The 121,313-nt window shown below is 41.4% G+C and overlaps 1 protein-coding gene and 1 long non-coding RNA gene across 2 annotated transcripts; both read left to right on the forward strand.

Annotated features, from left to right (window-relative positions):
* The first annotated feature begins 280 nt into the window (after window positions 1-280).
* On the forward strand, window positions 281-112,326 carry ZDHHC8 (zinc finger DHHC-type palmitoyltransferase 8). The gene is made up of 11 exons (XM_032198721.1): window positions 281-483; window positions 86,559-86,680; window positions 90,860-91,017; window positions 94,217-94,389; window positions 95,053-95,155; window positions 98,622-98,713; window positions 100,404-100,536; window positions 101,493-101,610; window positions 102,362-102,471; window positions 104,884-105,920; window positions 108,238-112,326. The coding sequence occupies exons 1-11, from the start codon at window positions 380-382 to the stop codon at window positions 108,407-108,409; spliced, it is 2,322 nt and encodes a 773-aa protein (XP_032054612.1). The 5' UTR covers window positions 281-379; the 3' UTR covers window positions 108,410-112,326.
* LOC116495964 lies at window positions 57,804-59,324 on the forward strand. Its single transcript, XR_004253980.1, has 3 exons — window positions 57,804-58,003; window positions 58,093-58,121; window positions 58,652-59,324. It is a non-coding gene; the product is annotated as an uncharacterized LOC116495964 (long non-coding RNA).
* Window positions 112,327-121,313: the final 8,987 nt, after the last annotated feature.

Raw genomic sequence — 121,313 nt, forward strand, 5'->3', positions numbered from 1 at the left:
AGCTCGCTGCCGCTCCCTCCTCCTCCACCCTCCCACAAAGAGCACGGCGGCGCTCGGCCGGCCCCTTCTCCCTCCTCCTTTCCTCTCCTTTCCTCTCCTTCCCTTCCCCTCCCCGAAAAACCCAGCGCTTCCCCTCGGCGCGGCGGCCGGGTGCCTCGGGAGGGGCCGTGCCGAGCCGAGCCGCCCGCAGCGCTACCTTAAGGGGCTGCTTGACATCAGCCGAGGGGCCGGGCGGCGGGGGTGGGATTTCCTGTGCTGGAGGTCAGCCGGCCCGGTTCCCCCCGCCGGTTCCCCCTCCCCGCCCGTGCCGGAGGCTGCCCGCGTCCTCCCGGCTCCCCGCTCCCGGCTCGGCTCCGCACAGTGATGTGTAAGCCACAGGATGCCCAGCAGCACCGGCAAGAGGTTTAAACCGACGAAATACATCCCCGTCTCCACAGCGGCCGCCTTGCTAGTGGGTTCGACTACTTTATTTTTTGTTTTCACGTAAGTAACGCCGCGGGGCGAAGGGGTGGGAGAGGGGGGAGGCCGGGCTCGGCTCCTCCAGGCCCGGCGCGGCCCGGCGCGGCTCTGCAGGGGCTGCCGCTCGCTGACAGCCGGAGCCACCATTTCGCGCACGGGAGCCGTCAGGCTGCGGCGGGGGGTGCCGGCTGCCCTGCTGCTGAGAGGGGCCGGGAGGCCGGGCAGGAGGCCGGGGAGGAGGCAGGGAGGCCGGCAGGAGGGAGGCAGCCCCCGGCTGCGCACCGCGGCTTTGCCCGGCGCAGCGCTTGGCAGCGGGAGCGATCCCGTCCCAGGCGCTCGGTGCTGCCCGGCTCGGGGCGTTTTTTATGTAACTGCCCCCCCAGAGCCCCAGGAGCCCACGGGCAGGTTTGGATTTGCCGCAGGGAGGGAAGGGGAAACTTTTTTCCCCACCCTTCCCCCTCCCTTCGTTTCCTCTGCTCTCGCCCCCACCTCCCTCAAATGCAAAGCGGGGCTCTGGCGGTCGGCTTCAGAGCCCCTGTCGGTGTATTAATATGTGAGCGGCGTGCTGCTTTGCCTCTCCGGGTCCTCTCCCTTTACATAAACTTGAGTTATGAAGAGCCTTAACCCCTCCTTCGCCGGGATGGCAGCAGCTTCCCTGCAAAGGCATTGCTGCTATTTCGAGGGAGCGATGCTACAAAACCGCTCTGAAGCGAGCTTTGGCTAAGCTGCTTTTCGGGGAGGTGAAAAGATTGCTGTGCGGATATTAAAACCGACTGTTTTGCTTATTTTGAAACCTTGCACCGTGTTTTGCCATTGCTAGTTTTTAATTGAGCTGAATGAAGCCCCAGGAGCAGAAGGCTGTGTAACTGGGGGAGTACGTGTCCACGTCGGTACCCTTCGGACTTTCACCGTAGTACGGTTCTCAGTGCGTCCAACTGCTCATTACTGCTGTGGCAGTCTTAATGTAGGATTCCGGAATAAAATGCAAATGTTGTGTTGTCTAACAGATTTTTAAAATCAGAACAGCTTTTGGCACTGAGTTATGCTCTTGGCTTAATGTGACTTGACTTCTGATTGCTTGTTTTTAGTGCATTTGATGGGAAGATACGGGTAAATCCTTTCAGGATATTGCACTGTTTCAGCACAAAGAGCTGGTACAAGTATAAACCCATCATTCATCGTTTGGGCATCTAATTATAGCTGGGTCCTCGCAGGCAAACAGAAGGCAGAAGTTGGCTTCTGTGCTGAACTTGGCTCACACTGGCGTGGTGTTTGGGTTGTTGTTTTGCATGGCTTCAGAATCCAAAAAAGGGGTCTCGATGCCAGTGCTTTTCTTTTCCTGCACCTTGAGAAATGGATGCATGCTGCGGTTGTTTTGGGAGCTGTATGTTTGTTTTCATGCCATACTTCAAATGTAGAGCTACAAATTGCCTCGTGATGTAAGACTTTCCTGGTAACACAGTTGTTGTTGAAACATCCTTTTGGCAGCAGGACATCAACTGAGGTGTTCGGTTTAAAATTTGTTGCTGTATGGCAGAAGTAATTAGCTTTAGTCTATTACCAAATCTTAAACTTAATTCTGCTCCCTCTGTTATCAGTGAATAATTACATGCAAAATGAAGTATTTTTAGGATCTCTCCATATTGTAGCTTGGCCTGTGCATCTTGAAGTGGTAGTAAATTTTTTGAGGACTGTCCCAGACATACGTTCTCTGCTGCTGCCAAGCCATGTGTGTAATAAAAGTAACACATAATTGAGCAACTGTTGTCAGGCAGTATCTGAAGTCCTGTCCATTCAAAAATACTCAGATAAAAAACAACAGCAAATCTGTGCAAATTTATCCTGAGCAGTTTTAGTAAAATCTGTCTTTGTTTCAGAATCAAAGCAAGTAGTATGCATGAGATTAGAGTGGCTTTTGTATGTGTTTTTTTGTTTTTGTTTTTGTTTTTCTCTATAGCTTTTTTCTTTTTTCTGTCTTTTTACACAGACAGTGTTTTGTGTCCTGAAGATCCTTCTGTCATGATATGTTATTCATGGCTGAGATAGGCCTGTATTTTCTGGGGTGCTGATCTGCACAACTCCTTTGATGTTAGGTAGGTCAGTGATAAGCAGCAGTTGAGGTTCTGGCCTAGCAGTGCTTTAAGCAGTGTTGCTAATACACTCCATGCTTGCTAATCATAGCACAAGAACTCTACTGGGTGACAATTTACTTGAACTGTTATTAATTTCTTGTTTGTGTTGCTAAGCTCCAAGGCTGCTGTTAAGGACCTTACCTGGCTATAAATACATGAAATTTGTTAATTTTCATATTAAATTTTGTGTGTGGATCAACTCAGTGGGATATCAGGGACTTGAGCAACCTCAGCGCTCTAGAACTGAGTAATGGTGGTTAATATATGTGGAAAATAGACTAATAACTTTTAAAAAAACACTTACCAAATAGAAGGAAAAAATCTTTTCTGAGTATTGCAAGTGTTTGTGTAACCTGGATTAAAAAACTGAGGCTCTGACCAGGCTTTCTCCCTAGACATGTTTGTGGGCTCCAGCCACGTAGTGTGAGTGTCCTCTGCTAGATGAAAAGCTCTTTGAACTTGAAGGCCAGGGATAGCTTTTTAGCAACGTAATCTTTATTTTTAGCTTTCGTACAAACAAATTCACCAAGTAGCAGCATATAAAGAGTGTTTGAAATACACAGTATGCACTATTATTTCATGACGGTGTTGATCAGCGGTGCTCTTATACTTCAATTTGGGAAAATTCCACAATAGATGCTTCTTTTTCCTCAGCTAACTATTCAGGATTCACTATACCTCTGTTGTATTCCTTCTGGTTTTACGAGGGGAAACAAAACTATTTAGCTATCACCATTACTGCCTGGAAAGGCAACGAAATATTTCAGTTATATTGCAGACTTAGCTCTCCATGTGTGTTCCTTTAATAATAAATACAAGCGTGTGAGTAGGTGGTCTAATTTGTCCCAGTAGGAGAGTAAAAGTGCATTAACTCTAAGCATTGCAAAGGAATGTATAAATAATGTTATATATCATAATTAGGGTAATTTACTCATATGAACAAATCAAATGGCATAATGAAGAAAGAACAATTCTGCTTAACATTACAGGAATCCAGAGTAATTCAGTTGCAGCAGATGTGAGCTTATTTCTCCCAAACCATTTTTTTCTTCATATTTCTTATAAGGTTTTTCGTTAGTGATAACAACTTAACCCATTTCAGTGAAGTCTAAGTTCTTATGCCTTGGACCACTGACAGCTATGACAGTGGTCCAAGTGTCTTCATCCAAAGAACCTGAGTCTCGTGAACTTCCTCTCTTACTTCAGGTTGTGTGACTGCAGTATTAGAGAACACAGCTTATTTGCCCGTAAGCATAATGCTATAAAGCATAACTTCACCCACTGACCTATGATGCTGGATCCAATACTTCTCTTCACCTGGTTAAATTGTGCCACTTACTGTTGTTTCTAGTGCTGGCAACCTCTGAATTTTAGCCTAGCAGCTGCAAAACTCGCATGTATAGATTACACAACAAGCTAAAAGCATAAGGTTTTAAGGAAAAAAAAAAAAAAAAAAAAACAACCAACACTGTGGCTTATTTTAGTCATGAGAAAGGAAAGCTCTTCAGTTTTTTTGCCGAATACTGTAGACTAGAAATTTCTGATAATAGCTGCTTTAGGACTGTGTTTTCTGTAGCATCCATCCAGTCAGCTGAGCGTCTTTGAAGTATTGGCAGAAACACATAATTCACAACAAAGATCCAGGTGCCACCACTACTTTGCTATAATGGTAGTAATGCTGCTGTCTATTGTTCTCTTCACTGGCATAGTAAAATGGGTAATTTTCTGGGTGAAGTGAAAGCACAACTAAGGTCAGAACTCATTCAGCCAATGCTGAAAATGAGACGAACTTTGTTCTTAGAAGTCATAATGGGGTGTAATCATAGGTGTGTACCACAGACATATGCAACTGGCGCTCTAATGCAGTCTGTGACACAGGAATTTAATATCAATAACCCTCAGGAAACAACTGAGAAGTAATAACGGGTGTAAAAGAGCAACTGAGGTTGAACTCAACGTAAGGATAGGAAGAAAACAGAGAAGTAGTCTTCAGCTGGTAGAAGGAGGATCAGGGGAAAAATGGCAGTTAGACTGTATTCAGTAGCAGGGCTTGTGGATTTACCTTAGAGACACGCACAAAAAAAAAATTGGCTTCATTCCTGAGTGTTTAGAAAAAAAAAATCTGGGGTTGTCTCTCCCCCTCCTGCCTTGTGTATCCTGTTACTGCATTTCATGAATTAGGAAGACTCAGTATTTCTGCAGTGACTTAATTATACTGGCTAAACCATATATTAATTCAGAAACACTTAGGATAAATGCATTTCTTAAATCATAACTGACCACCCCCACTCCGGATTATATGCTCCTGCATTGGAATAGCCCTAAAATACACATATAATAGCATTTTAAGGTTCATGGCTATTGTAACTGTTCTGGTTGGCAGTGGGAGTATGATTCTATGCGTACCTAAAATTCTTGAACTGTCTGTTAGATCTCATCCTCCAGTGACTCATTCGTGTTCATAGGTCAAAAGAGGGGAAAGCATCTTGTGTTTTTAATCTGGTCAGTCACTTAGTTGGTTCAGTCACTAACATAATTCAAGCAAATAGAAGATCATCCTTGCTTTAGTGAATTCAATTTGTATCCAAAACTCTTTGTCATACCTAAAGCCTTTTAAGGACTTCAGTGAACTTATTGCAGATACTCAGATATTCACTCCTACCAGTTCTGTGCTCTAATTTCAGTTAGAGCAAATGATTAAATGTGATGTAAAGAGTATATTACAGATGCTATGAGCCTTTGACTTTATAGCAGCCTAGAGAAAATAGTATTGGATACTGATAAATAGGTACACAAAAATGGAAATAAAGAAAAAAAAAGTTTGGTTTGCTTAATCTTTAGAAGCTGCTAGACAACATAAATTCTGCCTTGGAATGTGATCTTATGGCTTGGCCTCTGCCTAGTAACTTGCTGAAGGTGGCTTGTGGATTTGTGTTGCTCTGGTGGTTGTTGCTTGTGACTTAGGATGTCAGAAGTTCAAGGTTTGCTGTGGCGTGTCTGTGGAAACACTGCTACTCTGCTTATCTGCTTCCCCCTTGTTCTGCCGGAATGATGTCATACCAGATGTGCCCGTAATTTTGAAGCCTTTACAACACAAAGCTCATAGCCCTTGTCTGTTCTGAGCCATTGCAGGGATTCACTTTGTATTGTTGATGCTAATCGTGAAAAAGAACAAATTCACTCTTTTTGAACTTTCTTTTCAAACCACACTTTACTACTTGAAATGTTAGCCTATTGCTGATTAGTTATTTTTTTCATGTGCCAAACCGAGAAATTGCTGGAACCAGTAGGGAGCAGCTTCACAAAGTACACATACACAAACAGCCATGCAGGTGACAGTAGAGAGAGGAAAAAGCATGTAGTTTAAAAGTTTAATTAGGTGAGTTTCAAAACTGATTTCACACTGAAACCACCACTGATTGGGGTACTGCAATTCTGAGCGAAGAAAAGCCAGATATTTAAAAGAATGCAAAACTCAGAAGAGATTGCAGCCTCCTTAGGTATTTTAGCATTTTCCATCTTAAATGCATCTTTAATGGCAGATTTTCCTTGTCTACTCTACTGCAATCCGGAAGAGGTAAGGCTTTCCAGATTGACCTGAGTCTTCTCAGTTGTCATGCCTGTCAGCTACTGAGAAATGTTTATTCTTCTTATGACAAAGAAATGTCCTTTTAAGCTCTGGCAATTTCATCTTGGTATATAATTTTTTTTTCTAAATAGTATCTAGATAAACTTGTCATGCAAGATAAAGAGGCAGGGAATCTCAACAGGAAAATCCATTTAGCTAAAGTGTGAAAAGGCTTTTTTTTAATGCTGGAAGAGAGCTCAGTTTTATTGCTTTTAGCTAGTAGAGTCTATCATCTTCACTTCCAAGGGGACCAGCAAAGTTGGCAATACAAGAGACTTCTGAAAGCTATCAAAATTCATTCCTTTAGGAAAAAAACAAAACAAAAAAACCCACAAAAACTACCATGTTTATGATCAGCAGGGAATATTCTTTCCTCCTGTAGTTTGGGGGAGGGAGGAGAGTCATCCTCATTGATGGTAGTAAATAGCTAGACATCTTCAGCTGTGGAGTGCGCAGCTATTTGCATGCAGCCATCACGGTGGCATTTGAATGCTAACTGTAGATCTCGTTTTGAAGTCAAAATAGCTAATGCAGTGAAAGTTATTCCTGTGCACGGGCTATCCGCAGCTGTAGTCAGCGTGTGGTTTATGCCAGTAGCAGCCTCCTTTCCATTTTTCCTAATGAGCAGAGATTAAGGATGTGGGTGTATGGAAATAGGAATGAGAGACTGCCTCAATTAGATCAGGGTGGGCCTTTCAGCCTTTGCATGTAAATATACAAACAGTTATTCAATTTTTCTTTAAGGTCGTTTTCAAGATACTCTTTTAAATGCTGTCTGTGTTTGTTTAAGTATGCCGCATGTGTGTCCTTTTATAAATAGAAGCAATCTCTACAAAATTGTGCAAAAGGTATGGGAGCTCGTTTGGTTTGTTAGCAATGTAAACTGAGGGATGCTATTCTTCAGAACACACACAAAAATATATATATAAATTGAGAGAGAGGCGCGTTTGGTTACCTTGGACTTCTGATTTTTAAGGTCTATTACCTGAGACAGTTGCTATTTATACACTTAAGTTTTTGCATAGATAACTTATTCTGTTACTAGGTGCTTCGTAGCTGAAATCATCTGCACAACCCCATGGCATTGGATTCTATATACTTGTTTGTAAGGGACATATGAACAATGGCCAGAACAGGCTTTCTGTTCTCATTTTACCTAAGTGTATACCTACAAGGCAAGTCTTCAAGGCCTACAAAGGGAAGCCACAAGTCTTGTTTAGCTTGCACTGGAAGATTTTTGGAATAAGCTGGTTGAGAGCATGAAATAGATGCATACTAGAGTGGGGAGAAGAATCTTAAAAGCCGAATCGGTGTTACAGTTGTGTAACCAATACAAAAGGGGAACATTGATTTACTGTCCTCTGATTTGAGCCAGTAGATACAAGACTTCTTTCTGACTAACCCAAGGGTAATGTTCAATTTGGCTGCGCCGCTAAAGAACTACTATTAGTTGATCAAATGTCAGAGGGAGCTGCTAATGAAGTTGAAAGGAAGAGGCACAGGGGCTGAAATAGTAATGCTGCAGTTTTCAGTGGAAATTCTGTATTATTTTTTTGCAAAGAATGTCATCAGTTGGAAAACTGTAGTCAGCGTGGATCTGTTTTGCTTTAGGAGAGGCAGTTTTGGGGATCCTTGCTTGGAGATTGCAGTACTTTGTTCAAATGAGTACACCACAACATAGTGTATACTACATAAATCTTCAGCCAGTAATCTGTATTCAGAAAGAAAATTTAATTAGTCCCTTATTGTTCTTCTGCAATTACTAATACAGTTTAGCTTTACTTGCTTCAAAGCTGTTCAAAGTGGCTAAGATTCTAAGCTCTGTACCCGTTATGTAGACATTAGTGGGTACTTCACTCCTTGTTTTTCTCAGGACGGATATTATGGAATAAACTGTACAGTAACCCATACTTAGATATCACAGTGGTTACCATGGTTCTCTGTTTGTGAAAGCGTAAGTGCAGGATTTGTAGACATCAGATGTGAAATCATTATGAAATATCTTTGCTGCTGTGTTTTGAGATCTTCCAGTAACAAGAGACAGTGGAGCCAGGTGCAGAAAAAAAAGCTCTTGAATTTTAGATCTAAATCTAAACACCAAAGTAGCTGTTTCCAGTGTACATGTACACCACTTTATTGTGTTCCTTATTACTGATGAAGTCACGTAATTTAGGAAATGCTGCCCTTTGGGCAAGTGGATCACAAGTTTTATCAAGCAAGGTGGCATTGATATGGGAATGAGAAATTCAGATTTTTATCAAGCCACATATGAGATGATGTCAATATTTTTTGAAGGGAGGAGTTCTTAGAAGCTGACTAGCCAGAAAGTACCTTGAAAAATAAGGATTGTATGTGCCACTCTGAAATGACTGCTCTCCAGGAAACCTCTGCATGCGCTCAGACTAAATTAATAGCAGAATATTCTTAAATGAACAAATTAGTTTTTAAGTTGAAGACTAACAAAGCAAACTTGAACTGCTTAAATATATAAGGGCTCTCAGAAATAGTCAGACAAAACCTTACTCTCCCAGGATTCTTAAAACTAAATTGGCATTTGCATTAGCTCTCTTTCATGTCTTCAGGGAAATAATCCAGTGTAATATCTATATCAACACAACTTAAGTACGGTGCTGGGAATAAGGAAAGCTTTGACATTTTTATAAACAAATATCATTTTAATTTAAATTCAGATCAGTCACAGAAAAATGCTTTGAAATTGAAGGGTTCAGCTTAAAACTTCTGAAGCTACACTGATCCCAGTTGGCTGGAAGAGACAGGTATTTACTTCACTCCTTGTTTTTCTCTCTTCCTTACCTTCTTCTAAGTCAGTTCCATTTTCAAAAGTTATTTAGGATTATTTTAATTGTGTTTAGCCTCATGTTTTTTTTTTTTCTCATGAACAAGATCTCATTTTGCATGTTTAGCTTTCTCTGAAGATTGATGTTTGCCTTAGCAATAGCTCTCCAGATGTGTTATGATCTAATAATGCTGAGCACCAGTGGTTAACCCTCGTCTGCTGTCAGCAGCATGCTGAACCACCTGCTGTGTTTTACCAAATCTCATAACTCAGCATTTGATTATGTAGTGTCTTGGCTCCAAGTGTCTGGAGCTGTTAGGCGTGTAGGTGGGTGCGCTCTCCCTTCCCAGGGTCTGTATCCAGCATTGGGCTCAGGAACCTCTGCCCAGAGACTTCCCTCTGGAGCCACACAGTCATCTTGGCATCTCCTCAACTTCCCAAGGCTCAACGGTGGAGTAGGGACTGCCTGTACAGTTGTCTTCAGATGGTCAAACCTGTATATAAATATAAAAGAACCTAGAGCTACATTATATATATATTATATATATATTTATTTATTTATATATTCTCATTTCTCTCTTTGTACTGTGCATGTCTCTCTGAAGATCTTGCTGCAATCGTAATCTTACCACCTGGCTATGTGGAAGCAAATGACTTTTCTAAGGGGTCACTCCTTGAAATATATTGAGGTTTGTGGTTTGAGTTGGCAGTTTAAGTTGAAGAAAGTGAAAGATTGTGTAGCAATGCAGCTCTAAAGACAGATTTCATACAATATGCATTTTAAAATAACCTTCTACAAAGTGTCAGCCTCTGTCTACACCTTTTGACTAAATCAGTGCACAGGTAGGCTGGCTTTGCATATATCTCATTTTGTGTAAAATGGCTAACAAGTCCTTGTGACAAAAGCAATAGAAACTTGAACAGGCATTGCCAATATGTTTTTCAAATTACCATGTCTTGATAATTTTGTAAGAAGGGATATATAAAATGGCTGCTTTCTGATACATAGTGTGAGTCAAACAGAAGGAGATAGCCAAGCTGCAGAATCCGATGAGGTAACTTCTATTTCGTGTACGGAAGTTGTAGCATCTACAGCAGCAAAGCGGTTTAATACTTGCAACAGAAATTCCAAAGTGCAAAGGCAATGCAAGATTAAAATAACAGTACTTGCTGGGTGTGGCCATTAAACCAATATGATTTTTTTTGCAATTACAGAACAAAACTTATGATCTTTGTCCATATGTAGGACTGTATCAGAAAATTAACTGCAAGGATTACTTCAGCTCTTCTCAGCAGAGATTTGCTGAGAACATTGCCTCATCTTACGTGACAAATCCATTCTGAAAGCTAAATTTTGAAGTGAATGCCTACCTACACAAGAAATGCTCTCAGGAAGCTTGGGGAGAATGGAGGTGGACAGGAAGACACCATTTCGTTTGTAGTAGTGAAAGGGTTGGTTCCTTGAAATGGGATGGTTCCAGTCATGTTGTGCTTTTCAGTAAATGAAATTTGACAGATTGCTTGCAATGATAATGAGGTACAAGGTCTTGCACGTGTTAGTGAATTTCACCTTGCTGCTGCTTCTGCTAAGCATCATTTCCAACAGGTTGGGAAACTTCTATTTTGTTTCCCTAATGCTTGAGCTCAAGAAGGCTAGACAAAACAGCACTGTGTAGTCCTTTATTTCACATCTGGGCCCTTTCTGATGGTGAGTTTTGAGTGTGGTCAGATGCCTTGATGGGACCCTTCTTGACTTACATAGGACTGTGGGACGTGGCCACTTGGGATTTCCCTGTGTGGAGCTTGTTATCTTGGGCAGCAGCTTGGCAGCACCAGTAACCTGGCAGCAGTGGGCAGCAGCTGGTGGGTCCAGCTAGGCATGTACCTGTGATAGGTTTTTCTGACTGCATTGATTCTCCAGCCATCAGACCAGGTCAGCAGCTACTAGTCATGACTGTGAAATGCTTTGCTGTCACAGGTCAGTTTCCAGTGGACAGGTGTCTAAACCAGCGCTCTTCCTGATGCTTTTTAATTTCTGGTAATGTTAGAGCTACTGTGAATGCATTGCTAAACAAGAAATGCTATTGTGCAGGCAGAAGGCAAGGTGATAAAACATATAGACCTGGGAAAATGTTCAGGCTTGTATATGGATGTATACGTATTTAAATAAGTGATCTGGTGGTTAGGACTACTCTTGGAACCACCTGGTTCCTGGGCTCTGGTCTTAATCCTGCAAACAGCTGTCTGTACTCTCTCTAGCAAATCACTTAATCCTTCATCTGCATTAAGTGCAAGATTTTATCTGGCTGTACTGTGAGTTAGCTGGGGCAAAACTGTGTCCCACTCCCTGTGTTGAAGTCTTAGTCCCTTCTGGTTTCCAGCAGCATAACTTGTGAGTTAGGTTGGCAGTGCTATCAGAGAAACTGAGGCTGAGAAGCACTGTACAATTGGAGCATTGGTGCTTAGGAAGTTTTACACGTATGTGCCAACTCCAGACGAATGTCCTTTGAGCCCAGGACTCAATGGAGGTCTTTATTTCAGAAAAGGCTTCTGAAGAGAAGGTTTATTCTCCATTTAATGTCATTTTGGGCCATCCTAAAATGCAAGTGAATGTCATGCAGCAAGACTGTTTTCTTTAATGCTGAAATCTGCATGAGCATATGAATATGGAGATACATGGACTAAAGCTTCATTGGCTCTCTTTAAAAGTTTAATGTTACATTGTAGTATTTAAACTTTCATTTGTATGTGGTTCCACAAAGACTAATTACTTTTGCCAAGTAATATTTCTTCCACTGTATTACAAAGGCTAGTAGGATAGAGCTAAACATGGTATCTGTGGTTGAAGAACTGAAAAATTAATGATCTCTTTTCTAGCTGCTGTTTGATTTATAATTCATATCTGATAAAATGAGAAATACACTTCTGAGCTAGCTATCGTCTCTCCATTTACTATCTAGGTGTTGTTTTGTTGTGTTTTTGTTGTTTGTTTGTTTTTTAAATTCTTCCTTCAGCGGATGTTAGGGGTGTGTGAATTTTGGGCCATAGAGTGCTGCTGAACAAGGAGGTTGCCTGACCCACGTTTTCTGTGCTTGTCATTTCCTTTAGACTCATTATCCTTTGTAGTATCTAGCCCCAAGGCTTGTGTTTACTCCAAACTGGAGCTGCTGTAGCACACTGCTGCCACGACCCTTGACTTTTATTACTATTACAAGAGTAGAAAAAAAGGATTCAGGGTTACAAGATGTAATTCAAAATCTCATCCCATCTGTTGTGCTGGAGTGGTTTATATGGGTTGATGCAACAACTTTCCCATATTGAAACTGTACATGCTATCAGTGGGTTACAGCCTTTATTGTGACCTTTGGAATCCTCTCTGAAGAGACTGACCAATGCTTCTATCTTTTTCTCCACTAAGTTCTTTATTCTTAGTCTATGAATTCATTTGATCCATACAAGTAAGCAGAATTTGGTCTGGTCAATAGGGAAAGAGATGTCTAGCAATTTGCCAAATAATTGTCCTCTGAATGCAAGAGAGACCTGTTTAGTGCTGTGATGGACTGGATCTTGCTTTTTTTGATTAATATGCTTTACGCTTCTGTTTGCTTCTTTCAGAGTAGCCTTTATTTGTTTATGTTGCTTCAACTGCTTTGGAAATGAGGAAAAGATATTTTGAGTGTTGACCTGCTTCGTCTAAAACAGAAAGTGTTGCCAGTTTACTTCTTGCTTCCTCTCTAAATACTTTTCTATTGGGCTGCTTCTGCCACGTGTATAATGTGTCTCCAAAACAGCATATTGTTCATGCATGATGGGTGGATTCCTGCATGTCTGACGAGGAATGGATTCTCTTGGGCATGCAAGTCCTGCCAACACTTCAGTTGGAAAACTTAAGGTTTTAATGTACATTCTGTCTTTTAGTCCCAGTTTGGCCTCTTCTTTTGGAAGACATTTCTCTGGAACAACTTACAATGTACCAGGCTTTTTACAATATAATAATAATAATTAAAAAAGCATTTATAGTTATATGGAGATGGTTTACTAGAGAGTCTGCATCTGACTTACATTTCTTTCTTTAGATCCCTTCTCACTGTTTCTTACCATGCATGTTTAAAAACTTGATGAAACTGTGTAAGAACTACACAGATGGGATGAAGCTGCCAATTGATAAGGAATGTTCTGATTGCACATGGCAGTAACATTAAAGGGATGTTTCTTCTGCGAGAATATAAAAACACTTGACTGTCACTTCCCTGATTTTACCTGTGGAGGGAAGGTATATCAAGGGTGGCCTAGAGTAATTCTGCTGATTTTTAGTCTGTGCTGTAGTAACCTTATCTGGGTCTATGTTCAGAAAGGAGAAACCTGTCAAAAGTTAGTAGATATGTACTGAATTTCCAGATTATTCTTAATACTCTGCACATGGATTATCTTTCTTGTTGTGCTTATTTAACTATATAATGGAAATAACTTCTTAAATATCAGTAAATGAACACAGGACTAAAGATTGCTACTGTATTTGACACATTTACATCATGGTCCTATATTTGAAATCCAAAATTCTTTATTTCAAAATAAAGAATATAGCAAGAAAAAAATTAGGAAACCCTAAGGGGAAAATACTGCATGTCGAGTTCTCTTCTGTCGTGGCCTACTTTATTTGCTAAATATAAAAACCATTAAAACTATTTGTGTACCACAGCTACGGCTAGTCTAGAGTTCCTTGTCATCCTTCTGCAATTATCCAAAAAGCTTGCTTACATGTGGATACTAGAGGGTTTTTGGTGCATTACATTGTAAATGAGTATCTGGAAATAAACTGCCAATCTCCATTTCTGGATGAGCCTTAAAGACAGATTCAGGCACAATAAAACAGACTTGTTTAGTGACAGTTCTGCGTCACTCCACATGCCATGTATGATCACCCTATCAAGAACTGCATCCTGCTGTGATGACAGTTTGCTGGAAACTCTCCACAGATTCATTGGAAATTGGCTGAGCCCCAGCTCTACAAATTAGTGGTCAGAAGAGACTGTTTGTAGGGTACAAGTCTGTCCAATTTGTAGTGTTGACTTGATTCTTTTTTTAATTAACGCTTTAAAAAGTGTGTCAGCGGAGTGCCAAACAAGACAAGAAATGATCAGCTAAAACATTTTATTGCAGCAGATGATGCTGTTCTATATTATCACAGGAACATGGCACTTAAATACAGCAATATTTTTTGTCACTTTTGTTCATTTTATGGTCAACAACACTTTAAAATACTGTAAATAGTCTTCAAAACAAATTCCAACTTTTGCTTTTTTTTTCCTTCTAAAATCAATCTAATTTTTTTCCTGAATTCTTTTAAAATCTAGTATCTTAATGAGTTTTAAGCCAACAAGTGGAATTGTTAACCCTCCCTCCCCCTTAACTGCTTTTATCTCTAAGACTGCTTTCTGTGCAGCATCTCAAACTTAAGCAGGTGATTGGCAACAGCTATGTAAGGAAATACAATAGTCTGTAGTCCTTTGTAGATCCTGTGAGTACAGTCAGGATTAATGAAATCTGACTGGCTGACTTTTGGTGAAATCATCTTTATCCTCTGTTTTTAAGCATCAAGCTTTTTAACTGCTGCTTCCTCAGTGCTTTGTGTGAAACCTATTACTACTCCATCCAGCCCTCAAATATTGCTCTGCAAGGGAAGTGAATGTCAAGATGAAAGCTTTGAAAGATCAGAGCTGGCGATGACAGCAGTTTCAACTGCCTTTGCTTACACTGAACATGGTAATGTTTCCTATAGAGTTACCAGATTATGGACTCAGATTTCGGATATGTTCTTTGCAAGTAGATTGTGCCAGGTGCTGGGGCTGTGAGTACAAGGCAAGCTTTCAGTGTCAGGACCTGGTACTCCGTAGAGCAGGTTGGGTGGATTCCTATTTGAGCCATGCTCTCAATCCCCCTCCTCAACTGAAGAGGGGCAGGAAATAAAATTAAAAGCTTGTGGGCTGAGCTAAAGACAAGGGAGATCAATTACCAACACAGGCAAAGTAGATTGTATTTTGGGAAAACTAATTTATTGCCAACTAAAATAGATTTGTATGGTGAGAAGCAAAGACAAAAACACCTTTCTCCTTAATCATCTATCTTTTTTTTTTTTTTTTTTTTTTTTTTCCATTCTCAATCCCTTTGTTCCCAACCCGTCTACCTCCTCCTGCCCATTTGAGTGGCACAAGGGAGAGGGGAATAAGGGGCTGCAGTCAGACCGTAACATTTCCTCTCTGTCCCTTCTTCTTCCTCACGCCTTCCCCGGCTCCTCCAGGGGCTCTCTCCGTGCTACAGCTCCTGTCAGGAAAAAAAAAAGCTTGCAGTTTCTTCAGGAAATACCCACTTGCTCTGGCCTGGGGTCTCCCATGGGCTGCAGCGTGGATATCTGCTGCAGCAGGCCGTGAGGAAATACCTGCTCCACCATGGTCCTTTCCATGGCTGCAGGAGAATCTCTGCTCTGGTGCCTGCAGCACCTCCTTCCCCCACCTTCTTTCACCTTAGTGCTTGCAGGGCTGTTGCTCACACTCTTTACCTCACGTCTTACTGCTCTGCACTGTTTAACCTTTTTTCCAATGTGTTTTCCCTGGGTCACCACCAGCGTGGCTGAGGGGCTCGGCTGTGCCCTGTGGTGGGGTGGCTGGAAGCTGCTGGTTCTGGTGCAGGGCCACCCTGGCCTCACCTCACTGAGGTGCCTGCAGCCCCTCACCACCAACGCCTCTCCACATAAACCCAGGCCCCCACAAAATACTTCTTACGTAGATGTTCTAACAGACAGAATAGCTTAATGGAGAAGAGCATTAGGTATGTGAAGTTAATGGTAGGTAATACAGTTCTGTGTTCATATGGATCTTTAGATGTAGGAGGAGAGCCCGTGACAGAGCAGTAGTAATGACAAGAACAAAAAACGCCCTTTTGACCTTCATCACCCCCAGCTGTGCCACCAAGGTCAGTAATACACGTTGGGAAGAAAACAGATTTTGTTAATTCTTTCTGCAAATTAACTTCCTGTTTTTTTAGTAGCTCTTAACCAAACACTCTCTTCAGGGTAATTGTCTAATGTGAGTGTGTGGCGATGGCTCACAGATTTATGAAATTCCTCAGAATTTCCACTGTGATTCTATGAGTCATGTAAATGTGACTTCTTCAGATGTGACTCAAGTATCTTCCATTTTTATGGATTCCTGAGTAGCTGCTCTGTCACGGTCTGGGGGTTGTCGGGGTCCAAGCTGGGTGTTTCGTTCAAGCACAAGTCACAACTGTGCGTCTGTTCTCATGCATCTGAAAATTGTGGTGAAGACAAGCTCACTGGCGGTGTGGCTGCTGCTGCACCAGCTGTAAGCAGCCCTTCCATGAGGGCTGGCTACAGGCGTTACTTTTTAACCTCAAATCTCAACTGCGTTTATTCTGACTTACTGTTTAAAAGCCCCGTGGCTCTTGCCAACTTCATGGAAGACTTGCTCTTTTCTTTTCAATTGCCTGTTGAATGCTGGGTATTGGTACAAGGTTGAGGTCCTCTGAACAAACTTTCCAGAGAATCTCTCTCCCCTCTCTGGGATTAAGGGCAGTGCTTACAATAGAGGGCTGCATACAGTATATTCCATGACAACTAACTCATTTTCTGTGGGTGCATTTAGGGAGCTTTGGTAGCCCTAACCTACTGCTGGGGTGGAGAGTATACAGGAATGGACAAGGAGGAGGAGTAATTTTTTAATGTCAGTAAAACTGACTAGCTCAAAAGCTCTATGAAAAATTGAGTTTCCAGAGCAGAAATACTAAAGCTTCAGCCTAGTTCATAGTTTTATTTTTTTTCCTACCCTGAAGCACTCCATCATAATTGCCTTTGCTCATACTACACCTGTCAAGAGATGACACTGTTATGTGCTAAACTCTGTAGGTGTGACAGCAATGCGTTTCGCCCTGCCAGAATGGAGGTGGCATGTGTCCATTTTCTAGTACTTGGCCTGGTCTGCCAGCTTTTTTCCTCCTACTGTAGAGATAATGCCAAACCATAGTATTTTAACTGTTTCCCCTTTGGCTAATGTTTCTGGTGACATGATTATAAATGATTTCTGTGTTCCTGGTACAGATATGTGAGCATGTTGTCTTTGCCTTTTTTTTTTTTTCCTGGATGCCAAGAGATCTGGTGGGACTGCTCAGAGCCATTTGATCTTGATCTGAGTGTCCTGGGCAGTGGTAGGCAAACTTGGCTCTAAAACCTATGGTCTACATGTAGGCATGGACTGAATGATTATTCTAAAACAGCTTGTCCTTGCTTCTGGTGAGCTCACTGTGATAGCAAGAAAGACCAAGCATTAGACAGAAAGGAGTTTTGAGGCTTGTTCTGAACATCTCTTTAATGGTAATTATTCAGCTGTTTTTCAGTGGAGAAGGTAAGGTATGCGGAGGTAAGTAGATAGTTCTATTATTCCCAAGCCCCTTAAGGTTTACCTTCACTCACTGGTATGTTTTTAAACATGCCTAGTGCACGTAGCCAGATCCATCCTGCGAACATGAATTCCTCCTGGAAGTACCTACTTCTTCACAAATACTGTAAACTTGGGAGAGTCTGCTGTGGCATTCTGGATTTTTCACGGAACGCCTTTTTTTTGTTGTTTTGTTTTTTAGCTTGGTTTCTAAAGAAATGAGGCTTTATGTTGTTGGTTCTGTCCATTTCTTCCATTTTGAACTTGGAATCCATTACCCATTTCTATCAAGTTCAGTAAAGGCACTGAAATCTTTAAGGTGATAAAAGAAATTTGGTGCCTGAGCTCAGGAAAAAAAACTATTAATTATTGTCCTATTGAGGGAGTGGCTTTCATGTGAAATCAGCAGTTGCATCTGGACAGATCTCCAAGTTTGGCATCCTGGTCAGAAAACTGTTCAGCTGGGTGTTTTTTCCTTTGTTTGCCTGATAGGGGGACATGAAGGGAAACTGGAAGGTGATTTTCTTCAGGGGTAATGTTGTGAAGGAGGATGCAGAGGTTTCAGTATATGTACATACAGAGGCAATACACAAAGGAAGAAGTCATAAAAAGCATGAGCAGTGATTGCAGTGGGGGTTGGGGCAGTGTTACACAAGGACACAGGATGCCTATCCAGGAGAGACATTTGTTCATCTGCTCCTGAAATATGTTGTTTCATCTTAATATAGATAAGTTACAGATCGCCTGCTTGTATAATTAGAAGAAACACATTGGCTGCAAACCCAGTTGAGTGTCCTTCCTGGGTCCCTTTAAAAATACAGGAGAACTGTTTTTAATGCTTCTGTTTATTTTGGTACAGTATCGAGACTGCTGGAAATATGTTTATAGCACAGTCTAATGAGCTGAGGCTCCTCTCTAAGATTCCACTGCCTCATAGCTGGATAGAAAAAGCTGATGCTGTCTAAATATGTATTTATGTCAGACACTGGCTTGTGCTAACAGTTAATGCCATGAGGAGCTGCCTATTTAATACCACCTAAGCTAAGAGCTTGAGCAGCAATTGTTCCTAAGCATATGATACAGAATGATCCTAGTTACTGCAGTATTTATTCATTTACTTCTGCAGCAGTCAGATTTATCAACACCCGGTCTGTGTTGTGAACATCGCTAGTTATATTAGGTCATCTGTAGTTAAGCTTGATGACTTCATGAGAACCATTTTACTTTTGCAGTCTACCTGTGAATTACTAATTCCAGGTCAACTTTGAAATCTGGATAGATGGTTTTAGATGCAAGAAACCCAGGTATATGAAAATAGTGTTATTTCCATTGGACTGGAGTTACAGCTCTGCATGGAGCAAATTTAAGTGAGGTGAGAGTGAGCTGCTCGTCAGCATCCTGACAGGTTTTCTTGCCACTTTAAATGGGTGGGTTTAATCTCTTATTCTTCCCACTTCTTCTCCAAGAGGAAGTGCATTTTGCCTGGTGCATGATTACTTACTTCAGTGGAAGACAGTCTTGGAAATGTAATTTTTGGATAGAAATATTTTCTATATCAGGGAGAATAATATTCAAGCCTAAAATAAAATAGAGGTTTGTTTTGAAACCCAGAAACTATGCTGAGCAGATTATAGAGCAACACTGCAGTAGTTTGGTTCAAACTTGCTGCTTGAATCACAGTTTGTTTCCCAAATGGTTTAAAAAGGCAGTCTGTGGCATTTGCTCTCCCTGCCCTTTTGAACATCCCCTTGCTCCAGTTATTCTTGTGCTGCAAGGGGTCAGAGATCACTCTCCTTCTCTCCAGGCTTCAGACCATTGGACTTGTCAGCTCTTTCTTCCAGAAATTGGATTATAATGAAAAGTTGGCATTCTCTTCCCTTGCACTCCCAAATCTGAAAAACCACTGCAGAAATCTTATTGTAATTGGTAGTTTGCTGTTGGTGCAGTTTGTGTAGGCAGAGCATGGAGAAGTTTGCTTCAGTGCACATTGGAAGGACTGAATGGCAATGTTTTACAGTGTGCCTCTAAAAATCTTGTGTTCACTTTTAAATCTCATGCAGACAAAAAGCTAATATTAGTAATGAACTCCTAAAGCTCACTGGAGAAGAGAATTGATTTGAGGTATAGAATAACTTTTCCATCAGTGTTTTGGCCAGATCTGCTTAATGTGAGTAGTAGCTAAATCCTTCCCAATTTAAACACAATATAGGCATTTTAAATGATTTACAGGTTTTTGAAAACACTATTATCAGTACCATGACAGTGTTCTGAGGAAGCACTTCTTTGAATTACAACTGGAACTAATATCTGCTGGAGTAGTAGCTCTTTGAATAGATAGGAGAGTGGCTGCCAGGAATATATTGAATATCTGAAGCCCAAATTGGATATATTTAGTATAGTTGGCTCATTGAAAAACTTGTTAACAAAGCATAAAAATCCTGCTGGAGCAAATTCATCTTTTGCTTTCGAAGAATGTTTCAGTTCTTTGTTAACATGGTGAAGATGGAGTGGTTTTATTGTGGGGGGATGTGTCCTTGCTTGTGCGTGCACTGAATGCCTTTAACAGAACCACCATCTGGCTGGGGCTGTTCGTCACCTAAGTTGTTTTTGCTGGCCTGTAGTGGAAACCTGCACAGAAGGGAGGTGGAGCTAAAGAAGGTGGATTTAAATGCTTTGGTCACTGTTCTTGGTCTTTATTTTGCGTTGGCAATTTGAGAAAGGGGCTCAGGGGCTGGCAGGGGGATTTGGCTTCCCAGGAATGATGCCAGAGAGACCTTTCTTTGAAGCCCTTCGTCAGCAAGAGAGGGAGCCTATCCTGTTGCATTCTGTTTTGTTTCTGGGGGGAATATGATCCAGAGTGACTAGGGACAGGTGGAGTGTGTCAGAGGTCCAAAAGAAGATGGTAATCAATATTCAGTTCCTAATGCTTAAACATTTTATGAATGTGCCAAACTATATAAAAAGCCTATGTCACACCAGCTATTTTAAAGTACATTAGAAAAATTAAGTGACTGTCTTGCATCTGTTGCTGACTTCAGTTCTTTTTCTGTATAAACAATTTTAGTGATTTAAGGTAGTACAAAGGAATATTTGAAATTTAGAGGGATTGATGTGTTTTTCTGTCATCCTGGAAAGAATCCTGAAGTCTTGAATAAACAAATAGAGCAAAGACCAGAACTGACCATGGTGTTTAACACACAGAAGAGATCTAGTTTCAACATGTTGCTTCTCATACCTGGACCGTTGCTGGGCAGCAAACGTGGAGAGAACAGTTTAATTTTTTTTGAATATTTGGCCCATTTCCTTGCATATATAGTACAACAAAGAACATTTGTCAAGTGATAAACTGTACTACAGTGATTACCAGTCTGATTCCTCTGGATGCATGAGCCACTAATCTTCTTAAGTGGGTGCTAGTACAGATGGAGACCAGGACTGGGGGCTGCTGTGTTGAAACTTTCAGCCACTTCAATCACCAGTGAACGCTGCACGACTTTTATACCCTTGTTACAAAATTTGAAAATGCACACCCTCACAAAGTTACTTTCCTAGTGAAAAATGTGATTTTCTTGGCTGGATGTTTGTCTGTTCTTGTATCTGCTTTGTGGTGAGAGGGAGTAAGTACTTGGCCTTGATAAGCTCTTGTGCCAAGCGTTATTTTGGAGGAAAAAAAAAAGAAAAACAACTCTAGAAGTATTATGGCCCACAATTATATCAGCAGGGCCTTGCTTGGAAAACAATTGGGACTGCAAATTAAATAATTGTTGTCCATGGATGGAAAACATGTGGCTTTTCTTCTCCCATGTACACTGCCTTACTTGCTCAGTGCTTTTGTGGTATACTGAAGTCTTAAGAGCCAGGATGCTTAGGGGTTAATCAATGAAAATGGTTTGAACTGATAGCTATGGAAAGAAAAGAATCCAGTGGTTTAATTACACAGATGCCATCTATACACAGAAGAGTGCCTATTGATCTGCATGTTTTTAATTAAAATAAAGAACTTGCAATTTTCATAAAACATTTTCTCCTTATTCACCGGTTGGGGTAGGACTTCAATTGCCATCGTGCCCCACGAAGCAGCTTCAGTGGAATGCACTAAAACCGCAGTGCATGGGACTGGCACACAGGTACGGAGCAGAATACAGGGGTCCAGCTGGGGCTCGGAGAAGAACAATGGCATGAAGTGACACTTTTTGTGAATTTTCTGCTGTTCATTCTTCCATTTGAGAGTCAAGCTTGTCTGCAAATCAGATGATTAAAGCTGGAGGAAGCCACTGTTAATTCTATGTTCTGGTGTTGAAATACTTGCAGAGGGGGAAAGCTTCCGTGTTGACATTTGTAACTCATGAGAAGCCTGCGAGCCAGGAGCTCCAAGGTATGATTTGAAGTCTCTTTTATTAACTTCTCTATTTACTTTGTTCTGTCAAAGCAGTGCAGATCGACTGTCCAGACTGGAGCTCTCTATGTTGACGCTGAGATATACATTAGAGGTAGAAAGCTGCCCAGCTTTTGACTGTTGGAATAAGTTGTAAGGTAGCCCTGTTAAAAGCAAGTACTTCTAGAGGCTTCTCGAGCTCCGTCAGTCAGTCTTTCCTGTCTCTTAAACTTTTTTTGCTTCTGTGTGAAAAGCTTCCAAAAGTGGGGAAATTGAACACACAAAATATAGATTATTCTAATCTTTTCTGGCCAACTTTGGATGTTACGTCAACCGGAGGAAAAACATGGCCAAGCAGGACTTGAAGCAGTGAAATAGATACCAACTTGAGTGTGTTGAAGATGGAAGCAAGGACTGAAATTATTCAAATCTGCAGTGGTTGTAGGGCATTATTTAATGATTGGCAGAACCTGGCTTACCCAGTGCCGCCTCTGGAAAAGGTAGCGTATGTTTTACCCTGTGTGTTGTGTGCCCTTTGTTGCTTTCTTGTGGCAGCACTAGCCTTCCTGTGGCAAGGTGGTGTTGGTTTTCACCTAGGTGTGTTTCCGTGCTCCAGCGTGCTAGGTAGCCAGTGGCAAAGAGGGCAGGACTGCTCCCTCTGCAGTTACCGCTGGCATCAAGTTTTTGTGTAGTTATGCCCTGAGCCTCCCTGGTGTGCTAAGTCACTATTTTGTGGTTTAAATTACAGGTTGCAGTGACAATCTACCTTAATCATAATTATCCACAACATTTCCATTATAAGACCTTAGTTCTCCATTCTGTGAAACCAGCCATTTGGGTCAAGAAATCTGCTTCATGCTGAGGCATTTTGTGTGCTTAGGCAAAAGCAGGATGACATTAAGGAAAAATATTTTGCTTATGGGAAACTTGAAGTTCAAAGAGGGTAAACCAGGGACTCAAAATGAGACAGCAGCTTGGCTTTTGTGCTAGGCCTTTTTCGTCCTCTTCCTAAACCTGTCCAAGTTCTTATATCTCTGCAGAGAGCAGCAGGTCTGCATCCGGTGGATTTTCTCAGAGCTTCTGTGGAGGGCAATTAGGGAGCATGGCAGGGGGAAAATGAGGAGCCAGAAAAGAGCTGGGAAAGCTGTTTTCAGTTCAACTTGCAGTGAGTGCACTCCTGTTTTATTGGAGAGTGATGTACTATGTATGTGGGACTTTTAGCTCTGAGCGCTGTCAGCTTCACATTGTGTTTGCGTGGCAGCTTCCACTGACTGCAAAACGCCAAAGTGTCTGAAAAGTCCAGTTCTAGGGGGCACCTGACCTTTTGGGTTCCCATCTGCAAAATCAGGCTAAGATGGAGGGATTATAACAACTCCTAAGGGTGTCATAATGATAAATGCTAATGTTAGTGAAGCATTCGTATGAAGTTAATTATAACAGCACATCCCAGAAGGAGAACAATTCCATATTGAGTACAGAATGTGCATAGCATGCAACAAATATGGCCTGAGGCCATGCGTTGTCTAGGTACAATGAAAAGAAATACTTAACAGCTACCTGCTCAGCAAGCATCATCAGTGCTTAAAGTAGCAGCAGCCCTATAGGGGATACAGAAAATAAAGAGATTAAATTTGGCCTTGCTGTTATGTGCAAGTGACTTCAAAGAATTATGGATGGTTTTATTGTGGCAAGCCAATTTTCTGAGCAGTTGCCTTTGTGCCAGGGTTGTCACTTTAATATATTTTAAAACTATGATGACAACTATGAACTTTCAGTGTCATGTTGCAAAAATAATCCCTGAGCTTGGGGCTGTACTGCTTACTTTTTTTTTTTTTTTCCTTAGTCAATTATTAGTTTGAGGAAGGCAAAAAATTCAGTGTGGAAAAACTTAAAGGTTATTAAGCAGCTTTGGTTGCCTTGGATTGATTTGGGTTGTTTCAGTGCATTTTTCACTTTTTTTTCCCAAATCATTACAGCTGATCTCAGTGCGAGTGACTGATGTTACTGCATGCAGAAATATTAGGAAAAATGCGTGCTTCCCCAGGAATTACAGTAAAGTCTATTAAACTCAGTACACAGCCTATTTTTACAAATAGAATTATGGGTTTCAGTTTGTTGTGGTCACATTTCTGCAAGACTAACTTGGACAATTCCATCTCTCACTTCCAAAAAAGGGATCATACAATGTATTAAGCAGTAAGCAATATCATAAATTTAACAGTCTTATATTTTAAGAACAGAACCTTAGGTCTCCTTGCATTCTCCATGCATGTTTCATATTTTACAAGTTTGACTCTTTTGTAGTACTTTCTGACTTTATATGTTTTGTTTTTAAGGATTTGAGTTCAAAAATTGATTTATTTTATTTATATCTCCAAATAGATTGGGCGAAAGTAATTATTATTCCTTTGAAATAATTACAAGCATAGCAACTATTTGAGACAGAAATAACTGAGATTTCAGATTCTTGCATGCAAAGCTATTCATCAACTAAATAAATCAGTCCTTAATGGAAGAGGGGAGGATGTAATCACCATGCTTTTGTGGCACAATATGGCAAGGAGGATATTGTATCTTAAAAGTAATGGATTTGAGAGGTTTTTTTTCCTCTAGTATTTTTAACCAAGGATTAGTTTTAAAAAAAAGTGTATGGTATTTGTGTATTTTTTATATATTTATATTTATGTTTATATATATATATATAGCTGAACCATATTTGTCTCAGGCTTTGAGATAAAAGTGAGCTAAAATTCTTACCTAAATATATTACCACATGTTTTATAAATAACTCCTGAAAGGTGATGTGTTTTTTTTGTTTTGTTTTGTTTTTAAATTGTAATGTGTATCAAAAGGCTAAATGAGCTTAAGGAAAAAAAATTCTGATGAAATTTGTGTTTTTAAAAACAATTTAGATATCTGCAGGAACTGAATGGGCATTGGTGGCAGCAGCGGGAAGGGTGGACAAGAATATAACAGGAGGGCGTGCTGCTGGAAAAGTGGTTGCTGTTCCAATCTAGAATAGTATATTCAAAATGTCTGTACTCTGTTGCAAGAAAGAAATTTGGATTCCAAAAGATCAAATTGTTTGATATTCAATCTTCTGTATATCCTAATGTTTGTTGGTTTGCATTAAGAGAACTGAGTTGCTGTCTGGATTGATGGCTGTCGCCTCCAAGTCTCCTAGTTGCATGAAAAACAAGCCATGTGCTTCAAGTCTTAATTCCCCAAAGGACAGAAGAAAATGTTTGGATCATTTATTTTGAAAGATAATTACAGCTCTAAGCAACCCCTCAAAGTCAGCATTTAAAATTGACACTATTACATTGACTTGAGTGTAAACATATGAAAATTGTTATGATATTGAAAAAGAACATTTAGACTAAGAATATCTGTTGTGAAACAGTCATTAGTTTTAAATCACACTTGGTCTTGTAGGACTCCTGGTTCTTTTCTCTCTATAAATAATGGTAAAGAGTTCAAATTTTGATTAAGTCTTTGAGCTAGATGTACATTCAGAGGAGGGTAAGTCAGTGATGGGACAACTTTGAAGGTACTGAAATTTGCTTTTGTTTTCTTGGAAAGCAAACTTTCAGAATACAGTTTCCTGTGAGAAGTGAAGCTCCCGTTCAGGTAAACATGGGATTTTCCAAATAGTCTCCTGCATGTCTGGAGCTCAGTCTTAATATAAAAATAATGCAAACAGCACAAACATAAAACCTGGTTTTGCTTCAACAAAAACAGCCAAACTAGATTTGGTCAGTGTCGTGATCATATTCAAGACCAAAATGAACTAAACTAAGCATTGCCTTCACTTCAAGAGGATTTATGGTGGTTTCTCATGTTTATCGCTTGCTCTCTTCCTTCTAATGTAATTTATTTGCTGCAGTGTAAAAGCCCAGTAAGTATTCATCAAAGAAAAGTTATTCTAATCTTCTTTGACAGGGGAAGGAAAGGAAAGGAGAAAAAAAATCTCCATATTGCACATTTAGGAAAAGATTTTCTGAGAAACTTTTTACATCCTCAAGCAAATACAAGCATGCAGATGAGTTTTGTTTTTTTCTTGGCTGCTTCCTTGAGTTTCGATGTTGTGCACTGTATGTGTAGAGCTGTTTTAAAGTTCAGCACTGCTTAAACCTCCCTGACCCTTTTTTTGTTTGTTTTAAAGTAAAAACTCACAACAGGATGTGATGGTGTTGTCCAATCTGGCCACACCTTGTCTGTGCTGGGACACACTGACTTCATTCATTTGTAGGTGTGGTGATTATTAGACAGTTTGCCACCACGCCCTGGAGTGTTTTATTGCAATCATAAAGTGGTTCAGCTAAAGGAAATATCACTTTTCTAGAGGAAAAAAAATGGCAACTTTCTGCTTCTAAAACGAACTCATTCCAGGAATGTGTAGCGTAAAAATTCCATGGCCTGGAATAAGCATTGAGCTTGTACTGAATATACAAAGGATTGCATAGCTTTTTCCACTGAGTAGCAGCATACCTCAGTGTTTTAAAGTAATTATCTTGGTTTGTATGGTTGTGAATTTTTATAAAATCTTGCGTAGAATGGTTGAAGGGAAGGCTCACATTTCTCTTCCTCTGGCATATAGAAAGGCTTTTTATTGTGTGAACTTCTTTGTGGGCAATCCAGAAGGGAAACTGTGGAGCTCTGGAAGTGGAAATATTTTACTTTTTCTGGGAGGCTGTTCATGGCACAGAGAAACATTGAAGGGTAAGAATAAATGGAGCACATGTGTATTTCTGCTCAGTAGCTATGTTAACTGGGTCTCGGACGTCAGCTCCCTGTACAGCACTTATCTGCCTGCTGTTAAAAGAAGCCTCCGACTTAATCAGAAATGATAATAAAAGCTGTTGTACTTTGTGGAGCACCAGAACTGTGGCAGATGAATGACCAGACTTGTATCCGAGGTATTTTTAAATTCCAGCTTTCTGGAGGGAGCTGGACTTGGAGACACTTCCAAGTAATTAAGTTAGGAGGAAATACCTTTTTAGAACAGTGTAAGGGATGAACCATGTTATGACATGCCAGTTTTTTGTTGTGAATGCAGCCAGGCTACTGAAATGATTTCCCTTGGTTCTAGCTAGGGAAATTGGTTAATTCTAACCAGCTGGAGGTGCGTATTTCCTGTATAAGCAGGAAAGGATGTAATATCCTTTTTAAAGCTGGCTTGTGAAGAGGTGCTTATGTCAGTTGTGTGGTCGTGCAGCCACCCAAGAAGGATTTTCTTCCTTTATCTTTTACTCTGGGCTTCATCCCGTTTTGGTGATGAGCCGGTGCTGAGATTGCAGAAAAAGTGCAGGGTAGATGGGCAGCAAGAAGTTGAATCTTCCTGAAGAAAACTTTCTAGATCTGTGCCTCAACTAAGCAACATCTAATAGCATGTGATCAACTTGATAGATAGTGCTGCATTTGTAAAAGATGAATGAGGAGAGGATGATGATGTTGCACAAAGCTGAGTTGTGAGGCAGGACTTCCTGTGCAATTTTCTTTTTGTAATAATTTACTTTTTCAGAAGGAGCTGGTAGCTTTGATGAATAACTGTTTTAACATTCTGTTGATGGGGAGATTGCTCATTTAATTAATTGCTGTTGTCAAAAAAAGTCTCCTAACACTATGCTGAGTATCCCTTACCAAGTCCTTACATCTATTAAGTCCTTTCCCTACAAAATTTGCCCAGGAGAGAGAGCATGCTAACATGGACTGTCTTGCCATTTGTTGCAGATCAGTCCCATTTCCTCATTTGTTGTTTATAAAATGAAATGTAGAAGCCAAATATGTTTGCTATGCACATTTGGCATATTTAAAAGGCTATTTTTGTTTCGAGCAGAGGAGAATTAAGAAATCAAAACCGAAATGTAGAGAGGCAGCAGCAGTGCAACTGCTTTGAGGCTCAGTAGTGGAATTGTGTCGTTCTTACTGCATATAAGGTCTGTCGACATCATGATCAAGGGAGCATTGGTCTCCATCGCTGTAAAGTCTCCGTTCTCCTTGCAGTCAGTTGTTTCCAGCTGCCAAGCTATTTCACGCATCCCTGTCCATGGGAAATCCATTTTTGTATGAAGAGGATGCAAAAGAAGCCAAGATCTCCTCTCCTTCCATCCAGCCACAATGCGATGTCCAGCTTCTTTGCCGCATTTCCTCAGCCCAGCAGAAAGGAGACTCCTCGGTGTGTCTCTGTGCCAGTCTGCTGGGCAGAGTGCAGCCGAGGATCTCAGCCAGTTTTCTTCTCAGGAATCCTGAGTGGCTGGAAGGATTAAGCAAAAGATGCTTGTGTGCACCTGGAAGACAGCCGCTGATGGGTGCTGTGTAGTTGTTTGGATGACTGCCACTTCTTAATGCTGCAGCTCCTGTAGGTGCCTAATCTTGAGGCAGTTTGATTGTAAAATTAACTCTTGGCAAAGATGGCTCTCTTCACGTGGTTTGTGGTACCCAACTAAAATCACTGAAATTTCCTGAACTACCAGTATTTAGGATAATTTTAAGATATATATTTTTTTTAAATTCATTTTGTACTCCTCATTTCTCAATCAATGTAAAATTACTGTCTGGAGAGCGATTATAAAACAAACAAACAGGAGCCTCACTGTGCTTGTATACAGTAAGGCAGGAAATGGACCTCCTAAATGTGTGTGCAGGTGTGACCATAAAAATGCTCACATGCAATTCTTCGTTTGAAATGAGTTATTCTAGTGAAAGCCCTGGAGAACTGGGGTATTTTGGAACTGAGAAAAAGCTAACCTTGGCAGGGCTATGCTTTATGGACCCTGCAGTCCCCTGCCCTTTCTCCAGCTTGTTTCTGTTCTGTAGATTAACTGATGCAAGTTTTATTTTTTTTATTTTTTTCTTCCTTAAATTACCGAAAGCTCAGTGGGCCAAAGGGAGCTCATCTTCTTCCTTCCACTTAGGATTTGCCTTATTAGGAGGCAATCGGACAATTTTAAACAAGTGTGTGACTAAATTTGGACCATTTTTTTGTAACCCTTCTGTCTAGAGAAACAACAAAAGAATTCCTTGGTCATGAAAAAAGGAATGTCACGCTGTTTTTCTTTACTTCTTTCCAGTCTATCCCTAATAAAGGCCTTGATCAAAGGCCAGAGAAAGATCTGTCTTTGCATCGCAGTTCAACAGCATAAGTGTGGAAAGGGTTTGGTTGTGGTTTTAGTGGAATGACTTCCCTCAAAAGTTGACAAAAATACACTGACACAATTGCCCAGTTGAGTTTGAAGATATTTTTGAAGACAGTTTCTTCTGCTAGACATACTTCAATAGCAGGCACATCAAGTTGTTGGTGTTTCACCTTGCATCGGTTGGTCTATTGGAACTGGTTTGGCAGCTGCTCCTGCAGAGCTGTAGCAGTAAGACAGCTTAACATTACATTTTCAAAAAAGTTTATTTTTTCCACAGGGAAGCTTCTCTTTATCTTCTAGGGGAAGGAGCATCAATACTTTGCTGTTTAATATCCACTGGAAGAAACAGCTTAACTTTCATACTTTCACAGTAAAAGTGCAACCGTGTAGCTTTGTGCTAGCAAAGTTCCCTGCACATTCTTATGGGAGCTACATGGCGTTTCCTTTTCTGGAAGGATATTTTGTCTAGTCTTTGACACTTCATTTTGTGTTGGACATGCAACGGTGTCTTCCTAGGGCACGCATGACTTACAGTAATACGCTGTTATTTAGGTATGGGAGCACAAAGAACTTGGTTGCAGAAGGCTCTGCTTTAGTAGGACTGTAAATGGAGTGAATAAATGCACTGTGGGGAGGCTGGTTGTTCAAGATCTCTAGCAGGCAGTTGTGAAGCTTTCTGAACATGTGACAAGAATACTACTTTATAAAAGTGGAACCTTTCGTCCAAGTTACCAGTTGGTAAAATGATTTGCTGGGCTAATCCAAATATGCTAAGAATTTTAAAAGATATTTTACAATTTAAAGTTTTCAGAAATTTTATTCATTTTAGTTCTTATTTATTGGTTCAGTTTAATGACAAGGGTACAATAAATACACTTAAGTAAAAGGTGCACAATGTGTGTTTTTTTTTTTTGTGTGTGTGAGTTTTCAACTTGCAGTTAGGAGACACCAGTGAGACAGCCAACAATATGCTTTGGTTGCTGCTTTTTCAGTAGGAACTCCAAAGAGATTGGGAAATTGCCTGCCCTTCCCAAGAAAAGTACAGATTTTCACATCTTGTTGAGCTTTGGTTTTGATCAGGAAATGATGAGCTTGCTTTTGGCCCGTTAACAATCTGATCCAAAGCCTATTGAATTTAATTGGAGCAAACCCAGTCATTTTTAAAGAGTTCTGGATCTGGCCCATATTGTTAGCAAATAATGATGTTTAAGGGCGGTAGTTAAGCATCTGTCAGTTCTTGCTAGCAAGGCCACATCTGGATTCTCTTGTAGCTTGCTCCTCCTTCATTTTAGACTTCAGCCTCAATCACTGTGGGTCGGGTTTGTGTTGTTTTTCTTAGTCCCATCCTTCTCCTCTTCTTGAACACCCATCTTAATGTTTACTTAATGTAAGCATGGCAAAGTACCAGGGTACAGAACAGAAGACCTGCCAGAACTTGCATGTTGTGGATTTCTTTGTATGTTTTCTTTTTGAGTGTGTTTAAATTTTTGGAAGATTTTTGCCAACATCTGCCTCCTGTGTCTCTCACATATTTGCTGTTTTTCTGAGATAGTGGAGGAGTGTTTCTAACAAAGAGCACCACAGATGTAGCTACAAAACTGGCAATTTGCTCCCTTGCTGGAAAACAAGCTCTGAAACAGTCTGCCCAGTTAGGACGTTAAGGGAGTGATTTATCTTCTTCATATCAGATTGTTTTGTGAGTATGTTGTAAATGGGAGTGTGTTTTTAGGACACGTTTTAGGAAAATGTTTTCTTATCTGCGTAGGACTGATTAACCAGGCCACTTGCATACTGCTAACAGTTCCTTTGCATTCAGGTAGGCTCGGGTGTGAGTTAGTGCCTGTCTTCCAAGTGCATCTGAAAATTAGAATTTCACAAGGTATCAGAGGCAGTGCTGGAGCACCTATGTATGTTGTCATACGTGTCATAGTGCTTGATTTAAACAGGCTCGGGTATAAAATTAGCTTACAGAAGTGTTGGATTGGGAGCCAGGAGCCGCTGATGCCTCACTCTTCTGACAGGCACTGACTGCTAAGGGCTTGTGAACGCTGTGTTTATATAAGGCTCTTAGAGGGGGAAACTGTTGCATAAGCACCACAACTCTGCCTTCCTGGAGGTTATTGCCTCTGAGCCACTTGGATCTTAGTACCTTGCACGAGGGTCTCTTAGGTAGGCTTAGGATGCATGTGGCTTTTGGATTCCCTCACTGTGCAGGTGTTGGGATGTTTGGAGGAGGGAGGTGGGAAGGAAGGGGAAGGAATGCAGAAAATATCAGACAATACTGCAGGGAAAAAATACTGCAAGATTTGTAACTGTCAAAACCTTTAAATAGCTTGCTGTGCCAATAAAGCATCAGCAGAAATAAGTTGCTGCAGAGCTCATTTCCAAGCTGCCTTAGTATCTCTACAAAATGAGGAGCGGTCCTGTCCCTCGGCATGGCATGTATCACCTAAAGAAGATTGCTAGATCCAGTGGTTGGGGTTTAAATGGGCCATGAGTAGGTTCCAGCTTCTTGCATTAACACTTCTGGAATCAGAGCCCTTGAGGAAATGTCATTTTGGGTGCTCTTGGGCTTCCTGTAGCTTGTAAGACACTTGAGAAAGGGCTTAAGGTGACTGGGCAGGGAAGCAGGGAAATTCATTTCCCCCTGTAGTTTTCAGTGGTTTATGCTGTACTAACATGTATGTGTACATGTGTGTATATATATGGGCATGTAGGAAGCCAATAACAGAAGTAGGAAAATTATATCTTGCTCAAAAGAGTCACCAGTTTAATTTTGCTTCCTCGTCGCCTGTGCAGTATATACCCATGGACCTGCTTTCCCTCTGCTTTTGTTTTTTCCATTACTGTAGTTGCACCAGCCCAGCTTATTGTTCCCTTCTCCCGCTGTAGCTAAACAGTCACTTAAATAACTTGTGTATCAGGGATGTTTGAGCAAAAGCCGTGTCCAAATAGGAGATGGTGATTTGAATGCTTGGAGTATTGAAATTTCTCTAGAGTTGTGTTTGATTTGGAAAAGGAAACCGTATTTTTCTCTCTTAGTAATAAGATCTCCAGGGTGGTTTTCTGGAGTTGGGCATCAAGCTTGCGTAGCTGTGACTGATGCCAAGGCATGGGGAACAACGGTGGTTGCTCCCATGTAAGATGCCTCAAGTGAGGCCATGCCAGTGCTGCGCGTGTGCAGCGTGTGCTCATGCTTTGTGCTGTGCCATTCGACTTTGGTCGAGAAGAGTGCAAGGTGTGGATTTTGGTGGATGTCGGGACAATGATGCAGGGTAGGAAACTCTAGCAGCTTTCTCTCTAACAGGAATGATGTTTCTGGACATAGCCAGTTTGTAATGTTTTTAATTTTACTTTTGTTATGGATCATGCTGCCATCAAATTACTCATACTCTAAGAGGTGAGCTAATGGGACGGTGGAATGAGAAGGATATAGCAAGGAAGGAGAAATAGTTTAAAGCACACAAGTGAGCATGTGCTGTGAACTCGCTGTCTGGCTGCAGAAAGGATCAAGGGATGTATGTGCATCAAGCTGTCTGCCAGCAGCTGGGAGCTGGTTAACTGCTAATCCAGGGGCGGCACGCAGCCGGCTCTGAAGCTCCGGGCTTTACTTGGCAACAGGATTTTGAAGCATTTGGAAAAGAATGGGACTTGCTCATCCTGTGTCCTTGAGGAGTGACACATGCTGTTTATCGTGGTTGGACTGCACAAAGGCTGAGAATTCACTTTGGAAGGAGGAGAAAGAAATGTTTAGCACACATGAGTGTTCAGTGGAAGCACAGGAAATCTATATGTGTAGAAGAAAGGGTAGAGGAAAGCGTGTTACTGGAATAAACTTGTTAGTGGCATCAGGTAGCTCTTAATCCCCCCTAATCAAGCAGCATGTGCAGTGGCCTCGTGAATCAATTGTGCAATATTTGGTGAACAGGCAGGGCTCTGGCCAAACATTCAGCAGAAGTGTAGGACAGGGTGGTGGTAAGGGCAGCATTACTGGGGAAATCCTCACCTGCTGCTGAAGGATTTGCCCAGCTCTACTCCCAAGTACGAGGGTTGGGTTTGGGCTGCTGGTAGGTGCGGAGGAAATATTTCATGGTGAGGTGGCAGCCTGGCAGCAAGACAGTTTGAACCCCTAAGCAATTCTTGCCCTGTCCTTGAGAAAGGGATATTCAAGCTCCTGCAAGGACTGAAATTACCTATAAATAACGGGGTAGGGTGGCTTAAATCACAACATGTATTTCTGTGCTGACAATGTACAGCATCTGCTTCTGCTTTAAGCTGGGACTGAAGAGACTTGGCAAAAAAACAGCCTTTGGCACCATATGCATGGGGAGCTAATAAAAGGCTATAAATCGAGCAAATATAAGGGCCTCTTCACGTTGACATTTCCCTTTGGGAAAGCAGTTAATAGGGATGGGGATGAAATTTTAAAGAAAACACATGCTCTGGGAGACTTTGAGTGGATCTCAAACAGCAGAGGAGCAAAGAATGTATCAGTACTTTCTTGTGGGGTATAAAATATCTGGTCTTCAGAGATGGAGCTGGAAGTCAGACATTCTGCCCCAGACTCAGCTGCCTACTTGACTTATGGTTTTAGCTTATGGCATGTCTTCCAGTTCTGATGAATCTTTAAGTATATTGCGTTGCTGGATGAAACGCATGGTATTTGTGTTGTGACAGCAAAACATATACCATATATTCATATTCTTGGACAGTAATCTTCTGAAGAGAAAAATAAAACCCAAACTCAGCCATGATCAAATCTTGGCAGCAAAGTAGACCCAGATGAACTGCATTTTGTATGCAGTACAAGAAAGCTTCAGTTTCTTCTTCCCCTTCCCTGGCTGGGTAGCCTTAACGCTTTCCAGCCGATAGTTTGCTATTCCTTTCAGGCTCTTTCACAGGCTGTAGTTAGCTTTGTGCTTACGTTCAGTGTTCTGTGGTGATAGAATTCCCCCGACGCTTGTAAGGAGAGTCCATGCATGCAAGATGCTACAGTACAAGTAAGCAATGGGATTTTTAAGAGAAGCACTCTTGGCTAAGATTCAAATTGTCTGCAGCGAGTCCTAAAACACTTCAAGACTGTATATGTTTGTACAGTGCCTTTCTCTAAGGGTATTGCTTCATGAGTGGTAATTTTAGTTGGCACTACAGTGAAAATGGGTATGCTACGCAAAGTTAAATCTGGAGAAAAATCTTCAGCTAGCTTCGTTTATCATTTCTGCTTTGGCAAGAGTATGTCTATTCAAGCAATATCTGAAACAGTATCAAGCAAATTTGAGCTTCTTGAGTCTGTTGGGAGGAAAGGCAGATAGTGTTGGAAATGGCTCAAAAGCTCCATGTATGCTTTCCGGTAATTCCCTGATGCAGTCAAGGCTTTGAACTGAAGGCTTGAATTGTAGTGGTGGGATTTGAGGCAGGTCTTGTTCTGTAGTCAGCTTTTTAGATTGCCCTGGAAGGCTGATGACATCTTGAGAAAAAGCTGCCTTAAAGGAAGGCCTCTGCAATACTTGTGCTTCTTGTAAACTCTTGCTTCAGATTGCTAAAGGCTTTGGCATGTATTAGACCCATTAACTCCGGCGGGATTTAAGCAAGCCCTTCACTGTAGCTGGGCAGGCTTGCTGGCTTTTGGCTAGCAAAAAAGTAGGAGTTGAATTAATACCTTTTCTGACAGTGTGCGAAGTACCCAGAGAGTTTGTCCAGGCATTAGGAGTAATGACTGGTAATTACTTGAGCTTCCTAAGCTAGCAGAGACCCTGCGTGCTGTATTAATCTTCTGATTGTGGAATGAAACAGGGGAAGGTGTTAGGCTGTGAAGGCTGCAGCGTGCGAAGCTAGAAACAGATCTCAGTGAGTAGATCAACATAACCAGCTGTTGCCTCTTGAGTGGGAGAAAAACAGGACTTAATTGACTCAATAGCAGGAAATGCATGTTTTGTATAGGTGCCACGTAGCATTATTTCTTCCATACGTTTCTGTGCAAGTTTGCAGTTTACACTGCCTTGTGCTGAAGGACTAGCTCAAGGCAGAGGTAGGAGTTGGGTTTTCGAACAGCTCTATCCTGGAAGCTAGTATGCCACAGGGTTTATTTAAACAGTGGCTTTCTTTGGAAGTCTCTGTTCATTCTGGTGACAAGTTCTGCAGAACAGCACAGGACAATGTATTAGCAGGAAGGGTTTTGATTAGGACTGTTTACCGGCCTTCGAATGGTTCAGACCTTAATGTTCAGGAAATCAAAAGTTACAGATTTTATGATTTAGTACAAAAGAAGTTGTATGTTTGTTTTATAATATACCGTGTAACTGAGGAATAGAAGATTTTATCTACAGGGAGTGCTATACTTAAAAAAGGGCTTTCAGTGAAATTCAGTGCTTTGAAACATACCTGTGGCTACTTCTTAAATCTCTAAGCTTCATGCTAGCATCCAGTTTTACAATGCAAATTACTTCCTGGCTGGGGAGGGTAGCTAACACGTTCTAGACAGTTATTCAGCATTGTTTATTTTTAACTGCCTGGATGGCTGAAAAACTGACTGGTTTGTTAAATATCTCATACACAGGTTGGTCACAATGCTAACACAGAAGTGTGTCAGTTTTTCTGCTGTTAAAGCCGCTAGTAAAAGTCTTGGAGCATGTTTTTGGCCAACTCAGAAAACATTTGAAAATCTCATCCAAGCAACAGAATAGTGCAATCTGTTATTTTCGTGGGAGGGTGGGTGGATTTACAATGCAGTTTAACAAAATCTTGCATAGGCTTCTGAGCCTCTGTAATGATTCTGGTTCCTTGAGAACTCTGCTATTGTTTTGTTGTTTTGTAAAACGTCTCAAACACTACAGATTGAAGCCTATCAGCCTTGAAGCTTATTCCTTGAATGGAAATTATCAAATTTAAACTGCTAGCCCAAGTGGGATTGTTCAGCCTCCCCAGCCACGCTGGAAGCTCTCTTTCAAAGCCCTTAGATCTGGGAAAAGCTGATTAGAGACTAAATTGCTATCCTGCAGCCACAGCCAATGCGTTCAGGCCAAAGGCTCAGACTGCTGTTTGACTGCAGAAACACAGACCGTAGGGTAAGAGATCCCTGGTGCTATAGAGCTGAATGGGTAATACCTTTGGAGTCAAACCAAAAATCAGGACTTTTTTATCTAGCTGAATATGTAAGTAAAGAGATTTAAACTCTGAAAGCAGATCAGAGTTAATTTTTAGAACATTTTCTGGTGACATTTACCAGAATGGCTGGGCAAGAGTCTACATAATATTGTTTGTGCATTCGGGTGGAGATGAACAATGAAAAACTTGTGCTTTTGTACTTTCTTCCCCTTCTCTCCCTTCTCACTGGACTTGAACTCTGGAAAAAGACTAAAAAAAAATCCCCTTTAATGTCTCAGACACTCTGAACCCAAGACCCAAGCTCTGTGCTTCGGTCTTGAAGAGGGTTAAGAGTATTCATCTGTTTCTCCAGAGGGGCTCTGTATCTCTGCACTTCATTCCTAAATTACTGTAAATCTGTTTCTGAAAACCACACAATACCCAATGGGCTTTCTTTGACACGAGATATCAATCATATGCATAATTGAATAGTCTACTTTGGGAGTTTATACGTGAACCGATATAGAACAGAGTGCCTTAATTTAGCATTCAAGTACTGAAAACTTGGCCTACATCTTGAAACTGCAGGTCTTATCTCCCTAATCACAGAATAATGCAATAATTTTGTTAAAGAACATCCTGTTTAAGCTCTGATTGGGCGCAGTCTGCCTGGCTTATCCTAGCTCTTTCCTTCAAGGTGCAGCGTTGTGGGGACACAGCGGACCCAATTCCTTGTTTTTCTTCCCAAGAAGTATGCCTACTAAGTACAAACCTTTCAGCCTTGGTTGATCTGTACTAAGTCTCTACCTGTAACAGTAATGTCCAGATGCACAGGTCAAAATCATAATTTTGGAGTTGTCCACATTAGGTAACTGAAGTTTATATGAGGCTCTTGGTACACCCATTGGTAACTTGCAGACTTGTTGTTCATGGACATTGTGCTTAAGCTGCAGTAATCATCCTGCTCTAATTATTTCATTGCACTGGCAAGAAGGAAATGTTGCCATGTTTAGGGGTTTGGAAATGTAGTGAGTCTTTAGAAACCAAGATTCTTAAAATAAAAAGTCCTTTCCTTACTAGCCGAAAGCTGAAGCTTTTAGTTCTGTTTATAAAGTAGGTTATGCTGAATATAAAATATCAACCCCCTATTGGTAAAAATATATAAAGTTAAGAGCTCTATTACCCTGGGTTTCCAGGAGGTGATTTACTCATGAGCAAAAAAAAATAATATAAAAATCTCTGGACAGATTTGCTCAGATGGGAGGTTCATTTTGATTTGTAAAGAAAAGCAATCTCATGTGGAGAGGTCTGGGAGCCATCCTGCCTTTCATACTGTTTCATAAGAATCAAGGTGCTTTCGAAATACAAAACTTTATGCATTCAAAGTGTCTCTTCAGCTATGGACAGAAGTCAGACCTGCCAGGGGAGGATTAGCTTTATCTAGAGTGAGATTCTTCAGCTGAAATACTTCTGTGCCTCTCCTCTGGATTTCCTGGGCTTCAAACTGAACTCAGAAGCAGGAACATTCTCTGTGGGTGGCGGGTGCTTTATTTTACCTCTTCTTTAGTGGAAAGTGGTGCTCTGCAAATTTAAATGAAGCCCAGGAAGTGCATGGCGAATTGGTTGTCATCGGGCATTTTTCTGTTCTGTAATCTTTCTGCCTATGCAGTGTAACCGGGCAAGTGAGTAGTTCAAAGCTTGTATCTTGCTAAATTCCATAGGGTGTAGGTCAGTCAGGTAATTAGGGCTTAAACCTACCAGTGATTTGTGTCCCCACTTAACCTGAAATTCTGTGCTAAGGCTTTTATAGCTGGGGGATGATCAGAAACACCTTTAATTTAGTGTCAAGTTTCAGTCTCATAGAATTGTCCTCCCTAAAATGCAGGTGCTTTATTTATCAACTTATATTTGACATAATGGCTTATCTGTCATATACTGGCTTTATAAGCCAATCAAAAGATCTGAAAGGACCCATCCAAAGTCTTTAGGGAGCTCATTTAATGTCACAACTACTGGATTTGCAAAAAGGCTCCTCTTCAACTTTAAAGGATGAATATAAAATAACCAGCAGACAGATTTCTAGATTTGTGGTCCATTGGCCAGGTAAAAGAACAAAGCATTTTCAGAGAACTTGACTCACTGCATCACAGGAACTAGATGTGCCAAAGAGATCAATGAAAATACCATTATTGATACAACTTGTGGAACAAGTGGATTTTGAAGATGTCAGAGCACTGTAGATATAATGAAAAATCCATCTGGATAAGAAGCAGTGCAATGAAATCAGTTTGCACTGTAAGATATTGATAGTTAGGATCTGCCTCCCTGAAAATATTTGTTTAGAGGTCCCAGGGTAGTGATGCTCTTGACAAAGAGGCTACCGCTACTTCTAGGTTCAGGATACAAGAGGAATGGAAGAAAGAAACCCCTTCTTTCTAGAGAGAGTAGAAATAGCTTAATAAACAGAACAGCAATCAACATCCTGCCCAAATGAGATTTGTGATTGTCTCCTGCATGCTTGACTGCAGGTGAAAGGCAGCTCTGAGATTGTTTCAGAGAGCAATAAGATCTTTGTGTATTTTTAGCTGCCATAAATGGCCTTACAGCCTGATAGAACTGAGGGGGAAGGAGTTGAAATGACGGGATGTTACAGATGATTTTCAGCAACATTTAGATGGTTAAGACTGTGGGAAGGATGACTTTGTTGTGGCTTGGGTACTTGAAAACTCAAAGAGGAAAGAAGCAGCTGTGTAGGTGTATTGTAATTGTTTAGTTAGAAAGTGGCTGTTTGTAATTATTAGTACCCCTTGATTGTACTCTGCTTCCCAAAGACTGAGAACCCACATACCTTGGAGCACACATCCTGCTGGGAGCGTGAGAGAGCAGCTGGAGGAGAGCTTTGTCTGTGAACCTGCACAGGAGGAGATCAGACTTCTGTTAGTCCCTCTCATTTGCCCCCCGAAAGCTGTATCTAAACGGGATGCAGATGCAATTGCTGTCTCTGCTGCACTTCTCACATGGATCCCATCCCTGGGCTACGTGGCCGAGGGTTGTGCAGACGGTTCTTCTCTATTTGTGACTCTGGGAAGAACACTGTTTTAAAGCTGAAGGTAGAGATGAGTGAATAGTGCTCCAGATGGGAGCTGACAAGTTTGAAAACATGTCACCGTGTGTATATTTTTAATTTCAAAGGCGTCACGCTAGCGGTAGGGAGTTGCAGCTCTGTAGAACTAGACAATCCCTGAACATCTCTGCAGTCCTACAAGCACACTGGCAAAAACACACACTCCTTTTGGCTACTTGATTTGTAATCAAGGTAAAACATTCTTTTTCCTCTTTTTTTGGACCACTAACGAGACTGTTGCTCTTTAGGCTAGTTCTGGCATTATGTATGCCAGTTGCAGAACTTTGAAGAGGAAAGATCTGGTATGGATGGCTGTATAATACCGGCTTCTGAAGTTCAATCCATGGAGTTTGGCGAGGATGAAGCTGAAGATTATTCTAAATGGATTCTATTAATAGTGATGCTGCTAGGAGACTGAGCCTGAATTCTCTGCACGACAGCTGATGTGTGTTCTGAAATATAATTGGTGTTGATGCTTGAGATGTAGATTTGGAGGTGGGAAAGATTCTTAATGACAAAGCTTTGTCACATGTTGATTATTTCATTTCCTAGTTGACTCTGCAAAATAGCTTTGTAGTCCAAAGCTGTTATTTGTCAGTAGGGATGCTCAGGGGGGTTGGAGGGTGTGCCTCCGGTTTTGCAGTGAGGGACAAAGTACAGAGCTATTTATGGGTGCTTCTCACTTCCCTTATGCAAAACTGATATGATAAACAGCAGGTCTGGAGGTCACATCTGGGGTACCTTGTCCACCTCTCCTGGCAGGAAGGCAGTGAAATGCAAGATTGAGTGCTCGGGGTCAGCAGGTGTTTGAAACCTCTGAGAATTCCTTCAAGGATGCCAAAATGTAGATTACTGTGAGCTATCTAAAGAAGTCAACATCTGCGTTCAAACTTCCCTCCAGGCCTATACCCAGCTCACTGAGCTGTAAACTGACGTAGCATCTGAGATGCCTTCCTAAATTACATCTCTCCTGGGAGTGCTTCTTTGTGAAATAAGAGGTGGAAATATTCGGTACTGTTAAGCAATATTCTAATTCATGGCAAAATAATGAGCTTTTATTTTTTTTAATTGGCATTCCTCAACAAGTGATTGGTGCTGCTTCATTGCATGCTTTGCAAAGAATGGTTTTTGTTTCTTTGATACAGCTTGTCAGTGTATCAGTGCTATGGCAAGACCCTGGGCTTACGTGCCATGAACCTTGGAACAACGACCTATGGTAATAACAGTGCAGTACAAAATGTTTCTTGGCTTAATCAGTGACTCCATCAATTGCTTCCATCTCAGTGAAAAGAATACAAATAGCATCTGCTGAAGTGATAAACCAAGGTCCTGCAGCAGCCATCAGTTTGTGAGTTCCTCATCATTTCCTTCATCAGGGCCATTTCCAGGTACCACTGCATTGCTTCAGGTGTGCCGGGAGCAGCAGAGGTGCTTGCCTGGTGGCCTCTAGCAATTGACACTGTCAGGCATTGCCTTGTCTGCCGCAATCTTTTTATTGCCTTCCTGCCTGAGAATAATGAGCTTTCAGTTTTGATGCTCACTGAGGTTAGACCTTATATAAATGGTCCTTACATAAAATGCAATGGAATGATAAAGTTGTGTAATTAGTTACATACAAAGCAGACTATATAATTGACTCAGAAGGTGAAAACTACAGATGTGAATACTTGGGCATGTTGTGTGATGGGAATATCAGAAAGCCTGGCTTGGGGTCATATTTTTTTGCATGTACTGCATGTATAATGTGAATAAGCATACGAAGAAACCCATCAAATGTCTTGGGCGAGCTCTTATCATCTGGCTCTATAGAAAAGATTGAACCCAAGTTCATCTTAAAAGAAGAACAAAACTGGTGTTACATTAGTCTGGGTTTGAATGGGTAGATGCCATTTGGTGATAAGGCCTGGCCTGCCAGAGCTCAAACAATGACAAACGCTGAGTGTTACTGTTACACCTCGGGTACTGCTTGAATGAGGCAGGTGTTCACGTTTCCCAGCTTCCCAGATATCCACAAATATAAAACTCCTGGTTGCTTTTTAAAAGACATGTATATCGGACAACTTCTTATCTGTCTTTATCCTTTTTGATACTCAAACCAAAGATGCCCAGCTTGAATACTCTGTGACACTGTTTACCCCTTTTAGACTGCTTCCTGAGAAAATGCCAGGCTTCTGTGACTGCTCTGTCAGCTGAATAACTTCTGAAATCATTGGTCAGCTTTAACCACATTTGGAAAGAGAGCTAGAAGCCTGAAAAAGCACTGCTCTGTCAGAAGTAGATAGGTGACATAAATTCATGCGTCTGCTCAGGAGAAAGCAGTAAGCAGGCAGCATTCAGCTGTTACGCATCATTTGACAGCAGCTGACCAGCAGATCGGCCAGGGTGGACTGGGGGTCACTCTGCACCGTGGAGCCGCAGGCTGTTTGTGGCACGCACTGCCTCAGCTCTGCTGGAAGCACTGCAGGGATGGGGGGATTGTTGGAAGGAAGGGGTGAACCGGTGAGAGGCTAAAGGATGCCGGCTAAGAAATTAAGCTTCTTCACTTTACTACCTGTGAAGGCATTTGTGTTATTTTGCTTCATTTTCCCTATTACCTGACTAAATAACTTGGTTTTGCTCTGTGCAATCTAATAGAGCATGATTATGAAATGAGGTTGCTAACAAAACCCACTTATTTTCCTTTCTCACGCATGTGGAAATGCTTTTCTTTTTCATCTACGTGTATTTTTTTGACTCAGAAGTTGTTTCACGCTTTGATGCTAGCGGTTAGTAAACCAGCTTCTGTCCACCCATGAAGAGACTAATCTCTGCAAGTATGATTGATTATTGATTAATTGGTAGTATCTTTTTCATACAGCCTTAGCATGCTGTAGGTCATACAGTATCTTTTCCCTGCAGCCCTTGTCATATGTTTTCTTTGTACATGAACTGTGCACATATATCAATATATTTCTAGAATAATGTATACGAGGAGTTACTAGAAGCAACCGGGGATGTCAAATGGGACTAAGTGACAAAGAGAAGAGGCTACCTCAAACATAAAGCAAATTTCTGCTGAAATATAGCTCTGACCCTTGGGTTGTTTTTCTTTGGGGCTTGTCTGACTGCTTGAGCTCAAAGAAAATGAAGTGCTGTGTGATTTGATATTATTTCAGGGAGGAACTTCATGGGTCATCAAATCCAGCCCTATGAAAAAAGAGCATTCAACCAAAAGCACAGTTGATAGATGTACCTGCCCTTCATCTTATGTCATGAACTGCTTTGAATTTTTTATAGTTTAGATATCTTGCTTTGAATGTGAATGGAAGATTTTATTGTTGGTGCTAAATTATGATCTTGCTAGCTCTGTCTGCCTTTAGCCTTACCATCAGTGACGCAAGAACACTGGAACAGATAAGATGTGATGAATGAGTAGTTCTTACATTTTTCCATAAGAATCTGCTGTTGGCCAGTGTTCGGGACAGGGGCTGAGCTTGCTGGACTTACGCTCTGATGTGATACAAATGTTTTTTTCTTAGGAATTTTGAAATTCCTCTCCCTTTGAAGCAGAGGGGACTAAAAAAGGTGAGTTCTGCTGGACTCATGTAACACATCCCTACGTAGGCCAAAAAGGAGAGCTGCAACTTCTAAGCAAAGCATCTGTGTTGCCTTCCTTTACTGAAGGTTTGGCGGTTGGTTGCATGTCATCTTCCACTGCCACTCACTACTTATCCTTGTACTTGCTCAGGCAGCTTTGGCAAATGTTTTCTTCCTCTATCATGCTTGTGTATCAAAGAATATCTATGAAAATGAGAGGCAAATCAATCACATTTGTATTTTGAATGAGAACTGGAAACTGTACAGAGAAATAGATCAGGGGTTCGGAACACACTACCTTTGAAGCAAAATGCTTGTTCTTATCTTTAACATTGCAAAACAATCTGTTTTAGCCAGACTCTGCTTTTTATTTTTAAGGCGTGACGGAATATGAAAAAGGTTGGATCAGGACTTGTGCACACAGAGTTTAGGACTGTAAACAAATCTACCATCTGTCAAAGTTTCTAAGGGGTCTTTAGATTTCACTTTTGTAAATGGAACTGTTTTGAATATCTGAAATTGTAAATACAGTGAAGCTTGGCATTATGAAGAATGTTTTTGCCAGTACATTGGTTTTGAGTTTGCTGTTTTATTGGTTCACTGCCCCTCTTCTCTCCTTGACTAATTTGAATTTCCAAAGCTTCCTGACTTTAACATCTATGAATTTAGCAAGATTGATCCTACTAACACTTTCACAAACATACGTACAGGCTCACTTCATCTTTTGGCTTGGAAACTTAGCAGTGGAAAAAAAAAAAATCTTAGTGCATCTGTTTTTTACTGGATGTTAAGTCCACTTTTGATTTAATAAGGAAATGGAGGAAAGCACTGTTTTGCATCTGAACATGTAGGGCAAGATGTGAGTGGGATGATCTCTCAATTAAACTTGAATTTTTTTCTCCATAAATGTTCCAATTTAGTAGGCTTGAGCCTTAAACTTTTCTTTCACCCCTCAAGGGATTATAATGGATGGGCCTTGTACGAGGTTCATGGCTACCCTTGATATTGACAGGTCTCAAAAGCTCCTGAGTAGGACAAATGTCTTCTTACCCTTTTTAGAGCTTGGGTCTAATCCAAGAAAGGACTTGGAGTTAGCTTGTCCTCAGACAGAACCTGACTACTTGCATTGGCTCCTGAATTATGAATTGAAACTTCATAATGGAAATTTAGGTAAAGTAGGCTAACCGTAGAAGTTGTCTCGCTATGCTTTTTGAATGAGTGTAGGTAGTTCTGCCTTTTTTTTTTTGTGGCTTTTGTTTCCCCTAGTGTTTCATTCTTGTTGTATGCCTAAATGTAGGCACTAAAACATTATGAGCAAAACTTTAATTAAGAAGCGATGGTACAGAAAGCTTTCCAAATGCATGTAAAATTTGGAAAACACAGAATCATAGAATATTCTGTGTTGGAAGGGACCCACAAGAATCACTGAACCCAACTCTTAGCTCCACACAGGAGCACTCGAAAATCAAACCATATTTCTGGAGCATTGTCCAAATGCTTCTTGAACTCCAGCGTGCTCAAATGTTCCGTGTGATATGGTTTTAAGGGAATGACTGCAAGATTGTGTAAATATGAACACAATAGCAAACTAGCCAGCCAAAATTAACTGTTGGAAATCAATGAATCAATATTATAATCTCATATGAAGATAACAGAAATGTTGCAGCCAGAAGGAACGCGTAATCATCTCATCTCGCCATCTGTAACCCATGGGCATTACCCCTCTCCTTGTAGGGAAATCAGAGTCTTGTCTGATTATGGCACAGTTTTCTGAAAGCCTTACAATTTGATGTGATGCTATGAAATGAACAGTCTGCTGCCATCTTGCTTCAGTTTTGAACCAGTGACTAGTCGGCCTCACCACTAAGCTTGCTATGTTTGCTGTTCACTAAACTATATTTCTCCTTCGGCTTGCTGGCACTGTGCAGTGGCTTCTGGGATCGAGCTCCATTGTGCCTTCCCCACCAAGTAAAGAGCCCTTTTGGATCTTCTTAGGGATTAGTTCCTGGTGTTCATAATTGTCTCTGCTCAACAGATAGAGAGCTTAAGATCTCTCACAGAAACTTTTATTTATTTTTTTTTTAACCCTCAAATTCTTTTCCTGGAGGCTTTTTTGTCTGCCTTCAATTTTCCAATATAGATTGAAAAAATTTGAAAACCCAGACTGGAGTTTAATACCACAGTGGTGCCACAGAATTGCTTACTGACCTCCTGCTCCCTTGTTTGGGACAGCTGCAGGCTGTGGTGGCCACTTGCTGGTTTTGTTGTGGCAGGGACGAAGCAGGTTGCCAATCCGCCAGGGTGCTGGAGCACTTCAGGACTCATGCTCTGTTCTGGACCTGTGCTCTCCATGGTCAGAGGTGTAGCTCTGGTTTTGCCTACTTTAGCTGGCATAAATTGAATGTGTGCACTCTTTTGGTGGTCTTTTTTTACTGTTATTATTCTGCCAATCTACATGGATGTGTTTTTTTTTCCAAGGAATTTCTTATATCTAGATTTCAGCATCTTTATAGATCTGGAGGAGTATCTGGCTAGCTCTCATTAATGCAAAAGCAAACCAAAACAACCCTGTTCCCCAGTGACTTTGTGCTGTCAACTACTTTGAGATCTGTCAGTTGGCCAGCCCTTAATTTATTTACCATGTGCTTTATTGACACGAGCCAAATTTGTAGTCAGAATATCATGTGGTGTAAGCCATGTGCCCCACAAACCTTAACTACTCAGCCAACTACAACACCCAATCCTGCAATCTCAAATTCTGAAATAGTGCGTTTGAATAGCAGTGTCACAAAACCCTTGAGATTGCCATTAGTTGTATTCCTGCCCTTTGATGGAAACCTCTGCTGATTCTTTGGTTTCAGGCTGGCGTTGATCTTGGGCGAACAAGGCTGCAGTTATCAAGGCTGTTCTGCTTGGGATGCTGGCTGGAGGTGAGCAGTCACCTCGTTGGGATACCATTGGAGAGCTGCATTCAGCTTATCTTCCACTGTGAGATGTACTAAAAATGAACACGATTCAGGCTGAGTATCTGTGGGTGCTGTTAAAATCACTAAACAGACAGCAAAATACAGAGGTGATACAGTATATGGTGTGTGAGGGACGTGTTTCAAACAGATCAGACTGCTGGCTCCCATCAAGGTGACTCTTGTAAGGCTCCTGGGCCTTCCAAGCACTGCTCAGAGGTCAGCGTCCTCTCTGGTGGAGCCAGTGCTTGTAGGTGTTCTCAGTGTTTGTATTTCCATTTGCAGCTCTAGTTTCCTCTTGTATTTTATTTGATGGAAAGAGATGTTAGCAAATGTTTCCAGGTAAGAATGTGCATCACAACGTAACTGAAGTTAGCATGCATTTCTCTGCTCTTTGAGTGCTTTCACTGGTGGAAAAACTGTCCTGGCCTCTGGTCAAAAATCAAACTGAGGCTACCCCAGATTTCAGCTTGATCTCCTGGTTTCGGTTGTGAATTTTAGCAGCTGTTGCAGCAGCTCCTCAGGACCCAGTATCTTGGTAAGGGGACCTCACTATTAACATAAAAAACTGTGAGGCTGTGGCAGGAGAAGCAAAGCTGATTAGATGAGATGGCTTTTTCTGCTTGGGAAATAATACCGAAGAGGCCCCGGAATATTCAAGTGCTTGTCTCTTAGCAAATTCACGTTACCAAATTGTAACTTCAAAAGAATTACCTGTTATATTGAGGGAAAATCCAGATGGAGTTTATAAACAGGTCTGTTTTAGTTTTGCATAAATCCATCTTCCCTAATCTTGTGAGCCTTCAGCTGAACTGAAAGAGGCTGTTCTGAAATCCAAATAGTGCAAATTCATGTCGAAATCCACTTGCTGAAGCCAGCTGGTATACAGTCAACATCTTTTACATGCTTCTGATGGAGCTGCAGATAACTTGAATCATCCGTCACTGATGTCTTTGTCAGGGCAGCCAGGCTACGGGGCGAGGAGCAGCCATCTGCTCGCAGCAGGGCCCATCCAGCTGACGGCCCGTGAGCACGCCGCTGCTCCACGCGCTGCCTCTCAGAGCCACGGCAGAGGCAGTCGCTGTCATGTCACTGGAGATGGGCAGGTGGCCCACTGCTCTTAAAAGTTTGAGCCTTCTGGGGGAATTTTTTCATTTTCTTCACCAGCAAGAAAAGAAACACTTGTTCAGGGTATTTTCACCTACAGCCTGTACAGCTAGAAGAGGAGGATGGAACTAATATCCATAGTATGTGCAACAGGATCTCAAAATTGAACCATGGATTAAGTGTAATTTTGCTTAAGGAGTATAATAAATATTTATTTAAGGGAAATGGGAACGTCAGCAGAGAAGATAAATACAAAAAGTAGTTTGAGGTTTCCTTTCTTTCCTTTTGATTCCTTTGACTTTTCCTTTAGGACTTCATTATTAACAATGAAATAGCAAACTTGCTTAAGGGCAGAGTTGTGCTCTGAGAATCGTAACAGTGGTTATAAAAACAATTTTTTCCTCCATGGTATGCCAGATAGCTTAAATGTTAACCCTGTAAAGCAGGATCCATGAAGTGGGCCATATGAATTTTTGCTGATAAGGTTTTGAATTAATCCCATTTTGTACAGACCTGTGCTTGCAGAAGCTTAAGGAAATTCATCACAGTTGCAGATTGTTTTCCAAGTAATATCCTCATGGACTATGAAGCCTATCCTTTTATGATAAATGCATAAAGGTTTTGCTTAACTTCATTTCTGAGCCACTCCATCTCTAATCTCTGATGCTCAGTCTTTAAGTAGGCTTTGGCAGGGTCTGGCTGAACCACAATAGTGCTGACAGTGAACCCGCACAGCATGGTGTGGGGGGAGGGACGTTAGAGGAGGTTCAGCGTAGACACAGCTTGGATTTTTCCTCCCCTTTGGTACCACTGAAACTCTTACTTCCTGCGCACGCAAGCCGGCAGTGTGATTTGGAATATTTGGGTGAAGGATAATACACAGTAAAGTAATTGAACTGTAATCCCTAAGGATGGGATAACAAATAGCGTCCCTGCTGTACAGGCAGCTGGAATTATTTAGGAGGTGTAAAGGAGCTTAACATTCTGAGGAGCTGCCTTTCTAGCGTGCTTTTAAGTAGGCACATCTGTAGCTTTGCAAATGAAGCTGGTGGCAGGCACAGTGGCTTGGTTGCTGTGCGAGGAGGTGACAAAGCAGCTGCAGCGCGCCGGCAGGTGTGCGGGGAGCTGCAGGTGCTGTTTCCAGGGCTGGCTTTGGAAACCAGTCATGTGCTTGCAGTGATCGATGCATTGTCATTGCTTGTCTTTCCAGAACGATTGCTGTTAGGAAGATTACAGCATTAAGTAAATATTTTTCTTGCTATCGGTGTTATTTCTAATCTGACTGGTTAATGGGGAACAAGAATAGCTTTAGGAGGAGCTGTTTCTGAGGCTGTTGCTTCCAGAAGATGAGCTTTTACTTAAAATAAAAACTAACAAACAGCCTTACAACACACCCATGTAGCACATCCAGGCTAGCGTTTGTTAGAAGTGTCTGTTGGTTGTAAAGTAGGGTGTTGGCCTGTTCCTTGTTTCTTAGTTTGGCTTTTACAGCCTGTGCTGTGGAGGGGACCGGTGGCAGAAGGGGCTTGCGGGAGGTAGGAGGTGTGCACCATGGCATGAGCTGGGTTTCCAATCCATTCAGAATCAGGCAGCCCAAACCCACCCCAGGTTTAGTCATATTTCTTCAGGTTTCTGGTCAATTCCTTGCTTCTTGTCATTGAAGCTAACATGATCACAGAATGGAGGTTTATTTGCCAAATAGCGATGAAATGAAGTCATGTAGAAGTGGGTGCTGTTAATTTCGGTTATACTCATTTAAAGTCTTTGGAGAAATGAAAAGTTTTGTTTTTTTTTTTTTTTTTTTTTTTTTTTTTTTCCCTCTCCCTAAGAAGGTATAAATGAAGAGTGCACCTTTTAAACAGATGGCTGTGTGAATGATGGGGAGGTAACCTGATCTATAAATACAAATGGAATTTTGTCTACTTACTGCCTTAAGCCAAAATGCATTAGGTTTAAAAATAATTTTCAATTAAAAACCCTACTTCAACTTGAAAATAGTTTTACTTCTGAACAGAATATTTCATATTGAATGACCAGAAAGAAACCTGTAGCCTTCTGAGGCTCTTGAGAATTGCTTTTCCACTGAGCAGCACTGCCAGGCATGCTGGTCTGGATGCTGCAGCACGCTCAGCCTCTGCACTCAGTGCCAAAGTTCTGCACCCCAAATTATCCCCAATGTAACACCATTAAAAAAAAAAAAAAAAATCTGCATTGATTGGTTTTTACTTCTACAGTGCTTTTATTGCAACTATTACTTCAGCTGTACTGGGTCCATCTAGCCCGATGTCCTGACCCTGACTGCAGCCAGTAGCAGTTGCCTGGAGAGCACTGTTGGAACAAGCCAGACGAGATGCTTGGCCAAGACATTCACCCTGCTTCCTGTGACTGCAGTCCAGAGTGCTCCTAAATCAGCAGTGGCATCCTTTTCTTCCCTGCTGTATCAAACAAGGATCACAGAGCGTTAAAGAGGGTGCCCCAGCAGCAGGGCTGGTGCCAGGGCTGGGTCTGCTGGCATTTGGCTTCCTGCATGGTGGAGTCAGGAGATCGAGCCCCAGCCATCTGTGTGGAGAAGCTGTGCTGTTACCAGGTCGGGAGCCATGGTCTGCTCGGACACGTGTGCAGCTCCTTCATTGTCAGCTGGTCCTGGGCAGTGGTCCCACACCAGGGCCAGCTGCTCGGAGGCAGGTCTGGGAAGAGGATTTGCTTCTCTGAGCTATAGCAATAGTATGTTTGGGGTATAATTGAAAGGGGATGGGCTATAGTGTAAAATAATTATTGTAATAAGGCTAAATAAGTTAATGACATCTTTTGTAGCCAAAAAAACTATTCAGCTACTGCGGAGAGACAAAATACGCAGAGGAAAAGCCTCCTCCAGAAAAGCAAAGGGGCACCAGGTGCGGTTAGGAGCTGTTTTGCTCTTGGGGGAGTGCTTATCCCACTCCAATGCATTTTGATGGGCTGTTGCTTTTCTTCCTGAGGATCATTGTTCCTGAGGAGGGTGCGGGGGGGTCATACAAACTGTGCTTCCCACTAGCAGCCCCACTGCGGGAAACTTAAAGAGCTTTTCAGCTCACCAGACTTCTGGCCAAAGCCTCTGATCCGTGCTGCACAATCGAGCCTCAGTTCACGCTTGTTGTGGAGGCCTGTAGCTGGTAACGTGTGGGCAGGCTTCAGTCTGCCCCTGAAAAGGTTTTGTTCAGTGTGTGCCTCTGCTTAGCCTGTCAGGCCTTTGCATTTTTCAAAATGTTAAGTATTCAGCTCTGCTCCACTACATTATCTCACAAATCTTCTTTTGTTTGGCCCTTTTCTGAGGCGCACTTTATGCACAGTGGCACGCACAGCAGCTGAAAAAGGTGCTCAGCTCTGAGCTGATGCCACCTCGGTCACAATCTCCTTGGCATAAAACTGTGAAAGAAAGTGTAAAAGTACTGCAGCTTTTGTTCAGTGGGGACAAGCAGTAATGGCACCTTATGCTCCTATTCCTGGAATTGCAAGGTGGAAGGGAGCTAATATGATAACCCATAATACTTTGTCTTCTGTGATCTTGCTAGGTAGCCATGTTTAAATGCCCAATTTCACATAGAGAGGAGTGGAGGAAAAAAAAAAAGTCCTTGTTCAGGCTCAAATCCAGCCCAGCCAAGCTGCTGAGTTTTCATCAAAAGCAGGAAAGGGTTGGACGGGCACAGCTGCAGAAGGTGCTGCGACTTCTCTGGAAAAGGCACGTGCAGCATGCAGGGACGGCAGCACAGCACTGCTGCTCTGCCCCACAGCCTGTGCTGCTCACGGAGGTGTGTGTCAGACGAGAATCCACCTGGCACTGCCTACAGCTCCCAGTGCTGTACGCCTGTCTGTGCTCATGGCCAGCTTGCTCTAGAGGAGTTAAAACTTGTGGAAGAAAAATGTATCAAAGACTGTCTTGTATTTCTGCAGTATGCTGGAGGACCCGTCCTGGTGCGCTTACCCTTCTATCTTCACCAGAAGCACCTTATTGCTTCAGGTCCCTGTTGAATTCTCCCTTGCAGGCTGGGCAGCTGCAGAGTGAAGAGGTCTTGTGAGTTGATGGGGTCTCAGAGGCCAGAAAAACCTCTGGGATGCCCATGGGGTAGCCATCCTTCTGGAGACAAAAGAAAAGAGGGACCAGCAGCCAAGCAGCATTCCAGCGCTCTGTCCAGCCACTCGTGCAGAGCCGGTCTGATGATCAATCATTGCTCAAGGGCTGCGCTTGAAAAATTGGTCTGTGTATTGTTTATCAGGCACTCACAGTTCTTGGCTATGCCTGTTTACTTGGAAGGTGTGAATGTTTAAATCCCTTCCAGAACAGATCTAAGTTGGTTTTGTTATTTGGGAGCTTTCTTACTAAACTCTGAGGGAGTTTAGTAATGTTTCTTCTTTTGTATAGTTTTTACAGATATTAAAGTTTTTTTCCAAGCAAGAAGCCCATGTAAACACAACTGTGTACAGGGGAGAACGTGTTTCTCTGCTTGCTTTCCCTTTTCTGAAGACAAAAGAGCCTTATTGAAATGTGCTTCCTTTCTGACTGCTAATGGGTTTGCCTTCCTTCCTCCTTGCAATGAACTTAACATTCTCCCATCCTGTTGGGTATAAATTTCAGCCTGAACTATTTTCCCTGTTGAGGTGTTGAGTCACTGGCCTTGAATGGAAACCTGCAATGAGACAGGGAGAATCTGGGGCTTGGGAAGGAAGAGGTTTTCCAGCAGATTGGTGATAAATGGGATTAATTTTAAAAAAACAACGATAAGGTGCTATTCATTTTTGTGTGGGGCTGCTCATATTCTTTTCCTAGTTTATTTTTGGATGCCTTCTTATGTTGGAGCTGGATAAATTCCAGAACATAAAATACCTAGAGGAAGAGGTGGTTCCTGTCGATCAATAACAATGTTCCATTTTAATCTGTCTCAGGTTGAAGGGGGAAAAAATACTATGCCATATCACAAATTCCTTTGTCTCGTGGAGAAAAGATGCTGAAAGTCTTGCTTCAAAGGCTCTGTGTGGGAATTATGTCCTAAAATCTGGATATTCTCCAGGGCTTAATTGTGCTTATTCATAGAAACACTAAACTTTATGAACTGGACAGCAGAGCTGTAAATTTGGCTGTAACTGCAGAGAGAGTATTGTTTTTTTGCACACTCTGATTAGCAACACTGGGCTCAGACGTACTCTGTGGAATAATTAGTAAAATGGACAGGAATTAAAGCAAACTTTGCTCCGAGCAAAAACCAGATGAGCTAAACAGCTTGTCTTTCTATCTGAATTTCCCATTTAAGTAAGGTTTCATTCTTGATGGTGCTGAGGTACATCCTGTGGAGTGCATCTTACCTGTCTCTCCCCCATAGAACTTCATTCTGGACAAAAATTTGTCTCCTGCAAAATTAAGACCGCAGCTCTAGGAACTTTTGCTTTGAAGCATCAGAAGCCAGTGTTTTAGGGAGATGTGTACATCCTGTTTTGAAGGATTTAGATGGTCATGGATCACTATGTATTTCTGGGAGCTATTTCAGTTTCCTAATTGAAAGCATACACCTTTCTGTCTCTGCTTGAATAGTCATCAAAGATCTGCTGTCTGGAAGGCAGCTAAACTAATCCTGATTACAGAGGCTGGCGTTTGAGGAAAGTGAGGGTCTCCTTCCTAAGCCAGTTGCTACTCAACTGTGGAGGCTGAGTAAGTGTCATTGTAGTACTGAGAAGTCCTATGGTTGCTGACCCAACAGTGGATGTTTTTAATCTAACACAGAGCAAATATCATTGTCTATCAGATCTCTGAAAGGCGCAGTGTGTTCAGTATTTTTGACGTTTGACTTTTGCAGGCACGTTAAATGTGTATCATACACCCTGTATCCTGCTTTTGGTTCAATACCGTAACATTTGATCTTTCAGTGGAATAGTCAACTTTAGGATGAAACCTAGTAAAAAGCTCAGGGTTGCGCTCTGTATTTGAACTGCTTTAGAGATCAACCCAACTGATTTCAAGTTTATGGAAGAAAGCTTCCCATGCTGCATTCGCACTGTACACATTACGCTTTCAGGGAGACTTGGAAGAGTTGATCTTGGAATGTCATTTGAGCTGGTTGTTCAGTTTTCATGAAAGTTTTGCCTGTAAGAGCACTCAGACAAATGCCAGTGGGGAAGGAGGTGAATAGTAGACCACAGAATTCTGTGGTATTCCTCTTCTACGCATTTTATGCACAAATCTTCAGACAGAAGTAATTTTAGCAAATCTAGGAGGATTTGGGAACTTTCCCCCCTCTCTGCCCCTCAGCTTAAAGCTGCAGTTCATCTGGAAATACCATTTAAAAAAAGAAAATCACAAGCCTCCGTGATGGGTCACTCATCTGGCCTTAGGGGTACAGCAGTGAGAGGGGCAAGGCTGTCGCTTGAGCAGGCCGAGGGAGAGGGCTGCGAGCTCCTGCTTGGTTAATGGCAACATACTGAGCTGTCAGGCGGGCTCATTAGGGACACGCTGCTAATTTGGTCAGGCAAGTGCTGCCAGGCTGCATTGTGTGGAGTTAAGCAGCGTGAATAGAGCCCGTAAGCAAAGCTGCTGGAATCTGCCTTTGTGCTCCCTTTGGACAGCTGTCCTCCCTTATTGGCTTCTTTTCCCAGTTCAAACCGGCCACGTAGAGTTTTGGCACTGTTAGTGTTGCCTGAAGATTAGCTGGAGATTGCAGAAGTAATATAATTTGTGCTAATCTGAGTAACCCTGCTTCTCTTCCCATCCGTTTTTGCATCCATACGTTCAGTTACAGTCAGAGCCAGCGTGGCAATTCACTACGTCCAGTGACTTAATTAGAAATGGATTTAAGCCCTTTCTCTTTAAAACCTGATTTGAAATGCTGTAGGTGTACTTCTTATCTTTGCTGCTCACACCTGCTGGGCACGAGCTATATGGCAGCTGAAGTTTGCATTTCTTTTCTATTGTCAGAAGATAACCTTGGGCTCTCAGTTGGGTTATTTGGTCGTGGCGCTCTGGTGTGATGCACAGGTGAATGGATGGAGCCTTCCTGCAACGAGCAGGGGCTGGCACTGAGGGCCTCCCAGTGCCTTCCGAGAGGGCACATGGAAATCTTTCCTGAGATTAAAAAAAAAAAAAAAAAAAAAAAAAAAAAAAAAGGCATAATTTCCCCTGCATCTCCTTGTCACTATAGGAGCTACTGATCTAAACTGCTTATTTCTTTCCTACGAGCCTTGGAAAAGTATGCTGTAGCATTCAGCAGGTACCAGGATGCCTCAGATCATTCCCTGAGGTGGTAAAAATTTACAGTAGAACTGCAGGTCATCATGAGGGCATCCCCTAGTGAGTGGTCCTGTATGGGGACAGCATCCACCTTCGTGTGTGATGGATACCCACCAAGTCCTGGTGGTGTTCTGTTTTCTCCCACAATTCAGCTAACTGTCCTCAAATTGATGGCTGCTGTCCTGTTGAATAGCCCAATACCCTTCTCCTATCCACTTCCAACATCCAGCTGGTCACTAAGTCCTGTAGGTGGTTTCAGAGGTACTACAATGCATGTTACGAATCCACTGTGAACCCTGCAAGAGCTCAGCAGTGAACTGTAATGATGTGGACTGACTTCAGGGGCAGAGAAGAGAGAAATCTGTGGTGGGGAAAGAGCTGCCATGTTCAGCCCAGCTCGGCTGGCATCCAGACTCAGTGTGATGGACCAAAGTGACTCCTCAGGTGGTTATCATTAAAAGGTTGAACAAGGGTGAGAGATTGTTTCTGTCTCATAAACGGAACAAGCAGATTGTCTCAGTGCTGTCTCTTCCCAACATGCGTCAGAATACACTGTTAATTTAGGAGTTGGAACTCAGCAGAGGATTTTCTGATTGTCTACCATGTGTTTGCCTTTATGATCCCAGTTCCTCTCCCGTCCTTTGGGGATGATTTTCCCTGACATCTTCAGTCTTACTAAATCTTAGTTTTGTTTCTGCCTAGTCTTCTGCCAGAGAAAAGGCTGAAGTTAATAAGTTTCTGGTAACCATTTTCTATGTTTTCACCTGATTTATCTGATTATATTAAGGCTGGGTCAAATACTCCATTAAGAGTTTCAGATGCTATCAGAAATGAAGCAGAACAAGGTTTCCTGTGAGATCGACTGTGTGTGCTTGTGTGGAACATACTTAACGGGGAATTGGTCTGCACAATTACCTTGCAGAGTGCTGCACAGCTCCAGCACTTGTACCACTAAATACCTGCAGCAATCGTTAGCTGTGAATAGACAACGGTCTCTACCTGCTGTCTCAGGCTCTGTTATCACGCCAGGAGGCTGCTCTCCTCCCCAGAAACGAGAGGAATTCATGCCTCTGCCTATTCAGATGGAAGGATATTTATTTGATGCGGTGCCCCATTTAGGGAAGGAAAAAAGTGTTTTTCCAAGGGTGGAAAAACACTTGCTGTGTGGGAGGGAAAACTTCTTACAAACAAGCACTGAGATTCCTCATTTCACTTTGTCAGGGGTTCTGTTAGAGTAAGACTGGAGGAGGGAGATTTGGAATGGTTCTGGGAAGCTTTGACTCAGGAAGGGGAGAATGATTCATAGATTTTTAGTATTGTTATTTATTAAGGCCAGAACAGATCATTGGACCTAATCTTATCTTTGTCTTTGAAAATGTAAAGCCCTTGTGCAATGACCCCAAAAAAGTTTGTGGGTTTGAACCAAGGTCTTTCAGCATTGAAACATAAATCCCAGCTGTGAGAGCTAGCCTGCAACAATTTCAAGCTAGATTTATGCCCATTACCTTCATATTAGATAAGTATTTTTATAATGAATCCTCAGTGCACTCTTGATCTGTATGTGAGGCAGGGTAGTAAAAAGTTGTTCATGGAAAATGGGAATGGGGACGCCTTACAAAGCTGAGATTTTATGAGTCTTGCTACTTTGTTGTTGTTCACCTCTGGTTCTTGCTGGAGTCCTGATGGAAGAGCTCATTCATTTAAGAGCTGTCCTTTAGTTTTCATGGGGAAATTCTGATTACTGACAAAAGCAGCTGTCTTGAAAGCAACCATTTTCTTCTTAATTTGGAAGAGAATGTTTACTGCACCAAAACAACTTAGTTAACAATCGAAATGCAAGATCAGTCACAAGGTGTACATCAGAAAAAAATTTTTAAGCTCCAGCTTCATTGTTTGAAGGAATATGAGTTGATCTACGTTTATTTTTTTAATCTCCTGCTATGGAAAAAAAAAAAGAAAAAAAAAGCCCTAATACGTCTGGGTATGCTACATCAGTGCCTGAGAGTCAGGAAAGCTTCTATGCTTTTAACATGTTGTCAGTGGTAGAGCCTGGAACATCTTCATTATGCTTCTGAAAAATCCTGTTAGCAAGGCGGTCTCATCATGTCTAAGCTTCTGGCTTGAATTTTGCTCATGCTGTTGTCTGCTAAGTTAGGTAGCAGCTTAATTTTAGGAGAGATGGAGAATGCATGCAAAGGCTCTTCAAGTGAGAAAAATGATATAGAAAGGACAAATGTCCATTGTCACAGCAAATAGAGAAACTTGGACTTAGGTCTGTATTTAACTGCATTGGGGAAAACGGATCTTCAGCTTCTACAACTGTGAATCGAACACTGCTGACAAACTCAACACCTGTCCTAGAGGGATTTAATTATGTGAAATAGGATCAAGAAAACTGATTTATGTCGGTAGCTGCAATAAACACATTGCGCAAAGTTAAGAAGTCTCCAGGGCTTTGGATAATCAACTGAAATCTTAATTAAGTTCAACCTCTGATAAGAATTTATCAGTAATTGTAGATGTTTAGTTGATGTGTAAGCAATCCTATAAGGCCACCAAAAATAATTTTTTAGTTCACACTTACTGCTGCGGTTGAAACATTTTTTTGCTTTAAGGTCCAGAGTGCTGTCAGCTACAAGGCAGCGAAAGAGATGTGATAATGCATCGGAAGTCCATTGATAGTTCCTTAGCAAAGCTGCAAAATAAACTGTTCAGATTTCTCTGAAGTCAGTGTTAATGCCTGGAATTAACTTTTCTCAGTGTCTTGTCAGTTGACTCTGGATAACTCTTCTGATAGAAATAAGATATCCTCTATCAGGTCTGTTAGTACCTTGCAAATCTAAATTCAGAAAGTGAACCACACAAATACCAGAGTAGAGTTACAAAGAGAGGATGTGTAAGAACAAACATATATAAAACATAGTTATGAGCTTCTTCCTAACAGGTTTGGACTTCTTAGCCCACTTTAACTTGCTGGATCTGAACGCAATATACAGTTTGTGGCTTTTGCCTTATTTTTTTTTTAATACAATGCATGATGTACCCATCACATACTACTGCAAAATACAGGCATCCCTAGTTCCCTACCAAGTGGCCTGTCCCCTGTGCTTAGTTTGAACCCCTGGTGTTCTCCTCAGCAGCTCTGATCTGCATCTCCAAATTAGCAATCTCTACGTAAAGAAAATTAACATGAAGATAATCCTAGCAAGAAGGATCCTCATAACCAGACTACAGACTCCATTTCATGGAACGATTATGTCAGTCAGCAACATGCTAACATCCACAGTCACGGCACTATATCCCAGAGATCATTCTTAAGGAGTGTGATTAAAAAAATTAAAAAAAAAAATTAACTGAGAGCGAATTTGCTGCTTGGGCAAATCTCTCACAGGTGCAATCTATTAGAAAGGCCAGACATTTATTTTTTTTATTTATTTATTTTTTCCCACAAAGCAGAAAGCAAAAAAGATCCAAAGACGACACAATGATATGTTGCCTTGCCAGCAGGGAAAGGCAAGAGTATACTATAAATTTTAATGGAATATATCTGTTGTGGAATTTAAAAAAAATATATATATATCTATTCTGTACAAAATTTTCCAGTTACACAACTGGTAGTTTAAGAAAAAAAAAAAAAAACAAATACCCAAAGAAAAGCTGTCAATCGAACAACCTAATCTAGTTATTGAATAAATGTTGCTGTCTTTTGTATAGGGGCTGGCAGTGGATACCAGTCATCTGCTGTCCAAGATGATTTGCTCTGCCATAACAAATTTCAATTGCAGCAGCCGACACCAATTGTTCAAGCTGAGCGACACCAGTATTTACTACCTGAGATGCAGCTGCCCCTTTTCTTTTTTCTCTTTTTTGAAGATCATCAAATGCATAGGGACCTTCCTCACCTGAAAGGAGCAGAGTTGGGTAAGTAGTTATTTTTGCAAATTCTCTTTCCAGCACCCCCCAGCTTCAGTCTGACAATACAACACTGATATGTTCCTCTTCTCTCCTAGGAATAAGGATTCAACTACCAGCTACCCAGGTAAGCTACCTACTCCATTCCACATCCATTCCAATAAGTTTTTTTTTCCTAGAGATCCTTTCAATTTGAAATGGACGTAGTTTGCAGGAAATTTTCCAGTGTTCCAGTGGTTTGGGGCTTTTTTGTTTTGTTTTAATGTAACACCTTATAGCAGGGGTAAAATGTGACAACTTAATCTTTTGTTTCCCTGGCTAAGGAGAGTTAAGTGTGTATTTTTGCTTTGCCCCGCTATTTTGAGGATCCATTTCATTCTCCAAAATGATTACATGTCCATCAGGCCAACCTCCAACCCTTTTGAAAACTCCTTGCCACTGTTATGTATACTGAATAAATTGAAGCCAAACTATCTCAAATTCATGTTTCTCTGACACACCAAAATGATTGCTAGGATTATAACTGTCTGTAGATGGAACTAAGCTATTTTAGAGTTGAGCAAATAAACAACCAATCTTCCCCTGCTGCCTCTTCCCCCGCCATTACTAAAATCCACTGAAAACTGTGTATAACCATTATTTCACCTTTTTCTGCAGCATTCAGAGGAGCCTGTGGAAACACCTGAAACGGTCCTCTCAGCACTTTCCACCTGTGTGCCTTATCTCTGAATCACCACTACTTTCTCCTGGCCCTGAGACAGTCTGCTTGTTGCTAAACGTTTTCCCATCTGGTTTTGGCTCCACGCTGGATTTCTCCTGGACACTGCAAGCAGTGAATTGTTTTGAAGGAAAATGACCCAAATGAATCAGAATACAATGTGAAGAGCTTCCCGCATGCAGTTGCTAAATCCTGGAAGGCTCTCTTCAGCATTAGTGGTTCCTTAGTTGCTTCAGTGGCCTGGGCTAGCAATGCCCTGGAAACAGAACTGGCCTCTGTGACCTGTTTGGCCTCCTGGCTTCAGTTTTTGCCTCAGATTTTTTTCACTCCTCTTTCCTCAGACCTATTTTCTTTACCTCAGCTATTCTTCTCATACTCAGGTGGCATTGCTCTTCTGTGCAAACATATATATAACTTTTAAATCATGGTTGCTCTGTTTCCACCTCGTGCTTTTTGTATATGAATATTATATTCATTTTATTTTAAATCCAGCAACATTGCTTTGCTTTTTGTGGGGTCACGGAACCATGTCTGGCATGTTTAAGTTGTCACTCAGAGGTTCTTCTCCAAGCAGAATTCAAACCATTACACTACAATCTGTCCTAGACCCCTCCTAGCAGCTGTGTTTATACAGCTCCTAGCAAAATGGGTCTCCGATTAGGGTTTTTGAATAGCTCATTCACTGAAAAAATGGCATTTTGAACCAGTAAAGCTATTTAAAAAAATGGGATAATATGTTTTGGTCTGAAGAAATGTCAGTGGCAACACCATGCCAAATTTTAGGCCCAAAACATTACCACCATTAGCATCACACAGATTAAGTTACTGGAATTTAATTGGGCAAGAGGTGTTTTCATTTTGATTTTTTTTTAATAGCTGAAAATTTTATTTGACAGAGACTGAAAATTACGTGTTCAGAACAGTCACCTGAAAAGGTCAAAGTTTGGTTAACTTGCAGGAAACAGAGTGCAGGTTCTTTATCTTGCAGTTGCCAAGCAACGGTAATTTGGGGGCAATTTGACCCTGAATAAGAAACTCAACATCAGGGCAGTTCTGGGATGGCTTCACACCTGTCCAGACAACCTGTTTGAAAAAAGAAAACCCTAAAACCTTTCCTCTGTTCTGACTGACACAGATACACTTTACAGGCCATGTGTGTTGGGCAGGTGAGGTGTAGACAGCTGTTCTGTTCCTGCTGTGCAAGGCGATCTCTGTGAGGCTGGGGAAGCAACAGCGTGCCAGCAGCAACGCCTTTCGGTGTGCAGGGAGCTCTACAGGCCTCAGAAGTGTTAAAGCTGGGAGGAAAAGGTGCCTCATCTGGCTATTCCCCATTGCAGAGTTAGCAGCTGCATTTTTAATATTCTGTAAGTTTGGTTACGTGCTTTCTTGCCGTGGACATTGGCACTGAGCAAAAACAAGCATACATTAAGGCATGGAAACACAAATGCTGCTTCTGCTCCATTAAACTGGAACACATGATTAAAGGACCAAAAGTTACTTTGTCTGACAAACTCCATATTTAAGTGTTTTTTAAATCGTAAACCAAGACCAAAGATTTATAAGTTTGTGTCATGATCCATAAATCTAGATCTCCTCTTGTCCTTTTACGCTAGACAAATGGCTTGTAGAGGAAATTGTAGTGGTTTGGATAAGTCTAGGTTTCAGCAGTCAGCCCTCTTAGGTCAGACGTGTAAGAAACATCTGTAATTGTTTGAGGAATTTGGCAGTCAATCTTGTACTTAAATCGTATTTTCCCCTTTGAAAGCTGGAAATGTCCATGCATAAACTAGCCACACAATCCACTTACCTCTGCACTAGTGGAATTGCACAAGGTATCAGCTTGCTGTTTGTTACCTTGCAAATCCAACTGCAAGGTAAGAGCAAGCTGATACCTTAATACAGTAAAGGAGAACAGCTTGAGGTTCTTCTGAAATGTCTTTGTGCCCCAGAATAAAACCTACCAGTTCAGTGGCAGTTGCCAATAAGAAGGAGGCTACTCCAGCATTCATAATTTGCCATTTTCGTTTGGATTTTGACTAAAATCAAAAGATTCTTTGAGTAAAACTATACAAAGCCTCCCTTCCACACAGAATTGCTAGTGTCGCACACTGGGCCTCTGAGCACACGTAGCATATAGTTGTGCACAGTCTGTCCAAAGAACAAGATCCTGATCCTGTAATGAGATCATGCGAATTCAAAGCATATTAAATTTAATCCTGGTTTTCAGGATTATACACTACCAATTTAAAATTGCCGAGCAGAAGGAAGACATAATGTTCCTGACTGCTCACTGCAAAAAATTAGGCCCAGCTCATTTTGAAGTGAGTCTTTGGTTCTGCTATTGAAAGCAGAATTTGGTAAATGGGCTTCACTGGGAGATTTAAACTGATGTCTGGTGACCTTTGTAAAGCAGAACAAATGATTGCTATGTTTGCTAGAATTGTATTAGCGCTGGATGCTTCTGGTACAGTCTGAGCAAATGAAATTTTAAAGGCTGGCTGTCTATCAGCCAACTTTACCTTTTGATTGAGTCTACAAATGCTGTAGCATAGGCCCTCTAGGCAGGAATTGGAGGCGCTGTTTTTTTGATGCCCTGATCATTTAATTCTTTCAGAAAGTAATTTTGCTTGTAGCAGAAAAGCATGATGAAAACAGGCGGAATCCTGAATAATGAGTTAAAATCAATTCCCGTGTGTCAGATTCCTGCATAGCATGTCTTTTGTGGACACAATAGTTGTTTGAGCATCCTGAGAAAGAGGCTGTCACACAGGTGCAGAATGCAGGCTTCATCTCTCTGTGGTCTGGCTCAGGAATGACCAGGCAGAGCAACCAAATATTTGAGTTTAACCTGGTTCTTAGTAAGCAAAGAGACAAAATTAGGCAAGACACCCTCCTCCAAAAAAGGCAAGCCAAAATTTGCAATCATTCATTATGTGTTTTTTTGTTTGTTTGTTTTGTTTTGTTTTGTTTTTTCTGTTTGTTTGTTTTTGGTATGAATAACCTCTAACCCTAAAGAGAAATGCCAGTAAGTTTGCTGAGATAGCTTTGAGCTAGAGCTCCTCCTAACAGCGTTCAGTGACCAGTCTAGTGTGATGCCACGCCTTCCCACCCATCTTCAGCACGCTGCTTTATTCTAGGGACAAGTTTAGTTGGTGTTGATTAGTCCTGCTGAGGCAGGGATTTTTACTGTGAACTGACTGTACAAGATCCTTACTTATTCAAGAAGGAATGAAGGTGGAAGAATTGTCTTTCTTGCAGACAATTCTGGAACAAAAAATACCCCTACTGTTTTCAGTATGTTACTACTATAGCACTGTGAAAAACAGACGTAGTTTTCTTGCAGCACTTCCTGCCACCTTCTTTACTCTGTTTTCCTCAGTTTCTCTTTGTCCTCTATACTTTTTCCTTGCTGCTCTCTCCTATGTTCAGCCACTCTCTCTGTTCTCAAGCACATTTAGTTCAAGGCAGTCAGATTTAACAGCCTTTTTTTGCCTTTTCTCCCTGGCTAACATAGACATTATTTTGTTCTCTTCCCAGGGCTTTTGTATATGCCAGTGCTGGCATGTTTTAGCCAGCCATGAGCCTCCCTGCCGAGCAAGTAGTTGATAGCAACAGACTGGGCATTTGGCTGGACTCAGCTGAGTATTTCCCCTTTGGGATATCCCTGGTGGCTGCTGCCATGCTCAGCGCAGCGTGTCCCAGTTTCTGTGTGTGTGGTGGGGGTGGCAGGAAGGGCTGGCGTAGAAAGCACACAGCAATCTGGCATCTTCCACAGCCCCACAATTTCATTTTCCCATGGAGGATAGAGGTTTCCTTTTCAGGAAGATTAACTCTTTGGAAAATAAATATATATCTATATTTAACATCTTCAGAGGAATACAGTGTAGTATTTCTCTTGTAGGTCTGTCTGGATCCCTTCAAGAAGCTGCACTGAGTAAGTTAGAGGTGAGTGGCAGTTGTCAGTCACAGGTTATACCCGTTCACTGCTTTTCTTAGGCAGAGTGAACTGCCAGATACAGCTCCCTGCAATGTAGCAGGAAGCAGTGCAGCACTTCCATTTAATTGCTTGTGGAGATGGCTGCAGGATTGTGGTGTCAGAAAATATTGCTAGACCTCAGGGGATTTCTTGGCATTTTGTTGCCACAATAAGGTCACAGTTGTCACAGTGGCTTAGTAGACACAGAATGTGTGTACAATTATTTATGCAACCTGAAAATGTAATGCAATAATAAAGTATTGTGTTTATGTATCTGTGACTTGCATTCATTTGCGTCCTCTAATGCTACTTTTGTTCTCTGCTGTATTGTTTAAATGCATATTTTTCATATTTGAGATTTATAAAGATGATGAAATGTTATTTTCTGTCAGTCTGATCGTATTTTGCAACCAGACTTAAATATGATTCTGTTTGTGTCTCTCAGCTGTCTTTATTACCTAGACATTTCAGTTTTGTAAATCCATATTTATAAGGAATTTGTTCCACAGCAGAACTGCCGCTGCTTTGTTAATACCAGCATGACAAGCAGCCTGAAGATGAGGTGTCAAGCATATATGAACAGTTTCCACTTGAGTTTCCTTGACTGTCCTAAAGCCCAGCCAGTCCATGCTGTGGAGCCTTTGCAAAGTAATGTTAATGCAGCACAGAGATGCTGATGAATTACAGGAAAGCGAACACGTGAGACAAAAATGAGGTTGTTGTGTCTCCACCCCTCCCCATAGCGGGTCCAAAGCTGGCTTTGTTTGAGAACATACAGGTTATCTGCCTTTCTGTGTGTCAGAGCTGAGATCCTGTTCAGGGCTGTGTTTGCTGTATGCAGGATGTTAGCCTTCAGCAGGAGTAGATTTTTTTCGGTAGAAATTATCTTAGTTGCTCAAGGTGTGAAAAATGCTTCCTTTGTATTGTGTTTTTAAAGATCCTTTTCCCGCACTATAATCTTTGTGCCTGTTCCTCTTGTCTCTTGTGAGATGTTTCAGCTCAAGCATCATGGTTAACTCAAAGAGCACTCAGCCTATGAACAACATGAGGAATGCTCCGATTACCCTCTTGCCTGCATCTGTGGGATCAGACCATGAACTCTTAGCTGAAAACACCCCTGGCAGGTTGCTCATATGCACAGTCCTGCTGGCCCGAGCAGAATTGCTTACATTACTAAAAATGTCAATGTGAACTTGCAGTGCTACTTAGCAAAGTCATCGGCACAGTGGTCATAGGAGAGTATTACTGGAGTAGCTTTCCTGATGTTTCTTCGTGCTTTTATTATTTCCATTTGTCATAGCCTTAGTGCCTCTCACTTCTGGGATTGCTTTTAGTGGGAGCTTTGTTTCTCTGTTACGATACATTTGAGAAGTCACTGCTTTTTCTCCCAGAACTTGAACTGGAGGGAGATTTTTCATGTGTTGGGGAACAGATCTGAAATCCAAGCTAATCAGACTAATCCGATAAAATAGCCTTTAGAGTGAATCTAATACCAATCTACCCCTCTGTAAAAAAGCATATATACACAATATTTATTGTCTGTATCTACAAGAGGAAAAAGAAAAAAAAAAAAAAAAGCCTACATGTAGGATGGCTGCTATCAGTTACTGCAGCAGCAAAGCATTTCCCAAGAACAAAGAACATGATAACCAGAGTCCGGTACGTTAACCTAGACCTTCTAAGAAATGTATGTGCACAAACCCAGCCTCTCTGAGAAAGGAGAGACTGAGCCGAAAAACATCCTGGAAACCTGGAGGATTTTTAAGGTGAATAGAGGGAAAGAAGAGGAAACTGTGCTGTAATGAAAGATGGCTTTAGAGGATGTGTGTGTGTGCACAAGGAGCCTGAGGCAGGAAGTAGAGGGTAGAAAATTCAACATCTTTAAACACTGACAAATCACCTGGATATGCTTAATGGTCTGACAGCATCTCCTCACCGGCTGCATCAACATTAGGGTTATTCATCACTTCTATAGCATCATAGCATTAGGTAACACTCGCACCCTTCCTATCAATACCCATTTCTGCCTGCCTGGTGAGCTGAAGAACAGCTTCCTACAATTACTTCAGCAGGGAAGCACATAAACGAGCAGGTCGTACTCTGCTTCAGATTATGTGATTTATGTCTCCGAACTACTTTCATGTTTGTCTGCCACAACCATTTTAAGCTTGAGTTGTTGATTTCAGAAACTGCTATTCTGCTATCCATCATCAAAGGTTTCGGCAAAGGTTTCTTCTGATCAAAATATTTGTATTCACAATAGTCTCGTAGTGAGACTTTCCGGTGTCTCTTTTGATGCAGTTTAGGAATAGCTGGAAGTAATAAAACATATACAAATAGAGAGTTTTTCATAAGGATAGAATTTGTTTTGAGAAGCGGTAGTATCTTTACCATTTATTACTGAGAATCAGCTACACCATCACACTTGTTGGGAGGCAGCCATATACAGCTGGGTTTTTGGAAAGCTATTTTATAAGAAGCATCATTCATCACTGATCCACTGAGAGGCCTTGATGCTGCCAAAACTGATGGTAAGCCATCAGCAGTGAAACTGAAATAAGAATTTAGAGGTGTCTTTTGTGTTTGTATTTCTTCATATTTAAATGTTTTATGTGTAGGTCTTGCTGATAGTTCTGTTGGTGATGGTACTTACATTGGTCATTCACATGATTTCCCATGGATAATAGCTCTCCCTGTTCCAAAATACTATTTGGTATTTGTCCTGTTAAGCTCTTTGAAAATATGTCATGTATAAGGCAATGAGATGTTGTTGTTGACTAAATAATGTGTCGAAAGATGATGATCCGGGTTTGGGGTCCACTTGTCAGTAACAGAGACCAGATCCTCGTTCTCAAAATACAGAGGTTTTGGCCTTTAACAGGCCATGCACATGATGATGACGAGTCATTTAGAAATGTGTTCTGATTTGACCATGCTTATAAGTTTTCTTGTTTGGCTAAGTATGTTTCTGTATCTGAATTTTCCTGAGGGAAACATTTTAAGCAGAGTTTAAATTAAACTTTAGCGTTCAATGTTTGTAAGAATGAACATTGTATACCTGATCACAGAAACTACACTTTATGCTAGATTGAAAGTATCAAAGAGGACTTTGGCATAACGAGCACAGTATCCTATGCAAATATTCATAGTGGAAAAGGAATTAATCCCTTCGCCGAGGGCCAGCACAAATCTTTCAATGGCACATAAGCCTGCTTTTCAGGGAGCAGGTGCTTAGCAAACCCTGAGGATTCAGATTTCAAAACAATCTGTACTCAGAGTTGACTCATGCAAAAATCTGAAAAACAATTTTTCAAATTCTTCTTCTCTTACAAATTTGCTATAAATTCTCTATATTGTGAATTTAGCTGTAACTTACATGGCATGCAAAAATTCTGTACGAGCAGAAATTCTGTATGATCATCTCAGTCTGGAGCAGGACAATATCAGCCTTAAGTTGGGACAGAACAAAGCTGTAATTGACGGTTGGCCAGGTCTCCTTGCCAAGCTGCTCATTTTGATCATTCATAGCAAGAGACCCTTATTTTGTAAAAATCCTTTTGTTGAAGACAGCAGACAGGTTCTATTCTGTCCTCTGAGAGGGTGGCATGGTGCCAGTGTCAGCAGCCAGCAATCCAAAGTGTTGTGTTTAATCACAAGATTAATTTTTCCTTTTATTGGCTTTTCCTTTCAATCTCACAAAGCATGACATGTTGTAAAACAGTAACACTAGTTGAACAACGGTTGGCTAGCATCACTGAGCCCCCTGGCTATGTTGATAACAAAAATGAACATTTGGCTTGATGTGCAGCCAGTAGAGACTCCCAGGAAACCAAACTGGGCAAACACACTTGTCAATGAATGGGCCATGTGCCTGGTAAAGAGGAAGCAAGGTGCACCTGGGTATTAGAGCTGCAGTGGGGCTCAGATTCTTTGTTTCTTACAAGTTTCAAACAATAACAGTTTCAATAGCATGTCAGATACCTGAATTTTCAAGCTATAGATCTGATCCATTAGGGGTCTGTGGTTAAGTTAGATTCTTGATTATTTTAGCCTTGGACTGGCCGTGTGTAAGTTAGCTTCCAAAAGGAGATGGCAGCAGGTTAAGATTGACTTCAAGGTTTGTACTCATTCTACTGAACACTGGGACTGCAAGAGGTTGTGGTTTACACTGAATCATGTAAGAAAAATGTTTGTGTTTTTTTTTTTTGTTTGTTTGTTTTTTTTCCCCGGAAGGATGATGCTAGATTCAGAACTTTTTTTATCCTCACAATGAGACGGTGAGCATCTGCAGTGTGCTATGCCATTATGCAGAAATCTGATCTTAGGTGGGAGAGCTTGTGGTAGAGAAAAAGGCAGGCTTAGTCTGTTTCCTCCTGTGATGTCAGCAAAGAACCACGTTCATTCATCGTCATGCCAGGGCCTTCTGGGAGTGAAAAGTATAGCAGAGTTTGGTGTGGGTGCAAGAACTGATAACTCTCTGTTTGGAAAGGTAGGGTATGTGAGTCTTCAGAGCCCTCTATTTAGAGGATTATTTCTACCATCTCTATTGTAAACTATGAATTTTATGCTCTTTAAGGTCAGTGCTGCTGAAGAAAGATGACAGAACCTTCCTGTACGTACAGGAAGATAAGTGTACCCTCCGGGCAGCGTTTCTTTAAACTCAGATTTGTTTGTGGATTTGAATAGTTTTACTGATATCTTCACCTTAAAGGCATGGATTTTTGAGCTGTTTTTAGCCAAAGTTGCATTTTATCAGTTTGTCACGGACAATAGGTAGGGCAAGCAACAATCAGTTAATCTACTCTATGAATAATGTAGTTGCTAAACCATCAAGGACCATCGCATGGCACAGTCCGATGCTGGTGCTAGTTTGTGAAGGCTGGGTTTCCATGAAAACAAAGGTTTCAGATTGCTGTCTTGATTTGCAGTCAGTTTCAATGCCCATTTTACAGGAGCTGCTTCTCTTGAGACTTTCCTCTGCTAAAGATCCTTCTGCAAAGAAACTGTCCCGTGACTGATATTCTTGTGGAAGGACTTCAGTAACTCAGAAGTGAAATCCATGAGCGGTTCTTATGCATCATGGTGCCTCTATTGAGTATCACTTTTTTAAATAGACACCATATGGCAGCTCTTGAGGGAGCAGCCTAATTTCATGTTTCAAGGATTAAATTTTTAAGCCATTCCTCAACTCCTGCCTGTTCTCTCGAGGAGCTAAAACCTGGTGGGGGAGGATTAGGTATGGTTATGCATTTATGTAAATATAAAGTGTTGAATGGAGATTGCAGAAGGAGACTGCAAGCAAACAGCTGTCTTTGCAAACTTAGTATTTATAGCAGAGTTAAAATGCCTTATTGTTTAGAGCATTATTTGCCTTGGGCATTGGCTTAGACAGTCACGTTGGCTTGGACAGTCGCGTTGGCCGAAAAGAATTTCCTAACTCCCTTTTCCACTCAAGACAAGATGAAGTAGATAACAGCAACAATTGGCTGTTTTGATCTGGCCTTGACATACGTTCCAAGCATCTACTTCAGCGTCCGACTGAATTCTTTTTCTCTTTCGTGGCCACTGTGCTCTCCTCCTACTTTACCATCACTGCCACTTACACCCTGTTGGGGGCTTCTTTCTGAGCTTTCTTTCTGGGGAAAAGTGAACAATTTCAAAAGATTCCTGTTCGATAGTGTGTAAATTCTTTATGTACAGGGAGTGTTCCTGACACATCAATAGTATGCAAAGCCTTCTGGGGTTAAAGGAAAGCTCCATTGAAAGAAATAAGTTCAAAGAGAAGTTACAGGATATGCAGGAAGAAGATTTAGTTTTCTTGGTAGCCAAGAGCCCAAAAAAGTTGTTATGATGGGTAGGGATGGTAATGAAAGCTGGAGACACCGAATGACAGAATATTCCTTTGGAGAGCTTTCCCTGAAATGTCACTGGCTGTTCCCACGCACCGTCCCACCGTCTGCTGGGAGAAGACTTCTGATCAGCAATGTAAGTGTGTGCCTTAAGTTCCCTGCGTCTTGCCAGGCCCCCAGGCAGCTCCAATTAAACCTTGTTTGACATGCTTCCTTGCTTTCTGAACAGAGTTTATCAGCTGCCATGGAGCAGTGATTTCAGTAGTTCAGGCCTTGACTCAATTGGATGTTGTAGGACAAGCTGTAAAAGTCCTGCTTCTTCCTTTCCTTGTGCTGCTCTGCACATGGGGCCATCTGGTACAGGGCGATGTTGGTGACACTGCTGCTGGCCATCTTCTCTAGAAAGCAAAGATCCGAGTCTGCCTTCTTCCTTTTGACCAGGGGCAGGGCTGGCTCCAGCTGGAGTTCAATTTGGCTTTGCTGGCAGGTGGTTTGTTGGTTCTCTGCGTGTGGTGCTGCAGTCCTGGTCATGCCATGGCTTCGTGCAGAAGGAAGGAATGCAGGAAAAAAATCCCACATTTCAAAGCCCACATTGTGAGCAGTTTTACTTAAAACGTAGATTCAAAGCAGACCTGGAGCCTGGCACAAGGGGGTTACAGTTATTGGTGCAAAAGCTTCAGAGGTCTGGGATTTACAACCACGTTGAGACAGAGAATAACTGGGAGCACCTGGAAGCTGAGCAAGTCTCTCCAGTTACACCACTGTCTTCTCGCTGAGCTGTGCTGGTGAGAGATGAGGTAACGCTAAATGAGTTTAATACCAAGAGCATTTCTTTGTGGTTATATAGTTGATGCATTGTCAGTATCTCACAGCAAGCGCTGCAGGCACGGCTGCTTGCACTGGTTTGAACAACGGTGTTCCAGTGCGCAGTCCGCCTGGTGATGGAGAATTAGGGTGGATCATGAAGAACCTTCCACAGAGCAGGAGGTGCAGAGCAGTTTACTAGAAAAGTTGCTTCAGTGCTTGAAATTAGAATACTGAAGTGACCTGGCTAAATAGCCTGATGGATGCGCATTGCAGATTTGCACTGATCTAGTAGATCAGTGTTAGCCTTGGCTATGCTAATGTGATTTTTCTGATTTCTGCAGTTAATTATGCAGTACTGGCTGGCAGCATCCACCTGTAAGGTTGTATCTGCTGTCTGCAGAAAGGCGATGTTTGAGGAGCAAAACATTTCAAGGTGACTGTCGCAGTCTTGCCTCCCCTTGTGAGCAGTACACGAGATACAGGAAAGTTCTTTTAGCACTAAAGACAAATGAGCAGTGATAACTGATTGACTAAAATGTGGCAGTATGGAAACTGAAAATTGAGGGGAAGGTAGAGTAGCACGTTATTACAGTGCTTTTGTTTGCCTTTCACTGAATATACAGAAAATACTGCCATTTAAAAAAATAAATAAATAAAAGTAAAACATGCCTTTTCTATTTACTAGAAAAAAGACTTTGTGCCTATTGAAAAATTCAGAAATTTCCAAAACTTAGAAGTTGCCAGAGAAATAATGAGCAAATGAATGTGTCTCTTCTGAAAACACTTTTTGATCCATGGGATGCAGTTCTTATTTTGCCTCTTTGCCTTTGCCAACTTTGTGCAGCCATGCTGCAGTTAGAATAGATGTCAAGTCAGATGCAACTGTTTGTAATATTATTTGCACACAAAGCAAGGTGTGGTGTTAGAAGTAGCTTTCGACACAAAAGCAAATGGCAGACACTAGAATTCACTAATAAAAAAAACATGTTTTGTTCAGCCTACAACTTCACTAGTTAAAAAAAACTTGAACAAACAAATAGAGATTTTAGAACAAATCTTTGTCTTTATCAGTCTGCAAATGAACTTGATTCAGTCACTGATTCCTGAACTTTTAGATCAGGTTGTAACTGGTGGGCTCGGGCTCACTTCGGCCCCACTAGCACAGCAGGGCCACACGGGGCTGGCACTTTCACCATTTACCAGGGCTCCGCGAGACAGCTGCAGATCGTTTACTCTGCCTCCTGAGTCACGGTTTAGGAACCCTTAATCCAAAACGAATGCTGTAAATCGGCCCCTGTGGACCCGGCGAAGTCAACCGAGCTGAAGATGGATGGGAAATTACAGCAATTTGCAAGAGAGATGTTTCAGAGTGGTTCTGCCTTTCGTGATCTGTACTGCGAACTCAGGGAGGGGGAGCTGGGCATCTATTTCACTGTGTTGCAGACGACAGCTCGGAGCCTGTGTGCAGTTTTTTTTGCTGGATCTCTCCTGAACACAGCGTGTATGTGTGCAGCACGGGGCGGAGGAAAAACAAGTCACGAATCCTCTAGCCTGTCACCACAGGCTTGCTTCCTGTTTGAAGGGAGCCGAGCACTTTAAGTTCTTTTCTTTGTCGCTGGCTGTGCTGTTGTAAATGAGCAACACAAGATTATATGTAATTTGAACGATTCAACGCCTGTGTGTTTGTGAAGGCGAGCGCTTGGAGCTGAGCTGAACACGTAGGAAACAAGATCCTGGTGGAAAGCGGATCTCTTCTTCCTTGCCTGCTCCTCTGCTCTCCTGCCAGGGCAGCCGTTCTGCCAGAAGTGCACACCCAGCCTGACTTTTAGGAAGGGTGCAGCTTTGTTGAGTGCTTTAACTGCACAGATGCCGTGCTGTCCCCTCACCCCTTTGTGTTCCCTTGCAGGGAGGAAGGAGCCAGGTTCGGGGAGGCTCTGGTGGGAGCACTCTCTCTGGACAGGCTTTTTTGCTGTTTTTTGATCTGTTACAGTGCTCTGGAATCACTTTAACCCCTTCCATGTCTTGCTGGCATGAATTGTGAAGAATTTTTCAAAACTCCAATTTATGGCTGGCTTCTGCGCTCTTGGCATCTGTTGCTGTTCAGAATGAGGCTACTTATAGTTTCTTGCTGGCTGTGCTCACTGGATCTTTAGCATAACCATATCATTATCTCAAACCTTTTCCTTTTTTTTTTTTTTCCTAAGACCTTGACAAACTCAAGACACAGTTATGTGAATTCAAGAGAAGTAGGGATACTAAAGGAGCTGCTGCATAACCATTACTACAGACTCAGATACATTTTCTCATCTTGTACAGCTAACACAAGAAACATGGAGCTTTTGCTTTTCTTTTTAATAAACTTTTGAAGGAGGGCTATTTTCTGTATAGCCTTTCAAGCACTGGGTTTTGCAACTCAGAAATTCCTAACAAGTCTTAAGTATCTTCTAACTCAGTGAAGATGATTGCTTTTGTTCTTGGCTGGAAGGGACCTCTCCAAACCACAACCTCCAGATGTCCCAGGGGCTGTGGTCTGCCTTGAACCTTGGGGAGGGAGAAGAGGGAAAATGAACCCACTTCATGCTTCGAAGAGTAAATACAGAGTTAAAGAGCCTGCATGGACAGCACTCAATTTGGGGGGAAAAGGGAGAATCCAAACAATTTTGTTTAATTACAAAAATCAAAGTAAGCACTATGAAAAGTAAATAGATTTGTTAACTTGTCACTTGCTTGCTCGATCAGGTATTGTAAAAGAATTAAAATGCTGCTGATAACCGTGTTTAATGTTGAGCAGTAAATGTTGAAGAGCAGATAAATGCATGTGTCACTTGTGCCTGAGGAACAAACAATATAAAAGGCTCTTTTCCTAACTGCAGCTCACAGAAACAAGCCTGCAAGTGTGCCAGAAAATTAAACATAAACAGCACAAGTGAGAGCTCAGGGAGGGCTGCTATGGCAGAGTATGAGGAAAGAGGAGGGTCCCCGCTCAGCATCTGTTTCTGTGCCTGACCAGCAGCAGTGTCAATCTCTTGATTCAAGGAGTTACTGGCCTGGTGTTAATAGTAACCGATTTTAGCCATTTCAGTAAATCTGTGTTATCCTAGTTGGTGAACTTCTCTTGAGACAGGTTGTAACGCTTTCCAGTTAATTTTTATTGACATACTTTTGTATGCTTTTCAAAGCAAAACTCCCCAACGCTGCTGGGGGAGGGCAGTTAATGTGAAAGGTGAGATGTGCACTGGGTCGAAAATGGCTGAATTGTGGAATCGCTAGGCAAACTGGTGAAAACCGTAACCCTTGCCCAGGTCACTTATTCATACTCATAACTGCTAGACTCTGCTTCCTCAGGTAAATAAAAAAGAGACTTTTTTACTCCACTGAGTGAGTAAAAGATATTTTTTTGTAGGATTCAAATGTGCATCCTGGAATTAACACATGATTTATTATTATTATTATTATTATTTTTGTCTGAAAAATAAATTCCTTTTCTTATTTACCAAAGGGTACTTTGGGGATATAACATCCCAGAACATGGTTCATTTTTACTGTGTTGCCCTTTGGAGTCAGATACAGTGTACAACATTTGGGGAAGCTATGAGTTTTCTAATAAGTTTTCTTCAGAATATGAATCATGTGTCTCTGTGCTTGGATTTTCCAGTAGTCATGTTTAAAAAAAAAAAAAAAAAAGGAAAAAAAATCCCTAATTATTTTTTTTTATAGTAATATACAAGAACAGGAAGATTGTGCTGTATAATAAATTCATAAAACAGCTTCAGGAAAAGACTGTAGTTACTGGGATACTCATTTTGTCCCCCCTTCAAATCAAAGGAGATAAAAGCACAGCTCTACCCTTGCAAGCTTTGCTTATATCTCTGTGGCTGTTCTGTGATCTGTGGCTCCATGCTTCTCCTGGCCATGATGGTAGGCTCTGCCTGCTGCTGAAGAGGAATGTAAAGGGAATTAAGGCATCCCAGAGCTGTAGACATTTTCTGGTGTAAGCCAAGAGTGGTTTGCTTGTGGCATACGATTCTCAGGAAATACTGAGGGACGAAGAGGAGAAGGAATAAGGGGTTCATTCAGAAAATCTCAAACAGTAAATTATTTCCATTCCAGTGTGTTAGCTGTTTAGCAAGAAGAAAATGTTCATATTTGCCTGAAAAGCAAGATGATGTATCCTACTCTTTAAATTAAAGCAAGGGCAAAGAAACCAATGGATGAACTTCAGCAAAGTTCAGGAGCAAAAGGTATTTTAAAAGTACACATACAAATGCTAACTATTGCTATTGGAACTGATAGAAGAACTTCACAGACAAAACATCCCATAGTTCAGATCTGTATCCAAACCTCTTGCTTGACAGTTTGGCCTGGAAATTTTTCAATGGTTAAATCATAAGATGCTTGACACTTCTCATTCTGGTCCCAGCTGGGAATCTGGAAAGTATAATGCTGAAGCTGAATATTCACTTTGATTCTTGGAAATAGGAATAAATTTAATCTTTTTTTTTTATTATTTCTCCTTCTGAATTGGTTTGCCTGTTGCATATTGTTCGCAGATGGTGACACATATGCCATTCCCATAGTCTTCTATTTTGGTACAGGAGCTGCTAATTGCCCCATTTTGACTCGGGAGTGTATTAAGCTTTGTTAACTCATATCAGGTAGTTGTAATCCTGGCTTATGTTACTGAATTATGGCAAGAGAGTTGGGAGATTTTTAGTGCATCAGGTTCACAGCATAATTACACCTTTTCTGATAACTTTGTGGTTCTTTCAAATCAACATCCCCCAAAAATCACAAAACCACAGGCTGTGAGTGAAAGCTGAGACATTAGTACGGAAAATGGCAGAGCAGCTACCCAATGACCACTTCAGTGTGTGAGCAAGCTACTCCTCTGTCTTTGGAAAGCGGTGGGTGTTGGGGCAGAGCAGATAATGCACAACTAAAGCAAAGATGTTTCCCTGCCATTATTTTCACCTCCGCGGCTGCCCCTGTGATCCCTCGCATTGTTGTACTTCAGAATCCAATGGCAAGACACAGATCTGTATACCAGGTTGAATCCCGTTTCCCTGTCTCCGTAATTAAGATTATATTGTCTCTCAGGATGTTTTCCAAGCAAAGTAATTTTGTTTTCTGTCAACCTGAATTGAATACCTGTGCACCAAACCAAATATTGTAAGATTCCCTTTATATTTTGTCCAAGCTGACAGAGACATTTAAACCTAAGACAATGATGCTATGTTTCATCGTTTAAATAAAAAAGACTGTTAGTATGACAGTCACCATGTATTTTAGTATTTTATTGCTCCCCAGAAGCATTTTTGTTCCTGGTAGGTGCTGTAATAAGATTTTACCTGCAGGAGAATGCCACCAGAAGGCAGCCCTAATGCTGTTAGGCGGTGAGCAGGGACGGTGCAGTTGTTGATGTGCAGACAGGGGAGGCTTGGGATTTGGGCTCGGCTTGTGCTGCTAAAATGGGAAACACTTAATCTAAGCAGGGGGGGCACAGTTGTTTAATAGTTTGAGGAGACTCTGCCTGTGCCTCTACCTTAGTGGCTTTTTGTGGTTTCTGTTGAGAGTGCGTGGGGACAGCTGTGGATCTCCTGCGTACAGCAGCAGCAGAACCGTGCTCTTTTGCTGCACAAGGGCATGGATTTTGCTGCTCAGCCTTTTAATCCACCACAGGCTGATGGGGAGGAGAAAAGAGAAAATAGAGCCTGAATGTTATTTGGTGATCTTTTGGGAGACTCAAGGAAGGGGGAACAGCTCCATACAGAGAAAGAGAAGACATTTCTAATGGAGAGGTGCAGAAAAAGCCTGTTCAGGCATTGCTGCTGCCTGAAGGTCTCCTTCCCAAAACTAGGAAGCAAAATGAAGATGGTGATGTTACAGGGGAAGGGAGAACATAATGAGAACAAGCTAAAGTTTGATGTTTCTTCATTTGGTGAATGCAAGTGGAAGAATGCATTTAGTTTTGTAACATTTCCACTGTGCTGCTGAGCACTGTTTTTTATTACTGATATTGAACCCTTGGTTTTGTTTTGAACTGCACACATCTCTTGCTTTCAGTACAATCCTACACATTTGCTTGCTGGCTTGTGTGTCCCGCTACCCTCTGCTGGAAGGAACGAGGATTTTTCAGCTGTGTCCTTGTGCCCCGAAAGAGCCCCAGCTTGGAGCAGAAACGGGCTGAGAACTGGCTTTGAGAAGCTCAGCTCTGCCCTGCTGCTGCCTGCTGGCATCCGTCCCGCAGAGCCAAGACCGGGTGTATAAAACATTGCTTAGGGTCAGGATGGTGCGGGGCTGGGGGAGGTGGTGCACATGGGGGCTGGGATAGCCGGGTGCTGAGCGAGATGACTTGTCCTGTTCTGCTTTGTTACCTTGGCCCCAGTGGTGAGGTCTGTGGATCGCAGGATTAAGCTGTTGCCGAAACAGGCTGAGTCACTGGTGAGTCCTCTGACGGCCTGGCTGGGCTTGGGAAGGGGTAAAAAGTCCCAAAGCAGGCAGTCACAGGGGGATGTTCTCCCCAGGTGCAAAGTTTCTTTGACAGGCTAAAATGTGAAGGTTGTCTTTCATTCTTATTATCTTCTTAGCTAGAGAAATTGTGATTTTTTTTTCTTCTTAAAATCTTCATATATTAAGGCCTCCTTATACCAACCATGCAAATACTCTTTTTCAGTGTTGAGAATAAAATACATAAATGCCATGCTCACAGTTCAAGTTTCCATAAAAGTCCTTTGGGAGGATATTCCAGAGGGAAATTAGAGATGAGGTTCTAGGAGAGGCTTTTGTTTTATTATTATATGTTTGCTCCCATACTTGACGTAGGAGAATGTTTACCCTGCCTGCCCTATCTTCGGTATCTGTTTGCAGTAGAGATACATCTGTCTCTTTGTTCTGTTCATCTCTTCTGTAAAATACCAAGTCCTTAATCTTTCTGGTCCATGTAGGGAACCTTTCAATACCTGCAGTAATTTTGCTGCATGTGTCTAGAAATCCTCAAACAAGAGCTCAGGCTAGGACTGGCTTCCTTCCCTGTACCAGCAAGCTCTTGTACAGATAAAAGAACTTGCATAGCAGCTCTGAAGCATGTTGTTCAGGCCATGGACAGGTATTGTTTCCAGATTTCAAAGGCAATACATGATCCAGACAAGTCTGCAAGAACCTCTGGTCTTAATTAGTTGTAGATTTCCTGAACAGCTCTCTCAAGTCATGGAAGAAATGTAACTGCTATTACCAGCCTCACAGGATTTTCCTTCCCCTCGTTTGTACAAGACTCTCTGACAGCCCCAGCATTGCAACAAGCAGCTGGCAGGTCTGTCAGGGCTGGCTGGATACGGGGCGAGTTCCCTCCTCGAGCACCTGGAAGGCAGCAGAGATGTCAGACCTCGCCTGCGGCTGGACGGGCCTTTGCATCCTGCCAGCTGAGGCCATGCATCGGCCCTAGCTGGGCTCTCTGGAGTCTGGCATGTGTGTCAGAGGGATAAGGTCCTCTTATAACGTGCTCCCTGCTAGGAATCGCTACCCCAAGCAGTCCCTGCAGCTCTTCTCAGTGCAGAAACAACTCGCCCTATGATGCAGACCAGTAAAAGGTGTCCTGACCCCCAGGCTGTCCGGGATTATGCTCAGACACCTGGGCTGGCTCTGCTGGTGTCCCCTGCTTTTCTTCTTTTCCCCATGTATTGAAAAGCATATTATGGTACCCAATTCTCAGCTAATGCACTGAGGACATGATAAAACAGTCTATAGAGTTCATATTAAACATATCTTGTGCATATTGGCTCATTGTTAATTAAGTGCCACATGCTTTTATCTAATGGGTGCTGTCTTTGAGTTAAATAATTTTCTCCACTAGCTGTAAAGGGATGATGGCTCTTAGGAAATTTAATTGTTTTCTACTGAAGCTCATACGACAAAGGGACATCTAAAAAGTCAAATAAATTTTTCAACAAGGGTAATGTATACTGTATCTTTTCCCTGTGTCACCTCTCCTCTCTTAATATTTCTCTACCTGTTACTCTCTCTCATCATAGCATACTTATAATGAACTACCTCGCTTCCATTACACCACTGTCTCATGAATTCAAACACTAAACGTGTCCTGGACGTGTTCCCCTGGTATGGGACTGGGGTATGCTGTGAGCAAAGTCTGCATAAGACCTCCTCTGCATCTAGCTAGGATCCCCCTAGGTGTGTTGTTTTTAATTAAAAACAACAACAACAACAAAATAATTTATCTTATTGTATAATATTATATAATAAATACAATTTAAAAAAAAAATAATTAAAAACTGACTCTGCAGCCCACTTTACATTTCTGTATCGCTGGTAGATCCATGCATGTTGACAAGGATAAATGCAGTGCGGAAAACCCCAAAGAACAACTCTGAGTCAGGGAGGAGCCACCCTGTGCATTTTTTCCATCAGAGCAACATGGGATCTGACAAGTGCAATTTCATCTATCCTGCAAAAAGTTGTGTTAGTTTGCCGAGAGTTCGGGAAGATCATGAAGGTCACTAGTGGTGTAAGACCCAAATAAACTGTGTTCTTTATTACTCATGGAAATGACGCTGGGTTGGTCTCAGGATGAGGGCCAGTCTCTTTCTAGCACTGCCATAGCAAGTGTGGCGTCACTTTAATTCTGCTGTTTACAAATTAGAAGCACAAGTTTGCATTCCACATAGCGTCTTTGAAAACACTCAGAAAAACTCAGCTTGTGTACCATGTGTGTCCCTTTCAGATATTAGGAAGCATCTTCCAACCTTGCTGGACACCGTGCTGGGCAGCTGGACTGTCGTTACTGCTGGGAACGGTGCACACGGGAGCACAGCCTGCAGGCAGCCACATGTGCTGAGGACTCAGCTGTGTTCTGAGTTACTGGTTCATACAGCATCTTCTGGATGTAATTCTCCAATTTCCCATTTAGCAAGGTTTCTGTGGCTTGATAATTCCCGTATGTGAATTTTGGAACAGGCTGGAAGTCATTCAGCTGTTGCAGTACAGAGATGCTGGTGGCCAGCCATATCCAGACAGAACTGCCCAGGAATGTTACTGGGCAGCAGTCCCTTCTTTTTCTAACCGAGTGGATTTAAAACCGTTTCAGCGTGACAGGACAACCAGTGTATCTCCTGCTGCGGTTATTCTGCAGTGACCTCCCTCCCGTCCTCTTCTGCCGTGACCCAAAGGCCACCCATACACTCAGGTCTCCATTAGCAGCTGGAAAAAGCAGAGCTTGTTTCCAGCTGCTCAGCATGGTACCAATAAAAGGTTGGTGCATGTTTGCAAGCCCCTATTACAGTAATCCTTGCATCTTCCAGCTTGTGTGGTATTTCAGGCTTTGCGAATCTGGGGCTGAGAAAGCAACCCAGGAGTTAAGGGGAGTTGTCTCTGAATCTGTGTGCTTGCTCTGTAACCCATGCTTGGAGTCTGCTCTGATTTGCACATGCACTGGCAATTGGCTCCGTTCCGTGATGTACCAGAGGCTTTATGGCTGCTCAGGGTGATTTTGTTTGCAATGCAATAGATGCTTGAAGTGCCACAAAGACCTACTGTCGCATTTTGAGGTGAGCATTATCCTTCTCTTAATATAAAAGTGCTATTGTGTACTCCAAAATCCAGCCTATATGTCCCCTGGGATCAATGCTCAATGGATAACTTCAATTTGAGGTGTAAATAAAAAGCTGGGCATTTCGAGTGACGCTTGCGCTGTTATAAGTGCATTACTTTACAAGTACATCAAAACAAAAACTCTGCCCTGGGCTTTCACTGTGTCAGTAACTGCTAACCAGCTCCAGGCCTACCTGGAGCTCACCATAATGCAAATTTCAGATCAGTGTGTGAAGAAGGATTTGCTGTTCTGATCTGGTTTTGTGGATCGGCCCCGCCACTGCCTGCCCGAGCCCTGCAGCGATGAGCAGCTGAGTGCAGCTCCCAGCAGAAGCCTGTCGGCTGCACCAGCTGTCTGCTGAGCATGGCTGCAGAGCATGCGTGTTGGATACGGCACAAGGCAGGCCTGACTGCTCACCAGGCACCTGTAAAGTCACATTGGATGTGTAGCTCGTAAGAATATGGCTTACCCAGTGGCTGCAGGGCCGGTCTGTGCCCGTGCAATAGGCCTGGGATGAGCGGATGGCTTCTGAACTTGAGGGTGTTGATGGGCACAGTTATCCCCACGGTCTTCTCACTCAGTTATTGGTATTGTCACTCCTGTTCCATATTTCTCCCACATCAGTTCACATGACAATAGTGTCTTTTCTCGGATATTTGGGGACTGCTTAAAAAGGGAGGAAGGCCACACGCTCCAGAGCTTTCAAGCAGCTTTGTGAAAAGGGGAGAGTATATTTTACTTCAGGGATGACGTATAGCCCAGATAAGACTTTTCACCAAGGACTATTATATCTCAAGTTGACTTTTTAATTGATTTAGCTCTTCTGATCTATACTTTGTCAGACATGAACCACTAGCCTTTGGACTGAGTCCAGGGTGTAATGGAAAGTTCACTGAAACCCCATCAGCTTTCGTTAAACCTGAGTGAATTTCAGCCCAGCACATTTCTTATGAATAATTAAACACAGTTAAGCAGGTGATGGATTTGAACCTCTGGCACTAGTGTTCAGCTATATTTCATAAGGAATGGTCTCATGAAATTCATGGTTTTTTTTATGTTCTTTTTTCTTTTTTTTTTTGGCCCCTTGTGATGGATAACTGCATCTGGCAACCCAGGGTGGATATTTTTGTATCTCCCACTCATTACCAGCATGAGCTGCTCCATGTGGCACTCAGCCTTCATCAGTCTCTGTTTTTCAGTGGTAAATTCTCCAGTATTTACTTCTCTCCCCATTTTTATGTAACGTTTGGAGTTGTTATCCTTTACTTTAATACCACTTTCTATCAGTACAACTGCTGTAGTCACAGTGAGGGTGTAGTGCTATGGCAACAATATATTAGCTGCAGTCTTGCCAATGAGTAAGATGCGATGCAGAAATTAGATGATTTATCAAAATCTCAAGTGGCAGCACTGAGCAAATGACCTGACCATCCTGATATCCTGAGCCTTCTGCTGTTTTCATAGGACCTGACATTCTCTTTCATGTTGGTTATGACACTCGGATCCATCCTCCCCTGACAGGCTCCAGTGATGCCTTTCTAAAGCTACCGATGACTTAGCACCTTGGAAAATATTTTTAGCTGTAGAATAATCTCCCAGCTATCTTTGGCAGTGAACAAAAATGGAAAACGAGCGGATTTTTTTTTCCTCTGTTACTATTCCACAAAGGTACTTTTCTGTCATTTCAGGGTAGGAGAGAGCGCATAAATGGAAAAATCCCTCCCAGAGTGGGCTGTGTGAGGAATGTGTTAGATTTCCCCTGCCAAAGGCTGAGAGCTGTGCCGTTCAGTGCCCTGCGGTGAGGTGGGCTCTGCACGCCTGAGCTCCGGCATTCACCCCGCAGGGTGCTGTCTTGCACCTTCTCTGTCCTACGTACACAGGTAGAGTGGGCCCTAAGGCACTGTACTTGCATCTGATTCTGAATTCTTCTAAAATCTGGGTATCCAGATTAGTCAGTTGATTGCCCTTATGTTTATGGTCCATGTGGTCCAGTGCTGGGTTAAGCACTAGGAGGACTTTTACCTCTCTGTACCCCCGATGTGCCGTCACTGCCAGCCAGACCCGCGGGCCCTTCTGGGGAAGGGCAGCTTGCAGGCAGCCCGGGACGCTTGGTCCAGCTCCCAGGGTTGCTGGATATCAGCAACGTTAGAACATCCTTGGTCAGATGTGGTGATGATTCCTCACACAGAGTGGTGGTCCCTTGCACAGACTTCACAGGATGCAAATCGGTGCGGGGTCGTAGCAGTCAGGGTTTGGCTAGAAGTTCCCGGAGAGGTATCAAACAAGGACAGGCTGCTGCAGAGTTAAGGACACAGTCTGAAAGTTTTCAGTGACATTAGTGCCAGCGCTTAGACAAATTATGTTTGCTTGTTGGCCCCTCTTATCTAATTAGTCTCTACTTCACTGGGCTGCTTCTACTTGAATGCACTGAATCAGCTGGTTGATACTACTCTTGTAACCGCCCTAATGGTGTAAGAAGGTGATTCAAGTTAAGAGGTGCTTTATTTTCCATGTTATAAACCCATGGATTGTGATTTGTCATGGAAATTAATTGTTTGAGCCCAAGGGGAGCCATCTGTTTGAGCCCAAGGGGAAGGATGTGTGGGAATCTCAGATCAATTATTAGGTGCAGTTGAGCAGTCAAGCAGGCAATCCTTGGGGTCTTCTCTGTTCCCCCTGCACAAGCAGATTGTCTCATCTTTCTATTAGAAAGAGAAGTGTTGTAGGCTCCTGCTCCATGTTCTGCTCTTTGTCTCTGGCCTCCGAGCACCCTGCACCCCGAGAGAGCCCCATGTGTGCACGCACCTGCTTGTTGTGTTCTGGGCAGAGCATCCAACGGACCTCATTCACCAGGTACATCACAGGCACGTGGTCACACAGCAGCCCACCAACAGGAGCGGTGTGCCTCACCCCTGCCCTTTTTGGGCTGGGTGCTGGGGGCCTGGTGCTGGGCTCACAGGAGGCAAATGCTGGGGCCAGCAGCCTTGCCCTAGGAAAGGCACTTGGAGATTGGCAAAATCAAAGGCAATCCCTTCTCTGTCGTGGGGTGGGGAAGATGGTCTGTCGGTAGTTTGTGTCTCATTTGGAACCAGGGTGGAGGGGGAAAGCAGATGGCTTTCAGTCGCTCTGCAAGCCAGTGTCAGAGCCAAGACTAGAACACGATTCTTAAAATCCCAGGCTCCATCCTCCGTGTCCTAAAGCTTCTCTAAGCATGTATAAGGTTTTAATGGAAAAAAAAAAAAAAAAAAAAAAAAAAAAAAAAAAAAAAAACTTAATTTGGAGCAGGATTCAAGAAAAATGTCCCATTCAATTACTTAATTATGACTGAACTGTAATTATAAGGCACAAACATGTCTTGCTACAAAGCACCAAGCAAAAAAAGCAGAAAGGATTATTTGTTGTTTAATTTAGCGGAGGAAGGCAGTTGATGATGCATAAGTCAGTCTGACACCTAGCAAGTTTTGTGATCCTATTTGTTAATCTTTTTAACTTTCCATTTTATTAGGATAGGGTTTCAAAAGCAAATAGGATAAATGAGATTAAATCTGCCACCCTGAATTACTCTCCTCTGAGTTACGAGCAGAATTACTCTGTGTCAAAGAAGTATAATTATGAGGAAAATGCTGCCTGTGTAATTGTGTGCTTCGTTCAGAAGAATTTGAGATCCATAATTATCTCTAGCATGCCATGGTGGCGTGTGCTGGCTCTTAATTTCTGCAGTAAACAAAACCATTGAATGTTCCTCTCCTGGGTAGTTGCTGAAGTAGCTTGGCTGGTACCCACAGCGGTTGCAGTATTATCCCTCAGGTCTCCTGGTTCATGTGAGGGATCTAAATTAACTTGAAAGAGAGCACCAATCATGCAGTTACTTTTAGAAAAGAAATGCTAGCACAGTTACCTTGAACTTAAATGTTGATCATGCAGTGAGGTACAGCAGCCATGGGGTGCGGTGTGTTTTCTGAGCTGTAGGTAAGGCAGGTCTGGCTGCTTCTGCAGAAAGCAAGTCACAGCACATCTGGCGCTGTGTCCCACTGCTCAGCTTCTCCATGGGTATTGTCTTTGACCTCTGCAATGGAAATGATTCTGCAGGGGCTCCTGCAACACAAAGGGTGCGGCTTTCTCAGACAAAATTAAGCTGTGATAGAAAGGTCCTGGGTTAGGACTTGGTGGTTTTGCTCCTGGATGTCGGTGCACATCAGAAGTGTTGGAGTTTAGTTTTTCTCTCAGAAAGATCTGGCACAGGTGTACACTGCTCTCAGCTCTACTAAATTTAGCCCTATAAAATTTGTGATAGACTTCATGCTGTGTGAGTCCACGGTGAGAGGAGTTGATGACACAAAGACCACAGTCTCTTGAAATTTTGGGTTCCCCAAGCAAAGAAAGTTTTGAATCAATGTGTTGTTTGTCTGGATTCATAACACCTTCTGTTAGGAGAAGCATCTGAAAAGTTCAGCCAGATTTGTCCTCAGAGATGAGTGGTGCTGGAAGCAGATCTCCTGGAGTTCCTGGAAATAAACAGAGTAAACAGAATCTCACTGTAGGGCCTGCTCAGACATTTCTGCAGCTTCCTCTTCAAAGCAGAGAGTGCAGAGGGTCAGAAGCCAGATTTCTGCAGGATGGGTTGGTAATAAAACAACCTGCCAGACTCGGATTAGAATTTCTGTTGCTTTGCCTAAAATTCCATGTGCTTTAAGGGAGAGGGATAAGGAGGGAGGACGCGTCACGGTTTGTGGATCCTAGTAGCAATTTTATTTTCTTTTTCAGACCCTTTTCCAGTTATGAGTCAGGACTTGATCTCAGATGTTTTTATTGGTCAGTCTAGTTTACAAATGAGGCCTCTTTTATCCCCTCTAAAATTTTATGTAATATCTGATGTTGCATAAAGATTCCGAGAAATAAAAATGGAAGGATGGTGAACAGACCTTCTGGCTAATATGTACAATGACTCAGTCTATCCTTCATTCCAACTTCCATGAAGTATTTTCAGATACACTATTTACCCATTAAATGAGCTGTTTAGTTTAGCTTATGGCTAAAGTTTTTCCTACTATTTGATGTATTTGTTGGGAACATGACAAAGTAAATCACGAATGAGAACATTAACAAATGCTTACATTAATCATCTGAGACAGTTTCTCTCATGTAGTCTTGCTTGGAGTAAGGAGTTATCTGTAAGAAAGGGTTATCTGTAAGAAAGAGTTTCCTGTCCCTTCGTTTGCCAACTTACTCGACTTTACTGACAAGGAAATCTCTCCTCCATGCTTGACAGGCAGTGGGTAACTTCATAATCTTTCTCTGTGTAGGCAATTTCTTCATGGGAAGAAATGAAGTCAGTCATGCCCATGCTGAATCTAATTTTACTATAATTTAAAGGGAGGAGCCTTTCCCTGGGTAGAATTTATTCTATAACTGCTTATTTCAGGATTTCTTTTCCTTTCCTCCGAAGGAGCTGGCAGGAACCATTGTTAGAGACGGGCCCACAGCTTGCTTGGCATGGTCACCACAGCATATTTTATGGCAAGAAAGGAACCACTTTTCCTTAGCTCTCAGTCACCATCAGCTGCTTCAAGGAAAACTGAGCACTGCAGCGAGTTGGTGTCACCTTGCTGAAGGCTGAAATTCCACCTCCTGGGGACAGGAAAGGTTGCAGGGCAAGTCACAGAGCCCAGCTGTCTCCAGCAGGGTCTGTCTGAGCTAGTCCATCACCTTGCTCTGCCACAAGGCTCTCTCCAGTACCCAAGCTCCATGAGCATCTGGATGAGATCCCAAATGCAAAAGAAACAGAGATTCTGCCCTCCTCCACAGAGCTCTCAGTCCTTTCCTGTTCTCTTAGTAAGTGTTCATTTCCAGGCCCTTTCCCTGCTTGCCCCTTTAAAGGCCAGTCCCAAGAAACCCCATGCTTCTGCTCCCTCTCTGTGGGCTGTAGCAGAGCATCCATACTGAAGAGGGAAGGCTTAATTTTTCCTTCTCCCCTGATCAGCCTCAAGGTTTGGCCCCAGCCACAGACATGTCTTGGCTCTGCAGTTCATTCACTTGGGGTAGGATTTTTCCATCTTTTACTCGCTCCAGTCCAGACTGAATGAAACACACACCAGTGAAGGTCCTTTTAAAAGCAGTTTGCAGCAATGCAATGCTAAAAGCCTAGCTGCAAAGAGGAGGAGAGCGCAAAACAATCTCTTCCTGCCTGCTCACAAAGAAATGGGAGGAGAAAATGTGGTGCCCTTTTAATGCTGGCCACAAGAGTGTGTTTAGTGGCGTCTCTTCAAGGTCAGCAACACCATTCTCAGCTGTTGAAAACAGCACATCGGTAGCACAAACAGTGCCAATTAGATTTGGGAAAAGGTTGGGTGTTTGTTGTTGGTTTCTTTTTTCTTTATCTCCGCAGCCTGGCAGACAACCAGATGCAACTGTACATGTAATTCAGGCAAAATGTGATCCCGAATATGTGGGCTGCTGTTTGATTTATGCTAATGGCAGCAAGGTGTTGCCGTGGAATGGCGTCTGCACAGCAGCAAAGTGGGGTCCCTGGCTGTCAGGGCAGGAGGAAATCTAAAGAGCTGCTCAGTCAGGGGGCTTACTTTTGTCAGAGAGATTCTTTGTCCCATATTTTTCCTTATTTATATCTGCAAGATTAATAAGATTAATTGGATTTTCCCCTCAGCAACCCTGTAGCACCAAACCTCTTTATGCAGAACAGAGAAGTAAAATTGGTCTAGTGTTTAGAGATAAGCTTTGGAGAGGCTGTAAATGGCTAGTGAATAAACACTGTTTTTCAGTGGGTAAAGTTGCCTGTAGGATAAGCTTTCTTCTGTCTTGGTCCTGCCTTCCTCTGCTGGTGGGAAGTGTTCTTTGCAGCTAGATCAGTTGTCCTATAACAACAGGCCTTTCTATATTGTCTTTCCTGAGTCTCCTAGTTTTTCTCCTTTACTTTCTGTCCCTCTCAGGTACATACGCTGGGTGTGCACCAAGCATTTCCAGTGTTTCTGAAAGGTGCTCACATGGCAGATGCCATCCACTTTCTTTTTGGCCTTCTTAGATTCTGCTGACACCTGCAGAGCCCATGCTCGGTCTGACCAAGCCTTCTGCTGGGGAGAGGTTTTGAAGTGTTGGTTGTGAGCATTATTTAAAGTTGAAAACCACTTGGGAAGATGCTAGGGGAAGCGAGTGTGCTTCCCTTTGTACCCGCTGGGGAGATCAATGGTTTAAGAATCCTATTCTGCTTTATGCCAGTGAGGACTGAAAATAACACCAACTGTAACAAGGCTATATACACAATAAAGAGCAATGCAACAATAGGATGCAGCTTTTACGCAGAGAAGCAAAGTGCCAGCTTGCAAATAAAGCAATAGGGTTGCAAAGCCCTACAAGCCACGTGAGCAATTGTTGCTTTCTGTACTATGGAATAAAGTGTCTTTAGAAAGGGTGGCTGCAGCGTACTTTACATCACTGAAACTGGCTCTATTGAAATTTCTGTTGTTAAACTGCAAATTCAGCCTTGCTGAATGGCTGGTGGGGAGATGATGAGACTGCTTTTCTCTGTGATGATGGTGAATGGGAAGAAACTACTTGATACAGCCAAAAGAGCCCTTACCTATAATTTTTCTCCTCCACAGGTGCCCCTGGCTGACAAAAGCCATCTCACCAGCCATCCCAGTGTACAATGGGCTCGTGTTCTTGTTTGTACTGGCAAACTTCAGCATGGCAACTTTCATGGACCCTGGAGTTTTTCCACGAGGTAAGAGAAAATGGGACTGGTGGGTGGTCCTCTTTTTTTTTTTTTTTTTTCTTTCCTCTGGTAATCTTTCTTGTTTATGTATTTTCTTATTTTTTACACTGAGCTGGCAGTAGAGTTGGGATGGTAGTGAAGTGCTGGATACCCTCATCTGAGCTGGGAGGTGTCAGTTGTCCTTGCACTTGCTCAGGCTGGCAGTTGAGGGCACAGGGCTGCATAGCATGGTTCTCCTTTGAGTATCTCTCCTGACTGATGTGATTGCAATTGCCATCCCCTGTGTCATGCTGGCACATTGGATTTAAGTTACTGTCTTCACAATAGGAAGTTGAGCATGGTGGAAGGGAGAGGCTGAGCTTTCTGAAACAGCTTCATCAAAGCAGACCTTCCTTCCACAAAGCCTTAAAATAAATGCATAGGCATTGAATGCTAAAATAGATAATGATTAAGGCTTGCCTTAGAGCATCTAAAATGTATACGTTTAGAAAGATATGCCTGCTTAAATTAGTACTGATGCACAACTGATTAAATAGGATAAAGATCACTCAGCTCGTATAATAGGAACCACAGTGGAGCTACCTCTTTTAACACATCCTAATGAGAGAATTATCACCTCATTTTATCTGTCTTCCAATAATTATTCACATGCAGTTTGCAGCAGAGACTGCTCTAGGCAGTCTTGCTAAGCCAGTGGATCTCTGCTCTCTTCAAGCTGTTCTTACCCACCTCTACTGAGTGAATTCAATACCTATTTTGAATTGCTATTGCACCTGACAAGAACAAGATACCTGTCCTGCTGGCTTCTCTGAATAGTGGCTGCCAGGTTTCTCCAGGTAGCAGGGTCTAATGATGAGCATCTCTCTGTCATTCCTTTCAGCTGCAGCTTTTGAACCCCTGATCAACTGTTGCAGCACTACAGTTAAAGGAATAATTACGTGTGAAGGCAATATTCAGTCATTTGTGTGGGATTACGTGATGCAGTGTTTAGCTGCATAAAGTTACATATAGGTGATAGAGAGATTTTCAAAAGAGCTGAAACATCGAGCTTTTACTGAGATTTCCAAAAGAGCTGAAGCACATAGAGCTTTTACCTAATGTCCTGCACTCTTCCATTCCTCCATCTCATCAGAGATAACAGTGGTTGAATATGCTGTGGCTGTGAGGTTATTGAACACATCCATACTTTTTGCCTTTGGTAGGAGAAGAGCTGGAACAATGTTGTTCAGTTGTGAAAGTCACAGTCCAGGAATCTAATATTATTGTGCAACGTAGTTCCCTCAAAATGGAGCCTGCTGCTGGGCGCTTACCTGCTCTAAGAGTGATCAGTACTGAGCATATCGTAAATTCACACGTTCCTTTACACTCCCCTAACTTGCAAATAAGCTCTTTATTTTGGCCTTTGCATTTAAGGGAGAAAGGGGGAGTTTCCTACAGCTTGCCTTTCTTCCATCCTTTTCATTTGTGGCCTTGGCCATTTCTCTCTATGCAGTGTATATTTGTACTTGATCTGGAAGAAATTGGGAATGAGGGAAGTGGGGAAAAGGCAGGAAAGGAATGGGAGTCATCCTTAAAGAAAGTGATGAAGTAAGAGTGTTAATGTGTGAAGGAAGCAATCTGATAAGGAAAAGATGGAAAAGACTATAAATACTAGAGCTGGGAAGAAAGGGGAGCAGATGTTATTTCAGATCACAAGTGTACATGCTAAAAAAGCTATCACCACCCCACGCCACCCGCAGAGCTGCCAACCCAAAGAATTCAGAAATTGTAGGAGTGATTTAAAATGAATATACAATGGATCTTTTTGCTTTCTGTTCTTGAAATTACAGATCTAATCTTAATTTTCAAGCTTTTGAGCACATTTCTGATAGTTACAAATTTACTTCAAAAACAAAACAAGAAAAAAGCAATACAAAAGCAGAGAGTCTTATGAAATCACATGATTCCTTTAAGAAAGCTGCAAAACATCATGAGATATGTTATATAAATAGGAGATTTGGCTGCCTTGTGTCAGTGGATAAGAGTATGAGAGTCTGTGTAGTAAGATAGTGTCTTCTACCAATGTATTCTTCTGCTCAGATGACTGAAGGCTGGTGATAAAGACATATCTAGCTGTATCATATGAGCTTACAGGTTCTCTGGCAAAGAGAATTTGGGGCATAGATGGGAAGTAAACCCAGCTTTTTTTTTTTTTTTTGTATTGTTGAAAAGGGCCTGAATTAAACTCCCAGTTCCATCACTCCTTTTTTGAATCATTTTTTAATTTGCTGTCTCTCTGAATGATCCTGTTATGAATCAGGATTGGCTCTGTGCATGAGTTGCCAGTAACACACTAAAATGAATGAGAAGAAAGGGAAGTATTAAGTCACTGAAACTGGGGCCTCCCTGACAAATCTGATTTACAGTCTAGATTGATAATGGCAATGTGTGTTTCTGGCTAGTTATAGATACCAACCATGAACTGTCTTCCAGTGTGTGTCAATTCTGCAAGTCCAATGTATTTACGCAGGTATACACCTATATAGGTATATGTGTGTATTTGTAGATACATACAATGTACAGACTTTTTGTCTGCATAGTAAGTATTTTTACAAGAATTTAAATGGTTTGACCATTCTAGTGTTTTGTTCTTCTATCCCCACAATTGTATTTTGCAGCATGGACCACTTTGTTGTAGTATTGAAGAACCCACAGATTGTATTTATAGAAGTGCCCTAAGGGATTTAGAGTCTAGCTCCCACTAAGAGTCCCACTGATTAGTTATGAAGGAAAATTATAGGGAACAGTGCCAATACAGCAGTCTGCTTCCATGCACAAACATTAACCCAGAGAATATTCTTGCAAGGTAAATATTGTAGCTGAGTCAAATCCCAAGCTCATGTGAATGAAGGGAGAAACTCCTCCTGAAGTCAATGGAAATTGGATCCTTTTAGTAAGGATAACACATCTAGAGAAGATTTAATATAGAACTACATGTCAGTTATTGATGCCCCACTGGGATAATATTATCAAATTTTGTCTAATTTGGAGCCAGTCAACCAATGCCAGCTGCACTGCAATGTTTAACCAGGTGTTAAATAGATGTGAACTAGTTACATATTCTCCGTCAAAAGGAAACAAATAAAGATTGCAGGTATCTAGAATAAAAGATGAACTTCCATGTACATCATTCACATTTTTCCTTTTCTTCCCAATATATGTTTGCCCATTCTAGACTGGCTTTTATTTTTTGAATTTATTTTTAAATGGTCTGTTTTCCCAACAGGGCAGCGCTCAGTAGAGATGATCACCCATCCTCCAGGGGGTTGTCCATAATAACATAACTCTGCCATGTTGTCATTCCAATCTTACTAATGGCAAAAAGAGGTTAAATGAATACCCCAAGGCTACAGAGTGAGAAAATTAGGATATAGGACTTCCTGACTTCCAGTCCTTTGCTCAGGTCACTAGACCATACTGCCTTTGAGGGAGGTGAGATCTTGCTGGTTATATACTGCCACTTAAGTAAGAGTATTCAAGGCATGCTCTGAAGAAGAGAGCACAGGGTGTGCTATAAGGAAGCAGACACTGGTGCAGGGCTTATTGCAGGCACACACATTTCTTTTCACTGTGGCTCCCTGGAGCAACTGTTTTTTGGGATGGTGATGGGCTGACACTAGAGTGTTTGACAAAACACCACACTGGGTCATCTGGGTTGATTTGGGGGTTTGAGCTAGCACAATGTTCTGTTAATAACCTTCTTTTAATATCAGTTGATGTAATTTCTTTTGTTCTATATGCTGGTAGACTAGCATTGAATTAATCCTGAATACATGCAGCAGAACTTCTTGCAGCAAGGGTTTGGGTGATTCCTGGATTTCCATCACCTCTTTGACTCTCATCTTGTTCATTCCGGCTGTAACTGCTGGCTAAGATAAGACTCGCACACTTCTCTTTGTCCAGGATTTGGACTGGCTGCCTGGCGTTCCCATGGGAGCGTTGCCTCGGGTGCTGAAATGAGCCCAGATCACTGAAGTGTTCTGCAGCCAGGACAACCTGTTCTGACAGTCCATCACTTCCACAGCTCTCTGTTTCTCTGACAAGCCCAAGAGCACATGCAGTGCCCCTATATTTAAGGCACTGACTGGATTAGATCTTTCATCTTTACCCGCTGTTATTTCCACTAACTTTTAGTTTTGCATTGAGCAGCAGATGAAGATGAAGATAAAGATGATGACTTCCGAGCTCCACTCTACAAGAACGTGGAGATTAAAGGAATCCAAGTACGGATGAAATGGTGTGCCACCTGCCACTTCTACCGTCCTCCACGCTGCTCTCACTGCAGCGTCTGTGACAACTGTGTTGAGGTAACCATTCTGTTGGTTGTGTTGGCTATGCCTCAGTGATGGGGCTGCATGTACTACTGGAAATGTGTAGAATGGTACCTCCCCCATTATCAATTTTTGGAAGTTCCCAGCTCTAGCCTTGCTGATGGTCTCCTACCAATTGGTATCATTTGAAACATAGCCTTCAGTTACGATGTATGTTACATATGCAGTAGTGCTTGATGTCAGCTTTGTTGCCAGTGATAATTAGGTTAAGAGTTTATAATCCTGGCAGTATCTTCCTGGAGGTAGTATAGAAATCATGAATGTTAAAAAAGGGGTGAATGGGAGAGTTCATGCAGAGGCAGAGTTCAAGAGAGCAGAAAATCCAGGGCGAACTGTTCTAGCTTGTCTGCTTGCCCAGTAAAGTAGGCACCAGTTTGTTCCAAATTAAATCATGAACCCTAAGCTAACTGGGTGCACATGAACTTCAGGAAGACCAAACTCAGAATCCAGTGAGTAGGTCTCCAGTCAATCATAGGGCTGTACGTTTGTGTCAACACCCCTGCTCATGCCATGAACTAAGTCATGTTGGTCCCTCTGAATTATGGGCCTTTCATGTTTCGTGGTAGCCCTGAAGTCTTGGTGAAGCACACAGGATTGAAAAAAAAAATCCCAAACAATAAGGTGTGCGTTTGGGTGTCTCCTTGGGATGTCTCCTAAACTTCTAAGTACAGAGTGTATTGCCAGGGGGAAATTTTTTTATTGCTGAGCTAAAAATTCCACTTGTTAAGGATACTTCTGCTGCAAGTTTTGTTGTTGTTGTTTTTTCAATAGAAAGATGAATTTTTTAATATGTCTAAAATATATTCAGCTGTGCCATTAAAATGAAAGAAATTGCTAATCAGAAAGGCAAAAAATACCATTGTCAGCTGGAATGCTGTATACACCATCTTTGTACTAATCCTTTTTGCCAAAAGCAAGGGAATAGTCCCAAAGAAAGCAGCACAGCTACTTGTCTGAGAAAAGCTGACTGGGTTTATCTCGTGTCAGTTATTTTCTCCTCCAGGGCAACATATATCTAAGTTATAATTAGCTGGGAGCAGCACTGTGCCTACTAACCATCTATAGATAGGACAAGTCTGTTCTATTGTGGAAGGCCTTAGAAAAATGCTGTGTCTGAGAAGATGGAGAGTCGGGAGCTACCGAAGTCCCTGGGTGGAAGGAAATAGCCACAAACTATTCATTGTCACACAATTTCATTAGACTGCTGTGAAATGTTAAACAGAACTAGATTTTTCATAGAAAACCTGACTCATATATTCCTAAGTATAAGGAATATACTTATATATAAGTAATATATATATAAGTAAGTGAAAAAACATACGTGTTTTCACTAATTCTAGATTCCAAGGATTGTTTAGGTGATGATAAATTCTGTTGTCCCATGGAATTTCTTCCTTCTGCCCTCCCTAGTGGCTCAGCATGAAAATCCATTTTCAACTAATGAAGTTTTCTCAGAAAAAAACGATTGCCTAGAACTCACTGGTATAAACACGTACAATTTCATGCTGCCATAGGGCCTCCAGGGGAGTCAGTTCTGCAGCAGAAATGAAAATGGGAGAGATTCCAAAAGTAACCTAAATAAAATAGCAGAACACAAGGTGACTTTTCCTAGCTCTCAAGAAGCTTTATGATGGTCAGATTAGTTCAATGTGTCTTACTGTTCTGGTGGGCAAGAAAGAAACTCTGCTTGTATAATTAAATTGTGACTGCTGTGAATGAATACAGGCAGAAAGCATTAATGACTTCTGAATTAAGAAAAAGTGATCTTAAACACTGTCATTTATTGATTCTTGTGATCTTAATTTCCCACTCACCTGTCTATTCTAGAAGAGCTTGAGGACAGTAGTAAGAGGGACTCTGCTGGCTTTTCCATGTGGGACCCATTCAGGGTTATAATTGACATCTTTTCACTTTCAGTCTAGAATGTGCTATGGAAGCTCACAGCCCAAATATACAACTTTTGAGCCAATGTGATAAAAATAAGCTAACAACAAAAAATGGCAACATTTGCAGAAATAAAATCAGTTAAAACCTAAAGCCCGCTGTGACCAGATGGACTCCAAAATGAATCCATGATGAAAGTAGTCAGATTTCTGTTTTCTTTACTGAAGTGTTCACAGTGGGTATTCATATAGTTTCATAATCTGTAGATATTTTAGGCAGTATACAACAAGATTCACAGCATAGACACATGCTATGTCAGCATTGTAGCCCAAAATGATCTTCATTAAATTGCCTCTGTCATTTTCTAATGTGCTTTGAGAAAGTTCTAAGCCATTTATTGTATATTGTAAATTTTTGGTAAATATATTATACAGACTTCACAAATATAAAAATTGCTTTGTCATCATTGGAGAATTTTTAAAGATAGCATTACAACAAAACAAAGAATAAACAGTTAATGTATTGATGTAATCGGTGTGTAATATCTGCTCTGAACAACCCAGAAATAGGAAGGGCTTATTTCTCTGCACCTGATCTTTCTTTCACTCATGCACACCTAGAATAATCACATTGAAGGCAGTGGACTTACATGGTTATAAAACTGTGTAAAGGCTCTTGAAAGGTGTCTGTGGGTTGACTTCATTATAAATCTGTTAAAAGGGATGTGACTTTATAAGGTACTTTGAACTTCTGATGGGGACAGCTGGTTAGTTTGGGGTTCATAGCTATCAGTCAAGTTGTCCAGAACCTTGCCTGTGTCTTAGCCAGATATTACTTAGTTTGGGGGATCTGCTTGGTAAAAGAAAAAAAAAGAAGTATTTTTTTCATGAGGCCCACTATTATTTAAAGTAGATTCATTCAGCTTACATATAAATACAGAAATGTGGGAAGCCAGTATTGCATCTTCAAAATTTTATAGGTTATGATAACTTTATTTTAACTGACTCCTTGTGCTAAGGATGACCAAAAAAAAAATCAGTGCTTCTGCTGCCAGCATATAAATAGCCTATTTTTTATTGCTTTATATTCTCTCTTTGAATTCTATAACCTCTCAAGTAACTCTCTCCATTCATAAATATAGAAACCACTTGGTCCTTATAAAGATTGTGTTTGTGAAGCTGCAGAACTAGCCTGATGTGTTTTTACATGACAATGGTTTAGATATCTCTAAGAAAATGTATTTCCTTTCACTGTATGGATATTGTTCCCTGTCTCTCCCTTTCTTTACAAGGATTTTGACCATCACTGTCCGTGGGTCAACAATTGCATAGGACGGAGGAACTACCGCTATTTTTTTCTCTTCTTGCTGTCCTTAAGTACGCACATGGTTGGAGTATTCACCTTTGGTCTGATCTTCGTATTAAACCACATGGAAAAGCTGGGAGCAGCTCACACCACCATTACGTATCCTTCTTCTTGGTTTTTGAAGACACAAGCTGACCTTAAGGAAAATGTGAGAGTTGATATGAAGACTTGTGTTCCTGGAACTGGTGCAGATTTACTCCTCTCCTGATTTGCATTGCTGTTCCCCTGTAAATGCCTATCACAATTTTTCCTCTGTACCCATCTGATCTATGTAACCATTGATTACCCCCAAAACTTTAGCCAACCTTTTGTCTGTGTCAGTCATTGCTAAGGCAAACCAGAAAAAAGATACACTCTGTGTATTGACTTCCAGCTGGTGTGAGCCTGCACTGCTGGGTACTGCTTACTGTATTTAAAACAGATAATACAGTAGAATTCGCCCTGGAGGCAGTTCCACTTTGTGCTAGTGTAATACATGAACCCTTGTCTCTGAGAGGTGTTACTCACGCTGACAGTGTAGGGCAGAATAATCTTTACAAGACGGTTTGAGCAGGAATCAATAAGTTCACTTTATTTTTGAACCATCTCAAGGATAAGGACCCTGTCAAGGAACAGATAGACTTAAGGTAAAATTTAATTAGCCTAACTAGAGGTGAGGAACATGCTCCCTATTTCCAAGATTTTTTCTCTTTTTCCTCTCCCTGTTTTTCATGACCTCTTTTTCCCTTCACTCACTCCAGTTTCTTTAACTCCTGGATACAGAATGGCTGTCATGTGTGTGGCTGGATTATTCTTTATTCCAGTCATTGGTCTCACTGGTTTTCATATTGTTCTAGTGGCCCGAGGGCGCACAACCAATGAACAGGTAAGAAACAGTCCTTTCTCTGTGTTTGTTGCTAAAATGTTGATTTGGGAAGGAAGGTCAGCTTGGTTAAACAAAAAAAATAAAAATAAATAAATAAATAGACGCATATCTTAACAGTAACACTTTTATTGGAATTTTTATGGGAAGCTAGGAAGATTGCCTAGTTTTTCTTTTTTTCTTTTTTTTTTTTTTCTCTTTTCCTGAATGCACTACAAACAAAGGTTTTCCCCTTCTCTTAGCCACAAAGCACAAAGTCTTATTTACCATTTAAAATCTACTTATGACCTTGAAATAGGTTTTATGTGGTGAGTACCGCCAACCCCAGAAGTTCAAACTTTATGACTCAGACTGAACAAATTATGAGACTGAATAAAAGAAAGAAAGGAAAAGATTAAATCATATTTTTGCCCTGTCTCCTGGTATTTTGAACTCCCCCAGCAAACCCACACTGCACATAACAAGGCCTGAGCTAGCTCTTTGTCTTGCTCTCTTTGTCTCTCTTGTTCTTGTGTATGCACACACACATGCACAGAGGCCAGTGGACCTAACTTGTTTTCCTTCTCCAAATAAAGTGCCAGCACAGCATCTTGTGCCAAAAAGCCTGTGAAACTTCAGTTCCCTTGCAGTTACTCACGTGTATATAATACACAGCCACTATGTGGGTGATCCAGACCTATACGCATGCACACGTGAATAGCATGAAACAGATGACAGAGATCTAGTCATGGGATTGATAACATGTCCCTGCCACTTGTAAGGGGTAGCTCAGTTACAAAGCGTGACGCTGGGGCATGCAGCGTGCCAGTAAGCTGCACACAGTACTGTCAGCTTTCTGCCCAAGGCTGATTAATTGTGGATATCCCAATGCTTTACCCTTTACAGCTCCAAAGTTGTGCTCATACACCTGTTTTTTTTTTGTTGTTGTTGGATTTTGGTTGGTTGGTTGGTTGCTTGCTTTTTTTTTTTTTTTTTTTTTTTTTTTTTTTTTTTTTTTTTTTTTTTTTTCGGTTGGTTGATTAATGTTTCTCACCACCAACACCTCCTCCTCACTATTTTCACTGTTTTTGCACATGTGTTTATGCTGCTTTTGCATCTATGGACTCTCTAGCCCATGTAGAGTAGCGTGCTGTTCTGGCTCTTGCAGGTTGATGGCCTAGTACTTATGTAGCTTGTATAGGTGCTGCGCAGGCTGTAAGAGTTGAAGACATCTGCCTGAGTCTAGGCCTTTGTAAACTGAGATGAGGTTGTCTCCTATCCCACAATAGACAATAAAACCTTTTATCCGTGAATAGTGTGAGAAGTTCACATAAGCAAAGATCTGAAGTCATCCTGAATTGTTGCCTAACATGGCCTTTGAACAAAGCAGGCTTACTGTAGCTGTAAATCTTTAAATGCTTTTCTCTGCCCATCTTAGTCTTTCTTGGAGTCAGCTGCTCTTCATTTGAAAATTGATTTTGGCCAAGTATTAAGTTTGATAGTGCTAACAACAGTGGCATGAAACCCGGGGCATTTTAGTCTTCTAGCCCAAATCATGTTGTTTTAGGCTTATATCTGTGCAGGGATTAAAATTGTCCCTGAAAATTCTAGGCTGAGGAGGAAGGAGAAATTTAATTAAATATATATATATATATATAATTCTTGTATTTCTGGCTACACTGACATTTAGATAGATTGAGAATTTTGCATTTAACTAGATTGAAATAACTATTGGAAAAAGCATCCTATCCAGCTTTGGTTTCCTGAGCTACCAAACCACTAGAGATTAACTCATCTTCTTGTGCCATTTTCTGAAAATCAAATATAATGTTGTCTTAATTTCTGCCTAGTCATGTGTACTGCATAGCTGGAACTGGAGGGTGGTTGTTCCCAGCCTTCAGGTGCCTTTCACAGGAGGCATATCTAAGTCATTAGGACACCAGACCAGGAGCAATAGATAAGAGATTTGCTTTGCCATTGCTTTAAAACATTCACTTTTCTCCTGCAGTCTTAGTATTGATTCTGTTTTCTCAGACTGTTAGTTATCTGCTGTCAGGTCCCCAGTTAATATATGCTCACCTACACTTGTCCTCTTTTCTGATTACATTTTATAGGCCAGTGGTGCAGACATTGTGGTGTTCTAGTGTACGTTTTTGGTATTTATTCCTTTTGCGGTTTGTAGGTTTTGAGCATTCATAGTAGACAGACTGTGACTTATGAGTGCATAGTGGCTGAATTTAGATTCTTGTGAGCTTTCTGAATGCCTCTGAAAGTCTTTAATGGAATCAAAACAACCAACATCTGCTCGTAGCCTGGTATTTTTAGTTTCTGAATAGTTAATAACTACCCTTTCTTCTGAGACTGCTTTCTCTCTGTATCTCAAACTACTTTAGAAACCAAATTGATATAATTAGTAATGTAATCTGTGAGTTAGAGAAATTTTATTTCCATGTTGTGTTTGAGAAACTGGACAGAGAGAGTTGAAGTTGCCTTGCCAGCATCTGGCAGCAAGTCAGCTTAAGCCCAGGAATGAATGTAGATCTGCCAAATGTCCCAGGTCCATGCTTTAGTCATCATGTTACTCTTCCAGCACTCAAAACTTCCAACATTTCTCTCTTGGCCTTTTAAAGAGTTTTATGGAATATCAAAGAGGCCAGCATAATATACTGCAAAATCATTTAATCGTTGGTATTTTATGTGCAAGTAATTAAAGTATTTCTGGTACTCTTTAAACTTGGTGCTAGATCAGGACTATGAGTTGATTAAAATGCATTACTTGCAAAAAGCAACAGTAATGCTTTTAACAGCAACCACTATTAATCTCTCTGGCTTTATTGGTATTTATCCCCATATGGTTACTTTCAAGTATCTGCCCGTTGAGTACATACCCTTTATAATGCTTGTGAAGCTTTGAATATATCCTGCCAGTCTAATGAGACTTGACTTTTATTAAAGTAGCTAATTTCCAAGCAAGCATTGTAATCACCAGGGACTTCCTGGCACCCTCCCACATAAGGCAGTGGTTCATACTGATTGCTGCTAGGGATAGGATGCTGTTTTAGGGGAAACACTGATCTCATCCATCATGGAAAATGAAGAATTGACACTCCTTTTTGTTTGGAGGGGACTTGCCAGGGTAGAGGAGTGGAGGTGACCAGGGAAGGAAAGGGACAAAAACATGAAGTCAGGCTGACAGCAGGCACAACTCATGTAGAAACAGCATTGGGAGGTGAACCTGACAGCTTGGATATATACTGTGCTCGCAGTGTTTTGGGGAAGGGATCTTTTGTTGGTGTGCATGCTGGCTAGAAGTGGCCATTGCATGTGGTGTGTTAGAGAAGGAGGGAAAAGGAGCAACATTCAAAGTAAAATGGTCTGTTTGGGAAGGGCACTAGTGTTAGAACAAGGTATACTGTTCTGGCATTCTGAGGGCTGGATGATGAGTATTATTTAACAAGAAGTTTGAGCTCTGTCCTGAATATGTTTCCAGGTGACAGGTAAATTTCGAGGAGGAGTGAATCCTTTTACCCGAGGATGCTGTGGAAATGTGGAACATGTGCTCTGCAGCCCTTTGGCTCCCAGGTAAGAGAAATGCTCTCAACTGGGAACAAGTGAGATGGATGAGTTGTTGGGACAAAGGGAAAAAGTATGCATTGTTGGGCTCACGAGTGAAAGACAATTAATGAAATAAAAGGGAAGTAAAGCAAAACTCTCCAGAAGTCTCTGTGGTAGCTGCTTCACTGTTGCATGGCTGTAACCTATCAAAGCAGTTGCTTTCTTCATGTAATTCATAATCCTCATCCCAGAAATTACTTGGAATGAGCAAATCGAATTATATCAAGAGCTGATAGCTTTGTCTCACCAACTTGTTCATCCAGTGAATTTCAGTAACAAATTTCAGTATGTTAATCTTATTTCCAAAATGATTTTTTGCATTGTCCGAGTATAGGTGAGGAATTCTAGTCCACTAGAAAGAAAGAACGATTCTAAAATTGGTCTTTCCCCTTGAGACTTGAATCTAATTTAAGGCAGCTGTGGTTTTCAATCTCACTGGCACTTTCATTATCATAAAACAGATTTTCAACCAGGTCTACATTATGGAACTTAGCATTTTATTTATGGCTTTCTATTTTTGAGGAAATAGATTTATCCCTTCACATCCTGAAATCAAGATTTCAATGCAATAGATAGATGGAGTATAAATATCCTAGATGCTGAGCTTTCCAGTCTGTATACACGTTAATTACAAGAAGACTTAATTGAGCTTTTTCAGGGTGCTGAGCAATCCCAGGCACCACTACCACTATGTGTCTTTTTAATTTATTTTATTTTGCTGTGCAACAGATAAGTTCTAAACGTCTGTTACTTGTATTAAAGTAAAGACGCTGCTTCTCAAACTTACCAAAACTTAAAAATCGGGTCAAGATATTTTAAGAGAGCTTGATATTAGAAGTTGGGATATACTCATGTTAAGAGAGGTGTGGGTGTAATGTCATCATTGCTATTCTCAGACTTCTAGCAAGCAGTATTTTTCTGTTTTGTGAAGACCTGTTCAAATTGTCCTGTATATTGTGAGTCACTGAGCCATCATTACCAGGATGTCCTGTTCACTAGATAAAACAGAGAAAGCCTGTGTGTGTGTTTTGGTATTTGTTCATGGTACAACCACTGCCCAACTGCACTCAGAATTACAGTCCACGGGAAATAAATTAACTGTCTAAAATCAGCCATTTCCCTTCAGATTTGTTGCTTGCTATAGGCCTGTCTGTTTCTTTTTCCTCCATTTATTTGAACACTCTAAACATGCTACAGAAACAAGTCACTATGTGGTAAGCTAGAACTGACAACACATCATCTTCTCCATGTTAATTCCCCATGTGCTGGGTCTTATTCCCCCAGTCTCCACCTGCCACCGCAGGGAAGCTGTTTCATGTTAACTAGGTAAGCTCTAGTAAATCAATTCCATTGGTGGTAGGCCTCTCTTTCTGTCTTCACATGAACTGTGCAACTGTGTTCTTGTCCGTCAGTGCTTCAGAATTTGCTTTTCTCTTTTGTTTTTAATGCATCCTCTCCTTTTGCTCACTAAAAACCTTTTTTTATTGCTTTTTTAATTATTACCTGGGCTGACATCCATTGAAATAAATGGAGCTTGCTTATGTAGATTCTACCACATCCTTAAATCACACCCTGGAAGTAGGAAGATTTTCTTGTCTCTATGCCTAGTTGTTAGGTTGTAGTTTACTTTAATGATGACTGTTGAACAATTAATCAGGTATATAGTCGAGCCCAAGAAGAAGCAAGCTGTGAGCGTGAAGCCTCCATTCCTCAGACCTGATTTATCTGAACGACAAATCACAGTGAAGATCAGTGACAATGGGATCCAAGCCAACCTTAACCGGAGCAAGGTAAGGTAGCCTTCAAGCACTTCTTTTGAAGAGCATGTCTTAAATGTTATCAAGCCTGGAAATAACTTTATCATTGAAAATCTTCTTGAGATAATGCATCTCTTGGAGAAACAGGCAGAGATTGAGCCCTTGTCTTACGCTTTATCTTCTGAAAGTAACACAGATTTGATAACTGGAGCCCTTGATCCAGCAACAGCCCTCTGGGCATCTTTTGGAAGAGACTGTTGTTCTTTGCAATAGTTAATTACTTTATGTCCCAAGACTTCGCACCTCCTGGTGATCAAATTAATTTTAACTAACTTGCTGTGTTGTGGGAACCAGGTCAGTTGTTCTACTTTGAGGAAAGTCACAAGCTTCCAGACTGCAGGAAGGTTTGTGTCCAGTGAAGAATATTGTGTCAGAAGTTGAGTTCTCCACTCTCCTCTTGTTTGTTAATTTTTTCCTGACATGAAATCTAAATAAGGATTATAAAAAAAGTAGTGGATTAATTAGAAGCCACTTTGTAAGATTTTTGTGGTAGACAGTTACTTGCTGAGAGCTACCTGGAAAGTTGCTGGAAAATGCTAGAAAACACAAGTGTATTCTACCACATATTAACTAACAACCAGATTTTAGTGGAAGGTGTCCCTGCCCATGGCAGCGTGATTGGAATTAGATGATCTTTAAGGTCCTTTCGAGTCCAAACCATTCTATAATTCTGTGATAACTAAATAATTCTATGATTACTGTGATGGTAATGTTATTTAGCGTGCCAAGTAGACTAAGATAATGCATTTAAAATTATACTGGCTTGTGATGACAGTGCTAATTTCATATATGACAGCTCTTGTCTGCAGTGAATGCTCAATTATATTTGTTGTTACAGGTAGTTCTCATTCTCTGGTAACTCCAGCACTCTGACACATGCTGTTATCTAACCAAGTTGCGGTAATGATTGATTCTTTGGTCATTTTCAGTCTAAAATTAGCCTGGAAGGTCTGGAGGATAAAAGTATGGATGTGCAGCCACCTCTCCCACCCAAAGGAGATCAAAGCAAGTACTCTGAGCTAAAAGGGCAGCTGGGAACCAGCGAAGGTTAGTTGCATGATCAGAGTTTTATTTTTAATAATATGAAAACATTTTAGCCTCTTTAAAAGGTTTCTGGTATTCTCTCAAAACAGTAATGGGATCTGGGTGAAGGGTTTTATTTTTACAAGAGTTCTGAGCTAGAGGAATAAACAGCAGGAAGGAGGAAGAAAAGTCGACCTGAAGTGGCTCATTCAAGCCTAGGCTGGATATTTCTTTTCATTTTGGAGAGTTTTTAAACCCTTTTAAACTCATTAATTTTTCAATCAGTTTTAAAATGAAAAATCTCATTTTGAAATAAGGAATCAGATGAAATGCTTAGACATTGCAAACAATTATTCCATTTATGAAAAGATGAATTTAAAGCTCTGAGACTATTTAAGAAATAATTTAATGATTTAATAAAAAATAGTTTAAGAAATCTTTTTTTTTTTTTTTTGGACAGAACTATTTGTTGAATTCAACCCAAATAACCAGTAATTTGAAATACGGCAAAATTACTACTCACCAAAATATGTCATTTCACATTAATGTATTATATTTTCTTCTTCTCTTTAGATTGTTGATCTGGCCACAGGCACTGTTATTTCCTCATGGGGCCCTGTTGATTTTGGTGGAATTATACACAAAATACTGCAAGTCCTGTTCTTTCCAGCACAGAGCTCAGTTTGCAGAGGACCATGGATAACAAGCACTCAGGGATGATAGTATGCTGTCCATACATTCTAATACTAAGTTTGTTGCTTTTCTTCTTCTCCAGAAGGTGGCCTTTCACCCAAATTGATCAGCCCTCCTACACCTGCCATGTACAAGTATCGGCCAGCTTTCAGCAACAATCCCAAAGTCCACTACCATGCTGCAGCTGAGCAGGTGAGTGAACTGCAGTAGCCTGCGAGAATCTGTTCCCAATTAATACCAGACAACTTGGAGCTGAGGAAAAATTTACCCCAGGGCTTTGGTGAATGTCAAAGCGTAAATACAAATAACAACATTAGGCATTGGTGTGTGATAGTGTAGATTTTCATTATGCTTCTTTTGAAAACATGTCTACTTTTGCATCATTCCTTTGTTGAGCTTGACACATGTGCCCTGCTGACAAAGGTGCATGGCTGCTTGGCCAGTGTCTCGGCCTGATCCTGAGATGCTGAGAAGTGTCACCTCCCATTGGCTTCTCCTGACATGGATGCCAGTTCCCATTTGCTTCAGTGGAAGCTGGGCATGCTTAGCACTTTTCTGCATCACATCCTTTAGACGACAGACAACATTCTCAGTGATTCCTTAGCATGTCAGCTGGCAAAACATAAAAAACATGTAAGCTTCCCAAGAGATATTTTAGTTAAATTAAAGGGAAATTATTTATGTTTGACCTGTTTTAGCACCTTGTGAGAGCATTTGGATTATATATTGGAGGAAAAAAACTTCAAGCACTTCACTTCTTTTCTTCCTATCAAGAAAACCGAGGTTCAGACCGTTAGAGAGCCTATTCCTTGGCATGAATGTTGCCTGTTTTCTCTTTGTCTTAGAAACTTTGAAACAGTTCACAGTGTTTTCTTTGGAAGAACAGTACAAAACTAAACTCATTGCTAATAGGCTTGTTTTTTTTCACTTATTTCTCATGAACACGTTGCAAGGTCCCCCTCCAGGACCAGAGAAGAGTAGTTTGAAAATCACTGATACAGCTTTCAGTATGCATCCAAATCTTTATATACCAGTGAAGATACTCTAAGCACACATAGATGCAATATAGATCCAGGATAGGTTCTTATTAAGTCAGGAGACTGGGTGGTGTTATGAATTGAGAACGGAGTACAGTGTCTTCACTCTGAGGGTTGCTGTTTCAGTCTCAGCCTAAAAAGGTTCTGTTACTAGAGGCTGACTGGTGTACATTCAAAGAGCTTTGTAGAATTGTACAATTTTCAAGTAGTCACAACTTTCTTAGTCAAGTGGGAATATCATAAAAATGAGTTCACTTGGCAATCTGAAAGGATTACATGTATTTGTGTGCCAAGCCATATCTAAGTATAATGTGCAGAGAGAAAGAGAGTAGTTTGTGTGAGGAATATCATGTTGTCTCTTCTCTATCAGTTCTTCAGCCTGTCAATGTAACTCTGCTTTTGAGCAGTAAAAGCTGTTAGGAAAGGGGGATCGGATCACAAGGATAAGTAGCACAAATTCACTTACAAGCTACGTCATTTCTTTTTCCTCCTCCTTTACAGGCTGTCACTTGGTCTCCTTTTTCCAGAGAAGGCCAAATTTAGCACCGTGCTCTAGAATACAGTCAGCTGTTTTACGTATTTCCCTGTCTTCTAGGTTAAAGACCAAAAAATTAAGAAAAATTTGGAATAGAACAGATTTTTGCTAGTTATGCTATTTTGTTAATTTGCCTTGAATAAAAATAGATAAAGAAGAAAGTGCATTGTATGCATTTCTTCTTAAATACGTGGATGATAATCATTCTCTGTAGAGACAGTGTGGCCAATTTATTATGCATTATGGCAAACTTAAAGAAGTTTGCCTTAAAGAAGAAGCAAAAGTTACTTGCTTAGCATAGAATGGCCTTTTAAGTGAACAGAACTGCAACCAGTCTTTCACAGAGTAAAAACAAAGGGAAGTTTTATCTGTTTCGAATGCAAGTAAATATATTATGGGCTATGTTTCCTTCTCTGAGGTTGCTAATCTCTCCTACACAGGCAGTAAAAAAGAGAAGATTGCTTCATTTTGTTGTCTAAATCATGGGAAGGAGCCTTTCTGCTTTAATTAATCTCAGATGCTTAATTTTGAAGACCTATGACCTGAAATTCAGAATTATTGAACATTATAGCTCTGAGTAAAGTGGTTAAGAGTGTGCTGGTCCCCAGTGTGTTGAAATGAAACCTAAGATATGACTGACTCAGCACTCAAAAGCAGACATCCCTCAACTCACAAGCTATTTCTAGAAAAGTTGAAGCAAAGTGCTTTTCCAAGGGCAGTATTATCTGATTACAATCTGATTTACCTTAACAGAGTTCAGTTTAGAAGTTCTCTCATTGTGCCTGTGTATTGATTTACTTATTAGTCAATATTATTTAACGCTTACTGTGACTGACTCCTTGCTTCTGAGGTGCTTATCCATATGCTGAGCAGGAGTTAGGAGATTCCATATAATGAACCTTTGTCATAGCTAGGCTGCATGTATGTGAGAAGACATCCGTGTTTTTTTTTTTGTCCTGTGCACTCCCATGGAGACTAAACCTGTACATACGCGTTATAGCCTTCTGTTTCTCATACTCACCTCTATTTTAGATCACCGTGCAGGAGGGACACAGTCAAGGGGCTCTGATTGAAGAGGATGGCGGCAGCCTTGACTACCAGTCTGAACCAAGCCTGGACATCCCCAGCTACCGAAAGAGCTCCCTTCACAAGACCTATCAGTCTTCCCCACTCCAGATAGATTCCTTTGCCATCAATTCACGATCCCTGAGCCTGAAGTCTGCTGGCAGGAGAGGGACAGACAAAGTGCCCCTTCATCCAATAAAGTCTGAAGGGGCGACTTCCACCCCTTACAAAAGCATCTTTTCTCCCAATTCTCTGTCAAACAGAAATGGGAGTCTTTCATATGACAGTTTGCTAAACCCCATGTCGCCCTCGGGGAGGAAGTGCATCGCCCATTCTGCAGTCAGCTCTGTCGGGTACCACTCACCATATTTATCAGCCAAAATGTGCCATCTCCGGGGGAGTGAGCTGCAACGCCAGCCACCTCAGAGCTTCAGCCCAGTGCTGGGGGGCCCAGCTCCACATCAGCGAGATCCCTCTCCAGTCCGCTATGACAACCTTTCCAAAACCATTATGGCATCCATCCAGGAGAGGAAGGAGATGGAAGAGAGGGAGAAGCTCCTCCACTCACACCCTGATTCAGTGTTTGCAGACTCAGGTGTTTATGACACCCCTAGCTCTTACAGCCTTCAGCAAGTCAGCACTCTCTCTGAAGACCCACGCAGCATGGCGATGAGGTATGGATCTAGAGACAATCTGATGGCTGCTACCAGTTTTAGCACAAGGAACCCTATACTGCAGTCCTCAGTGTCTTCACTCTCAAGTGCAATGACAAGAGCACCAAGGACTTCCACAACCTCTCTTCAAGCTGATTTAGCCAATAACAATGTCCAGTCCCATCAAGCACTACAGGGCAGGGTGAGCAATGGCTCCTACAAATCACCAGGCCACCAGGTCCCATCGTCCCCCACAGGGATGCCTAGGTCACCCTCTTATGGAGGCCCGAAAGCTGTCTCGTTTGTAAACACTGTGGAAATTACAGAGGTGCAATCAGTGGGAGCACAAAGGTACGTACTGCTTTCAGAGCTGCCGAGCAATGACAGCCTGCGTGCAACTGAGCACAGACATTTCCCAGGCGGCACGGCCCAGGTTACGTGTTCACTGTAGGCCAGTAAGGGTGGGACATTTGTGGGAGCTCTTCAGTTCGGTGACACCACAGAGCAACCACATCATGACAAAACGTTTGCACGTTTGTTGTAACTTGGACTAGAGGTTAAGTTGTAAAATTCATAGTGGTTTAATGTCTTAGCTGAACTGGATAATTATTTGCAAGATACAGGGCAAATTATCCCTCCTGTTACACACAAAAGGGTGGAGCTGTTTTAGTTTGCAGCCTAAACAGAGGCTGGACCCAGCGATTGCCTGGACACAGAAGCAAAGGTAGGATCATGGCACACGCGAGTGTACCCTACACTAAGGGACACGGTGACTGAGACAAGTCCTGGGAACTGTGCTTGTCATAGAGAGCTGCATATTTAGCTGTGACGACTGCCCCATAGTGCAGAACTGGTGATAAAAGCAGAGGCCATCTTTCGGTCGTCTTCCTTACTGTAAGAAAATGGGGAGCAAAGTGGTGTCTGAGCAAGATCTTCAGCTGCAGGTTCTCCATGCACTCTTCCTTCTGGAGACCTTGGAAAGGAAAGTCTGAAAAGCGCCATGTGATCCAGCTGAGGTTGCAGTATTTCAGCCAAGTGAGGCCTGGAGGGCTAATCAGAAATATTTAGATTTTCTTTGCACCTGGCAATTACTGCACTATGCTGTCATCTAGTTAAGGTCCCCAGTTTCTAACTCCTGCATTATCCAACATTTTAGGGAAAGTTATTGAAATGTGGGACAACTATTATTGTAGTTCTCCCAGAGTTTAGTGCCAGCACGTTTTTCCCTGGTGTTTCCAAGTGAATTGTATTTATTGAGATGATTTGTCTACTGGTGGAAGAACTAACACTGAGCAGGCAGACAGCTATTATCCCCTCCTCACATGAATTAAAGAAATTAGTTTATTTCAGTAAAAGAAGACCTGTGGACTTTCTCTTGTCTCTCTGCCCTCTGTTTGAGCCCTGGACACATAAGCTGCTGCTCTAGGAAAGATGCTAATATGAAAAGCTCATTGCATTTTCTCTGTCTATGTTTCTTGGTTATGCTGTGTCAGCTTGTTGGTCACACTGCTTTTGTTTAAAATGTAGAGCCTGTAAATTTACTCCAGTTCATCTCTTCAAAATAACAAAAAACACAAAGTCTGGCAGAAGTGCTCTAGCAATTAAAACAGCTACAGATCCCATTAGATATTAAAGAAAGTTGCAGACATTTGATACCAATGAAGAGGATCTTTTTTACTGAAGTTTTTAAATCAAGTTGAGTATCTGGATTAAATATCTCAATAAATTTGTCCTTTTTACCTAGTGAAGTAAACCTGCCACAAGTACTCTCTGCTTTATAAACCTAGCACATTTTGGTTTGCAGGCAGGAATATTCCCTTCTGGAAGGTATTTCAGTCCCAGACCCACTGCTGCTGACATGAGCCAGTGTTAAACTTCAGAGCGAGCCAAACCCAAGCAGACAAACATTCACTATGCAGGAGGAAGATGCGAGAATACAGCAGATCCTACTTGTTCTGGCACTTCCAGAATGTACACAAGGTCTTTAGTAGGCTTTTATCCAGTTGCTTGGTGAATCTTGGAGATGAGGCACACTAAGTTTTAGTGTAATAGTCTAGATTTAAAAGATCTTTTGAGAGAAGCCATTTGCACCCTGGCAATATGTCTTAAGAAAGGAAATTATTTTAAAGAGTCCATCAGGAATATGGTCTTCAATTACCGGCATCCTAGTGTGCTTCCTGACTTGATTCAGTTTGTGTCTTCCGTCATTTAGAAGATCTTCATTTCAGTTTTCCTATGTCTTTCAGAGATGAGCAACATAATTTTAATTTTGAATATTTAACTGGGAAGTGTTTTTTTCTGAGTATTGTATTTCTAACTGTAAGAAAGACACAGTTTGGATTAAAGTCAGCAGTGAAGACAGTTACACCCTCCTGCTGATACTTGTGCAATTAGTTTGGTTCAACAAAGTATTTAAGCAAGTGGTTAAATGAACAAATGAGCAAATATTACTGGAGTTTGGTCCACTAAGCTAATGGGCAAAGAAATTCTCTCATTTCAGTGGCTTTTCATCAAGTTATTGGCTTCAACCAGATTGTTTCCATGCTTTAATATTTTTGCATGAGTGGGACTTGGTGAAATACGGATAATTACTCATCCTCAATGAAGCCATTCCATTATCATCCTTCAGTAACTAACACTGCATCTTTTGATATTTCTTTTGATGCAGGGATGACATGCAGTTGAAGACACCTCACAGTAAAATAAATGGACAGCCGAAAGGAATATCCAGGTTGGGTTCAACATCAAGTTCCCAGGGGACACCTGTCAGCCCTGCTAGACACTCAAATGTTAAGAAGGTGTCTGGAGTTGGTGGAACGACCTATGAAATTTCAGTGTAAAATAAAAATTAAATAAAAATAAAGAGCCATCCACTCAGCCAGCCATGAAGCTAGGAGCACTGTGAAGACTCAAATAACAACAAAGAAGGAGCAGCAGCAGTCGGCCACTCTCCTTTTCTTGTTTTGGGTTTGTTCTGTTTTCATCTCTATCTTTTGGCCAAAAACCAGCTGCAGCCTTATTCTTGAGGGAATAAAATTGTACAGTCCATCAGACTCTTCATTAACCTGACAGATGGGAACTGGCTACCACCTAACACCACAACCACAGAGCGGATTTTGTTCATGCAAGAGAGTGCTAATGCCGTTATGCATCTGTCTGTCCAACAAACCCATTGTGTACCAGTTGTGCAGTGAACAAGTGAAATGTCCAGGATTGTTCAGTTTTTCCATGCCCATTCCTGTTTCTTCTGGCTGGTGGTATGTCCATCGGGAGTCAGAGGCCAGCTGCTGTTTTCCTACTGAGAAGGAAAGAAGGCTCCCTGCGCTGGGCAGTCTGCGTGTATGACAACTGCTCTGCATCTCCCAAGAACTGCAGGTCAAGTTCCTCCTCCTGGGCAGGAGCAGGGCAGGGGCACCCTGGGCAATGAACGCCGTCTCATCTTTAAAAGCCTCCCTGCTCCCCGATCATGGCTGGGTGCAGGAAAAAGGATAGCAACAGCTTCTCACTGTCTGCAATGTGCCTCCCCATGTGTGAAATCGTGTGTGTGCACCCGTGTGTTTGTTTCTCATGGAAAAGGACCGCAACACCAGTAAGGATCTTCCACTCTCACCTCTTGCTCCCTCTGGTTTTTAAAGGCTCCTCTGACTCAGAAACAAAACCAAGTGGATAAGAAAGGAAGTGTTTGGATGGGAACATTTTTTAAACAGTCGTCAGCTGCTTTCTCCACACCCTCCTTATTACCTGTTGGATCTAGGCAATAACGTGGTTTACTGCCTTGCCCTGGTGCCCTCTGTGTAATCCTGCAGCAGGGTTATCACGATCTGTTGAATTTACAGTGTGTGTAACTGAGCCAAGCATAAGTCTAAAGGATATAAATTTGCTGTCTGCCTAATGACTAGCACATTCCCTCTGGTCTTCAATACTGTTACACAAAGGATTTTTATGTTTGGTTTTTGAGTTTTCTTTCCCCTTGGGAACAACTTTTTAAAATAATATCTATCAAATCTATTTAACATTCTAAGGCTTCCTTTTCCTGTCTCGAGAAAACTACATTTACTTTCTGGATTTAAAGACAACTTTACTATAAAACAAACAAACAAAAAAACAACAACAAGAAAGAGTTACATTATTTTTGTCATAGATATCAAGACTCTGATAACTAATTTTGGGACAAACGTTTGATTTTTTTTTTCTTCTTTCCTTTTCTCCTTTTCCTTCCCATTTACTTACTATCAAAAGTACTGAGGTCTGGACCAATGTTAAATAGCCAGATCATGTGTGCAATTAAGAATATCCTGAGTGACTGTTGCCAAAGTCAGTAAAAATTTATCAGTGAGCCAGTCAGCATATGAAACCTTGACTTTCCACCTGGTTCTCCTGGTGAATAGTTTTGACTGGAGAGCTAAATTGGTTGTTTTTCAGGATATTTGTTTCAAGGCACTAAGTCCTTTTCAGTCCTTGACTATAATGGAGAACTCTCCAGATATCTGGTAGCAATTCAGAGTGCATTGATAACATCCTACTTGTCTTCACGTATGTCAAGATTAATTATTCCAGAAGGCAAATGTTGACCTTAGTTTTGCCTGGTTAAAATTTATCTTTTGATTTGATAAATCTTGACATCCACTGCAATACATGCTTACTATATGTTCCTTTTGTATCACATAATTTTTGGAGAGGAAGATTGAAAAGAACATAAGAAAGTTAATTATCTCTATGTGTAAAGCTTGATGTTGTCTGAAGGGAGAAATCTACAAAGTGATGTGGCTGAAATAGGCCAGTTACGAGACAGTGAACTAGAAATCAGTGTGCATTTTATGGCCTTGGTGATATTTTAAATGCCTACTATGGGGACATTACAGAGCAGAGAAGCAATAGTCCTTCTGTGCAGATTTGTTCACTGGCGTGTAGATTATTGCCTTTAGTTGGAGGCACACAGTGCCGGAAAGATGCTGGCAATCTGTATCAGGTACAGAGGGAGCAATATATATTAAAAGACTGGACAGGCTGGCTGATGAGAAGATTTAAAGGGCTAAAAAAATGTCACTGGCTAAGCAATGAAATAGAAATTGAATATGATAATTTTACAAATATTAGTTAAAAAATATAAAACCAAAGGTAAATCATAGAAGTCAGAGGGTTGTCACTGGTTACCAGTTGGTCTGCTTTTAGAGGGAGGAGAAAAGGTGACAGGGAAGGAGCAGTGGAATAGTCTTCCAAGGCAGAGTACTGGAGGCTACCTATTTCAGAGTCAAACCATATTCAGACAAACGATTAGAGAAATTTCTGTAAGAGGTGAACCTGCAGGGGCAAGGGGCTAGACCAAATGGCCTTACAGATTTCTTCCATCCTTAACTGTTACTAATCTGCAACTCTGCCCTGATGTTAACTCCTCAGGAAGTTGCAGTACTTCCTCAAGGACTGGAATTCACTCTGGTGCGTAGAATAACACAAGACTTATCTGTTTTTAAAGTATCACATATGCCTCTTGTGAGCGCTCAGAAAGAGGCGATGAGTGACACAGAACTTGGGTTAGTGATCTAGACAAGGGCACATTTTGTCATGTATTTTTGAATATGTACATGAAATTCATGCAAGCAAGGCTGAAAGTCCGTACCAATGTAATATTTGAGATTTGCATCCCAGTGATGCTTCACTTTAATCATTCTTCTCCTACATGTATAAAAGAAAAAGCTACTGAGGAACTTGAAGGGCCAAACAGCCTTTGAAGTTAACTACATTAGTTCATGAGAGAAGAATTTCTCAGCAAGACTAAACACAGTATTGTGTGTATAAAGCACTAATATCCAGGGTTATTTTTGAAATAGTTCACAAGGGGCAAGGGAGGAAAGAATGAATGCACTGTGTCATTACAGGTTCAAATGTAAGGCTTATATATTTTGTGAGTAGTTCTGGCCACAGTTGAGACACATCTGATACAGTAATAGGTTTACAATGGTACCAAAGTCTTTTTTTTTTTTTCCTTTTGAGGTTTGTATATAATTCAGTGCACATAGCCTGGAGTAAATTATTCAAATCTTCTGAAAGAATAATCTAAGCAGAACTGTTAACAGGAGATTGCATGCAGCAAATCCAGACTCATTTCCACTCAAGGCACTGAACCTACAGCTGTTTTCTCAGAAATGTAAGTGTCTGCTTCCACAGCTCCTATTGTGGGACTGGGGACCTACTTAGTACATGTAATTTTGGAGCAGAATCCAGCCCATGGTAAAGAATAGTTCTTCAAACAGTTTACAGATTAGCAGCAGAGTTTCTCTTCTGCTGAGATACTCAATTTTTACAGACACTACAGGCCAAATCTTCAGGTGGTATAAATTGGTGCGGCTCCGCTGAAACGAGTGTAAGTGATGCTAATTTACAGTAGGTGGGGATCAGCCATGGAAATCCAGCACAAGTTAACACATATTATAAAGTAGCTTCTTGATTTTGTCATGTTTATTTCGTGTTTCAGAAGTCTTAAAACTTTTCAGCATGTTTTTATTTTTAGCTGTGGATTGTATTACTTTTTTTTAAGAACAGCAATAGTTTTTGTTTAGTTTATGCATCAATTTTCATTGCATATCGCGTTTTATTAGCCATTCATTCCCTGCTCATAAACTCCCATTTAGCCTCCAGGTTTTCATTGTAGTACAATCTGCCTTGAAAAGTTGGATCTCTGTATCTTTAATTGTATAATATATTGAGTATTATGAAATTAAATGTAACTTACTACATGGGTGGGAGAGAAAGGAAATATTTTTACTTGAAGCCTTAATATTTTCTTTTTTTACTGCTTTGTTTGTTGACCTCATAGGAAAGTCTGAATAGCAAAGACTTTGAAAATTTGGGCCAAATGCTGTACTGATATATAACCAGCATTTGGCCCCCTATGTCAAAACTGGATGCAGACATAACCTGAAGTGAACAAGGGAAAATGCTTCAGGGTGGCATGTTTTCCTGAAGATCATTAATACAATCTGAAAGATGTGTCTGTAAGCAAGTACATTAAAGAAGTTCTCAACTCTTGAATTCTGAAGAAAGGTGATAGTGAGAACTGCCCAAATATTTTACATTTGCATTTTCTTTTTAAATTAAAACTAAACAAATGTACTTACATAGTTTGGTTAAAGTCGGCTCAAAGGGTTGCACAGAGCTGTATTAGTAGCCATGTGCAGCAAATGAACTGTGTTGTGTTGCTGTTCTGAAATTGCTAACCAAGTGTAATGTCATGTCAACTTGGCCTAAGATAATCACCTCATGGGCGTTACAGCGGCCGTTCCTCAGATAACGCCTATTCTCCTATAAGCCTAATGTGGAAATTGCAATGTGGTTTTCTTTGGACTATATCTGTGGTCCAGACTAGATATATATATATATATATATATTCAATTTTTATTTTATTTTTATGTGGGAAAGACTAGGTCAAGGTTGCTGTCTCTGACAGTCTGGAAAGTTCATGTCAAACCGTTTTTATGGTCTGTATCTCACCTGTTCTGCCACCTTGAATTGTTGGAATGTATCCGTGCAGGCTTTGTGGAGCTCTGTCTGTAACCTTTTTTGTGGCTCTCGTAATACATATATATTTTTTAAACCTTTGAGTCACTTCAGTATTTTAAAGTGTCCGGTTTCCCTGGTGCGTTATGAAATGCTGAGTTGGTTCATTGGGTGCTGCCCCTTTTCACTTCCCCTTGTGCAAAACGTGAACTGAAACAGTACAGCTGGACAGGCCAGCTCCAGTGCAGGACCCCCAGGTGTCAAAACATTAAATGAAGGTGAAGTCTCATTTTCAAGGTGCTTTCAGTAGAGTAGAAAATATGCTGGCTCTTTGAAAGTGTGCCTCCTACTTGTGACCAATGGATCATGTTTGTGAGGTCACAGTAAGTGGTTCATGGAACAACACTAAATGAAGGGTTTTAGAGTGCTTTGTGTTCAAGTTGTGGGGGTTAATAGGAATCCTGTGCTCCAGCACAATTGGGAAAAGTTGCTACAGAGTAACTGTGGAAAAAATATTATATGTTTGTTGAAATGTTCTATCCAGGATGTCTGGATTTTTACATCCTAAAGATGCATAACTTTTAATCTATCTTCATCTGTCCATTCGTTGCTATTCTTTGAAAAATATGTTCATTTGATCCGCAAGACTGGCTTATAATTTGCACAGTTGCCAAACCCTCCTAATGGCAGCTGCTTCAGGATTTCTGATGCTGTAATTTGCATATGTAGGCTGATTATATCGAGCGACGTTCCATTCAAACATGTTCATTATAAATGCCAGTCATATTTGTGAGCTGTAGTGTCTTCACATGGCAGAGGTTACTTTATTACATGACCAGAAACTTAATTACCAGGCTCCATTGACACTGGCTAAATCGAACAGATTTATATAAGGTCATGATCTGTTTTAGTACATTTTATTTACAGACATCTTGGCTTACAGAGATCTTGGCTTTCCTCTCTCTAAGTAATGGATAAATTATCCAAGTTGATATGCAGTTCTCCATTATTGTTATTTTTTATTCTGCAGGACAAGTTTCAGTTCACATTTTGGAACATAATAAGGAGAGACAAAGGAAACTATTTATACAGGTGAATATATCTTTTAAGAGAGAAGCAGTTATATAATAAATGGATTAGAGTTACTGTCAAAATAGGTTTTGTTCATCTTGTCACAATAACTTGAATTTTAAAGTAAGGTTTATTTTACAGCTGATATCTGTATAACCCTGAAACATTTTTAAAATGTCTTGGTTAGACATTTCAAATTATATGAAGAAATATGATCTACTTCCACAGATTAAAAACAGTCCTAGAGAAGTGATGGTACATTTTACAGTGCCTTATATATATGTGTATATATATATGTATATATAATGCCTATATGTATATAATGTATACATAACTGTGTACATATATTCAAGTAAAACTAGTTACAGGTGTCCCGATCTGGTGTATTTTAAATGGAACTGATCTGTGTTGATAGAAAAAAAAAACGGTTGTATCAGCAACAAAATACAAAACCAAAAATACTTATTAAAACATTAGCAAATAAAACAGACTGGAAACAGTGTTTCTGCCAGTGGTTATGTTCCATGCCATGGAAGACTGGTAGGTAGACCCACTGTTTTACGGGCTAATTCAGAGAAGAGAAAGCAGTGATGGAGAAAGTGGAGAATGTATCAAAGGGCTTTCCCTTCACTCTGGCGCTGTGCCCTGATTTTCATACCTCCCCTCTCCCATTGTGCCTTGTCTCATGAATTTCCATTTTTCTTAAGCATCATTTCTCCTGAAGCTATGTAGGAGTTTGGTTAAAGGCCCTGAAGAACCTGGTGGCCTGACCTCCTGCAACAAATGCTGTATTTCTGTGCTGCATCTTTCAAATACCTGCCACAAGGCTGTCTGAGCAGCAGGTGGTGACTCGGAGCATTCCTGGACTTGGAGCTGTCCATGAGAACTTGTAAGGGCATGAGGGATCCCTGAGAGCAGCCCAGTGCTCAGACCTGTAAAAGAGAGGTGCAGGAGGAGGGGATGGGCTGTCTTCCAGGGGAAGCTGAGAGCTTAGATGAACTGTCAGAAATTGTTCAGACAAGGGGCCTTGAGAAACGCGGCTCTTGACTGTGACAGCAAGAATCCTTCAGCCCCACTGGCACTGATCCACCAGTTCTTTCAAATGGGCAAACTGATTCCTTCCTCCGAGTGTGTTTTTGTTTTTGTTTTTTTCTCCCAACAGGCATGCAATATTCTTGACACAAGCTAGGTCCAGCATGAGGACTTTTGCAAAGTTTCAGACATCGAGAGAGAGAGAAAAGTGACTTCTGCAGAAGAGACTCTCTCATGTCATGATTGTAAGGAAGATTATTCATGTTTCCTTTTTCTTACAAATTCTTTCATGCTATGTTGCCGTCCAGTTTGCCTTTTAGGCATGCATCTTCTCTGTGGAAGTTCAGACAGTAGTGTGACCATCTATTTGCAAGGAATATAAAATATAAAACATGTCCTATCCATCCAGTATTGGATCTAAGAAATACCTGGTCTGAGATAGACAGCACAAGAGGAGTGTGGGCAGTGCTGAGCTTTACCAGTATTTCCAGACTGTGTTAAGACATTCTGCCTACCCAGAACTCATTAAGTAAAGTCATTCCTGCATTGTTGGGCACAGGGCAGCTTGACAAAGCTACGTGGCCAGAAGTGCACAACATGACTCTTACAGTTGTACTTAAGTAATTCTAAAGCCTTTCTTTCAGCAAACTACAAGATATCTGCCATGTAAAATCCATAAGTCCATACACTCTATCATGCAGTTTATTTCACACCTTTAAGCTCCCAGCCTCCATGTAGGGTTTGTACTATCAGTCTATTTCCCCATATATAAGGAGGGTATAAAGAGGATTTTCAAGGATGTGTTTGAGCATTGTCTCTGTGTGTGAAACCCTTCCACTGAAGCCTGTAGTAACTGAGAGAAATGATGGAGAGGATTTGTCTGATTAGGTGGGGAAAGGGCAATGCCTAGAACACTTCAAGGGAAAATGTATCCTTCCATACAAATGTTTGGAACCAAAGGATGCCCATGAGTTTGGGTTCAACAAATCATTTCATTACACACAGTCAGGAGTAGGGACTCAATGTAGGACCTTCAACATCAAAATCACAACCTTTGAATACTTGAGATGAACACCTAAAATGAGAATTCCTGTTTTCATAGTGTCACAGTAACACATTAAGCTTATGAACACTGTGCCTTGCTCACACTGAAATCTTAACTTCCCTAAAATCTACGATAGTTTTTCTGTTAATGTTAGTGGAGCTTCATTATGCCCAACTTGCCATTAGGAGTGGCATCCATGGGATTTAGCTCACCGCTACAGTTCATTGTCAATAGGACTTCAAGTCTCTAACTGGTTTTCCCCAACAAGAAACAATGGGGAAAGTGGAATTTCATATATATCCCATTTTTTGGACAACTCGATTTTTAAAGCAGCTTCTCTCCCTACTACACAGTCTTCATGCAGGATCTTTTGAGTAGCAGCCAGCAAGGGGGAATTAGGGCGTACTTCTGGAGCACCAAAGTGGTATGCTTCTTCCTTCTGGCTTGTCCTTTCACACAGTGTGCAGGTAAGTGGCTCCTAGGAAGTGGTTTCTTCCTGCATCCGCAGCTTGAATGGATATGAGGTGGATGGATCCTGTGTGTGTCATTTGCAAAGCACACCGACCATGGAGCATATGTTTCAAAAGCCTATTTCAGCCATGTAAGCGCAGAGTGTGTGGGGATCTTTGGATGAGGTAACCATGAAAGTTCACAAAATGGCATTATAATCTGGTTCTAATCCTGGGCACAGGTGGTTTAGCAGGAATATAGCTTTACAGTATTCAACTTTTTTTTTTTTTTTTTTTTCCAGTACAGTCATTTGAACAGATGGTAAAAGGTTTTTTTTTTTTTTGTTTGTGTGTGCGTGTTTGTGTGTGTGTGTTTAATAAATACAAACCAATGCTATTTTTTCTTAGGAAAAACTCACCTTGTAGAAACTGCAGTGTCTGGTAAAATTCAGTGAGTAACAGCATGATCCTATTTTTGCAGCCTGAGTGTTAGGAATCCATCTGGCTTCAGGATCGGCCCTCATTTCTCACAGAAAGATGTCTAAAATAATAGATGTAAAAACAAGGAAGTAAGTACTTATAAATAGGTGTTGGTTATGACTAATTTTTCAGACTCACTATGACAAAATGCAGATGAACTGCTGTGTTCTTGGCCACAATTTTCTGTATCAAGAGGCACATGCTTTGTACTGCTATCTTGTTGGCAGTTTCCCAGTGTTAAGTTGTGATTTGCAGTAAGAGACATACCAGTTAGATGTTCGGTTGGAAACATGGTCTAAAATTAAGGCACAGGAAAGCGGCATCAGCCAGTTTGGCACTGGTTCCTCCCTCCACTACAAATTACTGCTGGACTTGTACATCTTCCTGTGCCTCCTCGCTCCATGTCAGATAGGGATGTGACTTCTTGGCCTCACAAATGTGTTGTGACTGTCCATGAGAGTCTCAAATCCTATCATTCTGCAATCAGCTGTGTGGCTGGAGCCAAGCAGATGCATCCCACAGGCATCCAGGAGCAATAGGGCAGATTTGGGGCATATTTAACCTCAAATGAAAGTATCATTTCAGGTCATGTTCCTGGGGAGGAAGTTTTTGTGTGTTTGTGTGATGGGTGTTGCTGACAGTAGTCTTGGTCTTTTGCACTGACTTTGAAAGGCTGTTTTAGTAAAGATATGATAGAAATTTCTGCCTTGATCCCTCCTTTGACCTCCTGCATATCTCCTCATAATCCAAACCCTCTTCATAATACCCGCACAGCACTATCCTCATTCCAAGAGACCATATGCCTGGTTGCCTCAAGCAATTCAACTTTTCCATGCCTGCTTATTGGGATAGTTGTACACATAAATAGTAATTAAAATTACTGAGCAGAAATATAGTAAAACAGCTGTAGGTTGGGAGTGACCTCAAAAAGGTCACCATGAGAAAACTCATTAATTTCTGTCTTTCTTGTATCTATTTTATTGCATAGAAATACATCTATATTTACCTACAGCACTGCATTCGTAGCACATGAAGATTATTAAAGAAGGAATAACATTGCCTGATGGTGCAAAAAATGGTGTCTTTGCTAGTATGGTGGTTTAGTCAATAATCCCCTTCTAGTAAAGGGGGCAGGAAATGGTTAAAAGTTATTAATCATTGGGATTTTTAACACAGGAAAGCACAACCTGCTCTAAGGAGCTGGAAAGTTAGATGTATGCATGTGAAAACAAAAATAGCAGGAGTTTATTTAACTGTAAAGGCAAATCAAATATATTTATTTTCACTTATATTAAAGCAGAGAATGGCTACATTTTTCAAAACATGTAAAACCTCACAAGAAAATATACCATGATAGTTTACTATGTTTCTCCTTCTTTTTTAATTCAGAGTTTATAAAACTATTCTTTATGACTATTTTACTTTTCATTTATTTTGAAACCTTTTTTTCTTGTGTTAAATCTACAAGAATTAGGTATCTTTACAGACTCTTTTTTTATACATATCTAAAGCCCTGGGTGCTGCAGAACTTCATTGCAGTACTGTGCCACAAATGATGGAGAGAGTCCTTCAGGGTACAAAAGACTTCAGGTGTGCTATCCCCCCATATTTATATATATGTACATATATATATTTGTATATATATATATTTATATATATGTGCATATATCCACAGAGATTTCCAAATGATGGGCTCGTGACCAGAAGGAACCTGAGCATCCTGCCCTCGTCAGACAACTTGTGCACTCAGAAAAACTTTGCCCACCTGAGGATGAGACCTGCAGTGTTTTTCTGTCTTTCTAGGTCCAGTGTGTCTGTGCGTCCTTCTAGCTCAAACACCAGGCAGTTTAAGCAGTGAGCTCTTCTGTGGTATCTGCACATGGCAAGGATGAGGCAGACCTAGGAATCAATGACAGTTTGTGTTTGCAGCTGTGCCACTGACTCACTCTGTCACCTCGGGAAAGTCACGTCACGCTCAGCAGCTGATACTCCAGTATGACACAGAAGTTGAGATCCCTGGATTTTCATTGCTAAATGACTTGCCTTTCTGAGTCTGGGGCCAGATTGGAAGCAGTTGGCTACAGGGCATTGCTTGGTAGAGGCTTTTGGTTGAAGGCATGAACACCGTCTTGTGGCAGAGGTGTGGAGCTTCAGAGGGCTTTTTCACAATCAGGTCAAAAAAGGAAAATAAATAAATAAATATAAAAATAAATAAGGTAATATAAAAGGGAAAAGAAGTATCTTAAGCTGACGTGAAGGGAAATAGATGGTGTCAAAAGAGAACAAAGAGTAGCTGGGTTTATTGCTGGCAAGAAATACTTCCTCCAGTCACTATCATCACGAAGGATTGTCTGGGTAAGGCAGCATGGTGTTAAGTATACAGAAGGTCCCTTCTTCCTGCTCCAGGTGGATTCCCATCGTTAGGTTTCAGAATGTCAGAAGGTTATAATGTAGGCAGGGCCTTGACACGGGCAGGGATATAAGGCAGAGCAACAGCATAAATCTTCAGAGCCCTTTAACACGTTTCACTGGGTACAGAAGGCAAGCTGGCAAGAAGACGTACAAATGGAGCTCTGTCCTCACAGGATAGCCATTAGTTTTTGACAATTCCAAATTGCTCTGTATTTATCTTTGAGGGATGCTTTTAGTATAAAATGTATTATATTTTTTTTATTATTTTAAGCAGCAACCAGTCTCACAATGCCATGTGTCTGTCAACTGAACCATTAAAAAAAAAAAAAAAACAAAAAACAAAAAACATAAAGAAACATAAAGATGCTTTGTAAAAGTACTTCCCCTTCCCAAGTTGTTGAAGTTGTCATGAAGGCAACATTTGTAATTTTCTAGGCCAATTTGCAGCTTAAAGTTATGTTTTACATGACATTAATTTTGTTACAAAATATAAATTAAATCTGAAGTTACAGTAAATTGCTTATTACTGTTCATTTTGCAGCTATATAAAGTCACACAGGATCTGAAATCCAGATTAAAAAAAAAAAAAAGTATACTGTGTATTTCAGCTATAGCTACAGCAGTGGCTGATGTATGTAGGTTTTGCTAATATTTTTAAAAGTGTGCTGCATAAATTCCTGCTAATAGCAACAATTATTTTAGCTAATGAAACCATCTTAAAGTAGTTTTCATACATTCCTTCTATTTGAAGCAAAGTCACTGGTAAGTGACACCAGGTTATAACAGTAAAATGCTAGTGGTAAATCAGAATAGAAATACAATTCTCTTCAGAGTTTCTCTCTGAAACTCCTCCCATCAAGAACTCTCTCTTGAAATTGGTTGGTTTAAATGATGTAAAACTATGAATGCCGTGGAGGAAGCAAGCAAGGAATGAGTGTTCTCTCTTTCCCACAGCACAAGTAGTGAGCACTACAAGAAATCACCAAAAAGCAGAATGGAAACACAAGGCAGAACCTTTTAAAGAAAATAGATTAAATTGCCACAGGATGTTGTGAAAACCATATCACTGGATGAGAAAAGCAGCAAAGGTATCCTCTAGTGCAACATTAATGCTGCTGTTGTTCCTTGCAATCTCCTGCAGAGGCTGTGAAAGCGATGCTCTCTTTAGTCGAGGCTGTTGATTTTTGAAGCCTAGTTCCTTGGGTGCTCCATGACTACCTAATTACATGCTCAAGAACAAATTAATCACTTCAGTCCATGACTTAGGACTTTGATAACTTAAACTGATATATTGGTCGGACTAGCTCCGTGCAGAGGGCTGATTTTCACCTGAGGTTCCCTTAAAACCCCAAGGATTTTATGAATACATTAGCAGAAATTTGATCAAGTGAGCTAAGTAACATCATCTGGAAGGGAGAAAAAGCCACCAGGCCGTTTTGCCTGATTTACAGAAAAAACACAACCACCACAATAATTTACGTGGAGTGAGCCCAGCTTACTCCCAGAAGTCTTAATGACTGCTTGGAACTGAGCACGTGCCAGGGAGAAATGGTTGATCCTGCCGTGGCAGGTTGCACATCTGGCCATGGGATTGGCATATACATCCCATCGTGTGAAGAGTGCCTGTCCGGTCGTATGTGAGAGTGGGCTAACAATATACAGGATCCTCGTTGGGCTGCTTAATGTCTTGTTTAGTCCATATCACCAGAGACAAGGGACACCTTTGGCACCCTATTGTAAGTCTTAGCTAGCAAAGACATT

This window comes from Aythya fuligula, chromosome 17 (genome assembly GCF_009819795.1).
Source record: "Aythya fuligula isolate bAytFul2 chromosome 17, bAytFul2.pri, whole genome shotgun sequence".
NCBI lineage: Eukaryota > Metazoa > Chordata > Aves > Anseriformes > Anatidae > Aythya > Aythya fuligula.

What these genes read in the sequence shown, in the direction of transcription:
- ZDHHC8 (XM_032198721.1), top strand. Translation starts at nt 380, where the DNA reads ATGCCCAGCAGCACCGGCAAGAGGTTTAAACCGACGAAATACATCCCC. An exon ending in TCTGTGACAACTGTGTTGAG is followed by an intron (nt 91,018 to 94,216) that starts GTAACCATTCTG and finishes TTTCTTTACAAG; the next exon opens with GATTTTGACCATCACTGTCC. An exon ending in CCAACCTTAACCGGAGCAAG is followed by an intron (nt 100,537 to 101,492) that starts GTAAGGTAGCCT and finishes GGTCATTTTCAG; the next exon opens with TCTAAAATTAGCCTGGAAGG.